This window comes from Pelodiscus sinensis, chromosome 8 (assembly GCF_052426305.1).
Source record: "Pelodiscus sinensis isolate ZL-2025 chromosome 8, ASM5242630v1, whole genome shotgun sequence".
NCBI classification, from domain to species: Eukaryota; Metazoa; Chordata; order Testudines; family Trionychidae; genus Pelodiscus; species Pelodiscus sinensis.
The window spans coordinates 16164674-16287247 of record NC_143059.1 but is presented as its reverse complement, the minus strand read 5'-3'; the positions used below and the strand labels follow the sequence as shown (position 1 = coordinate 16287247).

General features: G+C 43.3%; 3 protein-coding genes and 1 long non-coding RNA gene across 5 annotated transcripts; 2 read left to right on the top strand and 2 right to left on the bottom strand.

Annotated features, from left to right (window-relative positions):
• The first annotated feature begins 8625 nt into the window (after window positions 1-8625).
• LRIT2 (leucine rich repeat, Ig-like and transmembrane domains 2) lies at window positions 8626-13261 on the top strand. The gene is made up of 3 exons (XM_006112386.5): window positions 8626-8735; window positions 9070-9851; window positions 12100-13261. Exons 1-3 carry the CDS (start codon window positions 8626-8628, stop codon window positions 12906-12908), a joined length of 1701 nt encoding a protein of 566 aa, XP_006112448.2. The 3' UTR covers window positions 12909-13261.
• A 9248-nt stretch (window positions 13262-22509) lies between these two features.
• Window positions 22510-85254, bottom strand: CDHR1 (cadherin related family member 1). Of its 2 annotated transcripts, none has more exons than XM_025189622.3 (17): window positions 84972-85254; window positions 84161-84256; window positions 76111-76256; window positions 74531-74581; window positions 72029-72118; window positions 70871-70957; window positions 65650-65766; window positions 62637-62780; window positions 59695-59773; window positions 57038-57138; window positions 54368-54571; window positions 48972-49124; window positions 45990-46154; window positions 45169-45236; window positions 39597-39825; window positions 38321-38575; window positions 22510-27532 (listed from the first exon to the last, which is right to left on the bottom strand). In XM_025189622.3, exons 1-17 carry the CDS (start codon window positions 85030-85032, stop codon window positions 26981-26983), a joined length of 2598 nt encoding a protein of 865 aa, XP_025045407.2. In that variant the 5' UTR covers window positions 85033-85254; the 3' UTR covers window positions 22510-26980. The 2 variants fall into 2 exon arrangements, with proteins under 2 accessions (XP_025045407.2, XP_075790920.1); XM_075934805.2 differs by having other exon boundaries at window positions 27401-28430.
• A 696-nt stretch (window positions 85255-85950) lies between these two features.
• On the top strand, window positions 85951-101639 carry LOC149523980 (uncharacterized). Its single transcript, XR_016350162.1, has 4 exons — window positions 85951-86125; window positions 97349-97467; window positions 99363-100139; window positions 100909-101639. It is a non-coding gene; the product is annotated as an uncharacterized LOC149523980 (long non-coding RNA).
• Window positions 101640-111398: 9759 nt separating this feature from the next.
• LOC149523979 (uncharacterized) lies at window positions 111399-120597 on the bottom strand. Its single transcript, XM_089780063.1, has 4 exons — window positions 120447-120597; window positions 118552-118614; window positions 116302-116379; window positions 111399-113274 (listed from the first exon to the last, which is right to left on the bottom strand). The coding sequence occupies exons 1-4, from the start codon at window positions 120514-120516 to the stop codon at window positions 113165-113167; spliced, it is 321 nt and encodes a 106-aa protein (XP_089636189.1). The 5' UTR covers window positions 120517-120597; the 3' UTR covers window positions 111399-113164.
• Between the last annotated feature and the right edge of the window lie 1977 nt (window positions 120598-122574).

Sequence of the window (122574 nt, the reverse complement as noted above, 5' to 3'; positions counted from 1 at the left end):
ACCATTCAGATGTTGCAACGATCTACTTGCAGAACAGGATTTCAATTATCTCTGAATAATTGCCCTTCTAGAAGAATGAGTAAATATGATCCCAGCCCGGACACTTGAAATAGGTGACCTGAAAAAGTTTTGACCAGTCTGAAAGCGATTGCCTGTTCTGTTGCCCTATATTTGCTAATTTAATGGTAGATAACCTCTTTTGGAATGGGAGAATCTGTCAGAAGGGAACACATTTTGTAAGTATGTATTTAATGCATAATGCCACATCCCGCACAGATTTCTATGTTTACCACTAATGTTTTGCAATGTCAGGTTAGTAATTCAGCATGGCAGATTAGTTGGTGTTATTTGTACATATTAGGTTTCAAATGGTGGCTTTGGATGTTTCACAAAGGGAATGCTAAAATATTCTTGCAGTAAATGGGTTTTTGTATAATGAGATTATCTACGATACAATATTTGGCAAATCATTTAATTTTACTGAGACAGATTCTGCTCTACTTTACATCAGTGTCAATATGAAGTGACTTCAGTCTGGAGTAACTCCACTGAAATCATCAGAGTGGCCTATTGTATTGCAGTGGTCTCCAACCTTTTTAAGCATAAGATCACTTTTTGAATTTAAGTGCAATGCAGGATCTACTTCAAACCCAAACAACCTTGCCCTGCCTCCTTCCCTCCCCTTCTCCAGTGCCCCACCCCCACTCCCTCCCTCCCTTCCCCATCTTCACTTACTTTTATCAGACTGGGGGCAGAGGGATGGGGAGGGGATACAGACACTGATCTTGGGCTAAAGGATTTGGAGTGTGGGAGGGGTTCTAAGCTGAGGCAGGAGCAGAGAGTTGAGGTGCAGGAGGGGATTCAGGGTGCTGGCTCTGGAGGGAGTTTGGGGTGTAGGAGGGGTTCAGGACTGGGGCCAGGGTTCAGATGCAGGGTCTACAGGTGACTTCTGGGTGGTGATGCAGGGGGCTAAGACAGGCTCACCCTTACCCTGGCCCTGCACTACTCCCAAAAGCAGCCAGCAAACTCTCTCCATCCCTGCTCTCCTCTGCTCTGTGGAGATGGGGTACAGGGAGAGGAAAGGGCACCCTGACATCACTGCCCCCTCCTTATCTTCTTGTGCCCTGCACAGCAAGCAGGAGGCTCCCGGGAGTGGGGAGCACCTCCAAAGTAGACGGCAGGAGCAACACAGCAGTGCTTAGAGGGGCAGATGAAGTGCTGGCACTGAATAGCCCCCTGGACAAACCTGAAATGATCACCTGTCAGAGGTCCCAAGATCTACCAGTAGATCCCAATCTACTGGTTGGTGACCACTGGTGTACTGTAAATGAATGAATAATCTGTCCCTTAAGAATCAAGGCCAGAATATCCTAAATGTTCCTGATACAAGTAGCATGTACAGCTGAGGAGACCAAAGGAACTACTCATGTAAGTAAGGGGTTACAGGACTAGACTGCAAGACATGCATTTATATTCTCAACTGCTCACCAGCGTCATGTGTCATGTGATTTAGATCTCCTCGCTACCGTGAGCAGAAGCAGTTTTCCTCAGGTTGCTGGTGGTGATAGGTGATTGTGATCTTCGTGTATTACTAAGGGTCCTCACACTTTGCATTTCACTACTGAAGAAATAGTGTATTTGGGAAGTATAAACAGTATTTTTCCGAAGATATCATTTGGGCCACAATATTGTTAATACTCGACTGATTGGGAAATAAATATTGCAGCCTATAATATTCATCATGAATGCGTTGAGTGTTTCAAAATGTAAAAACACATTTTACACTTTGCTTTTGAATAAACAGAGGTCTAAAACAGTGTGTGCATTTTTGTGTGGTTTTGGCTTTCTAATTGTCTCACTGGAGTCATATAAGTATCAACAACTGAACTTTTTTTACTCTAAAACAAATGTATCTTTGTTTCATAGAAGTGAATTACAGAAGTAAGAGATAGACTGAGATTATATGTCTTTTCTATCTTGTGATATAAATTAGAAAAACCTCCAATGCTGTCTAAATTATTATTTAAATTTCAAACTGTTATGTAAACTGATTTTCCACAGAACTAGTACAATTTGAAGGTTATGTGCCAGATTTTATCGGCAACTAAAGATTCTGATAGATGCTTTGCGAGATTTTCAAGTCAATGGGGATTAGAATCCTAATGCGTTTAGGCATTTTTGAAAATCCCACTATACGCATATTTAGGTGCCTAAATAGTTTTGAAAAGCTGTCCTTTGGGTGTTAACATTTCATACTGAGTAGTAGATACATAGGACATTTTAAAAAAGAAACACGTAAACATGTAAATGGCTATTTATTTTTCTTCTTGAACAAGAAAAATAAACCTATCACCATTTGATTCTATTTCCAATGTCCCTTTTATAAAAATGTTTTTGCATGTGGCATTCATACAAATACCTTCAAGATAAAAAGTGCCATCCCCTTCCATTTACACAGTGGTGTCTAATACCTCAGTCACACAACTCCCATTGATTGTAATGGAATTTGATTTATAGCTAAAATCCTCAGTGTACTGAAAATTCACTCAAAAGGGAATAATATTTCAAGGACTGAAATTATTTATAAATACTCTAGACCCTCCCAAAAGTTCAGTTCTCTAGAGACAGTATGTCACTACTCATTGTTAATTGATGGTATTACACTTTTAAGTGGACAAGAACAAATAATAGTCATCCTAAACCACTCAACCCACAGGGGAAGATGTCCTCAAGCATTTCAGGCACGGTATTTGTATTCTGGACAAGCCCCATAAGCTAGGTATGAATTGTATGAACACAACAAACAGTCGGTCCCCCACCCCAAATGCTTATATTCTAAGTAGCAGGATGATTAAAGCATTCCCGCAATGGCAATTCTGCCTGTGGGGCTCTGTGAAGAATATGTAGCCAAGTGCTCTACATTGACACTAATCTATAAAGAAATGTCAGTATCTAAACAGAATAATTTGGGCCAATCAGATTGCACAGTCTGGAAGTCAGAGTAGACCTTGATCCATTGAGCTAATTTGACTAGAAAATCTGTCCTTTGCTCAACTTGAACAGTGCTCACACAGATACCTGTTAAAGAAATATACCTCATGCATGAAAAAAGAATTATTTCCAATATATTGTGACTAGAAGATTTACCCGGCTTTTCTCGGGTCCTTAAACTCAAAGAAGATTTGTTTTTCTTCATTTAAATCATTGTTCCGGGGTGAGGCTGGGGATGAGGGGTTCAGGATGCAGGCTGCCCTGTGGAGAGAGGACAACCCCAGCCCTCTCTCACCACAGAAGTTTGGGGTCAGGTGAGAAGTCCCTGTCCATGGCCACTGAAGTGGGCACAGTTGGGGGAGGGGTACATGACCCCAGAATGGGGGGACAGTCAAACTGACACACAAACTTTCTGAAACATATAGTACATAGCTGTTTTTTCTCTACCCCGTGCTCCCTGCTGTCCCAATGGGGTTATCGCTGTCCTGGTCCCTAGCTCTGGTCCCTTGCTGTCCCCTGAGGTCATTCTACAGTAAAACTGTCCCACTTATCAGACTTCTCCCTTTCCATTTGATGAGAAACAGTCAAATTCTAGGCACATCCCATTGTCTTGGCACAACCAAAACCTGACCTTGCTTTAAGTTATGATAAGAGGAAGCTGCACATGAAATGTGGTGGTCCTAGCGCTTACCAGTTAGGAGGCGTTCTTGAACAAACGGACTCACTGATGGACAGACAGATGCACATTTCTAAAATATATTGTAAGATACAAATAGTAGTGATTGTTTCTATGGAGCCAATATACTCGACAGGTTCAATAGCAGTGGAACTATTTTGGTGAATTTCTCTGTATTTCAAGGAGTGAACATTTATTCCAGATGAATAGGGTCCATGTATACTTCAAGATGGAGCTGTTAATTCCAGCCCAAGGAGACATACCTCTATTCGTTTTAACCAAGCAAGGTAAGCTGCCTTGACTATGTACCCTTCTGAGACACTACGAATATACTTGGGGCCCTGCTGCTGCTTATACTGCTGTGGCAACACTTCTATTTTCAGTGTGCAAATCTGATCAGTGCCAACGTAGGTATGTCTCCTCATATTAGAAATGACACTTCCAGATCTAGACATAACCTTTGGCTGGCTGCAGCTATTCTGAATTGACAATAGTCCTATGTAAAGATTTATCTTTGAGAATATGGATGCAGTACTTGTTCAAGCTTGAATCTGGGGCCAACAGATCACTTCAGCGACAATATTATATTAAGCATAAGTTTCTCAATTGTCCTCATGAGTATATATGCAGCTTGTAGATGACTTAGAAAAATTGTCTGCTATACAGTATACTACTATTAATCTTAATTATTGAGGTGTTATTGTTTTACTATAAAGTTTGCTACAAAAGATGGGAACAATAGTTTGAAGAGGCATCTTCTGGCTTCTTTGTGCATTAGGCTTAGAGTGGTCAGAAGTAATGGGCCAAGAAACTAGACTAGAGAGGTGGCAGTTCTGTTTTTTTGTTTTTAATGTATTTATTTAAATGGATGAATTTACTTTTGGCGAAACAGCCTAAAGCTGGGCATGGTTTACTAGTTAGTCGTTATTCTGAAAGTTAACAGCTACATTTTTTGACCCTCTCACATTATGTTTTGTCTGTCCAAGAAAAAGCAACATGATTACTGTTTATGGAGATGTTATAAGTAGCTACACTCCATAACTTGCTAGCATTTTCATCGTGGATCTCAAATATAGTGAGTCCTAATTTATGACCCTTCCCTCATGTGGGTCCACTGGAGGCCTTCTTTCCACATCTCCCCTGAGCATATAGAGATATAATAGTCTTATGTTTTCCAATGGTTTAAAACTTTCAAGCATTGCCACTTGAGTCAATTGTGTAGCTTAAGTCAAAATAGCTTAATTTGGCTTTTGGCGCTATCTACACAGCAGGAAGCCGAAAGAAGAGCACTCTCCTTTTGACTTTCCTTATTTCTTGTGAAATGAGGGTTTCCAGGAGTTGGAGTAAGATGCCCTCCAGCTCAACATTATTTTGAAATAAAGGCTTTTAGTGTGGATGCACAGTGTGTAGACATATGCTAAGGAATAATAATCCTTATATTGATCCTGTGTGATCTTTAATGATGTCAAGTGTCCAGGACGCTGGTTTTAACCTCATCTGAATGCTGACACCTCAGCTGTCGCACAGCATAAAGGCAGATCCATGGGCCCCTTCTTCGACTGGGTCCCAACAGTCCTATTCACACCAACAAATTCAACACCAGCACAAAGTCCTTCTTTCTAGTACACGGGGCGCAGTTTCTATTTTCCTGTAGCATGATAAATTCCTCATGAAATAGCTGCAACTGGGGCTGAAATCACCATCACCAGAAAAAAAAGAAAAGACTGATTTGAATTCTATTCACACTTTGGGGCAGCAATATCCAGGCTTATAAAAGTGATTTTAAAAATAGACTTTAAGGCCAGATCCTTTTGCTGGCGTAAATCAGTGTCACCCTGGTGACTTTAATGGAGTGACACTGATTTACACTAGCTGAGGTTCACAGTCCATATTTCTCACTACTACCATTAAATTATGTTCCAGGCTGCCACTATTCCTAAATGCTGGAATCGATCTCAGTCTATCAGGATTTCCAAAGTGCTTATCACAGTAATATCTGTGCAAGCATGCTCAGCAAGCTATGTCAAGTCCTGAGGTAGAATAACTTTTCAAATTACTGGTCAGAATTTTTTTGTTCAGTTTTCCCCTATCCCCTCCAGAAGAGGGATGATGCTACAGGGCCAAATCTTCCTCATTTTACTTATGTGAAAAGACCCATCACTACTCCTGTGAGAGAGGGCAAAAGGAGCAGGAACACCATTAATCTTTAGTTGTCTGGTTATTTTTATAAAACATCTCAGCTGTTTTGCAGAGCTGTACTTGTGTGTTGAATTTTTTGTGAATATTCTCTCTGCACTAGATTAATATATCCAGACAGAAATGGGCTTGTTTTGTCTTCCTGGACACAGGTTTTACACCAGTGTATCTCTCCTGGAGTTACCTTTGATTGGCACCAATGTACCAGAACTTATAACTGTATCATCCTTTCTCCTTAATGCCATGTAGGAGTAAGCAGAGGATTTGACTCTTGGGGCATGATTTTGCAGATATTTAATACTGAGTGTAGTATTTACGAGGTCAATGGGACTATTCTTTGGAATTAGAACTACCCTCGGTAGTAAGCATTGGCAAGATTTGGCCAAAAATGTGGTGTTATGGAGGGTTTAGAGCTGTTTGTGCCTTTCTCCTACATTAATTCCCTTCCATAATGACTTATTGATATGTAAAAATATATGTCATTTCCATTGAAAAATGGCAAAGTTCCATGCCATAGGGTATAACTGGGTGTACAATGCAATGGACATTAAATACTTATTATATATTAGCTCATGACGTAGCCTGAGAGGAACCGTCATGCAACCTAGATGTTAGGTTTATGCCATAAATCACTGAGCACACCCAGTGAAAAAGATTATGTGGTTGCTCTAATATTACAATCTACAGAGCTGATCTGTTGCCCATTGAAATTGAATGCCCAACCCCCAGTGACATTTAAAAAGCTGCAGGATCAGACACTATGTTTACAGTGATGACAAGTTCAGTGCTATTAAGCAATACCTGAAAACCATGTTTAAGTCAAATCTGCAAGGGGAAAACTATAAATACCTTTCTATCCTGATCTCGTAAGGTTATAGGTTAAGTAGGTTCGCTCTAATCTCAATGTGTGACCCAGCTCCATGCCGATTGGTTGCATAGCTAATCTCTTTTCCATTGACAGTGCTGCCTGCTGTTAGTTGTAATAAGGACTGTGCACACTAGATGTCCTCAGGAGAACACAGATACTTCATTCTGAAAGTGTCAGGAAAAGGCTGACCAATATAACAATGAATTCTTATGACTTGTCATTCTTCAGCCCCTCACCACAGACATATTTTTTAAATGTGCACGTGGACTGGGACTTTTAAAGGGTGGGGCCCACGTCCTGTGGGAGGCCTATGGAATGGAATAGATTTGAAATCCTAGACTTCAAAATAAAGGTGAAGTTGAAAATGATCCCTTGCCCAATAATTAGGCCTTAGCTCAGTGCATTGCCCGGCACACGCCGAAGTGGCCACAAGCTGTTTTCTTACACCTGTTTGACAATGAGCCGAGAGGAAAGACCATAGGGCTCTTCCCTCATCGGACCCTTAACCAGAGACAGCAGACACTGGCTTGCAATGGAGTGAAGATGCACAGTGAAGCAAAGGTAACCATAAAGGATGGGGCAGTCGGGGCATGGGAGGTGGTTTCAGGGACTTGGTCTGGGTATTCTGCATGAGGGCTGGGTGGAGGCAGGGACTGAGGGGGAGGTGGGTATCAGGTATAGACAGAGAGCAGAGTGGGTGCTCTGCTTGGGGAGTGAGAAATACTGAAGCGTGGGAGGGAGCAGGCTAAGGGGGTGTCTTAGTAGACAGCCTCTCTCTCCATGAGGGTAGCCGCTCCTGACTTGATCTTGAGTGCCATTCTGGCTGCTCTGGCCTCTTTGGCCCTGCTCTCATCTTCACCTCTAGAAGTTGCAGAGCCCTGCCCACCATGAGCAGCTGAAACAATTCACTTAAAAATAACACATGAGGTGGGAGCATAGATCAGTGGCTCCCAACAATATAACCATAGCAGGGGCACTAGCTCACACCCCACCTTCTGCGTCTGCCATCTCCGTCTGTAATAGCCCTTTTGTTTCAGGAAAAACAGTGTGACATTCAAGTTTTCCTGCAAGAATGATGACATTTAAGGACTGATTCTTGCCCATATGGCCTAGTACCTTCTTCTGCAAATAGTTCCATTCATTTAATTGGAACTATTCATGGATCTGCACTGCAGGGCTTAACTCGAAATGAGTCATGCAAAATTGAGCTAGATCAATTGCGTAGCTTATTTTGAAATAGGGAGCGTTTACACCGCACTTATTTCAAACTAGAGCACTCTTTCTCCGACTTCCCTTACTCCTCATACAATGAGGGTTACAGGAGTCCTCCATTTTGACAGTACTTAGACATTATTTCAAAATAACTGCCTGCTGTGTAGACGCAGACTAAGTTATTTTGGAATACTACTAGTTATTTTGAAATAGTGTTGCGGTGTAGAAGTACCCTAAGTCTGGGCAAAGGGGATAAAAGCTCACCTTTGATGTGATGTTTCTATTCAGAGGAACATCATTTTAGTTCTGGAAAGCACGCTAAATTTAATTAGCTAAACATTTCTGTGTAGAGAGAAACAGAAGCTGTTAGATTTCGGCTACTTTTAAATGTTTCAGTAAAAGATGTTTTGTCTAAATATTATCAGTCACTTTAAATCATATTCACTTCACCATGTCATTTGTCAAAGGGGATATTGCCCAGGAGATATTAATATTTTCACTTGGTCCCATGGGTGAATTTGGAGATTGGAACCAGAAAATTAGCCATGCTACATGTATCCCTTATGGTGTGGTTTCCAGCAGGGCTTACTCCTGCGTCAAGGAAGATTATGGCTAATAGGATTTGGTCGTTGGAAGCTACTGGCATGTCTGGTACAACCCCCGTGCTTTCTTAAAGGAGAATATGGACTCCATTTGTCGCATCATTTTTCTTCTTCTGTCCTTTTACAAGATAAACCCAGCTCTTTCTTCTTGTGTTATAGGATGCTCCTGCTCCAGTGACAGCTTTGGAAGGTAAGAAATCTTGGCATCTTATTGATATTCTGCAGAAGAATTGTTTGGAGATTCTAGTATGGACTGGGCAGTCTTGTGAATATTGGCCAGGAATAGATGGCTGCATGTTGGGGATAGCTCTAGCATTTCTGAGTATCGCTAGTTTGGATACAAAATACATTTTTATTGGGATACTTTTTTTCTTTTGCAGGGAGGGGGAAATCAACCATGTTGCATTGCTTATGGAAGTGTCCTGTTTATAATTCTTCCAGTACCCTTTATACATATGAGGTAGAGCAGTTTGCTAGCCATGAGTGCAGTGCGTTAGCTAAAGTTTTACTGGTTTTCTTTCTAGGAGTTTGCTGTGCATGTCTACATCCTTGAGAAAGATACCTGGAGACATTCCACAAGACATCAAAAAAATTAGAATAGAAAACTCTCATTTAACAGAGCTGCCTCGTGGGTCCTTCTCCAATGCCAGTGCCTTGGAATATCTCTGGCTGAATTTCAATAACATTACAGTTATGCACCTGAAGAGCCTAGAATACCTGAAGGATTTGACAGAGCTGAGACTGCAGGGAAACAAGTTAAGTTCAGTACCATGGACAACATTTCAAGATACTCCAGCTTTAAAAATATTGGATCTAAAGCACAATAAACTGGATGTGCTTCCAGAACATGCACTCAGGTATCTGCCCAACCTGACCTACTTAGACTTATCCACAAATCAGCTTACTATCATATCCAGGGATGTTTTCTATAATTGGCCTGTGTACCAGAAAACCCAGCAGCCTGAGAGGAGGATGGAGGCTATTTCCAACGCGGTCCTGGCTTTACATGATAACCCATGGATCTGTGACTGTCGCCTTAGGGGATTTGTCCAGTTTATCAAGTCTCTTAGCCCACCTGTCATTCTGATGAATTCTTATTTAACTTGTTCAAGCCCTAAATTTAGGGCAGGAAAGTTCTTTCATGAAGTGGAGCTCAACAGTTGCATGAAGCCATTAACCTCCTCCCTTGACTCCAACCTGACAGTGCAGGTAGGATCGAATGTTACTATGGCCTGCTTGGTACAAGGCAGCCCCTCCCCAGCAGTCTGGTGGACCTATGGCCTAAAACATTTGAGAGCATTTAATGGTAAGCAATAGCGTTTATTTTTTATTTACCGTGTAAGAAGTGGGAGTCAGTTCTTTGCCTACCACTGAGTCATACAACACCTAACCATTACAATTATTTGAAATAACAGCAGTTTCTGCCAGAAACAGCACAGAGCAGTCAGGAGACAAAGTCCAGCAAAGCTATTTCAAGTAGGATTTCAGAATCAATATGCAAAGTGAGAAGCGGAGACATTCGCCCACATTACTGGGATCATATGTATGGCGAAGGACAGAAGGCTGTGAAAAAGATACATTATCCAAGGGCTTCCTGGCTTTTTCCTGCTAACATTTCTTAAGTTCTTATGGCCTTGCGTACAGATGATAAAGCAGCTGTTCTCCAATGGCTAATATAAACCCCTGCATTTTTCTACAAACCAGAATATATTCCCCTGGTTTTTGCATAAAACAATAGGTCACAGAGTCTGGCTGCTTTATTCCCTTTTTGATTTTGTCACTCTTAATGAGGTCCCCTTTTCTCCAAAGACCACAGTACTAAATTCATTACCATTCTGCTTTCTTAGTCTGTAGCTTAGAGCCTTATGAAACTCCATCTCATACTGAGTGCCTTCCGGAGTGCAATTTATGTATTTTCCTAAGATCATTTCTATGTTTTCTACACAGAATTCTGAGTGGTACCACAATGCCTGACACTTAAATTCAATAGTTTTAGTTATGAGTCCCAGAATATGATTTGCTTTTATTTTAATGTTCTATCAGCATTTTCATTTTCCCTTAACAAGCTGTATATTATATCAATTCTATACACTTTTCTCTTGCCATATGCCCATAACTACTAAACCTAGATAGATTAGAGCAAATATTTTCAACAGGTAGTAAAGATTGTTTTCCAGTTTCTATTGCAACCCACCAGTTGCTCATATTTTATTCAACAAATTCCTTTGAGGCTGAAATTTGCATTTGCTGGTATAATGGATGATAGAATTTGGCCCAGAATAAATGTCTGTGTCCATTAAAACACTTTTGCTTTGATTTATTATCACTTATGTAAGCCATTTGAACTGCAGAGCACGTAGAAGTGAGGAGGCTTTTCCTGGGAGATAAAAAGAACTGTTTGTGCTTTCCCCCCATTTTTTTAATGATTACCTCTATATTTAGAAAACTTGTCTATGTATGAGTGTACATCAGTAATCCAGCACACTCATGAGCAAATTTACAATAATAACCAGTAAGACAACAGGAGAAATATGATTACAATACTGTAAACCATCACTACCATCCCAGGAACTAGGGAGATAAGAGATTTCAATCAAAGAACTGAAAATGTTTTCCTCTAATGTTGATCTCAGTTGTGTATCTACCTAAGCCTGGGCACCCTGTCTAGCAATAATGTGGTGTGGAGAGGGCCGATAAAGAAAAGTTATTTATTAGTTCCCTAAATAGAAGAACTAGAGGACACCAAATGAAATGAATGGGGAGCAGGTTTAAAACTAATAAAAGAAAGTTCTTCTTCACACAGCATGTAGTCAACCTGTGGAACTCCTTGCCAGAGGAGGCTGTGAAGGCTAGGACTATAATAGAGTTTAAAGAGAAGCTAGATAATATCATGGAGGTTAGGTCCATAAAAGCCTATTAGCCAGGGGATAAAATGGTGTCCTTGGCCTCTGTTTGTCAGAGGCTGGAGAGGGATGGCAGGAGACAAATCGCTTGATCATTGTCTTCGATACACCCTCTCTGGGGCACCTGGTGTTGGCCTCTGTCGGCAGACAGGATACTGGGCTAGATGGACCTTTGGTCTGACCCAGTACGGCCGTTCTTATGTTCTTATGTAATATTCAGTGTCTGGGCCTAGGTAAATTTTTGCTGACCTGGTACACCTATATTGAATGTAGTCCTGACACCTGTGTTCTGCATTTCCCAGGAACAAGTGGGCTATCCTGTCCCTGACCTATTTCTCCCCTCCTCTCCAATGCACACACCTGTTACGTGATGTCATGTTGTTCCCATTAGATGGAACATGATTCAGTGAGTTAAACTGGTTAGCAAAGTGCGGGGAAGAAGTAGCCAATATTTTCATGACATTTTATGTCTGGGGTTAGTTTTTGTTGGGGATTTCGAGTCATAATGTCCTAATCTATCAAGAAATCCTTATGCATCTCAGAATCTGACAGTCAGGTTGAAGAGAAGTCTGGTACCATTGTGCCTATGACACAGTTGGAGGGGAGTTGTACAAACTGACAAGTCTGCTCTTGCTCTCTTTTTCTCCCCAGTGTCCACTACACACATCAATGAAGATACAATGAAATCAGAACTGGTGATTCCTTCAGCTCACCTTATGGATGAGGGCAATTACACCTGCATGGCTGCCAACTTCATTGGCAACACCTCTACCATAATCTCTCTGAAAATTCAGGCTCCCAGAATGGTAGCTTCTTCCTCGTCTTTCTCTTCCTCGATCTCTGATGAGAATATCTATGTTGACGTGAGGATTGCCAAGCAGACAGTGTATGGGATTACACTGGAGTGGTATGCAGTGACTGAGAATCCCGGAGAAACTTGGTACACCCTCCACTTCGGGAAGTACGATGACTCCAAGAAGGAGATGATTTACATTGGCCCTGGCACCAACACATACTCAGTCAACGACTTGCTCCCAGCGACCAAGTACGAGGTGTGTGTCACTTTAAGGAACCAGGCACCCCGGAAGGGCCAATGCATTGTCTTTGTCACGGGCAGTGACATCAGTGAATTGGAGCAGAGGGAGAAACTCATCCACATCATCATCATTGTGTGCGCCATGGTGCTGGCAGTGCCTGCTGGGATGTATGCGTGCACCACGGAGACCCGGCTCAACTGCATGGAGAAGTGTGCTGCATTCTGCCATCGGAATCGCAAAGGGCAGAAGAACCTGAAAACAGGAAACAAGGAAAACACTTTTGACAGCTTGCCAACCGGCAGTGAGGAGGGGCTGTGTTATCAAGACTCCAGTGAAGACAAGAGAAAGCCAAGGTCCCCAGAGGACAAGGAGAAGCCAAACAAACACAAGCCTAACCACAGAAATAGCGCTGATCTCTATTAGCTGATAAATTCAACCCCATATTAGATTAGAGCAAGTTGAAAATAGATGGATCAACAACAACAAAAAACCCACCCTAAGTCCCATGTTACGTAATTACTGGGCAAGTGATATGCAGCCACACAACCTTGTTTTTCAAAAAGTTTTGCAAACATATGAATCTTTAAGGAAAAATAGGGCTATTGTTAAGCAGGAGAGTAAATAAAGACATGTACATTACTAGCAGGGAAACCAATATACGTACTTCCAGCTACCTGGGAAATTCAATTGAATAGAAGACAGAAACATGGAATTGTAATTGTTACAGATTATTCATACATGCAGTACTATCCCCACCCCTCTCTCACACACACACCACACACTTAACGGCTACGTCTACACTGGCCCCTTTTCCGGAAGGGGCATGTAAATTTCACTAGTCGTCGTAGGGAAATCCGCGGGGGATTTAAATATCCCCCGCGGCATTTAAATAAAAATGTCCGCCGCTTTTTTCCGCCTTTTAAAAAAGCCGGAAAAGAGCGTCTAGACTGGCCCCGATCCTCCGGAAAAAGTGCCCTTTTCCGGAGGGTCTTATTCCTACTTTGAAGTAGGAATAAGACCCTCCGGAAAAGGGCACTTTTTCCGGAGGATCGGGGCCAGTCTAGACGCTCTTTTCCGGCTTTTTTAAAAGGCGGAAAAAAGCGGCGGACATTTTTATTTAAATGCCGCGGGGGATATTTAAATCCCCCGCGGATTTCCCTACGACGACTAGTGAAATTTACATGCCCCTTCCGGAAAAGGGGCCAGTGTAGACGTAGCCAACTAGTTGAGCCACAAAAGGCTTCTTCAGTGGTTACTTGCAGCTTAATGCTGATAGTGATGAAATGAAATTCTAGGGGTGCGTCGACACTGCACCCTTTGCTTGAAATAACATACGCGAATTGCACTACGCAAATTGCATATCTTATTTCAATTCTTTTTTGAAATAAGCTATTTCGAAATTTGGCGCATCTACACAGGCCCAAATTTCAAAATAACACACTGTTTTGAAACATCCTTTATCCCTCATGGAAATAGAGGACGCATTCAAAAGGCACAGGGTAGCTATTTTGGGATCCCAGAGGTATCCGGAAATAGCATTGCAGTGTAGATGTACCCTAAGTTACTCTCTCACTTGCTTAGCTATATTGATCATAGTAAGTTTCAGCAATGGGAGAGCATTGGTTTTGACACCTCATGACTGAATACATGGCTTTATCTCATGCTGTTCGGAGTCTCTTTATGCATTGCAGCAATGATTTTCTTTACAATCTTGTTTCACTTGCTTATAACGTTCCACTTGGGGTTGTACCTCTCTATAATTTTGGTCTTAATACAAATTATCATTTCTTTCTTTTTTTTTCTTTTTTTTTTGCTGGGTTAAATTCACAGAAAAAGACAATGTTGACTGTTTTTGAGCTAGCCCCATGTGAAAATAGGCACTATTTTCTTCCTTTTGAAGGACATTTAAGAACTAGTTTGCACATAGAAGATTGAAAAACAGCTGTTCTTCATAACATTAAATGGCACATGGGGTTAGTCTTCAAAGGGGAATAGTCTCTGATTATTTGAAACAAAATGACACCTAAATGTTTAGTTGTGCTACTACGGCATTACATTAACAACTGCATAGCGAGTGTACTAGCTAAGACCCAGAACCTGAAAGGAGCAATACCTCTGAGACTGGGTCTCATTGTCTTTTTAATTAAGCTTTACAACTGGTTCAAAAATGCCAATTGTTTTATACAGAAATCTTTTTAACCCCCTCCCGCCTCAAAACTTCTTATATTTTTTTCCTGGTTTTCCAAAGAAAACCCCAGACGTTTTCAAAAACTTGTTCAATATCTTCAAAAAAACTTTTTCTTCAGTGGCAAAAAAAAGTTTTCATGACAAAAAAAATTGGCCAGATGTGTTAAGGATCAACCCCAGAAACTTTACTTAGGCAAATAATTGAGTTTTCAAATGTAACAGTTATTCACAACTCCAGATTGCTAAAGCCAGTGGCCTCAGCCAACTGAAGAAAAATGGGTTCCTGCTTTCTCTGACCCCACCCCAGGCAGGAGTACTGGGCATGTGAGACTGGCTGGGGGAAGCCCCAGTAACCGGACCCTGGTTGCAGCCTTGGGACTGGAGGAACTTTAGATCCTTGATGCAGTCTCAAGGTTGGGGGCTGTGATCTACACTGGGAAGTTGTTTTGAAAGAACTCCCCTTTTTTTGAAGTAAGAAGTGGAGCATCCACACTACCCAGCCCGGGGAGCTCCTACTGTCTGCAGAAGCCCTGGGGCCGTGGCAGGGTGAGAAAGACAGAGAGCTGCTCCACTCTAGGGGATGCAGTGGGGAAGGCCAACAGGAGCAAAATGGTTGTGGGGCTGTAATGGGGGTTGCAGAATGAGGTGGATTGTGGTGGAATGGGGTGAGGTTGTAGGGGGGCAGGGCAGAATAGGGTAGGGCCATGGGCGGGACTGCGAGTGAAAGTGTGGCATGGGGACAGGACTCTGGGTGCAAGGGGAGGAAGGGGTCCCACAGTTGCTCTGGCCTCATGAAACCTTAATTTGCTTCTGGATAAAGCTGCAGTTTTCTCCATTTTTCCTTTTCCCTTTTTTCCTTTGGCACGTATAGACATAGCTAGATGTGCTCGCAAAAATTAGATTCTAACTACAGAAGGAAATCCTGACGAAATTCTCATTGGCTTCACTGGGGATCATATTTCTCCCACAGGCTCTGTTTTTGCTTTTCTAGTAAGTCCCCTGTACACTAGTCTGACAGTGTAACCCAGCTCACATCTTTAATGCCGAATGGATAACTCGAATAGTGCAGCTCCCGGCTGTCTGTATCCTGGCAGGGAATTATTAACCACCTCCCTCACTTGTGTTTTCTGCACTTACAGAAAGGTGTCAGGCACGCCACAGACTGCAGAAGTTCGCTGGATCGTGACTCTTCTAGAGGAACAGTAGCTACTGAGGCAGCTCTGTGTTCTTTGCAGAATTTTTGAACCAAAGGATGATTTTAAAAGGGGGAATCCTTTAACTTAGCAATTATAATGATCCGTATAGTGAGACCCAACTATATGATCAGCTTTGTGCAGAACATAGGGAAAAACCACCTCCTGTCCTGTATTAATTATTGATTTGTATTATATGCATTGTGATAGCATGTAAATAGGATCCCCAGGCTAGATCCTCTTTGGGCTAGGTGCTGAATGGACACAGAACAAAAACATGCCCCTGCGCCAATGTCCTTACATTTGAACACCGAAGTTTTCCCTTAAAATGTAACGAAAAAATCAGGGTGAAAAAGCAATTACAAACCTTCTAACAGTGTAGTTACAGCTGTGTTTCTCAGGAGTTGGAAGATACTCCTGCCCTCCTGCTTTAAAACATAACCAAGACGTGACTATCTGGTATAAATACAAATGGGTTGCTGTGGAAAGCCTCAGAAAACCCAGTAGAGCTGAAAACAGTGCTGTAAGTGGATTTTAATAAGCTTGGCTGAGATTCACGTTATCTCCTAGGTTGTATGGCAACACGTTAGTAACAAGAAGTAAACAATGTTTCCATAGGGCTTTTACATGGGGCTACATTTTCTTCTCTATTGCTTATCAATTCCACAATTTAGTGTACATATATTTAGCTATAACTATATAGTTAATTGCTCTCAACTTGTACTTTCCAGTTTGTTTTAAGTGGCTGTGTAGTCTTCCCAGTTCTTAGTTGTAAAATATGGTTTTAAAATAAAATAATTGATTTTCAGAAGAGGCAGAATTGTACGCAGTCATGAATTTTACAGCCTTGTGCGTGTGTGGTCTTTTTCATATACTTGCCCTATTTGAAAAGAAACCTGTACAGTCAGTGATTAAATGGTCTCACCAAAAGATCCTGTAACGTCTATACTGCAGCGGTGATGATGAGAGTGAAGGAGTATCAAAGGATGGTCGTGGCACATTAAAGGGGTTGGTCTCAGCCCTGTCTCTGCTAAGGTAATATTTTCTTCAGGCAGTGGAGGCTGAGGTTTCTGAGTGAGCCTGTTTAGTCTGATGGGGGAGATTTTCAGGGAGGAAAGTTCTTGCAGGACATCCAGGGTCACCTGTAGAAAGACTTTCCTGTAGTAGAGCCAGATGGGGTGCAGACAGAGCTAGTGGGCTCTCTTCCGTGGGCTTACACTCAATGTCCTTACATTTGAACGTTTCCTCAGGAGACATTCTCTTCCGGAAAGAGGTAGCGAGCCCCAGAAGGGGCTGGGGGAAAGCCCAAAGATGGGTTGATCTAGGAAATAGTCCATGAAGGCAAGCAAAGGGGTATGAGGAGGATTATTGCTTGTGAAGGGGTCCCTGGAGAGGAATCCAAAGCAGGAAGGCCTGGGTCACTTTATAGGAGGGATGAAGGCCTATTGAGTCTGGCAATGGACTGAAGACTCCAGTGTGGCTGAATGATTGTTGTGTTGGATTTTTCATTTACCCCCTTGGAGAAGACATCATGTTTTGCCTGGCTCAGAGTGGGCCACTGAAGGGCCTGGAGAAGAAGGGAAACTGAGCCACAGAGCATGTACCAAGGTGGGAAGTTTTTTTTTAATTTCTAAGACACTAAATGGCTCATTGAGGCATGTAACAAAATGCACCTTCAAAAAGGGATTCACTTAAAATGAATGCAAGTGAGTAGTTCTCCCTCCAGAGCACAGAGACCAGCTGGCATCTGACAAAAGAAACATTGGTTTATAACTAATGCAGGGGAATATGCTAATGACTGAGTCTGTTCTGCTTGATCTTACAGTCTCATGCTATCTAATGATGGGTTGTTCCATAAAGATTAGCCTGAGACTTGGCCTACACGTCAGTGCAGAGGAATAGGAACCCCTCTGATGCTCCTGTACAGGTTACTTCTACACTGCGCTTTGCTCCAGCCCCAGTGTGCCCACCCGCATGGGGATACTATCAGTTCTGCTAATACATGCCATTGGCAGAGCGCTATCTCCCAAAGCAGGAAGGGACTTGTGCCTCAGGAGGGTGCCTCTTGGGTAACTTGTGGGGCTGTGTCAAAAGGCACAATTTGGCCCTTTGTGTCTTGACATTAAACATGGCTTGAACGCTCCCACCTGGGTGCCTAGCTGAACGTGTCCAATTCTAATGGAGGGTACGCAACCCACTCGCAGGGGCCTTAAGTTCAACTCCTGCAGACCTAACGTAGGAGCAAGGGCCTGAGAGTGTTTGTGCAGCGCCTCTTCCCACAGGCGCCCCTGAGAACTGGCTCACATTGGCTGTGGCATCCCTGGCCAATGGGCGCTAAGGAAGCAGCATTTGGGGCAGTTCCTGTGGGTGGGGGGCAGCCTCCCTATCTGTCCAAGCACCCGATGAACATGCTGCTGCATCCTGGGAACTTCACAGAGTCTGCCTGACCCACTTTCAGCGGCCTAATCCATTGTACTGAGTGGAGCTGCCAGAGTCCCTGAGCAGGCATGCTGCTTGAACATCAGATGCCTGCCAACCTTTGGAGCCAGCTGAACAAACTGTTCTGCTCCCTTTCTGGGCAGGAGAGCATGTCCTTATTCAGACACAACTCCCAGCTCCCAAATACGTTGGTTTTAGCTCACAAATACAAACATTTTTAAAGGAAATTTTACACTTCAAAAGCGCTTCCTGGCCGAAGAAGAGGTCTGAGGTCTGGTGGACCAAAAAGGAAGAGGAATAAGGGATCTTTCGGAAAAGGATTTATTTTCCGAAAGATCCCTGTCTAGACTGGCGCTTTTTTCTGGCAAAGCTCCAAGCCGGAAAAAAGCAGCAGCCATGTTTATGCAAATGAAGCGGGGAGGATTTAAATCCCTGCTTCATTTGCAATTGTGATGTGTCTAATTTGCATCCCTTTTACGGAAAAGGGATGCAGTCTAGACACAGCCTATAAGAAAAGCGAAAGCACCTTCTGCTTAAGACCGTGTTTCTGAAAGTGGTCCACAGATCCACGCTGAGAAACCTATTAACTGGCCATTGTGGTTTGTATATTTACTGGCTCCACAGCCACGGAGCCTCATGGCTCCCTTTGGCTCTGGTTCGCCGTTTGCAGCCAAGGGGAGCTACGGGAAAACATTACCGAGCCTTAATGGGTAGATCATGACTTAGGAAAATCAAGCTGAACTGGGCAGAAGTGCACCAGATGACTAAAGAAGAAACAGGTCTGACTGGTTATAACCAGGCTCACCTCACTGCCATGGGCACCTCCTGCTGGTCACTCAGGAATTAACTTATTCTGCCCTGGAGCTCCCCCTTTTGGCTGGTGTCTCACCCACGGTCACCTACATTCTCCACTTCTGGGTACTGCCCTATCACAGTGCCCTCCCCCTCTGGGGTCCTCCTCCTCTGGGAACCCCCAACTCCCTATGCCCACCTTGCCTCAGTGACCCACTGCCAGTCTTCATCTAGCCCATGCCTCAGGGGCAAACTGCAATCTGAAATGGCTACTCATCATTGGCAAAGGGCACGGATCTGCTGCCTTTGCCTCCCCTGGGTGTCTCTCTGCAGCCCTCATAGCCTCAGGCCTTGCTTCATGCACTGCAGCCTGGGAGCTTGCCTGGCCAGATCTTCCCCAGCTCTGCCAGTCTTCCCCAGGCCTACTCTAAGGCTATGTCTAGACTGCAAGATACTTTCGAAAGAGCCTCTTTCGAAAGAGAGCGTCTAGACTGCATGCGGAACTTTCGAAAAAGCAAGCCGCTTTTTCGAAAGAAAGCACCCAGTGAGTCTGGATGCTCTCTTTCGAAGAAGCCCTATTTACATTCAAGAACGCCTTCTTTCGAAAGAGCACTTTCGAAAGAAGGCGTTCTTCCTCGTGGAATGAGGTTTACCACCGTTGAAAGAAAAGCCGCATTCTTTCAATTTAATTTCGAAAGAACGTGGCTGCAGTCTAGACGCAGGTGAAGTTTTTTCGAAAAAACCCCTGAGTCTGGACACAGCCTTAAGTCAGGAAACTTCCAGCTTCCCTAGCAGCCAGGTCCCTCCTGCTCCCCAGCTAGAGCAAGAGTGAGTCTCAGTCTCTTCCCTTCCAGGAGCCTTTATTTACATTTTGCTCAGCTGGGCCCAAAGTAGCTAGTACCTGCTGCAGCTGCTGGTTCCACAGCTCTGCTGCTCCACCTCTCTCCCGGGCTGGGTTTTAACCCTTAAAGGGCCAGTGTGGGGCAGATGCTCTGTCACACTGAGCTAGTAAAGAAATATGCTCCTTTTGGAGAGGATCTGGAAAGTATTAGGGGAATCACTGTGAAACTGAACATTAAATCTGGCAGCCAACCAAAATATCTGAAGGCCAGAACTGTGCCATATGCCATGAATCCATGAAGCGGACCTGGAGCGCCTAGTCAAAAATGGAGTCCTAATACCAGTTACCCGTAGCCCCTGGACAACCCCAATTATTCCAATATGGAAGAAAGATGGTTCTGTTTGGATTTGTGGAGATTTTAAGGTCACTGTTAACCCAGGTTGTGTGCAGAGCAATACCCTCTTCCCTGCCTCAATGACCTTTTTGTGAGCCTGGCTGGGGGCACAAAAGTTTAGCAAGACTGATCTGAGTCAAACGTATTTACAGATGCACGTTGATGAAAAGTCCCAAGAGCTGTTGACTATTATGACATATAAAGGGCTTTATCGATACCCTTTGGAATAACGTCTGTCCCACCTAGAGTTGCCAGGTGTCCAGTTTTCACCCGGACTGTCCGTTATCCAGGTCCCCCGTCCGGTTAAAAAAAAATACCAGAGATGTGAAATGTCTGGTATTTCCTGTTTCCCTTGGATGGAAGCCTGGCGGCAGGAGTGAGGAGTGCGGGGCCATTTAAAGGTGCAGTGCCCCCTTTTTTTTTAGCTTAAAAACTTTGGTATTCCCCTTTTTTTTTCTCAACAGAATTTTTTCCCTGTGGTATTTTTTTGGGGGGTGGAGAAGTGTTTGGTATTTTTTGTTAAACCATCTGGCAACCCTAGTACCATCTTTGTTCCATAGGCTATGGACCAGATCTTGTGTGGCTTGCTAGGAGTCCAGTGCTAGCTTGACAACATCCTGGTCACTGGTAGGAATGAGGAGGATCACCTTATGAACTTAGAGGCTGCCCCATAAAGACTGGGAGACTATGGCCTACGAATCCACAAAGGCAAGTGTGCATTCTTTCAGCACTCTGTTGAATAGATGGGACACATCACTGATGTTACCGGCCTTCGTAAGGCCCCTGCAAAAGTCAAGGCTATTGTGGAGGCTTCAACCTCTCAACTTCGCTCATTTCTAGGACTATTGAACTATTATGGAAAGTTTATCTCGCAGTTAGTCACACTGCTAAAACCGCTTCATGAGCTCCTTGGCCAGAACAAAGCCTGGAAGTGGACTAAGTCTGTGATGCTGCATTTAACAAGGCTAAATGTGCATTGCTAAACTCGGAGGACCTGACGTATTTTGATCCATCCTTACCTTCACAGTTGGCCTGTGATGACTCTTTCTATGGAGTGGGAGTGGTCTTGTCACACATAATGTCTTTGGGAAAAGAGAGACCACTTGCTTTTGCTTCATGCACTTTAAGCAAGACAGAAACTAACTATGTACAAATTAAGCATGCAGCATTGGGCATTGTTTTAGGGATTCGGAAATGTCATCAGTACCTGTTTGGAATATTTTTATACTTCTCACCAACCATTGACCTCTGACTGCAATTTTTGGTCTGCGTACAGGCATTATACAATTGGCTGCTAGTCGTATGCAACGATGGGTATTATGGCTTTCTGGACACACGTTTGAGATCAGATATCAGAAATCCACTCTGCATTGTAATGCAGATGGTCTCTCAAGGCTGCCTTTTCTTGTCAAACATCAAGATAATGGCATTCATCACATCACTTCAGCACTGTATCACCCATACACCAATGGATTAGCTGAAAGGTTTGTGCAGACAATGAAACAAGCTTTGAAAGCGGCTAGAGGACATTCACTCATGCAAAAGCATCTGGACACTTTCTTATTATCCTATGGGAACACACCTCATACTACAACCAAATTGTCCCTGGCCTTTCTAATGTTCCTGTGCACTTTCTCTGATCTGCTGAAACCTTCTGAACAATGACAAAAACCAGCAAGGTCAAGTCATCAGGCGTGAATACAGAGCAAAAGACCACAGATGTTGGTCACAGATGTTGCTGGACCACAGAGTCCTGGATTTTGGAAGTTCCACCTGTAATACTAATTTCATTTCCATATCAAATTTGCTCTGTTTCTGCATCAAGGTCGGGGGGTTTTTCTAGCTGCCAGCTCTGCCTTTTAGAATTCAGCAGCTTTTCAAAGCTCTTTGCCCTCTTGCTATATGTCACCTGCAGAAGAACCCGCAACTTTTGCTGTTGACAGGAGTCAGAAGAGAATCACTTTCCTATGAATGGATCAGCAGAATTAACTCTTTCCCCCACAACCTAATTTTGGTCATCAAAGGAAAACTGTCTGACTTGCAGGTACAGAATGGACAACCTCAATGCTGCCTTTTTTATAATATTCTAAAATTTAAGCTAAAGCAGCACAAAATAGGAAAGATGCCACAGCTAAGAGAAACAAAAAACACAGATACCATAAGTGATGGACACCTTTTATAGATTTTATTAATAAAAGCATCTGTAATACAGTGTAACGGGTAAGAACACCTGTATTCATTGAAAAAAAGTCTCACAATATATAATAAAACATCTTTTTCCTCTTAAATGTTTCTTTAAGACTATAATCTTATCATTCCAAGTAAGTAAATGGCCCTTATGGCTCTTCATATCATAGAACAAACAATAAATACTGACAGAAATACAGCATCATGGAGACAGGAGCAGAGACAATTGTTATAAGCTTTTGGTATGTTATGAAATGTATAAACAGATTCAGAAGTATACCAAATGAAATGTACAGAAAATTCCTTCTAGTCAGCAAAACCATTTGTGTATGACACAGAGTGCTCCTCCTGATCCAGTTAGGAAGTTACCTGGCTATCCCTGGGGGTGGGGTTTGGTCTCTAATGCAGAACTGTGCAAATGCTGCTCGCTGCTGTTTTGTAAATGGTGCCATAAGCTGAACATTTAGGCAAACATTAATGTCACAGCTGGCCAGAATGCAGGGGTCTGAGCCTCAGCTCGTGTAACCTGGCCTCGCTCCTCTGAACTCAAGCAGATTTACACAAACTGATGAGATGATCCTTCAAGTCTAGCCAGACCCCAAAGAACAAGAGCCAATAAAAAACTGTTGTGCCAGATACTAGTGATGAAGAAATGAAAGAACCAGGGGAAAGTTATCAGGAGCAGCAACAGTAGCAACCAGATCTGCATAGAAAAAAAAAGCAAAACTAGGCTTGCCACCTGACTTCAGAGGAGTGATGCTAGCAGAAAATTTTGTCCCAAGAGTTTTGTGCTACGAGTCAGTTGTCACCACTGTTACAAGCCACTATTTCTTTTCTTTTAAAACATGCCGCATTTCTACACATTTGCCTTCTGGGGACTAGCAAAAGCACAATTAAACTTTGTTTTAAGTAAGTGTTTCAAAGTCACGTTTTCCCTACTTAGCCATTCTTTGCACAGTTCTACTTCACAACAGATGCTTCTTAATTGATTTGGATAATAAAACATGTATATTGGTACCATTTGGTGCTCTGTAATCCTCATCGCTAGACTTCAGTGAATCATTTCCCATCAGTGTGAGAGTACCTCTACAAAGCAACATTATTTTGAAATAACTAGTGTTATTTTGAAATAACTTAGTCTGTGTCTACAAGGCAGGCAGTTATTTTGAAATAATGTTGAAACACTGTCAAGCTGGAAGACTTTTTACTCCGACTCCTGTAACCCTTATTGTATGAGGAGTAAGGGAACTTGGAGGAAGAGTGCTTTATTTCAAAATAAGGGCTGTGTAGATGCTCCCAGTTTCGAAATAAGCTATTTTGAAATAAGCTACGCAATTAGTGTAGTTCAATTTGCATAGCTTATTTGGAGCTAAGCCCTGCTGTACAGTCACACCCTGAGACTTTAAAAAGAAATAGCTCCAATAATTAGTACAATTGCTTTGCAGATAGATAGATAGAAATCCTAGATTTTGTTGCTATATAGGGTATGATACTCTAGTCCCTTACACCAGTTTTAGGTCAGTGGTGCTCTAGGGATGGAATGGAATGGAGGCTCAGACTCATAGGCCAAACACAGTCCTAAAGTACCATTTATGGCACTGTGCAATGCCTCACAGTATATGCCATACCTAGCTCCATCCCGTTTGAAATCTCACTTCCCTCAACTTGATAAGTGAAATTTGCTCCTCTTCTCTTTTATGAGAAATGTATCCAGAAATCAATGGAAGTAGTAATAGTTTGGAATGTTCATAGCATGGGTGGGACTGTGCCAGGCTAACCCAGGCACAATTTTCTTGAAGCCAATGGTGTCATACTGTAAATGGGCAGAAATCACAGCTAAGATTTTTAATGTAGTTGCAAGGGAATTGGTTAAACTGCCTCTAGGTGCATTTCAAAAGGATTTTCTGTGACACTGCTTTCTCTGGTTATCCTGAATATCTACTGCTGTTAGCGTCAGCCAAAGCATCTGACATAGTGTTTATCTTTTCTAGCATGGAGACAGATGGACCCAAAAGGAATACTTTGAAAGAGATGCTGAGTCTTGTACCGGCTTGCACCAAATAGTCACAGATGTAGAGAAAAGGGACTATATGATGGTGTAGGGATACAGGTGTTAAGAAGAGAATCCATGAACCCCATAGGTTCAGCCTTCTCTGGGTCAGCAGCAGATGCAATATAAGCTAGCAAAATAGTAGTCTAGGAGAGAGATGGTTATTCAGAATATGCCACATTTCTCCGGTTTGCCACCATCCTGATTTTCACGCATACCCCGTATGAGCCCAAAATATCCCTGGGGCCAATATAACGTGATGCTGTAGCAGAGTGCGCTAACCTCACAACCTCCCACATAAGAGTGTGTCTGAGAGGGAAAAGTTTTCAAGTGCCACTTTTGGCATCATCCCTGGAGTTGGAAAAAAGGTGCTATACTCAGTAGTACTGGCCAGCTGCTTTTGAACAAATCAGTGATGCAAATGAATGGTTGACCTATCTTTACCAGCTAGTGAAATGCCAGTTACAGCTGCTTTGCTGAGTTGGTACAAAGTGGCCACAGTGTACTTCAGTGCTCATCTCAGGCATACAGGCTACATCTATACTGCAGCGCTATTTCCGGTCTTTAGCTATTCCACGTCTTTTGAGCAAGCCTGTTATTTCAAAGTATAACGGGCTTGCTATTCTGACGTCTCTGTAAATCTCATTCCACGATGAGTAAGGGATGTTTTGAAATAGCTCTTTATTTTGAAATAAGTGCTGTGTAGACAGCACCAAATTTCACCTATTTCGAAATTAGCTCAAAATAAGCTATGCAATTTGCATAGCTCAGAGTGCATAGCTTATTTCAAGCTAAGGGTGCAGTGTAGACACACTCACAGAAAACCATCTTTACTTGCTCCCTTCTGACTTGTTAATTTGCTTATTTCATCCATTCAGAAATGAATAAAGAGCTTTTCTTTAACAATATTAATGAAAGAGGGTAATCTTAGGTAAGGTGCTTGTATTGCCACGCTGCAAACTACAGCACAAAACAGGTGCTTCAGATGCAAATGAGAGTAGCTTTTTAACTGTAACATAATTAGGACAGTAATGTTTTGAGCCTAAATGGAAAACTAGCCCCTAGTGCAGTCCATTATAGATGATAAAACACACCACACCAAAATGCTATGCTAGAAAGAACATTTCCCCAAGCTCTTCTAAGTAAAGGAGGTGGGTTTTTTTGTTTTTTGTTTTGTTTTGTTTTTTGTTTAAAGGCATGGTCCTGACTGATGGACCCAGCTTCCAGGAAGCTGCTTTTACTTTTTCTGTCAATTTTGTGGCTCAATTTTTACATTTCAGTCTTGTGGCTTTAATCACTAATTTTGTCTCCCTCGGGGCATGTCTACACTAGGAAATTATTTCAAAATAACTAAATTCAAAATAATAATGATTGAAATAACAAAATTGAAATAGCGTGTCCCTCTTATGGGTGAGCCTTGAAATTAGTTTGAGGCAGGCTCCCTTATTGTGGACACGCTACCTCAACTTAGAGCCTCAGGAAGCGTTGAGGATTAGTTACTTTGAATTACTCTGAGGAATAGTTATTTCAAAATAGCAGCAACGGAACATCCACACTAATGCTATTGCAAAATAAGTGTTATTCCCTGAGGGAAGCAGGAGTACAGATTTCAAAATAACTAGGCCATTATTTCAAAATAATGGGGTTGGTAGTGTGGCTGCTCTGCTTATTATTTCAAAATAAGGAGGGTGATAGAAATTAAGAAAATAAGGAGGGGTTATTTTGAAAATAACTCCCTAGTGTAGACCAGGGCAAATTCTTCACCATTTTTGGTTGCCCCACTCCTGATAGCTGAGCAATTTCCATATTTGGGCCCATCACCAACTGTTTTTGAGTGGCCCTTTTCTTTTTTTCTTCAGAAGGGATGTTTGGCTTGGAAATGGAAGAAAACATCATGACAAAGCTGTTTTACTTTAAAAAATAACCTCCCATACTGCTGTTTCTACAAGAAGGTCAATATTTTCAAGTGTGGTGTGATTTGAAGAGCCCAATTATAGGCATCTTGAGAGCTATCTTCCAGCACTGCAAAGGACAGACATGAACTGGCATTGTGGGTGAAAACCATGCCTCTTAAAAAAAAAGTCTCAAGTTGGATGCCCCCAAAATCACTGGCCTCATAGCCTACATCAGGACAATTAGCACCTTGATCATACAGTGCCGGCAGGAAACTAGTTTCTAAAAATGAGCAAAGTTAAAGTCTAGCAACTGGCACCAATATTTTATGTGAAATAATTCCATTGCAAAATATACTAGCGTGTAATACCTGTGCAAAGTAATGGGTGGTTGTAGTGGTGGAGAACTGCTTTTAATTCTTTAGGTATTGATAGGGAAGGGAAAGATGCATCACACCATGCACATCAGGCCATGCACTGCGTGGCTATGTGTTCTCCAGGCCTCACTGCTGCAGCTGCACTAGATATGAGGACTGTTGCCGGTTGTATTCCGCTTTTCGAACTTCTGTTTGAGCTCTGACACCAGGGCAATGTGGGTGCTGCTGGAGCCTCTTTTCTTCCACTGCTTGTTTATAAACTTGGGGCTGAGGGAGCCCGACACTGTGGGCACTCTCCATTCCGTGGGGTTTAGCCGGGGTGCTAACACTGGGGGAGGAGGCAGGGCTGGGGCAGTAGGTGGCAGAGAGGGCACCTGGACGTTATTGTTGCTGTTCTCATTCTGCAGACTCTGTGCGTCATCCTCAATGGCAAACTTCTCAGCAGGATTGCTGAACCGCTTGAATTTCAGCCACTCCATCCTGACCGTCCTGGGCTGATGGATCTGTCTCTTTTTTATGATCCGTCTCACCGGCATGATTTTGTTGGATCTCTTATTGCGCCAGAACATGGCAGTAGAGATCATGATTGTGATCACCACCATTATGCCCATGACACCAGCTAGCACTCCTAAGGCTTTCATGGGGTTATCTTTAGTTTGCATCAAAAAGGTGGCCATAGGCCCTTTGTGAAGAGTCTGTAAAAGAGTACAAAGAGAACACGTGACTTACTCTACGGGACAGACAGAAGTGCTAGCATTTCATTTGTCCAAAATATGTAATAATGAGGGCTGACCAACCGAAGTTGTTGTTTTTTTTGTTAAAAAATATTAACCAATTTGATTATTTTACATTTGAATTTGGCTCATTCAGATTTAATACCAACTGGCCCAAAAGAAATCTCTACAGCATTGTACTGTAACGGTGAAACACTGAAGTAGTGTTCCTGCAATAATTTGTATCAATTGTGTGAGATAGTGGCATATACAAGAGAATTAGCTCTGGAATATGCTGCTGAGCTGTTATGCTGTATATCAGAATTAATTTCAAAGAAGGAACAATATTTTTAAATCCCAGTAGAAATGTAGAATTGGGACAATCTTTTGAGAAGATCTGCACACAATACAGCTTATGGGACTGTTACAACATATGGTATTACCATAGTTTGAGGCAACTGCATTTTTGATTGTAAGGTACACAATCCGTCTCTAGCAGATCTGTGTTGCATTCTGTTTTCTAGTACTCTTTTACAGACATAACAAAACTGTTTGAGGTAATGGACCTGAGCAGAACAAGATTTTTGTTTCTAAAAACTAAATAAGAGTGACTGTACACTATATATGGCATATTAAGGACAAATGAAGGAACAGTTCATTTTGCAGCTTAGCACACTGAGTGCTTTGGAGGTCCCCGTATGATTTTTCGGATTTTGCCCTGAGGATGAAGTCTGGATCTTTTCACACTTTTCCAGTACGTGATGGTGGAGATCACCATTGTTACGGAAATGGTGGAAAGCACGCCACTCATGCAAATTCCAAATATTGTCCATGGCTGTTTCTTGAGGCCTAATACATAGGATTTTACCCTGGACTTGATCTGGAAATGTCAAAAATAAGAGAACTTGTCAACCTGCACATCTTTATAGTCCAAAAAAAAAAAAGGCATTTTTTATGAATACTCTGGAGATACAGGAGGCTTAATTTTTTATGCCTATGTATGACTTACATATTTTTCCTATATAGAAGCTAAAATAAAAATTGCCAGCTGTGTGATTTAATCCTGCATTTTGCCCATCTCTCACTAGCTTCACCACCATGAGAACTGGGGCTAATGATGACCAGGAAAGATAAATTATCCACTTGCTTAAAGCAGCTGGATTATTTCTAGCCCTCCCCCCCATCATTCATGTTCTCCCCTTGCATTGTCACATGTTCATGGGAAAGCATCACACAATGGGTAGCTTGAATTACTGGAATGATGCCCAACCCAAATCTGAGTTGCTCGGAAACCTATGCATCATTCACAAACCCATGGAACAAAAACATATCAATGTTCCCTCTAATTCTTTCCACCCACGTGTGGATTTTTTCCATGTATGTGCAGAATAATATTTGTTGAGGTGCATGTGAATGTGCACCATCAGTAGAAACACAAAACCTTGCTGTGAGCACTCTGTTAAGCAGTTGGGCAGCATCTGAATTTTTCCTGAGTGACCACACAAGTGCACATCTTACAAGGGACACTTCAAAGCTCTCCTTAATATCATTCTATAAAAAATTTTTGACCTCAGAGCACACACAAAATGAAATTCCCTTTAAAATGACCAGGAATGTCTGGGACATATTGGGAAAACATCAAGAAAATTAGCTCACACTTTAGTGTGCAAGCAGCCATATTAATCTGATATGGCAAGCTCATGTTGTTTTAATTAAAGCCAGCTATGGGAAAGGCCAAAGAAAAAACCAGGTACATCACTGTAGTATAGCTTCACTATACACAATATCAAGTATAGAACTTGGAAAACTACTATGGCTAATCCTTGTGTGCAGTATAGTTGTAAATGTGCTGGTCTCATGATATTAGAGAGATGAAGTGGATGAGGTGATATCTTTTTACTGGACCAATTCAGGAACCTGAAGAAAAGCTCTGTGTAAGCTCAAAAGGTTGTCTCTTTCCCCCAAAAAATTGGTCCAAGAAAAGATATTACTTAATCCACTTTCTCTCTCTGCTAATAATAATTACTGTTTGAGACTTGTGAAGGTAACCGAGGCCTAAACTGCCACTAGAAGCCTAATAAGAGAGGATTTGGCAGCCTATGCTACTATCACTAAAACACCTGGAGAGTACAAGAATCATCAGCACAAATATATAGACAAAGATAATAACTCAAGAACAGAAGTGGTCCTCAATGCTTTGTTTATTCTTTTCAAGATAAACCTTGTTCCAAGGCTGGGCTTCCCATTTTTCAAAATTCTTATAAACCTTTTAGCAACCTTGAAACTTTTGCCATGTTTCATCAGCCCTATAATTTTTCACAGCTCCTCACTAGCTAGTTTTCTCATTGTAACTGTGAAAATCATAGCAGTAGACATCAAAGAATCTTTGCTTGTTAAAATTGGTGTTTTAACTCCTTTGATGTGCTGTGAAAGGATTGTTAAGGACTAGCTTTCAGCCTACTTAAATGTGAGAAGACTGGGCTATGTAAACACGCAGAACAATTTACGCTTGTGAAAATACGGCAGAAGCTGCCTGGACTAGCATTATTTAAATTCTGCATATGAATATAGTTAATATGTGCAAACTGAATTGAAGATATCAAAAATACAGTGCCATACTATTGTTTAGTAATAGAAATGTATTGTTTAATATTCATATATGAAGAAATTACTGAGAAGTAATACTGTTCATACCCATTCCTCTGTGTGATCTACAAAGTATTAAAAAGCTGGTCAGTTTTCATTGGGCAATTCATTTCATGTACCGTATAACAACTAGTGGCTGTCTCATGTTCAATAATCATATCTGAACTACACTGGGCTAAGGCCAAAATGTTCAAACTCCAGGGCCTAAATGCATCGTAAGTTCCTCTTGGGGTTATGTAGCTCCACACTAATCCCAAGGTGGGCCTGTATATTAATCACAAAAATGGGGTCAAAGTGCTTATGCAAATCAGCCCCTCATAACAGATTATGTAAGTGATAAAAACCTAACTGCTACAATTATGCCACTTTGACTGACTGAGAATTCCAGTTCAGAATATTTTTACATGTTGTTTCATACATGTATCCCGTGAATTTCCTGACACTGGGAAAATGATTCTGCTTTGTGTGAAAATGATAAAATGCATATTATTTTCAATATGAACACCTGAAAAATCCATCTTCTTGTGTATACTTTAAATCATACAAATTATGAAGACCATAACAAATACATACTAGCCAAATTGGATTAAAGCAGCAATGTTATAGTTTTGGCATAAAGCATGCTATTCTAAATATAAATGCTCTGAATAGGCCAAACTTAGTGAGATAGAAGACAGCTTAAGGGAACTGAATTCTGAATTTTCCAACATGAACAGTTGTGTATTTGAATTTAATAATGATTTGAAATAGTAAAAAAGGCTCAAATGGAATTATTTAAGATCAGTGCTGCGCTAGACAGAATACAGAAAGAAGACATACTGTACTCCGGTAGATGATAAAGAAGGTAGTTTGATCCCTTTTGTTGTACCTAGTGGAATACTGACAGAGTACATTCTTAATTTAACACCCCAAACTGCTGTCCTTTTATAAGGCAAAAGACAAATAATCTTCTGTTTGGAGGAAATATACTTTCCCACAATTAATTTTTATCATATATTCTAGTTTTCTAATTACTGATGGAATTTCTTTTATCCTCAGTTGATAAACAAAAAGGAAACTCTAACCCAGTCGTTATTTCTACCTGTTGGGAAATCAACAATTTTTAATGAGTTAAAACCATCTTTCAGTGGGTCACTGGTTCATACATTACAGAACCGTTATGTAAAACATTTATTCCATTTTCATCACCTAGTCCTTTCCAGAAAACATCTGGCATAACACATATCCCTTATCAACCACCCAGTTTTTTTTATAACATACTTTTCTGTAGATATTTTTATTCTTTTTAGGGGCATTTTACATGGACACCTCTATTCCAGAGACTTGGAGATGCTGTGGATAATTAGATACAGCCCAGCACTCAATCAGATAAAAATTCCTGAGGACAGGTCACTCACACGATAAGAACCAGAGGTCTGGGCCTTACAATTTAAACACACTATTTGCTAATATAAAGATTCTGGGACAATAGTTTATATGCAAATAAATAGAATTCAAGGCTATGTTAATGTTTAGTCAATCTAAGCAATTACATCTTTAACCTGTATCCGTTTGGAACAGCTCTGTTCTGCGAACACAGATAGTGCTGGCTAATCTATTTATTCAGACAGTACAGAGATGAGCTTAAGCAGCAAAATTTACATCCAGACTTCCTCATGGTAAATCAGGTGAACTGTTGGAAAGATGGAAGTGCTTCAGGGATCAGCATTGAACTCTTACTTTGCAGTACATTGGTGTATGCAGTTTACAGATGATACAATTCAATGCAGTGATGAGAAAGAAAGTCCAGCAGAGGATTTTTGATAAATGGAAAAATGTATTAAAGGGACACCGGCTCAGACCAAGTAAAGGAAAACCAGAATATATGGGTATGTTAATTCAATATTGTGAACACTGAAGAATTATCCATGAAACCAGATGAGCAGACAACATCGGAAACACAAAGTATCCAGAAGTATCGATTCCCGAATCTGGGCCAATGGAGGACAAAATTAGAACTAAGTTAATAAATGCCTGGCTCAAATGGAGACAGATAAGTTGTGCAGTCTGCGGCAGTAGGATATGGGAAAGTTTAAAAGGGAAAGCCTATAAAAATGGTGATTCTTACATTTTTAACATAAGACAGACAGTTGGGCAAGAAAGGAAAAATAAGAGCCAATGATCTGTTCCACAGAAATGCAAATATTAAGATGGATGGATGGTGTAAGCAAAAATATCATGTAAGAAATGTGTATTTTAGGGTGTGTCAACACAGTACAGTTATTTTAAAATAACTAATGCTATTTAGAAATAACAATGTGAATGTCTACATAGCAATTCTGTAATTTTGAAATAACTGACAACTTATTTAAAAAATCTGTAGATCTCATTCCACGAGGAATAATGCTTATTCCAGAATAGTGTGGATGCTCCACAGCTGCTATTTCAAAATAGCTCCTCCCATCGCCTTTCAAAGTAATTACTCCCCAGTGCCTCCTGGGGCTCTAATTCAAGCTAGCACGTCCACATTAGGGAAGCCTGCCTTGGAGTAATATTGAATCTTCCATGTAGTGTAGATGTTCCAAAATAACTTATTTCAAAATAAGTGTGCTGTGGAGACGTTCCCCGAGAGACATGCCCTAAGTAACATCCAGAAAGGAAAAAATGAGGGAACATGTAATTTCAGAGTGTTTGGTCTTGTTAAGGAAAGTCCTAACAACTGAGTGGGTAAGAGAGTCCAACAGATTAAGACTGAAGGAAAAAGAGCCCAACCCAAGAAGAAATGGTGGAATGTTATAAACAAAGACATGTTAGCATGAGGAGAGACAGAGGATATAGCTTTGAACAAAGCTCTTTGGAGGAGGAGGACTCAGAGTGGATGACATTTGATGCGATGAACACATGAAGAAAGAAGAAATAGTCGGTATGTGTATTTTTTCCTTTGTTGTTCCTATACTAAGCAACTTCCAGTGTCATGCCACAGAATTGATTTTGACAAACACACATCATTAATGGGACTCATTTCAGGTCATGTACTACAGGTAGAGTGTGTCTAGACTACATGGCTCTGTCGACGGAGCCATGTAGATGAGTTTACTAGACATAGCAAAATGAAGCGGCGATTTAAGTAATCGCTGCTTCATTTACATCAAAATGGCCACTGCGCTGTGCCGATCAGCTGATTGTCGGCACAGCACAGTAATCTAGACGGGGATCAGCTGACCCCAGCACCCTTTGTCATCAGATCATTTATGTCTCGTGAAGATATTTCTAAAGGACAATCTTAGATAAATGGACTTTTCCCAAGGTAAGGTCAATCCAGGTAAGAGAAATTCTGTCATATCACTTGGTGTTCATTGGTTGCTAACTTCACTTTACATTTATGGAAACTGGTTTTAAGAACTTCTAAGTGAATACTGATACTATAAATATCTAGTTATTGTGGCAGGTTATCGCTTTCCCATATCATCCTGCTGTTAAAAAAATTCTCAACTCTCCGTGTAAAAATGTTTCCATTTTAATTGCTACATTATTCCACTCTGTCTCGTCTCTCATGCCTAATGTATATGCTTATCTTCTGTATTTTTACATATTATCCAGAAATACAGACGATGATGTTCTGTCATCATCATCATCATCATCATCATCTATATTTCAGAAGTCTAAATAAATGGTCAAGCTTCTGAGTGTCCAAATATACCACTGATTTTAGGACTTCAGCCCAGTCCTCCATAGGACTGTGTCCAGATAGCTCCATAACCTTGTAGCATTCCAGTGAAGTCAATGGGGTTCTGTTGTATCCACATGGAACACCCTACCCTATAGAGCTGGAGCCATAGGTGCCTAGCTTCAGTCTCTCACATTTGAAAATATTGACCCTAAAGAATATATTTTAAGCAGGACATATGGGTGGTGGGGGGTAGAATGGCTTCTTCAGCATGTTTCTTATTCTGTCAAGCAAGGATAGGAGATAAAGAAAAGCATTGGGCACCGATCAATACCAATTTCCATAAAACCAAACTCAGTTAAATTAAACAGCTTCCTGGCTTTTTTTTATTGCTGTTTTATTCCAAGAGCAAAAGGTCTTTTTGATGTGCTATACTGACACACTTAGCCTGGAGACATCTGTCACGAAGGGCACAGCCTTGTGCTAATTGCAATGGTAAATGTTAATCAGAAAAATATGCCTCTTTAATTACTCAGTGTGATTACTCAGTGTGATTAATCTCTGCATCCAAAATGGAGTAGTTAACAAAATCACCCAGCATATAGGGCTTTAGCCAATAGAGATGGTGCATACACAGAGGAGAGAGAAAAGATACATTTACCTATAGTCTGAGTGTGGGTGGTATATGGTCCTAACAAATGACTGTTTCCTTCGCATGGTTAGGATCAATCTATCTAGAACAGATTTTAGAGACTATACAGACTTCTTTTTCTACTAGATATGGCCTCAGGCAAAAGAGAGATAACCCAGATGGACTCTTTAAAGTGTTAACAGGACAGTAATTTAATACTGATTAGCAGAGGTGGTAATAAAGACAGATATTGAGAATCCATCCACAGCAGATTTTTGTACTTGGAAATTGAATCTCCTTCCACAGGCTGGATTTCAGAGTATTTTTTGCACGTAATTCTGATCACCAATGAAAAATTACAAGAGATGTAAGAACAGATCAACCGCTGTTCAAAGATTTTTCTGTAGGGCATGCTACAATTCTAATTTTGCAGCTCCTAACTGAGTGAGTTAATTAGTTCACTATATTCCACTTTATAAAGTCCATGAATGCAGTGCCTGAGGGATGGAACACTGAAAATTGTTCTCTCTGGCGCTGGGCTGAATGGAGGATATACAACATCAGCAGGTGGCTAGCAGGGCGCCATTAATGTAGAAAAAACAGGTGGAAGAGTTGTTCTTCAAGCCTGGTGATTATGTCGTTGTGGTCAGTGAAGTGGCAGTGCATTAACTTTTTGATTTGCCGTAGCATGGGAAAGAGAAGGCAGAGAAAGGAATACATGTGTCTGAAAGGTGTTGATGTCTTAGAGCCGGCCCAAAATGCATGAGCACATGCAGGATATAGAAATACACAGGGGAACATCCCTTAATCTCCCCATTTCTCCTCCACAAAATTCCCCACTAGGGAACTCTGGGAGCAGTAGAGGACACTTGCAGGACTCTTCTGTTGGCCTGCATTGAGCCCAGTGGAGAAAAAAGCTGGTGGCAGGTCTTCTTTTTCTCTAGGAGGATCAGGGGAACAGGAAGTGGCAAGTGAACTCTCCACCCCCCTCTGTACCTTGGGAGAGGAGGGGAACCTTGCTGAGGGACGGATATTTTCTACAGGTGGCAAGAGGCGGGCAGGATGCTCCCACATTCTGGGTATGTCTACACTAGCTCGGTAGTTCGAGCTAGGTAGGCAAATGAGGGCAACCGGAGTTGCAAATGAAGCCCGGGATTTAAATATCCTGGGCTTCATTTGCATCTTCCTGGGCGCCACCATTTTTAAATCCCCCTTAGTCCTAACTCTGTGCACGTGGCTACACGCGGCATGGAGTAGGTAGTTTGAATTAGGATCTCTAATTCAAACTACCGTTACTCCTCGTTCCACGAGTTAGGAATCTAACTCATCATTTTTACAGAGACAGCAGAAGCCTTTTATCTATCAGAAGATGGATAACAATGAGTGGGGATCAGAACACGCACACGAGGAGCATCACATCACCCCAAGTAACTGTAATTACCAGAACATGAGGGAGAAAAAAAGAGAGAGTGAAAAGGAGAGAGAATCTAATAGTTTGAACTTTGGTTGTCTTTTGGACCAAACAAAGAGAAAGCCAGATACTGTTAATAAGAAGAGATTTGCACTTATGCCCTGTAGCTGTGGTCCAGACAGAGAAAGCCTCTTTTGCTTCAAAGCCTGTTTGCACCACTCTGATAGCTCCTTTAAAATTGCAGTTCAGTGTAAAAGGGGTTTTGTGTAAATAAAAATCAGGCTTGAAGTGTGCTTTAATCTATAAACAAGTTGGAGTGAAAGGACACTGCCAACAAATGCATAATATATATATATATATATATATATATATATATATATATATATATATATATATATATATTATATTTTGTTTTAATTACTAACAACATTGATGATGATTAAAATACACAAACACTAATTGATTTTTAAGCATGAACTATGTATAATTTACTTTTGCATTTCACTTTTGTGGAACAATGCAATTAGATTGGACAATTTCTCTTTTATCTCCGGTCAAATACCATTTGCTGGTTCTCCTATTCTGAGGATCATTTTGCTGCAGGTGTTTGCTTACTTTTTAGAATGCTATTGATACTGAATTGTTTTTTAAGCTCAAGAAAATTTTTTAGTCATAGTAAATCCACCCAGGTATGCCTCTGGGGGTATGTCTACACTACCCTCCTAGTTCGAACTAGGAGGGTAATGTAGGCATACCGCACTTGCAAATGAAGCCCGGGATTTGAATTTCCCGGGCTTCATTTGCAAGTGCGGTATGCCTACATTACCCCGCTAGTTCGAACTAGCGGGGTAGTGTAGACATACCCAGATAGACTATGGATTTTAACATATATTTATAAAGCTCAAATGTAGTGTCTAATAATTCTTAGGAAAAGTCCTTCAAATGAGCATCTCTGATCTCGAAGGATACGTCTACACAGTGCAGCTATTTTGGGATACCGAGGTATCCCGGAATAGCTACCCTGCATCTTAACAAGCCACCTGTTATTTCGAAATATTTTTCAAAATATTTTTTTAAATAACGGGCGTGCTATTTCGGCATCCCTGTAACCCTTGTTCCACGAGAGATAAGGGATGTCTTGAAAAAACGTGTTACAGGCAGTCCCCGAGTTACGCGGTTCCGACTTATGTCGGAGCCGCAGTTATGAACGGGGTTTGCTCCGCATCTCCCTGGTCTGCTGGAGACCAGCAGACCAGGGAGACGGGGAGCAAAGCCTCTGAGGACACCGGCAGCGGGACAGCCACGGCGCGTCTGGGCTGTCCCGCTGCCCACGTGCTCCGCGGCTTTGCTCCGCGTCTCCCTGGTCTGCTGGTCTGCTCCTTGGAGGAGCTGGGAGAACATTCCATGTGTTCTTTGCCTTCTTGAGAACCTTCTGTGCATTCACCCCTGTCTTTTACCCACACTGAGATCATGACGGTTACTACACCCAGGCTATGTCTCCACTGCACAGTTATTTCGGAATAAGTTATGCAGGAATAGTATTCTGAAATAGTTTATTTTGAAATAGCACATCTACACTGCAGGGAAGCCTCAAAATTAATCTGAGGCAGGCTTCCCAAATGTAGATGCTATCTTGATTTAGAGCCCTAGGAGGAATAACTTAGAATGGCCCTGGTGAGGGGCTATTTCAAAATAGCAGCAGTGGAGAGTCTACACACGCCTTATTTCAAAATAGCTATTTTGGAATAGTAATTGTTCTTCATAGAATGAGGTTTGCAGAAATAGAAATAAGCCGTCCGTTATTTCAAAATTATTTTGAAATAACAGAATTGCTGTGTAAATGCTCACATTGCTATTTCAGAATTACAGCCGTTATTATAATAATGCTGTTGTGTAGACACCCCTTAGAGGCCATGCTGCTGTCACAAGGGAGAGAAATGGGTGACAGTTAGTCTTTGACCTGATAGCTCCTGCAACTGCAATTCTGATCATCTGCTCTCCAAAGCAGTGAATGATTTTTTGGCCCTATTTCCTGTCATCTCTCTTAATTGACACCTTAGAAATTCCGTAGTCAGACTGAAGTTTGGTCTCAGGGGCACATTAGTCCTTAATTATCTGACACCAGATGAAGGAAACTAATCTCTCAGCCAGATTCTAGCCCCTCTCTCACCACCTGAGCCTCAGAGTATTCAAGATGTGGCCATAACATGCGTTTATATTGCCTCTACATAAATCCATGGTATGCCCATTTCTTGACTACTGCATGGAGATTTGGTTGCCCCATCTCAAAAAAGACCATATTGGAATTGGAAAAGGCTCATCAACTCTTAAAATCTTAAACAGAGCTCTTTAGAAAGGGTGTGAGAGGAAACTCCTCTTTGGTTCCACCCAGGCATCTCCCAAGGCTGGTCACTTTAAAAAAATACATCTGCTTACCTCTTCTGTGATATCAATCTTCAGGACTGCTGTTGTGCTAAATGAAGGGGAGCCCCGGTCTTTGGCCTGAATGACCACAGACCATACACAGTCTTTGTTCTTGGTGATGTTGTGAATGATATCCAGGGATCTGATATAGGACTTCAGCTTTATTTCTCCAGTGCTTTGGTCTATATCAAATACATTGGCTGGATCTGCTTGCATAATGGAATAGTCTACAATGTTGTTGGGTTCTTCAGCATCTTGATCGATAGCCTGTTCAGGAGAAATGTGGAAAAGAGACACGGATTGCTGATGAATGCAGGGGATGAGAGAATGTAAATGTTCCTGGGCATGTATTTGCACACATTTGGGACAGTCAAAGTATCTGCTGTGAGATTACTGAGGTATTACTGTACGACCTTTGATGACAAAATTAGCAGTCCTTTTGTTTGGACAATATTTAGTTGAGATTAATGTCAACAAGAAAGTCGGACTATAACATCCCCATTGACCTATGGTTATAAACTATTTGCTTTATAGTAGCAGTCATCTTGTACTAATTGAATGTGTATTTCCCCACAGCTTGACTAGAAGGAACAGTTGACTCTTCGAGGTGAAGTTGACAGAAAACAATTGGACAGGGAGCTAGCTCTGCACACTACCAACCTACATTTGCTTTTTGTTATTATGCTTCAGTGTTTACTTTTGCTTAGCATATGTATATTCTTGCCCTCAGACTTGATAATGTAGGTTTGCTAACTTTACACGAGATCTGAATTTCTTTTCCTATTCCACATCAGAGAGTTATACACATTACTAGATAGTCCTCTCATTACAGAGCCAAGGTAACAACATGGACAGATGAAAATGTCCCCACACAGACTTGCCAAAGACTTGTCCTTTGTTTTGAAGGGTGGCCTGGTCTCAGTCCCCCATGCACATTTATGCACTCCTTTGCATATGTGCCAATGTGATGGTGATAGACTAATTGTAAATCGAGCACTGTACACTACACTATGTGCAAACTGATAGTTTTAACTTGGGTCTACTATTTTTACAGGATTTTATTTCTTCTGGTGCGTTTCCCCCATTGAACAATGTGTAAAATAGTATCAATCCATGTTTTATAGCTCTGTTCTACACTGCCACACCCAAAAGGCAAACAAAAAACTAGAGGGAAATACATGTGCTTTGTTCACCCTTCTCCCATGTGTACACGTGTAGGATGTTCAAAGCACTTGGTGTGTGCTAACTCTGCATCCACTGAAGTCTCATACGTTATTTCATCCCTCACCTCTATTTTCACTGGTGATCCAATGATCATAGTCTTTTCCTGGATGTTCTCATTGAACTCTGGAGAGTGATCATTGACATCTAGCACAGTGATAAACACCTCAGCCAAGCTATACTTCCCTTCTGTGTCTTCTGCTTTCACATAGAAGTTGTACTTTGCAGTGACTTCAGCATCTAATGTGGCCCATGGCTGAGTATAAATAATTCCTGTTGATGGATGGATCAGAAATCTGGGGGAGATGCACAGTAAAACAAAAATATTGAAAAAACAACAAGGAGTCCTGGGAGAGACTAAAAGCATGTCTACACTACAGAGGTTTTTTTTTCTAACAACTCCCCTTATTTCAAAATAGCAAAGCAAGTGTCCACACTTACATGAGATCGTCAGTGTTCTTGCGGAAATTCAAGAGGCCAGTGTAGACAGCTGGCAAGTTTTTCCGCAAAAGCAGATGATTTTGCGGAAAAACTTGCCAGTCTAGACACAGCCCAGATGAGTTGGAGTGGAAATACAGAGGTAGGGATGTATATAAGAACAACAAAAGAAATTACTTGTCAAGTGTAGGACCAATGTTAATGAAGATAATCAAGTCAGCATTTGATATGGAGATGTGAATATCAGGAGGGGAAATTGCCTTTGTAATGCATTAACCAGTGAAGATCCTTATTCAGTCCTAAATTGATTGTATTGAATTTGCAAATAAATTCTAGTTCAGCGTCTCCTTTTGGAATTAGGGTTTAAAGTTCTTTTGCAGAAGGATGGCAACTTTCAAATCCATCAATGAAGGTCCAGCGCGATGCAAATGTCAGGCTGTGGATGCTCCTATCCTAGTTCAGGTCACTGAACTGCCGAGCTCAGATGCTGGGACCCAGAACATTTGAAAGTTCAAGTGAATTCACATCTTGTCTTGTTGGTTCTGCATCATCTCAGTGGTGTCACGAGGCTCACACCAAAGGCTCAGCAGTCCATTTGACACACACACAGACCCCCTAAAGAAGCAGCTGAGGTTTTCCTCTGACTCTGGGAAAACTTGTGTGGCACAAAGCAGGCATAGACCCCTATTTAATAGACTCCTAGAGCTGAAAGAGACCTCAGGAGGACATCGACTCCAGACCCCTGCCCAAGGCAGGACCTGCCTCACAATTCAGGGTTGGTGCATCCAGGCTGGGCAGGGCTTTGTTGGGGGAGGTTGTGGAAGGGCTCACACCAGACACAGAAAAGGACTGGGCCAGTCCTCTTCACACCAGACACAGTGAAGAGGAGAACTAGGAACAGCTAGAGGCAGTACAGTTCATTTATGGGAGAAGGCAGATGAATGTTTAAAGTTGTGGGTAGCGGTATAATGCTGGAATTGATGCCTTTATTATGGAGAGCCTTTATTTGAGATCTCTCCTGTTCTAAGAACAGACCTAAAACCTGACAGATCCCAGATCACTGACCCTACATATTTTGTGCTTGTCCTTTGTGTTTTGAGCAGCACAGAGTTATTACTAGGTACTGTTCTTTTGTTCTTTTTGTCTTTGCCCTTTCAGTTGCATTTCTTAGAAGCTTTTGTACTTGTGAACTGTTCAGTGTGATGGCATTTCCCCAAAGGTGCTCTCTTTGTGTAAAAATATTACAGAACTGCATGTTTATTCAGCTTTATAAGTATTAGATCGTGTCTTGAATAAAATAAGATTGATTGACACCAGCTGAATAGCAGAGAATAGTGTGTTGCATACAATATTTGTCTCTTAGTGGTTCGGAATGGGTATGCTAAGCCCCCTCTACACCCCTCTATGACGTACAATGCAATTGTGTCCTCCAAAAATGAATCCCTGTTTCATGAATTGGATGGTTGCAAGTGTTCAGAATTATCTATAGAGTTCAGTTCTATGCATTAATTACTGAGCAACTGTCAAGAGAGATGGGCAAAAGACTGAATTTCTCTTAAAGATGCCAACATCCTGTCTTTTAAAAGGACTCGGTCGGTTGAGGTCCCAAATGCAGATTTTGTAAAAGGGAAAGGTTTTAAATGCAAAATGAAATAAAGCATTTGTGTGCATTCCAATTTTGAGCTTAATATATAATTATTATAAAATTGGCATTGTAATTATCTATGAGCATGAGTTGTTTGTGCTCTGTAATTACCTACAAGCCCCAATGAAGACTGAGAGCTTACTGTGCTGCAGGCTGTGCAAATCTACTGAAAGAGACAGTTCCTTTGCTGAAGTGCTTACAATCTAAAATGACAAGAACTATAAAAGGCAGTTTTATTATCCACGTTTTATAAATGGGGAACTTTAATTTTAGTTAAAGTGCTTTAGCACCCTGATTAGGCCTCACTTGTATTGCTGGAAGACAGCGTTATACCGTGTGATGGTGTAGATAAACCGAGGGTGCGTCTACATAGTGGCACTAGCTTGAAACAAGCTATGCAATTTGAGCGACACAAATTGTGGTGCTTATTTTGAGCTTATTTAGAAATAGACCGCTATTCTGGCAAGACCCTCCATCCTCATGGAACAAGGTTTATTGGGATGTCGGAATAGCAAGCCTGTTATTTTGATTGAATTTTGAAATAATGGACATGCTGTTAAAACGTGGAAAACACTATTTCGGGATGCCGGACGTATCCGGAAATAGCGCCGCTGTCTAGATGTACCTCCCAGACTGGATAACCAGGGGCTAAGGAGCTAGTCTTGGCTCAGCCAGCCTCACCTGGCCACACCTTCAAGCGATGCACAGGCTGAAGGAAGAGCTTTGAAAGCAGAACCGAACATCTCACTTGCTGGCTGACGAGGGAAAAGGGCAGATCTTCAACCCTCAACCCCTGAGGAAAGGGTTGACTGAAGGCGGGAGTTTCCCAGACAACTACTGTCTGTTAGCCTAGGCCTGAGGGAAGGGAAGGCCAGATCTGGAGCCATGCTGAGGTGGAGTCACTCCCCTCTGTCCTTTACTAACATTGTTTATTTGCGTAAATTACCCTTGTTTTTTGTTCACCAACTATCCTGGAAGGCAGAGACTTTGAAATCATAGAATCATAGAATCATAGGACTGGACGGGACCTCGAGAGGTCATCAAGTCCAGCCCCCCGCCCTCAAGGCAAGACCAAGCTCTGTCTACACCATCCCTGACAGATGTCTATCTAACCTGCTCTTAAATATCTCCAGAGAGGGAGAGTCCACCACCTCCCTTGGCAATTTATTCCAATATTTGACCACCCTGACAGTTAGGAATTTTTTCCTAATGTCCAATCTAAACCTCCCCTGTTGCACTTTAAGCCCATTACTCCTTGTCCTGTCCTCAGTAACCAAGAGGAACAAATTTTCTCCTTCCTCCTTGTGACACCCTTTTAGATATTTGAAAACCGCTATCATGTCCCCCCTTAATCTTCTTTTATCCAAACTAAACAAGCCCAGTTCATGAAGCCTGGCTTCATAGGTCATGTTCTCTAGACCTTTAATCATTCTTGTCGCTCTTCACTGTACCCTTTCCAATTTCTCCACATCTTTCTTGAAATGTGACGCCCAGAACTGGACACAGTACTCCAGCTGAGGCCTAACTAGTGCAGAGTAGAGCGGCAGAATGACTTCACGAGTTTTGCTTACAACACACCTGTTGATACAACCTAGAATCATATTTGCTTTTTTTGCAGCAGCGTCACACTGTTGACTCATATTCAACTTGTGGTCCACTATGACCCCTAGATCCCTTTCCGCCATGCTCCTTCCTAGACAGTCGCTTCCCATCTTGTATGTATGGAACTGATTGTTCCTTCCTAAGTGGAGCACTTTGCATTTCTCTTTATTAAATGAACTAGCCAGAGGGCCAAGACACAGGAAGAGGCAGGCCACTGCCCAGGCAGTGTGGCCTTTGTCAGGAGACCCCAGTGGGCAGAGTGTATCTACACTGCCACACTCTGCCATGAGAAGGCGCCAGTGGTAAGCTGATCCCTTCACATACCAATATTGCTATTCCTGTTTGGTGGGGGGATAAGCTATTACAGTAAAATGCACCTTTATACCTGTGTGAGTGCATCCTTGCTAGGAGTTGTACTATTTTAACTGTTTTGGCAGAAACACCACAGCCCTAACTGAAAGAGTTGCAGGTAGCCGAGGCTTAAGCAATGTGCCCAAGCTCATCCTGGAAGTCTGTGGCAGAGCTGAAAATTGAACCCAGACACCCAAGTCTCTGGTTTGCTTTAATCAGAAAACTTCCATATTCAGGAAAAGAAACACCCTCCCCCACTCCAACAACCTCATTTCCCTGTTTATAGTCTATTTTAGCTTTAGGAGTGTGAAAATCAGAATAAATTTGCACATACAACATTTCTTTTTTTCAAGCCTTCAGAAGCTTTTGGGCACCAGCTGTTACATTTTAAACTTATTAGGTCTGAATGCATGGGGTGACCTTTGCTTGCTTGCTTCTACCCAATTAACAGCTTGCTTAAGGATTTTGCGAGAAGCTCAGAATAAGCCATGACTTAGAAGCTCCTGTGTGTGCCTTCCTTGTTTGGCTTTTTCCCAATAAACCCCTGCAATACTGGATTTTGACTATCATGATTAGTGTTCTACTCAAAGTGGGGAGCAGAGCCTTAAAACCAGGTGGGCAATTTACAGAAAAGGATAAAAAATTGTTGGGAGTCTGGACAACGTATGCAGCTGCAAATTTTTGTCTCCATCCTCTTAAGTCATAAGCAGCAGCGTGAGAGATGAGTAGGGGCTCCAGACAATTATTATGTTTGCAATAACTGGGGTGGGGTAGGAGAAGATGAATTTGGAGCTCATTTTCATCTCTCCTACAACAGGAAGGAGGAGGTAGGTATCTATTAGGAACCTGGGAATATCTTGTTCCCTTCTTCCATATCCTGCTGCTACTAGGTTAGATGCAAGCAACGGTTCTAATGTCCAGTGGTATCAGCCATCAGTGCCTGAAGTGCTCCCAATGTCAGACCTCAGAGAATTTGTGGGAATATGTAGATATGGTTTCCATGATGTTTGGTCTTTTCTGTACATTGGGCTAAGTGTTGAAATGGTGCCATTTTGCAGCGAAACGAAGGCATTGGAGGGTGATATCCACTGGCCTTTTACAATAACCACTGCAAACAAACTATTTTTTGAAATGATCGTTTGAACAGTTTGTGTGCATTCTCATGTTAGCTGCGTTATGTGTCTTTGGTGGATGAAACGCCATAGTTTCTCCACTTACTGGGACAACAACACTGCAGAGATCAATCTCCTGAGATTAAATTTAGCGGGTCTAGTAAGGACTTGCTAAATCAACCACTGTCAACTCGATACTCCACTGGGTCATGAGGCGTAAGGCAAGTCGATGGGAGAGTTTCTATGCTAATCACATAGATGAAGTTATATATCTTAGTTCAACTTTGTCCCCTAGCGTAGACCTAGCCTCATAAAACAGAAAAAAATATTTCAACCAAAACAACTTTTGAAAGACATAATGGTGAATGCCCCTTCCTCGCAATAATCTCAACATGCATTAATCTGAGATGCTAGCAGTTGTCCTAGCCCTCATATTTTCTCAGTAGCAATTTATCCTTTTGCTGTACTCAAATGTTAACCTTTGTACTCACAGATCAGCTCCTGTTCCATATATGGAATATTTGACTTCTCCCCAAAGCCCCGAATCTGGATCTGTAGCCTGAAGGAAAGAATTCAAGAGTCTGATTTATTAGCCTGCAGTAAAGTGTGTTTTTCTGTCATGCATTTTTATAGTCTTATTCGTGAGCAGCGTAATTATGCATGTAGCAATCATATCACCTTTGCAATCTATGGAAGATGGGATTAGAAATTTACAAGCAGCCTTTTTCCTTTCTTTGCATTCACCCTCAGTCAAATCCAAAACAATAATACCGGCCTCACTCAGCAACCATTGAGTTTTTTGGGTGCATTATCACTGGTTTCAACTTGTTAAATGCGAGGCATTTTTGTGTCTTAAAAAACAACAACAATTTTAAAATGGCATGTTAGACACATTTTTGAACAGGCTTTTCTGAAACAGCGACCTTTATGAGCATTGTGTGCTAACATAATATAATCCACTGAGTGGCTCCACACACTGGAGCTTAATGTACCTGCTCCACTGGGTATGGTGATAGCTGTGAATCCATATTGTTTCGATCCCAAATATATTAAATTATGAGGCTGCAGGAGCTGACTTTCTTGTGCTCAGTGATTTAAAGATATTTCAGCTGATGTGCAGCCAACAAAGTAAGAGTGACTCCCACCCTTGTTGAAGTCAGTGAATAAACTCCCCTTGATTTCAACATCGGAATAGAATAGTGCTTATAAAGAAAAAAAGTATTACGAGGAGAGAGCCACTAGGATGCTCTGGCAGTGTCCGTAGACCATTAATGAGATCAGATACATTTCTGGAAGACTGAATAAAGCTTACTGTTACAGCCACTACATTGGAGCCCCCTGGGGAATTCTCTGGAATCCTGGCAATGTAATAGTCAGATGAGAACTTTGGGACGTTGTCATTGGTGTCCAAGAGTCGTATCACTATATCCGCCGTTGAACTAAACTTCTCAGGAGTGTTCACCTCTATGGCAAGAAGCTAAGGTGATAAAACAGTGAATTCTGTTATTACTATTGCAAGTATTTGGGAGGCATCTTTCATGATGCCTATGTGCATTTTACCCCAACAAGAACAGAAACCAACACCACAAGAAGGGAAACATGCTTTGTATAACTGGGTGAATCATGTAAAAATCAAACTCTATTTTTAAATTAATAAACATTTTAAACTAAATTTCAGCCATGTTCCTGCTCCCTTTGTGTTTGCTTTCCCGGAACATCTGAGGAATCCATCCGAATTTCTGTAGGAAGGGGATTTCAGATTTGACTCTGAAGAATATGCAGACACCAAAATTTAAATCTGCATGTGTCATTAGGTACAGTAGATGTGCCTGCCTGATCATCTGGTCAATCACAAGTTACCAACATAGCTCAGAGAGGGCACATTGAAAAATCAAATATCTGCAGAAACGTTTCCAGATTTTACAAAATGTCTCAAAGGCATCGAATTAAAATGCAGGACTATGTAGCACTTTAAAGACTAACAAGATGGTTTATTAGATGATGAGCTTTCGTGGGCTAGACCCACTTCCTCAGATCAAATAGTGGAAGAAAATAGTCACAACCATATAATTAGTTTGAATCACATCGAATTAGTTTGAATCACAAATTAAACTGATGGAATCAAAATCCAACTGCTGGTGAACATTTTGCAGACACAGAGGCTAAATTTATCAGATTATTTGCTGGGAAGTTATTTGCATCACTCCAGTGCTCTGCAGCTGTTCAAAAAATGTGACTCAACTTCCTTGGATGGACTCAGGATGGGAGACAGCAGCTCTTACTAGATAATATAATGGGGTTTGCAGAACCAGGGATCAGTGAAAAGGCTGGACATAGAACCCAGGAAGTCTGACACCCATTCCACTCCCTCTAATCATTACAGAAATAGCCTCTTTGAATGCAAAACATGCAGACCCCATTAGTACTGAATATTTCATGATTAGCAAGGTGGTGAAGGCAATGAGCTACAATGGAAAACGAAACACCCATCAGCTGGAGTCTTCTTCCAATTCCAGCAATAACATATTCTAAAGCAGGGGCCAACAACCTTTTCAGACCAAGGAACAAAACTCCATCGAAATTCAGAACAGGTGGTCAACAAAGAGCCGTATAAGAATGCCCATTTGCAGGACTGAATATATACAGCATAGCTTATTGATAATTGACATAATGATTAATAACAGCATGAATGAAACACTGTACTCACAGCCTTTATTTAATGGGACTTCTGCTGCTGCATCTTTTTGCACTTTTCTTTAAAGTTTACACCAGAACTGGTCAAATCCAGCTTCCTGTGCGCATTCAAGTGTCTTCTGTCAATCTTATGGCAGCAGGTTGGGGATGTGGGGGTGCAGGAGTCTGGGCTGGGCTGTATGAGGGGGCTAAGGATAGGGGTTTTGGGTGTATGATGGGCTCAGGGCACAGGGTTGGTGTGTGGGGGATGTAGGAGTGTTATGATGCTGTGGCCAGATGGGGGCTCAGCCCCAGTTGGTGGCTTGTTGGCCAGGTTTCATTTTTAAATGAAGTCCAATATAAAAGGTTTCAACAGTGACTTTATTTATGGCAGGGGTAGAGAACTTTGTTAGGGTTGGGGGCCTCTGACCCACAGAAAAATCAGTCAGGGACCATGCAAAAAAGCCAAACCAAACCAAACCAAACCAAACCAAACCAAACAAAACCATCCTCCAAAACCCTACAACCCTCACTGACGTGGCCCCCAACTGAAACACCTCACTCCCCTGGTGCTCCAGCCACATGGAGCCGGGAGGGGCAGGGAGGACTGAGGTTCAAGGCCTCAAGCCAGATGTACTCTTCTGGGGTTCCAGGGTTATGTGTGTGGGACAGGGCTGCCAGTGAGTGGGATAGGGATTGGGGTGCAGGATCCGGGTGGGAGGAGAGGTGTAGGAGGGGGTTAAGATGCGAGGCCTGGATGAGAAGTAGGGTGTGGGAGCAGGCTGGGAGTAGAGTGTCTGGCCAGGGGGGAGGGGGCAGGAGCAGGCTGGGGATAGGTGTCACGGGGGAGGGAGCAGGCCGGAGGTGCAGGGTCTCGGCAGGGGAAGTGGTATATGAGGTGCTGGGGGTACAGGGTCTGGGCATGAGGGACTGGGGGCACTTACTCCAATGGGAGCAGTGGGGAAGGCCTCTAGGAAGTGCATCCGTACTGCTGTTCCCCCACTGGGAGAGGGGAAGGGGAACAGCACCTCACACAGCCATTTCTGGCTCCACTGGCCTGCAAGCTGGGTCCAGTGGGAAGGCTGACACTCTAGTCTTGTGGGGGGCTGGGAGGCTAGAGTGCCAGCAAATGCTTCCTGCTGTGGGGGAAACAAGGGAGGCGCTGAGTTTGTGAGTCATATTTGGCTCGCAAGCCATAGGTTGCCAACTCCTGCTGTAAAGCAGGACATGGCCTAAGACTGATTAGGAGAAATCCTGAATTCCCTAAAATCAGTGGGGCCAGGATTGCACCTAGTGAGCTTATTGACATAAGTTAAATAGTCACCCTGATGTGCATAGTCTATAGTGCTTCAGAGAGATTGCACAATGGCATTTCTGTACAAATGTAATAGATAGAACTTTTTGTATTCACTGGGCCAAAAATAACCCATGGTCCTCCGTTACACCTATTACACCCCACAGCAGTCAGTGACCTGAGGGAAGAATTTGGCTTAGTGAGCTTCATTTACACACCTATATAACATCATGAGCATTCAGCCTGAAAGCCCCAGTTGAAACCTGAAGTCAAAAATCGCCAGGTACATGAACCTTCTAATTGGAGAGGGCAAGGAACATACCATACCTTAAAGGTTAACGACTGGAACTTCTCATAATCTATAGCAGCAGAGTGCTCCACTATTATGGTAACCTGAGCCTCGTTCAGGACGGTTTGGGGAACAACTCGGAAGATGCCACCAGGCCCAACTAGCCGGAGGTTGAATTTAGCGTTGGCTCCCTGGGAACAAATCATAGATATGAAAGGAAAAGCAGGACAAAGTGATGGCGCTTTGCTTTCAGCGGCAGGGCTGCATTTTGGGTTGCAGAGGCTCTGTTTGTCTCCAGTATGTGTATAATTAGAATGTGTGTCTGACTGCTTAGAACCTTCTGTTCCCCATCTCCTGGGTAAGAGCTCTAAGAGGCTTACTAAAGTAATCTGTGCAGCTCTGGTCACAGGACACACACACGGCTTTTATAAAAATAGATTCATTATTCCTCCAATTACAACTGAAAAACACTGCACCAGGCCTGGCTTGGTGGGCACTTATATGAAAAAGAGGCTTTGACTTGGCTTCAAGGCATGCCCCCGCTCCCAAGCTGGTTGTGTTCCAAGGAACCAGGAGCACGCAGATGGGAGGTTTATCCCTTCCAGCTGCCTGACCAGGATTTTATAACAGCCATGGGTCTCTGGAGAATCTATCTTGTGCTTTGCAGTGAGATTGATACATTACTGGTCAGGACTTAGTGAGCTGAGTCAGTACTGTAGGTATGTGCATATAGAGCAATGCAGCTTTTTATGTGCTGCACAGCTTTGTCTCATTGGTTCTGGTTTAGAGAGCTCCCTCCAACCTGCAGCACAACAGAGGGCTAGAGATAAAGGAAGATTGAGTTGTAGAACAGTGGAAACAAATGAAATCACTGAACGATGGACATATTTAAAAGGCACCCTTCTGCCACCGTCTGTGATACAGGATCGAGTTACTGTACACCAGAACAATTCTCTGAATATGGCAGGAAATGGCAAAAAGGGGAGGGTCATACAGATAGCCATTTCAGCAATTAAGCCAGCAGACATTTATACTTTCCTACGGATGATGGGGAGAGATGAGTTGAATGTGATTTACCAACCAACTTAAGGAATGAGAAAGCATACTCCACCACCCGCGAGTATACATCTCTCAACACTGGTTACTCGCAACTGTCGCCATCAGCCATGAACACTGAATGGCCTCACAGATGTACTGCTTTTTAGATGCGGGTCTTCTAGTCCAGCCACGTGGACTATACCTGGGCTGCCATTGGTTCAATTCCTGCCCATCTCAACGGGAAAAAACCATTGATAATCGCCATAGCAAATCTGAATGTTGGTGGCTTGTGCTGCACTGGAATCCCAACTCTCACAACTAAAGCAGAACCCCTGGGTTTCTTTTTTGTATGCAGTGGAGCAACACACACAAATACTGGCTGGATGTGATTGATGTGGCACTGGTGAGGCCACATCTGGAGTACTGCGTCAAATTCTGGGTTCCCCACTACAGGAAGGATGTTGATGAACATAAGAATATAAGAATGGCCATACTGAGTCAGACCAAAGGTCCATCTAGCCCAGTATCCTGTCTGCTGACAGTGGCCAGAACCAGGTGCCCCGGAGGGGGTGAACCGAAGACAATGATCAAGCGATTTGTCTCGTGCCACCTGTCTCCAGCCTCTGACAAACAGATCCCCTGGCTGTCCCCTGGCTAGTAGCCTTTTATGGACCTAACCTCCATGAATTTATCCAGCTTCTCTTTAAATTCTATTATAGTTCTAGCCTTCACAGCCTCCTCTGGCAAGGAGTTCCATAGGTTGACTAAGCGCTGTGTGAAGAACTTCCGCTTATTAGTTTTAAACCTTCTACCCATTAATTTCATTTGGTGTCCTCTATACTATGGGAATTAATGAATAACTTTTCTTTATTCACCCTCTCCACACCACTCATGATTTTATATACCTCTATCATATCCCCCCTCAGTTTCCTCTTTTCCAAACTGAAAAGTCCCATTCGCTTTAGCCTCTCCTCATATGGGACCTGTTCCAAACCCCTAATCATTTTAGTTGCCCTTTTCTGAACCCTTTCCAAGGCCAAAATATCTTTTTTTGAGTTGAGGAGACCACATCTGTACACAGTACTCAAGATGTGGGCGTACCATAGTTTTATACAGGGGCAGTATGATATTCTGGGTCTTATTTTCTATCCCTTTCTTAATAATTCCTAACGTTCTATTTGCCTTTTTGACCGCCGCTGCACACTGTGTGGACGTTTTCAGAGAACTATCCATGATAACGCCAAGATCTCTTTCCTGATTTGTCGTAGCCAAATTAGCCCCCATCATACTATACGTATAGTTGGGTTTATTTTTTCCAACGTGCATTACTTTACACTTATTCACATTAAACTTCATTTGCCATTTTGTTGCCCAATCATTTAGTTTTGTGAGATCTTTTTGAAGTTCTTCCAGTTCTGGGCTCCCCCACTATAGAAAGGATGTGGACACATTGGAGAGGGTCCAGCGGAGGGCGACCGAAATGATTAGGGGGCTGGAACACATGACCTATGAGGAGAGGCTGAGAAATTTGGGCTTATTTAGTCTGCAGAAGAGAAGAGTGAGGGGGGATTTGATAGCAGCCTTCAACTTCCTGGAGGGAGGTTCCAAAGAGGATGGAGAGAGGCTGTTCTCCATAGTGACGGATGGCAGAACAAGGAGCAATGGTCTCAAGTTGTGGTGGGAGAGGTCTAGGTTGGATATTAGGAAAAACTATTTCCCTAGGAGGGTGGTGAAGCACTGGGATGGGTTCCCTAGGGAGGGGGTGGAAACTCCATCCCTGGAGGTTTTTAAGTCTCAGCTTGACAAAGCCCTGGCTGGGTTGATTTAGTTGGGGTTGGTTCTGCTTTGGGCAGCGGGTTGGACTCGATGACTCCTGAGGTCTCTTCCAGCCCTTGGAGTCTAGGATTCTATGTGCCTGGAATGAGCAATGTGGAAGGTCTATCTTTCCAGCCGGGTGATAAACCTTGTGCAAGGGACTCCAAAGGCCTGGGGAGAGCCATGCTGGGTTGAAAACTGCTGCTGTACATAGTATGCTTCCCTCCATAAGGGAGTAATTTTTTCTCAAGAAAGTTAGCGGAACTCAACTATGTTCTGAACAAAGCATGTTCCCTGAGGCCTGCTGGGCAGTCACAGCGCACAGGAATGTCAGGAGAGCCAGTGGGAGCATGGCTTCTGTCTTTATAGTGAGAAGAGGACTAGAGCATAGAACAGATGGACTTGTGCTCTGTACGCCTCAGGCTTTGCAGAAATCAGATGCAGTAGCTCCAATTCCAACCCACACCCGCACTAACTTATTCAACCTCTCAGTGAGCCAAGGCCTCCAGTGTCAGGTAAGAAATGTTTACTTTACATTTTCCCCTGAACGAGCTCTGTGTGCAAAAGGGGAATAATTTGGCTTTAGGCCTTTAAATGAAAAGGGGGAGGGGGGAATTGTGAGACACGGTTCAGCAGGAAACATTTTTAAGAAATGTATTCTATATAGTTACAAATGCTTTCTGTATATTTTAAAGTCTGGTTGTAACCTATGTAACTTTTTAAAACTCAGGAGGCCAGGTCCATGCTATGGGAGAAGGCCAGCTTAAGGTACACAATTCCAGCTATGTAAAAAATATAGCTGGAATCAACATACCTTAAACCAAGCTTTGACACAGTCCTCACAGAGGGAGGTTGATGGGAGAAACATTCCTGTTGACTTCCCTTGCTCCTTGTGAGGAGTAGGAGTAGCGGTCTTGACAGGGACACTCTCAGCAATTGATTTAGTGGGTCTTTATTAGACCCGCTAAATCAAATGCTGGAAGATCAACCATCGCAGCACAAGTGGAGATGCAGCCAAACAAGAGAAGCCGGCATAGCAATTTTTCAGTTTGCTTCCTCTTGATGCTGCAGAAGCGCGCTCATGTGTAAGTGCTCATTTATCAGCTTGATGCCAGAGCAGCAGGGTTTGATAGTAATATGATAGTAACAGCACAGTACTGAGTATCGGGTCATAAGAGTATTGCTGTCAACAGAATGTAGTTCTGAGATCTTGTCAGTTACAGTAGCTACCATAGGGTTTCCTCTGGCAACTACTGCCACAGGATCTTAGGGTATGGCTAGACTGCAGGGTTTTTTCAGGATACCGGAGGTATCCCTAAAAAAATCTCCTCCGTGTCCAAGGAATGCATTTGCTCTTCTGCTTTTTTTTGTGGAAGAGCAAATGTGCTCTTTCAGAAGCCACTGTATTTCTCTTTCTATGAGGAAGAAGGGGGCCTTCAAAAGAGGGGTTTCTCCTGACATTTGGCCCAGTCTAGATGGGCCAAATGTCAGAAAAGCCTCTTCTGACAAAAGAATCAGAAAAAGATACGTAAAATGTATTCCGCATTTTGTGTACCTTTTTCCGACAAAAACTTGAAGTCTAGCCGTACCCTAAGTGCTTTCTAGGCCAGTTAGATCTATAGGGTGAGGGCTCAAACGGTCTTCATGGAGGTTTCTGTTCTTATCTCTTCTCTAGCTAGAGAGCACTCCTCTTGGGATATAAGCTTTATCAAAGCATGCGCTGCAGGCTCATGGGAAAGGATAATGGCCAGAAGAATGATAAGTTGTAGGTTTTACTAACAGAAACAATGAAAGGGGCAAGGGCTGTATTGTGTCCATAAACAGCCGTGATAAAACGGCTATTTGTAAAGCCTTTTGAAGTTGCAAAATGTGAAGTAGTCCTCCCAGTCCCTCTAGGAATTATTCAAGAATGTATTATCCTCATTTTACATATAAAGAAACCAATTGAGAGAGGTGAAGGGTTTGATGCTCATCCCATGTCACTGTAAATCATGCATAACTTGATTGATTTCAGTGGAGTTATACTAGTGGTAAAACTTGTTTGAGATTGTTAATAGGGCCTAAAATGTCCAAGGGCCCAGAAGAAATTAATGTCTGAGCTGGGGTTAGAACTTCCAACTCAGGGTGCATCTACACAGCAGGTCTTAACTCATAATTGTGTAGCTTAATTTGAAATAGCTTATTTCGAAATTGGGAGTGTCTACACAGCACTTATTTCAAAACAGAGCACTCTTCCTCCAACTTCCATTACTCCTCGTACAGTGAGGGTTACAGAAGTTGGAGTATGAAGTCCTCCAGCTTGACAGTATTTTGACATTATTTTGAAATAACTGCCTGCTGTGTAGTTGCACACTAAGATATTTTGAAATAACTAGCATTATTTTGAAATAATGCTGCCATGTAGATGCACCCCAATAGACTCTCTTAAGCATTCATAACACTGTTAATGGAAAATCATATTATAATACTAATAACCTATCCTTGCTCCTCCCCAAAATTTAGATGCCCAGGTATTACGGTGCAAAGTGCTGTATAAAATGCTTAGACAGCCAGATGAGATAGATACTCTTCACAAACTCACCTGATCTGAATCATTGACTGTAATTTTCAGGCCCCTCAGGATCTCACCCTCGGGGGGGTGCTCATACATTGTCAGTTCAAATCGGTTCTGGGGCCCGTTTTCTCCATAGAAAGTTGGTGGGTGGTTGTTGAGGTCGACGACTCTTATAATCACTGTGGCAAAAACATGTGCTGTCACATCACCATCTGGATTTATTTCTGATGCCTATGATGGGTAAAAGAAATAAACTGTAGAGCTTTCTTTGTGGAGAACTATCAGTTCACTTAAAGCGTTTGTTTTGTCAGGGCCTTAAAGGGCCTTAATCTGTGTGAACAAATCACATTGATATTAAGGGGAATTTTGTATATGAGTTGAGTATGCCTGATGGCCTTACATTTGCTTATATCTTTAAATCCATCCTAGAAGGTAGAATCATTTTGGTATGAAGTTTAATGGTGGAGTCTTTCACTGACTTCAGTGAAGTCAGGATTTCACCCTAGAACTCTACAAACTCACAGAAATAGTATTTGAGCTAAGCTAAGAACAGCCATCCAAAGTTTAACAAAATCAGTAGCTAGTCCTGCACTGGTCGTGAGACCGAGTCTGCAGGAAAGGGATCCTCAATCCATCTCTGTCCTAGAATGAAAACTGCTTTTTAGGGATAAATAATCTGATTTATATAAAATAAGAGATTATTTGAACTTTTGTCCAGAATAAAGATGTAAGATTAATATGGATCCCAAACTCTGAAGTTCCAAAAAACTTGGCCTTTTCCTCCAGATCATTTTTCAGGTACCCACATGTAACCCACACATGCAGCGTAGTTCACTGTCCCATGCAGTGGCCCCTAGACCACAGCAACAGATAAACCAAGAAACCTCTAGGCTACGTCTAGACTGGCATGATTTTCCGCAAATGCTTTTAATGGAAAAGTTTTTCCGTTAAAAGCATTTGTGGAAAAGAGCATCTAGATTGGCATGGATGCTTTTGCGCAAAAGCACTTTTTGCGGAAAAGCATCCATGCCAATCTAGACGCGGTTTTGCGCAAGAAAGCCCCGATTGCCATTTTTGCCATCGGGGCTTTTTTACGCAAAACAGTTTTTAGCTGTCTCCACTGGCCCTCCTGCGCAAATACATTTGTGCAAGAGGGCTTTTTCCCAAATGGGAGCATCATAGTATTTGCGCAAGAACACTGACAATCTCACATTAGATCATCAGTGTTCTTATGCAAATTCTACAGTGTAGACAGCTGGCAAGTTTTTCCACAAAAGCAATTGCTTTTGTGGAAAAACTTGCCAGTCTAGACACAGCCCCACAGTATATGCTGAGAGCCAGCTGGATTTTAGCTCAAAGGGTTAGAAGCTCCTATATGTTAAGCTCCGGAGGTCCCAGGTTCAAATTCACCTGGTGGTGGCTACACATGCTCTTCTTTGTTCTGGCTGAGAGTACCAGTGCTTTGTGGTATTTGAGGGCATATGGGACGAAGAAAGTACCAGAAATTTCTTTCTGGAGCGACTGTTTTCAGATTTCTACACCTGCTTTGCTGACCCCCACGAGCTACAGAAAGGTTGGCAAGGCAACCGAACCGAACCACCAGACCTGTTGAGGTTTCCAGTCACTGCCGCCTCATTGACTATGCCTCTGATGTTTTTTCCACTGTAGAGAAAACTCCAGCTGTTGCTTTATGTAATAAATTGGTTACCAGTAACTAAGGAATAAAACCCTACTAGGCTAAATTAATCCCGGTGTACACCCCGTTCAGTCAAAGAGGGTTAAACCTAGCACCAATTACTGCCCAATATTTCAACCATTGTTCCACTTGTGCAACCCCCCTCCCAAAAAAACCCACATGATTTTAACCAGCATGATTTTAACAAGAATTTCTCTAGATTTTTATATCTTAAATCTCTGAGCATGCAGGGCAGATTCCCGTCTTGAAGTCAGTAGTATTTCATCAACTTCCGTAAGCTAAGCTGGCCCTTTACTATTGTTTTTAATATCAAAAAATATAATACACTTATTTATCTTTAGGCTGTTACAAGGCCCTTGTAAAGACTTAATCTAATTCCTGTGTAGGAAAAATCCCATTGCTTTCAATGCACGGTTGTGTGAGGAAAAATGGATACTGCCCAATGAAGTGGTTCTCTGCCATTAAATGGATTGGTAGAATCCTGTGTAAATGTAGGCAGCCTGCCACAGCCATAGTCTGTCTCTTAAAAATTCTGTTCTCTTTCCATTTGTAACCGTGGACATGAGTGTCATGCTTTTGTGTTAGAGACCCAGTCAAATGGATATGGATTTAATAGTTATGATCCACTATTCAATATCATTTATCCAAAGCTTTCAATGATAATAGATGTGATAATCTACTCCAGCTGATATGGATTTAAAAATTCATTAATTTCCATACGCAGGAATGCAAACTGAAAATAGAGTCACCAGACAATCACATAAGGGAATGAAGGCTATAGAGTTGGTATGTGATTATTAGATTTTATTCCAAGAGGAACGCAGGAGCGCTTTGAATATATCTGTAAACAAAGGGAAAACATGAAGATATACATGAGGGTGATTATCTGACCCTTAAACATACAAATACAACATGTAGCACTTAAGACTTGGTTCATGTTATCTGTTTTCAGTAAAGATTGACATCCATGATTATGGGCACAGGGAAACTATGGAACATACCTGAATTTTTAGCTCATACACTTCTTTCTTTAATTTACTTGGATTCTTTATAACAGAAATAGCTCCAGTCGTAGTATTTATTTCAAAAGATCCTTCGCTTCCTATCAGAAGAGAAACATTGATTATGCTTTTCACATTGTCCAACTCTCTGAAAAAAAAGAGTTCTAAGTATGAGCGGTAAAATATACAGTATTCAGTATAAAAAAAAAGTGGTAGTTTCTATCTAGCCACTAGGCAACAAGGGTATGTCTACACTACCCCCCTAGTTCGAACTAGGGGGGTAATGTATGCATACCGAACTTGCTAATGAAGCCCGGGATTTGAATTTCCCGGGCTTCATTAGCATAAAGCCGGCTCCGCCGTTTTTAAAAGCCGGCTTGTTCGAACCCTGTGCCGCGCGGCTACCCGCGGCACGGGCTAGATAGTTCGAACCACGTAGTTATTCCGAACTATCTGTACGCCTCGTGTAGAGGAAAGCCCATACATTGTATCACCTGGAACTAAGTATTCCTCACAACTTCCAAAACTGTGCCATTGGTTTTCAAAGGAATGTGAGGCTTCTGATAGTTATGAAGCAAATAAGCAATCAGTGAGATATGCAAAATGCACAGCAGGGATGCCACATGAGGATGGACACTGGAACAAGGTCAAGAGCATTTCTCCTTCTACATATCTTTATCCTCCAGATGCACAATAAACCCAACAAGACAGTACTCTTGTGCTAGAAAGAGGGGCTAACATAAGAATGGGATTCACTGGACATATATTTCAACAATGATTGGTGCTCTGAACACACTTAATTTTGGGTTCCCTGCTTGCACTGATTTAAAAAGGCCTGATTTTTACAAAGTAATGAAATTCAGTTTCCTTTCAGGTGCCTATAGCTGGATGCTCCAAATTACCAGTCACATTCTGACATATTGATTATAATATACAGACAGAAAGAAAAATGAGCCTTCTCAGTCTAGTTAGTAAATATCTAATAATGTCTTGGCAAAAACAAGAACCTCACTAATATCAGCTCAGGTGGGAAGTTTGACAATCTAACCAGAAAATGGCTGTTCTATCTGCAGCATACCTCTCTTTGGCCTCAGCAGTCTGGGCATTAAAACTCAACCTCCTAGAAGACGATACTGTGTAAAAAGACCTTGTGTGGCTATAGGGTCAAACTGTGATCTGAACACCCACTGAGGCTCACAGGCAGAAGCTAGGTGGTGGAGCTGGAAGGTGTGTGCACTGATTTCTACACTCTCGCTCCTCCTTGTGACCGGGCAGAGCATCAGACTTATCATTGGGGCTGTTGTCCCTTTCTGACCTGGCTCACTCACAGAGCAAAGCAGAAGGCAGCTTCTGGCAATATAATAATTACATAGGGCTTGCTGCCCACTCCTTTTGCCCCACCTCCTCTGACAAAAGTAGCCTGCTGCATAGAGAAAGTGAAATGTAGGGGCAGGAGGCCAGCCTATTTACAAATACTTCATTAGTGTGAAAGGGAGACTTATGAGGGAGATTTCTCCCCCGGCCTTTGCAACATGTATGGAAATGGGGCCATGAACTGGGTTTCGTGGCAGTGCCCGTGGGCTCATGTACTTTCCCACAGTTGCTGCAAGGAAATCAAACTGAAAAGTCACTCTCGGACGAGTTGTGCTCTTCAGAAAAAAACGGCTGATTACACGAAGGCCCACCATTCTGCTCTCTTGCTAACTTGGCAGGCATGCTCATTTTTAAACTGTCCAGTAATGCCTCATTTTGCTAATATCTGCAATACCTGCAACTTCATTAAAGTTCGTTAGATGCCACACTGAATGATACAGGCGTATGTGGCAGTAAATCATAAAGATTCATAAGCCTGCAAAGTAAATCCTGACTCAGCAGAAGCTGAAGTCAATAGTTGTTTCAAGGAGCAATATATCATGATATTGTCCAATTCTCACAGGGAAACAGGTAACTTGGGTTATTTTGAAGCTGAACATTTCCTTTTTAAAACCAAAAGGTGATTTTAAACAAAAAATGTAATAACAATTACTCCTCATATAAGTAATAATTGCATGGGATGGTTTCCTTGCATTTTGACAGCAACCAACTCAAGATATAGAATAGTGGTGTTTGCATAGGGGTGAGGAGAAATAAAGCAACATTCTTCCCTCTATACCTACTCCTCCACCCCCAGAGCTGTGATTGGCTAGAATATGCCTCATCTCCTCCCACTCCAGACCCATGACTGGTTCCCTCCTCTCCTTTCTGCTCCCACACTTCCTGTTAGTGAAACCTCCATACACAGAAACGTGAAAAAAGCAGCTGGCCTTGAATTGGCATGGCTCTTCTAGTGTGTTCTGTTGGCTACCAGCTTACATAGGGAAGCCCCTCAGTCCTTGATGTCAAGTAAAGTTAAGCGCACTGTTGCTATTTAACAAACAGCAAATAAGAGAAATAAACTATTCAAATATGAGCAATGGAGCTCTATGAAACAAACCCTAGAACACAGTGAATAATCGTTGGGTTGCCCCCAGCTAGACAAGATCCAGGATTAGTCTCCAGTGTCAGACCCTATTTCATAAGTATCTTCAGCTTTACTCGACCCTAGCCTGCTACATTCTAATTCAATGCCATGTCTACCTTTCATATCACTTGGGATTAAATGCAAACTGTCTACTCACCATTCACAAGACAGTAATTAATATTGTTAGGCTTTCCTCGGTCCCCGTCAAGAGCAGAGATAGTTAGTACCTCAGAGCCCTAGGGAGAAATGAGGAATTACAACTTATGTAGCAAGAGCAAAGGGCAGTGAGATTGCTAGTGAATATTAATAAAATCCACTCCAGCCAGTTCTCCTCCTATAACCAAGTGATAGGTGCTCTTGCTGTGGCTGTATGAGAAGGACACCAAGGGCCCACGCTCCTGTCAGAAAATAAATCACAGCTTGACTTTGTATCAGGCCATTTGACTGGATGAACTACAGGCCGGGTAGGGCTCAGGATTAGCTTTGGGGCAGTGCAGCCTCCCTCTGTTCTTCTATCAGTAGAACTCCCACCTTCCAATCCATGTGCTGCAGCAGAGGGACCAGTCGGTCCAGGCCATTTTGAGACCCGCGCTGCTTGTACACACTTTCCCATTCTGTCCTGGGGGTTGATACTTCAGTCAGATAAATGCTCTTAGCATGACACACTGAGCGCTGATAGGGCAGTGTGTGTGTGAGCCATGCGGGGATCCAAATGGGGGACATCCATGTCATTTAATCTGGTGAAGGGGAGACGAAAATTTCCCAGGACTGGAGGTGCTTTGCCTGGGATTACTTGTTATCAAGGCTTATCGTCTGTGAGCCAGCTGGCCAAGCAATACAGCTGACCAGAGATCGACTGAAGGAGACCTAGGATACCTTGTCATTATTAGGTGGAGCAAGGGATGGCGTTGTTCAGGAAATCAGCGGCAACTAGCCCCTGCGTCAGGCCTATTTAGGTTTCCCTTGTGGTGATGATAATAATGGTTATGTTCAGTGTCATGTGCGCCATTCTTTCACAGTGAGAGCGTTCCCTCTACAGCCCACTACAGCCAAGATCATGCCAATCATTTTAATGTCAGCCCAAGGTAAGAATCCATGGGAAAGGCAGAAGCACCCTTTCCAGCATTTGGGTTGCGCGGTTGTTGCAAACTGCAACTGTGGCTCACGACTGTTAATCCTGTCTGTAATCAAAACACTGCACTGACTTGTCCTTTCCCCACCTGCTCGTTTGCTGTTTCTTACACAGTCATTTCTGGGCAGCTACAGAATCTAAGCAAATGCAGCTCTGCTCCCCTGTAGGGTGGCTGGTGGACCCATGTAAGCATTTCATGGCAATGCTGAGCATGTTAGCCCAAGCTGAGGCAGTAAATTCTACTCTGCAATGGTTGGAAGTACTTTATCTTTTTACTTCCTCGGGAACAGACCACCATGGCAAGCAGATAGAGCCTGATAAAAAAGAACTAGTGATGGGCACAAACCACACATATGAATTAAAGTTTCTAAGTCACACTTTGGGAGTATTCGCCCTCTAGGTTTTAGTTAGGCTTGTGACTCACTGCAAAGCCTGGAATCACTTACGATATTCAGACGTGGACTGAAATTCACCAGCTGTCCAAAAGTTTGAAATAATTCAGTTTTAAGTTTTTGGGTTCAATTCAAGCAGAAATCTACTTCTCGTTTGAGCCCTGTTGAAGTCCTGGTCCTCACAATCTCCTCTGGCAAGGAGTTCCATAGGTTGACTGTGCATTGCATGAAGAAAAACTTCCTTTTGTTTGTTTTAAACCCTGCTTCCTATTCATTTCATGTGATGACCCCTAGTTCTTATATTACATGACTTGATGGAGACATTGCCTCAGTGGCAGCCACTGACATGTCTCCATCATGGTTCCCTCTAAGGTGCATGCCTGTGCAGGGGTGTGCCAAGAATTTGAAGCCTGCCCACCTCCTCAGCAGGGCTGTGCAGTGGCTGTTCAGCTTTTCTGGGATGGGGCTGTGTGTGGACCAGAGCTATATGGTGGGCAGCTGGGGCCGGGCTGTCTGGAACCATGTGGTGGGTGGCGGCTGACTGGAGCTGCAGTTTCCCTGTCACTGGGCTGGCATTAAGGACTGGGCAAACTAGGCCCATGTGCAGGGTGCTGTAGCCAGAGGGTGAGGGGCAGCTGGGCATGGGTGTTGCGGGGCAAAGGGGATGGGGTGGAAGATACTGGGTAGGGAGTAGCATGCCAGGACATGGTAGGAGCACAGGGTGGGGGTGGGGGAGATATATACTTGTATATACATAATTTTGTTAGCAGCTAGGGGGTGCCACTCATCCAAACAAGCGCACATGACGTCAGTATTGGTGCACAAGCCCAAACGTCCTCCTCTCAAGGATGGAAAATAAAGGGCACACTGGTCTCCACCCACGAATGATTTGTCCAATTGACAGTTTGGTTTCAGAGCTGTCATCTGACTGCAGGCGGCATAGGCACCTTGGCCAGTCCAGCTCTGGAACCTACATTCAGCATCCCGCATCACTGGCATGGCCGGGACAACTCCTCCCTCGTAGCTCCAAGAGACTCTGGCAGCATATAGGGCAGGAGGGGAGCAGAGTCATAGTGTTTCCCTTGAGCCATACACTGTAGAGCTAGCTGATGGCTCCAGAAGAGACCTCTCAATATAGCTTCATTTAGATCTAAGATCAACACTGGCAGCAATCGTCAGAAGCCTCTGGAGGATCTCTGCAGGGGTGACTGGATTAATGGGGTTTGGATTTGAGCTTTCAATCACTTTCAGAAGGGCTGCAAACCCTGCCACTGAGTGGCTTTTAATCATGGTCTGATCCTACTCGTACAAGTCAAAAATCCCTTTGAGTTCAAGGGGAGCCGGAGAGGGTCCTCTGTGATTTTGTGATGGACACAAATAAGCACCAGCAAATTTACCTGGCTCATTTCACTTCAGGTTCACGTCAGAGTTTGAACGTAAAGTTCAAATCAGATTTTGAACCAGAATGGCAAGGCTGGTGCTGTAAACCACTGTGGCATCTGGTTCCAAGGCTTTGTCATGTTGAAAAGTGACTCCATTGCTTCTGGGGCTCCTGGAGGTAGAAGTGATACGTACCGCCAGGGTGTCCTCATACACATAGCCATAGTAGGGCATCCCAATGAACATAGGAGGGGTGTCCTGGACATCTTCCACATTGATAGTGACTGTGGTTGTTGCTGAGAACACCTTGTTGTCCCCGCGGAGCTTCCCGCCGCCGTCCTACAACAGAATGCATGGGCCAGGCATTATGCTGAAATTCACCCACTGGAACTCTAGTTTGTAGATTTATCAGCTAATAACCACACACTCCTGATTAGCCTTCACATGTGCACTCCCATGACTAATGCATCTCCTGCATCACACATGGGGCCAGAATAATCATAAGGTGAATGTCAGGAGATACTGATTCTACTCTTAGCAAGAAAATGGCCAGTACCCACAATAACACATCACAACTAAACAGATCGCTTTAAAGTGAATCAGGGAATGCCAATAGCTATAGAAAACTCCGCTCTGCTCTATTCCCTCTATTTTCATTGTGTTTGGTTTCCTCTTTGATTGAGCAGGCAGCCCTGAGTGTCTCTGGAGTCATCTTTAACAGTACACGGGTTGTGCTGGTACATGAAATCACATGTGCTGTTTTGTGTTTCAGCTCCTATTTATCAATGTCAGCTAGGGAAGAAAATCTGACTTTACAGGAACAAGGAGGCGAGAAGAGGTCAAATCTGGAAGGCCATCTATAACTTTTCATGTTCCAGGTTAGGCATTGCTAGGGGAAGATTAAATTCTGCATGTGATCAGTCTCCTAGGGCAGGGGTGGGGAAACCCCAGCCTGCTGCTTAATTTCATCTGGCCAATGGCAAATGTCCATTTCATGGGCCAGAGGCCCGTAGGCACAGGGAGATCAAGGATGCTCCATAAATTGCCCCACTCCCGAGGGCTGACTCCACAGCTCCCATTGGCCAGGAACTGCAGCCCGTGGGAGCTGAGTGGGAGGTGCCTGCAGAAGTGTCAGACATGGCGGCCATTTCAGGGAACAGTGCAAAGCCAGGGCAGACAGGGAGCCTGCCTTTGCCCCACTGCACTGCTATGCCTCACTCCTTCCCTCATCCCAACCTCCAGCCCCTGCCCTCTGATCCTCTCCTGGAGCCCACACCCTGCCCTTCCTCCCACACCCCAAAGTCCCTGCCCTAGGTCAGAACTCCACTCGCACACCCAACTCCCTCCCAGATCCTGGACCCCTCATCCAGGGCTGGCCTTACCATGAGGTAAACTGAGGCAGCTGCCTCAGGTACCAGACTGTAGCGGGGGGGCGCCACTAGGACCCAGAATGTAGAAAATTGTGTCTGCTGCTGGTGCAGTGAGGGGGCATGGGGGCATCATTTGAGCTCCCCACCTCAGGTGCCAAAATGTTGTGGGCCGGCCCTACCCACATCCACATCCCAGTCTCCTGTCCCAAGTCCGAAACCCCTCCCACACATTAGTTTCCTCCAAATTAGATCCTGCATCCCAACCCTCTGCCCCAGCCCTCAGCCCACTCCCACACTCCAAACCCCTGTGCTCCAGCCCAGAGCCCCCTCCTGAGCCCAACCTCCTCATCCCCTGCCCCACTGTACAACTTGCATCCCCATCTGGAGCCCTCACCCTGTCCTGCACCCCTGCCCCAACCTGAAGCCCCAGACTGAGAACACCTCTTTTCTGATCCTACCCTGAGCCCCCTGGTCCCCTGTGAGGCTGGAGCCATGAGTGCCAGTCAACCACTACAGGGGGAAGCTCTGAGCTTCTGTGCCCCCCCGCACGACTTGCGTGGCCCACAATGGATTTTTTCCTGTGTGTCAGCAGCTTCTGTTAGAAGAAAGTCCCCCACCTCATCCTAGGGAGTCTTGTGACATGGTCAAAGCTGAGGAAGAGCATAAAGCTGGGAATTGTTAAGTGGCTGGGATATAATCATCTCTATTGCATGCTACTGACACAATGGAGCCAATTAGAGAGATGACTCAGCAGATGAGAAGATTTTAAGCCCTTCATAATTATGCTGGCATTTAAAACAGTGAATTATTTTGCACCCCCACTTTAACTAGAATAAAGCACTTTTAGGCTACCTCTACACTGCAGTGCTGTTTTGGGATACTGGCGTATCCTGCAATAGCTATCCCGCGTCTTAACAGCAAGCCTGTTATTTCGAAATATAACAGACTCTCTATTCTGCTGTCCCTGTAAACCTCATTCCACGAGGAGTAAGGGATGTTTCAGAATGTCGGGTTATTTTGAAATGTGGTTCTGTGTAGACAGCGCCAATTGACAGAATAAGCTATTTGGACATAAGATCAAAACAAGATGCATAATTTGCTCAAATTGCATACCTCATTTCGACCTACGGTGCAGTTAGATGCACCCTTATACAGGGCTCTGTCCACTCTCTTTCTTCCCCCCTGACACTCAGCACTATAATGAGGTCAATGAATCTGGGCAACATTTTGCCACAAACTCCTCCATTGCGTCTGCCTGGCCCCTGAAAATTAAAGAATGCCCAGGCTATGTCTTCTGCCAGAACACAGGAGCACTCAGTAGCTCCTCAAGAATGTTCTTTGTGGCCTAGAAGAAGTGGTGTCACCCGATGAAACCTGCCCAAACACATCTGTCAGAGCAACATGGCCCATGTATTTCTGCAAGTCTCTGCACCTCAGAATCAATAGTTCTACAGTCGGTGATGAGCCTCCAGCAGTGCCAGAAGGGAAGAAAAGACACTAGCTTTGGAGAAGAGATGTGTCACCTGTTCTGCAGTGTGACTATTCTTCACCTGCCATGCTGACAAAGAGCAGTGATGCACACAGGCACTGCCAGTACTGCAGTACATTGCTCTGCTGTGTGTGCTGATAGCTCCGACTCCCAGATTGCTTCATGCTTTCATCGTGGTGGGGTCCTACTTCCGCACGTACACTACTGATTACTGCACTGGTTAGAATGAGGGTAGCTTGGAAGGCTTGCTCCTCTAGGTCTAATTCTTCTCTGGACCAGCCTCTGATATAGCTTTCCCCAGTTACAGCTCTTCCCCACCTGCTTCCCCACTCAAGAAAGGGCTTGATACCTTTGCTACCACGGTGACAAAATGAGTTCTTGCTTTTTCATAGTCTAGCGTGATCCCTGTTTTGATGCGAAGAACTCCACTGTGTCGGTCTATGGTAAACTTGTTAGTGTGGATGTTCTAGAAGAAAAGAAAAGTGGTGAAAGGTTACAGGTATAGTGAAAAGACTGGTGTTGGGACTAACTTGCTAAAGATATAGAACAGTTGTTCTCAAAGTTTAGCAACCCAAGGGCCCCCATTTTGATTTAAAAATTTGGGGACCCCCTGCCTTGTCCCTTTACTGAGGCCCTGCATTTGCTCCATCCCTTCCTCCCCGCACACACTTTCTGGTGTTCACTCTCTCCCTCTCTTCCTCCATTTCACTGGGCTGGGATAGGGGGTTAGCATGTAGAAGGGGGTGAGGGCTCTGGCTGGGGGTACTGGCTCTGGTGTGGGGCTAGGGACAAGGGGTTTGGGGTGCCAGTGACGCTTACTGCCACTCCAAAGAAGCAGCCATCAGGTCTCTGAAGCCCCTAGGTGCATGGATGTCCAGTGAGACAGTGTATGCTGCCCTCATGCTCGCAGGCTCTGCCCCTGAAGCTCCCATTGGTTGCGGTGCCCAGCCAATGAGAGTTGCAGAACCAGCACTTGTGCAGGGGTAGGGTGTAGAGCCTCCATGGCTGCCCACATGTCTAGGGACCACAGGAACATGGTGGCCACTTCTGGGAGCTGTGTGGAACTAGGGCAGGTGAGCCTGTCTTAGCCCCAGGCTTCAGGCGCCAGGAGGCACTAATGGGCAGGTGGGGGGGGGGGGGCGAGGAGAGGGAGTTGATCGGTGTGGCCCATAAACCCCTTGGAGTTCCCTCATGGACTTCCAGAGGTCAGTTGAGAAACACTGGTGTAGAATAAACAAAGGTGGATAAATAATGTGTAATGAATAATTCATGTGATTAATTTCACATGAATTATTCTGATCTCTCTGGCTACGTCTACATTGGCATCCCTTTCCGGAAAAAGGATGCTAATGTGACGAGTTGGAATTGCAAATCCGTGGGAGATTTAAATATCCCCCGCGGCATTTGCATTTACATGGCTGTCGCTTTTTTCCGGCTTGGGGATAAGCCGGAGAAAAGTGCCAGTCTAGACACGATTCTCTGGAAAATAAGCCCTTTTTCCGGAGGATTTCTTATTCCTATTTTCCGGAGAATCACATCTAGACTGGCGCTTTTCTCCGGCTTATCCCCAAGCCGGAAAAAAGCGGCAGCCATGTAAATTCAAATGCCGCGGGGGATATTTAAATGCAATTCTGACTCTTAATATTTAGGAGCACTCAGGGACTGAGCCAATGGTTGTTTTGGAGCTTTTTCCCCTAGGGTATGTCTACACTACAGAGTTTTGTCAGAAAAACGGTCATTTTTCCGACAAAACTTAAGGAACATCCACATTGCAACTGCATTCTTCCACAAGAAAATCAAAAGAACAGAAGTTTTTTCCGGCATTGGTAATCTTCATTCTACCAGGAAGAAGCCTTTTTGAGAAAGAGCTCTTTCACAAAAAGGCGTGTGTGGATGGGGAAGTGGGAGTTCTTTCGGAAGAAGAGGAAAGAAGAAAAAGCACAGGTGCCCTAGTGTGATCCATAGCAATCACAGCTTACATGTAAAAGAGCATCCATACAATCTGGATGCTCTATTTTGAAAAAGCATATCGCTTTTTCGATGCACTTTGGCAGTGTGGCCGCTCTCTTTTGGAAGAAGTTTTTGCAGAAGATGTCTTCTGAAAAAAGCTTCTTCCAAAAGAAGTCTTTAGTCTAGACATAGCCCTAGACTGATATATCAGTCATGCATACATGGATGGCACAGCCTTTGTTGGCGGCACATTTTGTGAGCTTAGTGAAAAACTATGCAAAAATGAATTACATGTGTAATGTATGAGATTTTCAAAAGACATAACTTGGTCATATTAAAAACAAATTTCAACCAGGCACTCAAGGGCTTGTCTTAATGATAAGATTATGTGTGTGCCAAATGTCAATGTTCTACATCCATCGAACCTGGCTGCATATACCATTTTCACACAAAGTTTGCAATCATGATTTTTTTATACCTGTAATGGGAAAATATATTTGTTCAGAGTCCTCAAATTAAAAAATGACTGAACCAATTTTTCTTTAAATTAAAAAAAAATTATTTTCAGGAAGAGCTCAAATCTAGAAAATTTCTGCCACAAAGGAGTTTTAGGAGTTGTTGAACACTCTAATACAGATTTAAGACAAATAGAAATATGCTGTCATACAAAAGCACAGCCTGTGGAAATAGTCATGGTAGTATAACAATGCTGTGTAAATATCATGCCTCTTCAGTGACAGACTATGACAGGGGTAGCCAACCCACAGCTCTTCTCCCCCAAAAGTGAGGCTCACGAAGCCGCTACTGCACCCCCACAAACAGCCCCCACCCCCCGCCACCTCCGTCCCCTGTCTTCCCTGTGCTCACCAGGGTGACGATTCAAAATAGAGCCAAAGATGGCGGCCGTCAATGGGCGTCTGATATGGCCAAAAAGCCTAAGTTTCTTAAAGGGGCAACTTCCTTTATTTTTTTTTTGCTTGACTTTTCTGGGGGGGGGGCTTTCCTTTTTCTTTTCTTTTTTTTGCTTGACAATTCTGGTGCTGCTCTTCACATTTTTTCCGCTGATGTTTTGGCTCTCTTTGTTAAATGGGATGGCCACCCCTGGACTATGACAACATATTCTCTGCTAGCTTTGTCTCTTGATAAGGAGAAAATGAGGGTCACTAGCATCTCAAAAGTGGACTAAAGTGGCAAATAGCAGAACAAAAATGATTGTGGAAAAAGAAGCAAGACACTCAATTTCTGCAAGAGAAATGGGTTTTCATACAGTGACTTGATCTGACGGATTTGTCAGAATTGTAGACTGGATTTGTAAGTGGGATTGAATTTAAAATAAGAGTTAGATCAAAGTAAGATCAGAGTGTTTGTTTTGTGTGGGGTTTTTTTTTTTTTTTTGGCTGCTTACAGAATTTGGTTTAGGGTGTCTTTTCTTTCAGTTATCTCATGTTAAGAAGATTAGCTTTAATCCAACATAAATATTTGCATTTTCTCAAGTAGACATTAATTCCTGCACTCACTTTGTCTAAGTAAATATTATAATGAATGTGTTAGTCAATGTCTACCATTGTCCCTTACTGGGGAAAATTAAATTCAGCTGCAAGCTAAATTGTTAGCAATTGTAGCTCAGGTTGTATCTACCTGTTCTTTACAGGATTGCCTTGACTAGGGAACACGACAATCCTTTAGCACATCCCTATGAAACAACTGTTAGTTCATCCAAGGCAGCAACTTTGTTTGTACTTCTCCTCACTGAGGCTATGTCTAGACTCCAAGCTTCTTTTGGAAGAAGCTTTTCCAGAAGAGATCTGGAAAGACCTTTTTTGAAAGAGAGTGTCTACACAGCAAAAGCGCAATGAAAAAGGGATGTGCTTTGATTGGACACATTGATTGGACACTATGTCACATTTCAATTGTGATTACTGTGGATGGAGTGGCCACCAGGGCACCTGTGCTTTTTCCTGAAGGTCTCTTATTTAGAAAAAACATTCTCTTCTGTGTCCACACATGCCTTTTTCCAAAAAAGCTTTTTCAGAAAACGGCTTCTTCCTCTTAGAAAGAGGTTTACCACTGTCGGAAAAACTCCTCAGTTCTTTCGACTTTCTGTTAAAAGAACGCAATAGCAGTGTGGACGTAAGTGTAGTTTTTCCAGAAAAACAGCTATTTTTCTGGAAAAACTTTGCAGTGCAGACAGACCCTGAGATAGTGCAAAAGTGATAGAACTTACTTGCCTAGGCTCCAGACAAACAAGAAAGAGACTGAAGGTATGTCTACACAGCAGCATCTACACAGTTAGCCCGTTATTTCAAAATAATTTCAAAATAACGGGTGACTTATTTCGGCATTTTTACACCTCATTTCTTGAGGAATAACACCTCTTCTGAAATAGCTGTTTCAGAATAGCAGTAGTGTGGATACTCCACTGCTGCTATTTTGAAATAGCCATTCAAAGTAATTTCCCCAGGCCATTCAAAGTAATTTCTCCCCCTGTGCTTCCTGTGGTTCTAAATCAGGATAGCATATCCACTTTAGGGGAACCTGCCTTGGACTTATTTCCAGGCTTCTCTGTAGCACAGACATGCTATTTCAAAATAAGCTATTTTGGAATATTTCCTCCGGAATAGCTTATTCTGAAATAATTGTGTGGTGTTGGCGTAGCCTAAGTGGGGAAGAGAAAAAGAAGCAGGAAACGTGATAATGTCAGTGATGTAGCAGGAGACAAATGTTCTGTCAGGACCTTAAAACACTGCATAAGTTAATCAGTGTTGTAAGTATTAGCTGGAGGAAAGTAGCAAAAGTGAAAGGATGTGTGAATGTTACATGGTGGAGGTAACAAAAAATATTTAGCTGCATGTGTTAGTGTTTTGGCAGATGGACCCTACTGCACCATCAGATCACAATGCAGAATGCAGAACCAGTCACCTGAGAACTTCTTTCTCAGCTGACTAACCGTTATATGGAGTTAACAGGAGTCCAGACAGAGGTTTTTTGATCCACCTGATGATTTGGCAGTGCTATTTCCTTCTTCCATCCTAAGATCTTACCTTGTGTAAAAGTTGTGCTGCTTTAGCTTTCCTGGCATAGTTAAAGTAGTACATGCTCCCGACTGTGGATGCCAGTATACTGGTGCACATGTAGTTCTACTAATATAGTTTATCCCCATACAGGAAGGGAAATAATCTATACTGCTCTAGGGTACCTGTCTCTAATCTAACTGCATAACTAGGGATTGTACCAGTAGAACTACTCCAGTAAAAAAAAAACATCACTCTCCTACACCAACTGACAAACTAGCTATCCACCCTGTGTGCAGACCAGGCCTAATAAGTAGCCAGGAGAGAGGACAATGAGAAGCAGGAGTGTTGTAGCTGAAGCACTATAGGGACCCACGTGTGTCTAGAAGCAGCTGAGGAAGGCTGAGGAGGGATCAGAGAAGGCAGGAGTGGGACTGTCTGACGGGCCACTGCACAGTTATTTCGGAATAAGCTATTCCAGAATAGTTATCTGGGATCACGCCTACTGTTACGGTGAGACACTTACATGACCTTCTTTTTATTTCTCGCATGGGGCCGGAACACCTCAGCAAACGAAACTACTTTTAAACATGCGCATCATGATCATACCTGCAAGAAGTAGGTGACACTTCCCCCGGAGCCTGTGTCTTTGTCCACTGCCTCGATCTTAAAGATACTGCTCCCTGAGGGGGTGTTCTGTAAATTAAAACAGTTACTGAAATCAGAGGGACTGGCAGAGTAATGCAAAGTAAAAGATAAGAGAGGGAGGCAAGAAATGAAGAATGAAGACGAGAAGGCTGGGAAGCAGCAAAGGAATGACAAACCAAAGAAAGAAAAGCAGGTGGGAATGGTGGATGGAGAAGGCAGATGAAAAAGCAACTGAAAAGGAGGAGAGGACGAAATATAGAATATGTTGGAGAGTGAATGGACACATGTATGAGCAGGGGTGTGAATGAGGGGGAAATGGAGTGAAAGAGGAAGGACATATATTAAAAATTTCCTGAGGCAGAAATGGAAGAGAAAATGCTTATTTAGGGGGCAAGGAGACAGAGGAATGTCCTTCTCCTTTGCTGCTGCTCCTCTTCCCATTGAAGTCAGTGGTAAAATCTCTATTGACTTCAGCTGGTGCAGAGGTAGGCTTTCAATGGAAAATATTGTGCAAATTAGCATCATAGCCTCCCCCCAGAGGACAGTGTGCTTTCAGGGAGTGGAGAACACCACAGCACCGCTTCCTCACTACTGCATGCTTTAGTGATATTCAAAACATAACCGAAAACTTAAGCTAAACACTGAGTTGATCACCTAGGCTATGACTACACTGCAGCGCTATTTTGGGATACCTTCAGTATCCCGAAATAGCTATTCCGCATCTTTTGGGCATGCCCGTTATTTCAAAATATAACGGGCTTGCTATTCCAACGTCCTTGTAAAACTCATGCTATGAGGAGTAAAGGATGTTTTGGAATAACTGTTTATTTCAAAATAAGTGCTGTGTAGACAGCACCAAATTTCAAAATAAGCTATTTAGAAATTATCTCAAAATAAGCTACACCATTTGCGTAGCTCAAATGGATGAGCTTATTTCGAGCTACAGTGCAGTGTAGACACACCCTCAGGGTATGTCTACGCTACCACCCTAGTTCGAACTAGGGTGGCTAATGTAGACATACCCTCAGTGATACTATGTTACAGAAAATGCACTAGCTCCTTTTCCCTGCTTCCCATCAAATGTACTTACAGCATCGGGGAAAAAAAACCCAAACCAACCTCTGGGACTTGGACTATATAAGGTGTGTTGATAAACTCTGGACTCTCGTCGTTGGCATCTGTTACAAGTATTCGGACTTTTTCGGCAACCTGGAGTGGAATACAATGAACACTTATTGAAATAAACTAAATTGCACTATCTACTTGTTTCTTTGCATGCTAGGATCCTGACTGGCTAAGGCGTGACTACTTGCTTTGTTAAGATACTTGCAGTCAGTAGGAAAATGGAACGGGAAAACATCATATGCTTCTTAAAGGATTGTTTTTTAAAAAGGCAATGCTAACCGTTCCCTGAGATGCAAAGCTTTCCCTGAGACGATTCTTTACTGATGTATACAATGACTTTCAGAACTTCCAAGGTGCTCTACGAACAACAGATGGTGGGGCTGATTTTCAAAGCTTGTGTCTCACTTACTGGACCCGTCAAGAGGTTCAAAGTCTCCTGAAGCATGCAAATGAATGAGACATCTGTGCACAGGCAAGGCTGGGTAGGTGCTCAGCTGACTATGATGCGCCCAGATACTTCACTGGATGCCACAATTCCAGTGCGCATTAAGGGGGCATGTGCAAATGCACACAACTAACTTTGAGAGGGGGGCCCCATTTATACCATGAAAGGTCACTTTGCCATCCAACATAAAGCAACCCTTCTGGGATGGAATGTGGTAGCTCATATCAATTCCCAGCAAAACTGTACCATGTTTTGTGAAGTGAAGAGGTAAACGTGATCCAGAGGCTTTTATTTAGGGGAATTTCTAGGGCATTCCTTGTCATTGTATCTGATCTTCCTGAATGGTTATTCTCACAACACGCCTCTGAATATGGAAGCATTGCAGATTATCATCATCTCCGTTTTACAGATGAAAAAATGAAAACACACAGGCTGTGTCTAGACTGGCCAGTTTTTCCGGAAAATCAGCCGCTTTTCTGGAAAAATTTGCCAGCTGTCTACACTGGCCGCTTGAATTTCCACAAAAGCATTGACTTCCTACTGTAAGAAATCAGTGCTTTTTGCGGAAATACTATGCTGCTCCCATTCGGGCAAAAGTCCCTTTTGAGCAAAACTTTTGCGCAAAAGGGCCAGTGTAGACAGCTGAGATTTGTTTTGCACAAAAAAGCCCCGATCGTGAAAATGGCGATTGGGTTTTTTTTGCTCAAAAGCGCGTCTAGATTGGCCACGGATGCTTTTCCGCAAAAAGTGCTTTTGCGGAAAAGCGTCCGTGCCAATCTAGACGCTCTTTTCCAAAAATGCTTTTAATGGAAAACTTTTCTGTTAAAAGCATTTCCGGAAAATCATGCCAGTCTAGACGTAGCCACAGAGTAAGGCCCAGATCCTCAAAGGTATCCTAGAATCATAGAATTCTAGATCTGGAAGGGACCTTGAGAGATCATCAATTCCAGTCTCCTGCCCTCATGGCAGGACCAAACACCATCTAGATCATCCCTGACAGGTGTCTATCCAACCTGCTCTTAAATATCTGCAGTGATGGAGATTCCACAGCCTCCCTAGGCAATTAATTCCCGTGATTCACCATCCTAATGAGAAGTTTTTCCTAATGTGCCACCTAAACTGCTTTTGCTGCAATTTAAACCTATTGTGTCTTGTCCTATCCTCAGAGGCCAAGCAGAACAATTTTTCTCCTTCCTCCTTCTTACACCCTTTTAGATCCTTGAAAGCTGCTATCGTGTCCTCTCTCAGTCTTCTCTTTTCTAAACGAAACAAGCTCAGTTCTTTCAGTTTTCCCTCAATGGGAGTGAGGCATCAAAACACTCTGAGGATCTGGGCCTAAGTGATTTGCTCAAGGTCCCATGGATAGTTTTACGGAACATCTAGAAATTGCCCCCCAAGTTTTCTGACTTTCAGTCCTGTGCTGTAATCATAAAACCACCCTTCTTATATTTAAACCAAGTAAAAATAACAGGGAAATGGATGGGTCTCATAGTGGAATGAGGAAGGGACATTGGCAGTCACTTCAAATATCCCTGCAAAAATGACATTAGGTTCTTAACACTCAGAAATGACCAGAGCTCCAACAACTACAAAACCAAACTAAACCCCAAAAGCAACATTCCAGACAACCCGTAGCTTCTTAGTGCAATGCAGGTGCAGTAATTACTCAGGGAGGAACATCAGCTACTGACTCTCCAACACAAATTCCTACAACACTGAATTTTTCATTAGGAGTCTCCAAAACCTGGTCAAGCCCACACTGCTTTGGTCTTGAAACCTACTGGGGTCTCGGCACCTTTTATGAGAAGACTCTCTGGCTCTACAGCCTCCTTTGAGGCAGACTTTTGCCTTGAACCACAGAAACCAACATTAGTTTGATTGCTGGCAAGGAGCTGGATTTAGAAGTGAGTTACTGTGATTTCGTCAAATCTTGTAAGAGTCACGTAGGACCCTTATTGGACCATGTTTTTGTACATAACGAGATACTGTCCTCACAGTGGCTAATGCAGCCAGAATGAGTTTGACAAGCTTTGGCATATGTGAATACTCACCGTACTCAGGCCATCGGAAATACTGACTATAACTTCAATCTCATCTTCTTTCTGCAAACAAAGACAGTTCATATAAACAGACGTCTAATATTCAGCAAGATTATTCAAGGATGGTTTGTGTGTTTAAATGGATTACAAGAATATCCAGAATTATAACAGTTAACACTAGCAAAGAGTATTGCAAAGGAGATAAAACCTCAGATTTTGGGGCATAAGCTGATCTTTATTAGGGATTAGGATAAATTGGCATTTTGTGGGGTTTCTTGTACTTCCTTCTGAGGCATCCAGTGCTGGCCACTGTGGGATGCTGGACTAGATAGACCCCTGCCCATCAACTGGAGCAGGGGGACAAATGGGGCAGTTGCTCCAGACCCTGGCGATTCAGAGTCTTGGGGCTCCTGGCTGCTGCCGGGTGCCGCTGTGAAATGTGCTCCAATTGGTGTGGGGGACTGGCTGCACCAGCCCCGCCCCTTTGTCCCAAGACCCTGCCTTTTCTGGGAGGACAAGGCCATCTTCCCGCCACCCTGGGGCCTGTGCCGGCTGTCTGCTCAACTGGATGGAACATGCAATTTGGTCCAGCAATTTCTATGTGTGAGCTGCTGAAAGCCAAGAAAATCCTAACTAAACAGGTGAGGTGTGAAACTTCTGCTCACTTGGCATACAGTAGTGTAAGGTATTTAATAAATATTGAGCCACCTCATCTGGAAAGGATTTAACCCAAACAGGTCATATCAGGCATTAAATGTCTGATCTTGGAACAAGGTTGCCTAACATGCCCTGTTTGGTGAGACTATCCTGAGCTGACAGGAAGCACTTTCATTTAACTGGAGACATGTTTCTTAAACCATTTCAGTGGCTTTTATTTCTATTATTTGTAATTAGTCCCAAACAAAATATTGAAGGAAGTTTAACAGCAGCAGCTCAATACTTATTTGCAGGTCTGACACCTAAGAAAATACCCTTGTGTGCATGTGGGAAAGGGCATATATACAGAGCAATATTCATCTTTGGGTACCATCATCAATCTGTTCTTGAAAAGTTATTATTGAGAACCCAACTCATCCTACATTTGGGAGAATCCTAATGAAATTAAAATTCCCTCTCCTGTGATTAGAAAACCGTAACTGCTTCAGGGACTAGGCGGAACACCGAGTGGAAAGAGAGTGCATTTTCAATTTGGCAAGAGTTTAACAGCTGTGTACTCCACAGTCCTTTGAGAGAAGCAGTGTTGTACACAAAATGGAAAAGGAGGTGACAAGTGCACTAATAGACTGTATCAGGGCTGATGAGTGACTTTGCCAGGCCCTGGGGGGAACTGGTTCTGGGCCCCAGGAGGGGAGGGGTCTAAAGTGGAAGGGTGCTAGCCACAGGAACCTCACCCACCCATGCATGTAACAGGCCCATAACCTCTGACAGTGTTTTCAAGTCCTCAAATTATGTCTGAAAAAATTCAAGTTACAGAGAATCCACCATTCACACTAGGTTTTGAACTGACAATGCCCCTTAAAGTTACTAATCAAATTAAAAACTTGACTCCATTACAGTCACATGTAGATAGGTGCTACGTCGTTGTGCATTACCTCTCTATCTAGCTCCTCAACCAGGGTGACATTTCCAAAGTTTGTATCAATGGCAAAGTAACTTCTTGACCCAGCTTCACAGGTCATTCCATAGGTCACAGGATCTCCTTCGGGGTCGGTTCCATTCAGAGTGTACACATGTGTACCTGGAAAGACAGAGTTAGCCCTTCCACAAGACTTCCCAAGAGTACCTTGGATCAGTGCATATTTTCAATTCATTGTCTCTTATGCATTTAGAACCTTGCTATGGTTAGTGAAATTTTGTGAATCAGCTCCAATTTATGGGGATGTATTCAGACAGTCATAGAGTTGAAGGTCAGAACAAAGTGAACCCTGGAAGATATGGTTCCATAGTTATGATTCATAGTTTTCTGAGGATTGGTTACCCCAGAGAATTGGTGTGGTCCTCCCCTTCCAGAGCCCTGAGCTGTTGAATACCACCAAATTCAGTGCCTTAATACTGTTCATTTGGCTGAAGAGCAGCTGGCTCACCCTGAACCCAGACAAGCCTGAGGTGATGCTGGTGGGAAGAAGAGCTCTGAATAATTGGTATCCTCTATAACGTTCCCCACTATTGAGGGTATCTCCTCTCCCATTGTTAAACTGGTTCACAGCACTTGACTCCTTGTCTCTTCGGTGCTATTGGCTGCCCAGCTAACCATGGTCCATCTGCCACTGGCGGGAAGATTGCGGCCCATACTCCCAGGACAGCCATGGAACTGTCAATCAATATGAAGAGCCCTGTGAATGCCGAAGACAACTTCCCCAGGAGCTGGACCTGCACTATGGAACTCACCCCTGACAATTAGGTCAGACTGGCCGCAGACTTGTCCAATCTTAGAACTAAATAAATGCCAACCTCTTCCCTTGCACTTAGCTTTCCTTTCATTGAAATTCTTGACCCACCTGCCCACTTACTCACACACAACCAAATAACCAATGAGCCCCTCTAACTTTCCTATGAGAGGAGCAAAAAGAGGTTGTTGTTTCTATTTTTAAATACTAGGGAGGATGGTGCCAGGCTTTTGTAGTTTCTAGGAAAGCACACTTCATCTCTCTGTGTGCTTGCATCATTCATGCTCCCATTGACAGATCCAGGAAAAACAAATTACCTGACCACACAAAAGTGTCCTGTCCTGAGGGACTGTACCATCTACCTTTTCAAACCATTGTGGGATATTAATTGGGCAATATCCTTGAAAGTCCATTATCCTACTTCACATTTATATAGCACCCTGCATCCCAGGATTTTTAAAGTAATTTTCAAAGGCCAATTAAGTGGGCCTGACGTTGTTATTGTGTGGGTAAACTGAGGCACATACACGTTATGTGAATTATCTGACATATATTACAAGTTAGTGCCAGAGTCAGATGTAGAACTCAGGAGTCCTGATGTTCAATGCTCAATCTAACTCCTAGAAAGGTCGTTCTCTCGTTAAATTGGAAAACAACTCTGAAAATTATATCAGTGCACAAAAGCATGCTTATGGAAACGTGTATTTTACATTGTGGCTAACGTTCTACTATATACAAAATATGGTATCTGAGAAACTACTGGCTGCATGAGTAGTGACGTTTGCTTACACAGCAGACAGCTCACAACAAGTTGTAGCTCTTTCTCCTTAAAAAAGGGTCATGGCTGAAGAAGTTGTGTGGTCAGGCAATTCATTTTCCCTGGCTCTGCCAATGGAAGCATGAATGAGGCAAGCACACAAAGATATGAAGTGTGCTTTCCTAGAAACAAACACGGCTGAAGTGGGCTCCCAACAAGACTCTTGTGTATTGTCAGATGAAAACACTATGTTTCCCCTGGTTCCTGGTTAAAACAATTCAGAAGCACTGAGTTTTGTAAGATTGCCATCCTATGTTTAAGGTCACTCTGTGGTTCACTGTCTTTGATGGTTTCTGCACCAGGCAAACCACTGGAAGACTCAACCAGACAGCACTGCAATAGGTCTCATGTGCATGGGGATCTCTGTGACTGGAAATGCTAAAAATGTGGTTCTTTCTTATAGTAAAAGTTTATATTTTGCAAATAGTAGCAGAGGACAAGAGGAATGCTGATAATTCACACTGCCAAGATCCAGCTTACCCCAACCCAACAAATACAAAGAGTTTGAAAAACAGGTTCACAAAATTGCAAACCAAATGATGCTTTCCTTAGGCTTTTCCATTTAAAAATTCCCAGGGAACCTATAAATATAACTTTGTAATTCACAAAGTAATTAAAAAAGGCACAGAGAAGTCTAAGAGTTATTTTTGCTTTACTGCAAAATAAAATAAAAGTGGAGGTGGGGGGGAGGGGTAAGGGAAGGGAAGTGTTCTGAGATGGGTCTCAAAAATAGGATGTTATGGTGAAGTATCTACATAGCTTCTTATATAAAAGAGCTGATTTTCAAAAGTGATGAACATCCAGTAGCTCCCACTGACTTCTAATATCCTGTTTTTGAAAATTTTGGTCTTGATTTCAAGCACGTTTCAGGCCAGATTCTGCTCTCATTTTTACAGACTTATATCTGGATTAACTCCATTACTTCAGTGTCAATGCAGTCTTTTTCTCACTTTTTTTGTATTATAACTTTTCACTTCTTAATTGCCTCACTTTCACATTTCTCACTTTCTCTCTCTTCACCCTTCTATAGCTCTGTCCTGTCTATTTTCTCTCCAAATGTGTAGCTGTTTTTTGCCTTCCAGCTGATTTTTTCTGCCTTTCTGAGACATCCTGCTGTGGATTTTTAGCACATTTGGCTGTCTGTGGCAGCTGTTCCACTTGTATTATCTGTTTAAAAAGCTATGCTGGGAGTTTCAGATGCCATGAACATTACTGATAAAAATAGTGCTTGACATTTGCGGTACATGATACCTTTCATCTATGGAAAGCAAATACTTCAATTAAGTCCAACAATAGCACTGTGCAGCAAACTAATAATACACCCCCTGTACAGATGGGGAAACTGAGTCAAAGAAGCCCAAGATCTCACAGCAAGCCAGGGGCAACCTAGAATCCTGGCTCCCAGTCTCGCACTCTTTCAGGAAAGTATCACTTTTTTTGTTGTGTTTGTACAGTACCTAACACAATAGAGGTCCTGTTCCATCATCAGGACTCCTAGGAACTGCCCCAATACAAATAAGTAGCAATGATAATATCATGCCTAAGAAACACATAACCATCTAATAGAGCATGCAGCATAAGGGCTACAGAAGAAGAATTTTATGCAAGTGCATGAGAAGGTATTTCAATCTGAACTTGTGCAAACCCACTTTTTCCTACTGAACTATCTGCAGGATGGAAACTGAGGCCTGAGCTATACTAGACCAGGAAGGTCATTTTAAGGTACACAACTCCAACTATGCAAAATGCCTAACTGCAGTTGGCTTACGTTAAGCTGATCTGTGGTGGGGTTCACACAGCGGGAAGCCGATGCGAGCACATGTTCTTGTCTGGTTCCCTTACTCCTTGCAGAAGAAGGAGTACCATACGCTGGCAGGGGCTGCCCTCAGCCTTCAATTTACAGGTCTGCATTAGACCTGCTAAATCAGCGTTTCCCAAACTATGGGCCGGAGCCCGGTACAGCACCTAACACAATAGGTGGAAAAAAAATACCGGGCGTCAGAGTGATTGCTGGGGTGTTCCGGGCTCCCGGAGTGCCCATGTGGCGCCGGGTCCCCCAAGCCCTCGGCCGGCCTGGGCAGAGGCTGCAGCCGGATGTTCTGGCTCCTGGCAGAGGCGTAGCTAGGGGCGGTCGGGGGGGGGGGGGGGGGGAGAGGGGAAAGGGCGGAGGAGGAGGAGGGGAGAGCTGGCCACTGGAAGCAGCACTGGACGGGGGAATCGGGATGGGCCGGGGAGATTGGGGGGCTGCAGAAGCAAGGCTGCCGGGGGGTGCAAGGTTGGGAGCAGGGAGCTGTCTGGGGAAGATGTGGGGGGGGGGGGAGAGAAGCGGCCTCCGGAAGCAGGGCTGGACGCGGGCAGTGGGGCTGGCCAAGGGAGATTGGGAGGAGAAGCGGGGGAGAACTAGCTGTCCAGAGGGGGTTGGGGAAAGTGGGGCTGGCCGGAGGCGCAGCGGGGGAAGCAGGGGAGGGGAGCAAATCGGCTGGCGGGAAGCCAGACTGACACATTTACCAGCCAGGCAGTTTGAAACTACAAACTGATACATCTAGTAATAATAAAACGTACCTAATTAGAAAATACCAGACATTTATATGTCTGGTATTTTCTCAGTTTGTATTTTATGTGTTTATATTTTTGGGCTGCAAAAAACAGTACTGAAAAAAAAGGGTTCCAACTAAAGTAAAACGTTTGGGAAACCCTGGTCTACCCAGCTTTCTGTCCATCTTACAGTCCATTTATCCAATCCATATTCCTTAACTTCCTGGCAAGAATATTGTGGGTGACCATATCAAAAGCTTTGCTAAAGCTGGCACTGGGGGCTTTGGGAGGACCAGAAACAACTTATTTGAATATTCATCATTTGATTAATGAATATGCAAATGAATGTTACCGGTCCTCCAAAAGTTCATGAATGGATTTACTGGTCCCCATGTCAAAAAGTTTGGGAACCCCTGTGCTAAATCAAATGCGAGAAGATTGACCTCTGGAGGGTCAATCTTCTCTCTAGTGTAGACATGCCCTGAGTGACCAAAAACCCAGTAAGGGTCCCTTTGCACAGTTTTCATCCTTTATGAGGGAAAAAAGAAGGATCTGCATAGTAGGAACACCACTATAAGTCAAATAGTAGCCATGCGATCTGGCATCTTCTTTGTAAGCCTGAGCACTAGACAAAATCTCTTTCGGTAATCAAAGCCTTTTACCTGCTGCAGTTTTTAGGGACTTTCTTATAAAAGCGGTGAGGAGTCCTGTGTCACCTTATAGACTAACTGAAGTGTTGGAGCATAAGCTTTCGTGGGCAAAGATCCACTTCAAAGTGGGTCTTTGCCCACAAAAGCTTATGCTCCAACACTTCGGTTAGTCTATAAGGTGCCACAGGACTCCTCGCCATTTTTGCAGATTCAGACTAACATGGCTATCCCTCTGATACTATCTTATAAAGGCAGCAGGAAATTTCTACTGCTGAAGATAATATGAAACACTGAAATTCATGTTGGATATTGCTGAGGTCTTCAAATAGGAAACAATGGGGTTTGTTGATCTTTATGCCCTACTATTTCCTGAGCAGGTTTTTTTTCCCCGGTAGAACGGATACACTTGGTTATGTGACTACACGGTAGTTAATATGTCATAGAAATTTAATGGTTTGATTGCAATTTCTATCCCAGTTCAGCCTAGGATGAGTTATATCTGAAAGCACAAGCTCTCCATATCATTAACACCCTAGGAACACTTTCCAGCACAGTGTTAATGCTAATTAAAAATCTATCCTTGGCATGCTGACTCCACTTGCTGCAAAAGAAGTAAATTAAAAATCCAACCAAAATCCTATGTGAGGGTACAAGCAAACTGCCCCCTCCTGTCATAAACAGAAGTAAACAGAGTATCATTCATGTAGGGACAGGGTAAAACATAAGAGTAACTGGTAAAGTCACAATCTGTTCCGTAAATTGCAATCTGCATGAGGAGAGGAAACGTGTATCCTCCCTGCTTAGTTCAAAACTCAGCACACAAGCAGTGCTCAATAAACAGCACAATACTACGGAGGCAGCTGCTCTACATGGATCCTTCGCCTGGGGGGTGGGGAGGTAAGAAGGGGAAGGAGCCTTAGAATAATAAAATCATTGAAATGTAGGGCTGGAAGGGAAGTCAAAAGTTCTTGTAGTCCATCCCTCTGTGCAGAATCAGGACCAAGTATACACAGAACATCCCCAATAGGTGTCCGTCCAACCTCTAGTGATGAGAATCCACACCTCCCTAGGTAACCTGTTCAGGTGCTTATAGTATCAGTATAGTCAAATGTTTTTGTTAATATCCAACCTAAGTCTCCCTTACTGAAAACTAAGCCAACTACTCCTTATTCTGTCTTTGGTGGGCATGGAAAACAATTGATCATTGTCCTCTTTATAACAACCTTACATATTTGAAGATTGTTATCAGGTCTCCCCTCAGACTTCTCTTCTGTAAATTACACATGCCCAGTTTTTTAAACCTTTCCTCTCGGATCAGGTTTTCTAAATGTTTTACCTTCTTTGTAACTCTCCTCTGGTGTTTCCAATTTGGTCACATCTTTCTTAATGTGTGGTGCCCGAACTGGACACAGCACTCAACTGAAGTGTTACCAATGCCAAAAGAGGGGAGCAAATATCTCCTATGTCTTATATATGACAGCAATAAAACATCCAAGAATAATGTTTGTGTTTTTCACAGCTGCATCCCACTGTTGACTCCTTCAATCTGAGATCCAAACTCCCCCCTAAATGCTTTTCTGCAGTACTACTGCCTTGTCAGTTATTCCCCATTTTGTAGTTGCACAGTTGATGTTTCCTTTCTAAGGGTGTGTCTATACTGAGATAACTAGCATTATTTCAAAATAGCAATGTGAACGTCTACACAGCCATTCTGTTATTTGAAAATAATTATGAAATAACGGACAGTTTATTCCGAAATCTGTAAAACTCATTCTACGAGGAATAATGCCTATACTGACATAGGCATTTTGAAATAAGGCATGTGTAGATGCTCTACTGTTGCTGTCTTGAAATAGCCCCTCACCAGGCCATTCTAAGTTATTCCTCCCCAGTGCCTCCTGGAGCTCTAAACTGAGATAGCATGTCTACTTTAGGGATGCCTGCCTCAAACTAATTTTGAGGTTTCCCTGCAGTGTAGACTTGCTATTTTGAAATAAGCTATTTTGGAATAACTATTCCAGACTGGCTTATTTTGAAATAAGAGTACAGTTTAGACATACCCTAAGTCAGTGGTCTCCAACCTTTTTAAGCATGAGATCACGTTTTGAATTTAAGTGCAATGCAGGATCTACTTCAAACCCAAACACCCTTGCCCTGCCTCCTTCCCTCCCCTTCTCCAAGGCCCCATCCCTGCTCACTCCATCCTCTCTCCCATTCCCCATCTTCACTCACTTTTATCAGACTGGGGGCAGAGGGATGGGAAGGGGATACAGACACTGATCTTGAGCTAAAGTATTTGGAGTGTGGGAGGGGTTCTAAGCTGAGGCAGGGGCAGAGAGTTGAGGTGCAGGAGGGGACTCAGGGTGCTGGCTCTGGAGGGAGTTTGGGGTGTAGGAGGGGTTCAGGACTGGGGCCAGGGTTCAGAATGCAGAGTCCACAGGTGACTTCTGGGTGGTGGTGCAGGGGGCTAAGACAGGCTCACCCTTACCCTGGCCCTGCACTACTCCCAAAAGCAGCCAGCAAACTCTCTCCATCCCTGCTCTCCTCTGCTCTGTGGAGATGGAGTACAGGAAGGGGAAAGGGCACCCTGACATCACTGCCCCCTCGTTATCTTCTTGTGCCCTGCACAGCAAGCAGGAGGCTCCCAGGAGTTGAGAGCACCTCCAAAGTAGAGGGCAGGAGCAACACAGCAGTGCTTAGAGGGGCAGATGAAGTGCTGGCACTGAATAGCCCCCTGGACAAACCTGACATGATCACCTGTCAAAGGTCCCAACATCTACCAGTAGATCCTGATCTACTGGTTGGTGACCACTGTCCCAAGTGAAGTACTTTGACCTTGTCTTTACTGAATTTCATCTTACTGAATGCAGACCAATTCTCCAAATTGGCAAGGTTATCTGTCTTCAAATCCTGTCCTCCAAAGTACTTGTAACCCTTCCCAGCTTGGGGTCATTGGCAAAATTTTTAACCATGTGAGTTTCTTGCATGCCCTGGGTGAATTAGGTGACCAATAGCGCGGGAGAGAAAAATAATGATTTCAAAATACAGACCATTTTAAACGTAACAAGGTCTATCAAGAGAGAAAGAATTACATTTCAACGTATGAAAGGCAAAGCCACTAGAACATTTGGGGCATGTGTTAATAGACAGCACAACAAAATAAACTGCATGCCTTCCCAGACCTTCTTAGTGATCCAGGCACAAATGACAGTAATTTTAGAATTAATTTAAACATGAGAACTGTGATACTGACCAACAGGTGTATCTTCTGAAAGGCTGAGAAGTGCCATGTTCCCATTTGTACTGCTGGCTCCATTATCAAAGAAGTACGGGGCATAATTGGCCTGGACTGCAATTAAAACAAAGCAGAACCCACAGAAAAGCATTGCATAAACTGCCGTACCTTGAATTTCCTATCCTACCTCTCCCTCTCTGAACAAAAGAATGATCAGCCCTTTGGGGAATAATACACGTTTGTAACATGTCCAATTACACTAATGAACTTTTTACCTTTTAAATATATATGTTAAATTGTTCCTCTATGGTCTTGTACCAATACTTCAAATCAGCATTTAAAGAATATGAGTCTAGAATAAAAAAAGAACTAAATAGGATATGCCTCAAAAGCTTCAACATTCAGACACTGTTCCTTGCAAAGTAATCTTCACAACCGTTCACGATTTCTGAATACAGCTCCCATACACTCTGTGTGTATGTTTGTCACCTGGCCAATGACTATTCAATATTCTAAACATATTTTAAATGACACCTATGGAATGAGCAATAAGCCATAATTAAATAGTTACTTACTTGCTGCCAGACAACAAAGTTAAAAAGAAAAAGAAAGCAAATTAGTTGTCATTCTAATCACTCACAATTAAAGAATCAAAATAGTCCACTTGTAACAAAACTGCAAATATGCAAACAGAGAGGAGGTAACATTTGCAGAGTGATTAGTCTCTCAGGAAACAATTTCAAGACCACTTTATCCCATCAATAAAGATTACTACTGGCTATGCCATGTCCTCCTATGTGTTTATTAACAAAAAGAAAGCCATACTCACCCAGACAGACATGCACGAAATTGAGAAAGAAAGATGGGGTGAAATGTCTTGCATGCTTCATCTCACTGAAGGAATGGCTAATTTCTTCTCTGTTTCAAAGGTGTTTTGGTTTGTTTGTTTTTTTGTCTGAAGGGACTGGCAAAGTCTCCTTCCGACCTGTGGGGTGGTGAAATGTGCGAGAGGCAGTAACAGATGTTAAGATGTTAAGCGGATGACACGTCTTAATTTCTGAGGAATTTAAAGAAACTCCTTCCTACCACGTACTTAGACCAATTACTTTGCAAGGAGCTGTGGGACTCATTTCTGACACAAGGTTGGGAGGAATCAACATCACTCTCACAGGGTCTGTTATTTGTACTGTACTTAGCTTGCCTAATGAACCACTTTCTTCTCCCTGAATGTAGAAGCCAGAAGGCAGGTAAAGCTGAATTTTTTTTAAAAATGTGTTATTCTCTACCTTGCTCCTCTGCTTTTCAGAACTAAGAGAGGTTTCTATTTATTTTAGATTTTGGCTTTATTGAGAATCAAGGGGCTAGGAACTCAAATGCGTAGAACAGTAAGCAATAATACCTTAATATCAATACTTTAAAGGAGGCCAGCTCATCAATTACAACAGAAAATCTCACAGAAAGAAGGTACCAGCAGTTCTTCTATTCATGAAATGGTTAAAGATTTGTTTTGTAAATGTTTGGATTTCAGTTGAGTATAGGACGCATCTTTTATAGCTGGTATATAATTTATAACTGACATCCTGAAACTTTTTAAAAGTACTCCAAGGAATATAAATTTGTGGGGAAGGAAATCCACACTGGAAAGTATGTATAAACAAAACATAAGAGGAATTTGGCAAATGGTAATAATTCCTAAAGGAAGATGTTTAAGCAGTGTTCTAGTTGTCAGCAGTGTCATATATATTAATTATGTTTTTGAATTTACAGAACAAAAAACAATTATCATCTCAGAAGTTAGCAAGAAATTAACACAATTCTTTTTTCCCCACTCTTTGTCCTAGATTTCTTTTAATAAATCACTTTGCTACTCATGTATAATCAAAGATACTTTTCCTTCCAGCAGACATGAAATGTAGGCATTGAGACTGAATGTGAATGGGAAGTGACAGCATTGGTGATATCAGTTCAGTTTCCAGTGAACAGGTAGCTGTATCAGCGTACCCATTATCACATGCACTATAGGCACTTGTGCTAGCAGTTCTCAATAAAGGCAGAGGCTACCGACTGATCATGGAGAATGAAATAGTGTCTCTTTTCCTAAAGCTGGTTCCCTCCAAAGCATGCTTTTAAGTCTGGATCCAAGGCACAGCACTTAAACATATGCTTAATTTCACTGGGGTTAATTACATACATAGGTGCTTTCCTGGATCCAAGCCATTGCTGATGGGAATAGGACTGATCCTTAGTAAGAATAATTTGCACTGTGACATGGGAAGCATATGAATGGGAAGCATATGGATGGGATTGGAAGCATGTGGATGGGAAGCATATGAATTGTTTCTGAAACATATGAATGACAAGGTTCAGCCCAGCTTGTCAGCTGAGATAGGAACTTCCGCACTTGGTTTAATGAACAAAGGGTGAAACTGCTCCCTGTGTGAGTTCTCCCTGCAGAAAAAACTGGAAATTCTGCAAGTGGCCTGATTCGAAGCCCACTGACATCACTGGAATGGCTGCCACAGGGGCAGGCTGAGCGTTCCTGCTATATTGTTTGGTAGGCAGAGGGCAGGTAGTGCTTCTGTTCCATGCAAGCAGTTGATTTAGCCCCAGGCACATGGATTTTGGGGGATCAGGCAGAAGCTATAGCCACCTCTATAGCCTCCTTTCTCTTAAGCTTCTAGGCATCTTGGAGCATGAATCCAGCTGGCAGCTGCTGCCTGGATGCTACCCTGAGGGGAATTTCCGAATGAAGAGAGGAGCAGTGGGGAAATGAATGGGGGAGAGTCAATATGGCCTTACTCTCTGATCTTCCATAGGGACCACTCCATGGACAATATGCCCATGGAGCCTGGTCATTGCAGAGTAACCACCACAGTGGGAAGAAGAGGAGGATGGTGCTGAAGAGGCAGCCTGCCCCTCTTCCTGCTTGAATCCAACAGGTTTTCATCTTCTCTGACCACAGGTGTGAAGGGGACAATCTGGCTCAATATACTTCATTTTATGCCTTTTTCATAATACAAAGGGCACCACTAATTAGAGTAGCGATGGGCAATCATTTTTGCCCGGGAGCTACTTAAAAAAATGGTAAAGTAGCCCGGGCCACCCCGGAAGGGGTGGGGCCTAAATGGGAAGGGGTGGGGGACCCTCTTTGCCCCCCCTTCCCACTAGGCACCCCTGCCCTGGAAGAGGCTTGGCACGCTCCCCCACCTTCAGGCCAATCAGGGGGAGCGCACAAAGCTTCCTCCACTCTCCCTTCCGCCCTGCACCATGTGCTCCTGGCAGGGCAGGAGGAGGTTTCACATGCTCCCCCGCCCCCGGGCCAATTGGCATGAAGCCTTCTCAGCTCTGCCCCACCCTGCGAGCAAAGTGCTGCATGCTGCTCACAGGACAGGGGCAGAGTGGATAAGGCTTCAAGCACTCCCCTACCCCCAGGCCCTAATTGGTATGGGGGTAGGGGAGCAGCAGGGCCTCCACGGGTCAGATCAACCTGCTTGGTGGGCGGCATCTGGCCTATGGAGACCCTTTTGCCCACCCCTGAATTTGAGCCTGCTATATATACAGAGAGCCACACGTAGTTCACCAGTCAGAGAAACAGGAGCCAGAGCAAAGATGGAGAGCACAGAAGAGAGACATCTTTACACTAGGGCTGTGTGTAGACTGGCAAGTTTTTCCGCAAAATCATCTGCTTTTGCGGAAAAACTTGCCAGCTGTCTACACTGGCCACTTGAATTTCCGCAAGAACACTGACGATCTCATGTAAGATCGTCAGTGTTCTTGCGGAAATACTGTGCTGCTTCCGTTCGGGCAAAAGCCCTCTTGCGCAAATCATTGGGCTTTTTTGCGCAAAAGTGCGTCTAGATTGGCATGGATGCTTTTCTGCAAAAAGTGCTTTTGTGGAAAAGTGTCCGTGCCAATCTAGACGCTCTTTTCCGAAAATGCTTTTAACGGAAAACTTTTCCGTTAAAAGCATTTCCGGAAAATCATGCCAGTGTAGATGTAGCCTAGATGCATAGTGTTCTCAAGAATAAAACCCCAACACAAAGTTTCCTGGCCTGCAGGGAGAATCCCAATGGAACAATTATGTTCCTGTATGGACACTCTTCCTGCAGGACAAATTAACTAGAAGGCCTATTCCTGAGAGGATTCTGCACCATTGCACATGTGCAGAACTCATGTTCCCCACAGGTTTGTTTCTCTGCAGAAAAAATGAATTCTGATGGGGAAATAAAGGAAAGCTGGAAGAGTGGCATGCCCCTCCCCAGCAGCAAAGGCTGGTCAGTTTGGGCTCCCATAGCAGCTGATAGAGACATAAATCACTGCTAAGAGGGAGGAGGCCATCATTTCCATTGTCTGTCAATTTCCCCAGGAGCATAAAACTGGGGTAAAAGTTTTTAACATTTCTTTAAAGTGCCAAAGTGGTAAAAACAGCAATAGGGCCATATGGCTTATGGTGCTCTAGTGATTAGAACTGAATTGAATTTTTGGAATGAAAAAAATTCCCTATCAAAATGTGAATGGTTTGCTACTGATTTACCTGGAGATGGCCAGTAGCCAATATAAACTGTGAGTTTGATTCCCCAGCCCTCACCTGCTGTCCAGTTGCCTGTGATGTAACGCTGAACATACGACTGCATATATTAGTTGTCTAATAGTGCAAATTAAAGGGTCACAGCTGGCTACATTACCATTAGGCAAGGGAAGTTGGGGTTTTTTTCCAGAGCTTACCACTCCCATTCTCCATCCATTGTATTGCAGTTTACATTAATTACCAAAATAATTGAAACCAGAAAGATTATATTGCACTATTTTGACAATTGAAATATCTAGATTTTGGTAGACTCGTAAAATATTATATGCTGGATTTTTAATGTTTTGGTACAGAATTTTTAAGAAGAAGCTGTAATAGCCAAGCAGGGATACCAGGAGCTATTCTGAGGCAGAGTGGCAGAGCGCAACACAGTCAGCAGGGCTGATGCCAGCAGTTGTGAGGAAGAGGGATAGAATCTCACCTTTTATCTGTGAAATCCTCAATTTTATAAACCATGGAGGGGAGGGAGTGGTGTCGAGGAGGCTATAATGGGGGAGTATGTGCTTCCCACATCCAGGCAGAATTAAGCCCTATATGGCTCAGCTTGGAGAAGCTGCAAATGTGTATCAAACAGTTCTTTGTTTTCAGAGGAGTCATGTACTGCATCCCACTAGCAACTCTCAAAGTGCATGTCTACACTGCAGGGCAAAAGTCGAATTAAGCTACGCAACTTCAGCTACGTCAATTGCGTAGCTGAAGTCGAAATCGCTTAACTCGGCTTTTGGCGCTGTCTACACAGAAGGAAGTCAAAGGGCGAACACTCTTCCTTCGACTTCCCTTACTCCTCGTACAATGAGGGTTACAGGAGTCGGAGTAAGAAGTCTTCCAGCTCAACATTATTTCAGAATTATGGCTTGCTGTATAGATGTACACTATGTTATTCTGAAATAACGCGGACATGTAGATGTGCCCAAAGTGTGAATTGTTCAAGCTGTGCTCCATGTGTCACATCTGTAGCAGGAAGTGGTAAGATACCGTAGAGTAAGTGCGACAATTTCACGTCAGTGCCTGCAGGCTGTGGCGCTAGACAATACTGCTCTTGATTGCAGCTGAGCTGGTTTAGTATATACAGGGTTTATACCTTGTAAAAGCACAATCCACAAAAAAGCATAAAAAGCACTAGTACAAAAAACCAACCAGGACCCAGTGCATCAATGAAGAGTTGGATATCAGAGACAGAGCAATGTCACTCTGTCTCAAGATTCAAGGCATGGAGTAAAAAAGAAGTGGTGCTAAATTCAAGACATTTTTCAAAAATGTTTTGGGTGAATGTTTTCAGTTTAATTGTGGGTGATTTTGTGTCAGCTAAATTTTGCAATTCCACTATATTTTGCAAAATGATTATACCCCTTCCTTTCCTGAAACATGCACAAATGTAAATATGGACCCAAAGGAACTTCCAAAATGTTGACGTTTTCGCTCTAAAACAGTACAACTTTTAGGAGCTCTTTTAAAAATAAAATTTAAAAAAATCTCATTTGCAAGGCTAAAAGCCTATCCAAAAAGTGCATGTGTTTCACAACAAATTATATTTTTATACCATCACAACCAAAGAAAAGCCCCGTGGAGTTAAAGATTTTATAATCTGATGATTGGTTTCATTTAGCTCTAAGATGAATACAGAGGGGCCAATTCACCCTTGAGCTGCTGCTTGAGAGGAAGCACAGTTTGTGTCTTTTGTGTTCATAGAATCATAGAATCCCAGGGTTGGAAGAGACCTCAGAAGGTCATCGAGTCCAGCCCTCTGCCCAAAGCAGGACCAATCCCAACTAAATCATCCCAGCCAGGGCTTTGTCAAGCCAAGACTTAAAAACCTCTAGGGATGGAGATTCCACCACCTCCCTAGGTAACCCATTCCAGAGCTTCACCATCCTCCTAGTGAAATAGTTTTTCCTAATATCCAACCTAGACCTCCCCCACTGTAACTTGAGACCCTTGCTCCTCATTCTGCCATCTGTCACCACTGAGAACAGCCTCTCTCCATCCCACTTCAGGTAGCTGAAGGCTGCTATCAAATCCCCCCTCACTCTTCTCTTCTGCAGACTAAATAAACCCAAATCCCTCAGCCTCTCCTTGCAGGTCATGTGCTCCAGGCCCCTCATCATTTGGTTGCCCTCCACTGGACCATCTCCAATGTGTCCACATCTTTTCTATAGTGGGGGAGCCCAGAACTGGATGCAATACTCCAGATGTAGCCTCACCAGTGTCAAATAAAGGGGAATACTCACTTCCTTAGATCTGCTGGAAATGCTCCCCCTAATGCACCCCAATATTCCATTAGCCTTCTTGGCTACAAGGGAGCACTGTTGACTATTCAGGAGCTTTGGGGACAAGCTTAGGGGATGTAGATACAGAAAAGGGAGACCAGAATTACAGAATGGCATAGATAAGGGTGTGTCTTCAGCCACATTCCTCCTGAATCTGGGGGGTCTACCAGCATAATTCCATCCAAACAGTTTTTGAAGGAAGATTGGGTTTGAAATAAAAGATTTTGGTGAAAAGTATCTAGATAATATCAATATTGTGTTGAAAAAAAATGCCTGAAAACTGAGAAGTGTTTTGTTTTTCAGCTGAAAACTAAAATATTTCCACTGAAAATGATACTACTGTACCTCATGGAAACTGTATGTGGGGTGACCTTAAACTTCCATTCTCTTCTATGGACCAGACTCTCTTGCTAGATTGTATCAGAGGGGTAGCCGTGTTAGTCTGAATCTGCAAAAGCGGCGAGGAATCCTGTGGCACCTAACCAAGTGGGTCTTTGCCCACAAAATATTATGCTCCAACACTTCAGTTCATCTATAAGGTGCCACAGGACTCCTTGCCGCTCTTGCTAGATTACATCTCTCATGATGCATCCTGGCCAGGGACTATTAGGACACTCTCCCTTTCCTTACAAATAAAGTAGTGCATCATGGGAGATGTAGTCTAGCCCATAGAAGAGAACTACAACTCCCATGGAGGAATGAAGGCTGGAGTATCATTTTGAATTGAATTTAACAGAATATATGTATAGGAGGAGAGAGAGAAATTTCTAAATTTTCAGTGGAAACAAACCAAACAATTTTCTGTGTGGGAAAATCTCCCGAGTTTCTCCTCAGCTCTACTGACTCTTTCACAGATTCCCTGCTTTGCCCCATGCATCAGGCAGAGTGAGCAGTGGTATTTGGACAGGCTTGGGTAGAGGAGAGGACTGGTACCTTGTTCAGCTGTCCCACAGTCCCAGCAAGGCTGGAAGGGGGCAGGAATTAAGGGACAATAAGAAGTTTTGGTGAGAAGAAGAAGGAAAAGCAGAGGACGTCCTGGACTTTGCAAACCTCCCTCTGGCTTGGCCCTCATCTCTATAAACTCCTTGCATGGAATCCATCTTCAGTATCAGAGCACAGCTAATCTCTAGAGTGCCCTTTGGCTTGTGTCCTTTCCCGTCCTGCCAGCTGGGGAACCAGATCTCTCTCCTGCAATAGGATACGACGGCAATAAGTGATTCAAACCCACCACAGAAATCGAGGTCCTTGGGATAATGGGCAAGTCCCTTCTTCATATTCTAAACACCGATTGGTCTCATTTCATACACTGTGCTATTGTACTGCGGTCTCCAGGGGACATGGCTATTTCCCCTAACTGCAGATACTAATTGGAAGAATATCGCTGAACCTGCCTTCCTATAGCGAGAAGGGTTTCAGCAACGCCCCTCAAAGGCATCAACCACAAGCGCAAGGAACAGGAAAGGACATAGCAGACCTGGAGTCCTGCGTCCCATCCTGCTGAGGAGGAAAAAGCTGCCTATGACTTCGTGGAGGACCACACATAGCTCCTTCCCTGCCCCCCTTTTGTTTTAGAATTGTCTTTCCACAAGAGATGAGGTGTCAGGAAATGCACTGTGTGTGGATTTGATTTTAACATGTACTTTCCAGGTTCTTATGTATCCTGTGTCTGTTGCATGGGCACAGCATAAGACAGACATGCCAGGCATCCTCTTCTATTGAACAGTCACTAGCTAGAATGACATCCATCAGTGCTCGATTTGTGCCAGGGCTTGCCAGGGCTAAGCCCCAGCACCCGAGGCTTGGCAGTTCCTAGCCCTGGCCCTGCCAGGCTTGCTGTAGAAGTAAGGAATGCTAAAAAATAGTTACTTGAGCTCCGGCATCCAGTTTGACTCCCTGCACCTCTTACATTACAATTTAAGCGCTGCAGGCAATAGAAACAAACAAAATCCATAGCCTCTCTGCTCCCACCCCATAGAGTTAATTGAACTGCCCAGGGAAGCTATGAGCAAGTCTGGTGGGAAAAGATAAATACATCTCCACATGAGCTGACAGCCAGAGTTTGTGGGAGTGACTATCCACTTTATGGCCTAAATATACTCAGTATGAGGCTGAGGTGTGGTATGAGCCTACAGGCAATACTTCATATTGCAAAATAGCTGAGGTTTCTTCTTCTAACTCCTCAAAGATTAAGACATATTTCAGATGGATCATAATTTTGAAATGCATCATACTTTCCTTCCTTGGGAACATTCTGGATGCAAGCTGCTATACTGGACTGCTAATATAGCATTATCTCAGCACGCACTGTGCAAATACTCTCTGTGCTACCTCAGGAACCAGCAAGCCCACCTAGGTAACACTGTAATCAAAGCAGAGTGATTGACAACCAAATGAATTCTGATTCCATAAGAGAGTACTGGTATTTCACAAGCCAGGGTACACACAGACAGGACAATACTTTTCTATGTCTCTTGCAGAGGAAGACAGAACAGAGACGTCCCTGTTTCCAGAGTAACTGATGAGCTTCAAATGGAGGACAAAACCGAGATTAGAAAAAGACAAATACTTAAGAAAAAAGATGTTGTACTTCTAAAATGATTTCTATGAAAGGATCGAAAAGCACTTTCCCACATACTTGTGAAGTGATTTTCTAGACAGGTCGAGTCAGGCACAAAGGGTTTAAACTTCCATGCCTTGGGAATTGTGCCAACTTGGCAGCAATAAAAATCTCAGATCACTAGCCTGCAACATGTTCTTTCTGCATAATAATGTTCGTTCTGTATAATCATTCACCCTGGGTAGTGTGTGTCTGGGAAGGGGGAGGAGTATCTTCTCTAGTAATCCAGCTCCCAGGTGCTCCATCCCGATTAGACTGGTCTAGCTGGGTGATTTATGGAGTCCTAATGATAGTCTCTATTCTTGCAAAGATAATATTTGCCACTTGAGCTCAGTAATGAACACCTTGCTGCAGAAAAGAGAGTGTTAGGGGCTCTTGTAAAATGCACTTACCTTTTTAGCAGCCTTGTTATTTTTCAAGATAAATACCAGTGGCAGAGATGGCTCCATTTTATTTTGATATGACAGGGACCTGGAGACAGTGGATAGTTTCTGGACTCCCTCGTGTATTTGTTTAGGGCATGTTCGCTTGGCAGCACGACCCATGATGGATGCGGTGCAACCGAATGTCCTATGGCTTTGTTTCAATGACTCCATTTAGCAGCAGGTCCAAGGCAATGCCAGCATGTATTGCTCTCGTTTCTTGTTCTGCCTGCAGAGATATAGTTTATCATCCTGGGCCTGAAGGAATGGGATGTTGCTATCCAATTAATCAACTAATAAATCAATGTCTAATTCAGTTAACAGATGTTACACTAGCTAATGAGGATTAAAATATCGACAGGCCTGCCAAAGGAACAGAACGAAATGCTGGAATTATCACCAGTAATTCTTCTGTCTTTTGAATCATACTATGAACAAACTTTCTTGACTCCATGCTCAGAACAGAGCTCTCTTGCCAGCGATGCTCAATTAAACACCTGGAAATCACGCTTATCAGAGAGTGTGTTAAAATAAACATGCTTTCCTCATTGCCGTATAATTAAGTCAGTAATTCGTTGCAAGGGAGGGGACCACAGTGGGTGACAGGGGTGAAATATACACTTGTGAGAGGACCGACGTGAGGCCTAAGCACCGTTTAGCAGGTCTTCGGTGGGATTTAAGTGGTGAATAGCCCTTGTGCTGGTTGGATGCACAGGGATGAATTTTTCCCACGGAAGATACCTAGTGTCATGGTTACAAAGCTAGCTGCACATCTGACCACTCTCTGCTTTCTCCGAACACTTCCATGCAGGCGTCAGGCCTTGTGCCTTTGCCTTTCTCACTGTGGGAGCCCTCAGTTCTTCCACTCTTAGATCTAGACCTGGGCAACAGCACTTAGATCTGGACCTGGGCAACTCTGCGTATTGACTGTGCTAATGCAAGAAGTCCTGCTTGGTTCTGCATCTGTGGTTCTTCCCTTAAGGAGCCTAGTGGTATACTGAGCGATCAGGCAGCATTCTGAATCCAAAGTATCTAATCTTAACAATAGGAACAAAGTCTCAGAAGGGTAGCCGGGTTTGTCTGCATCTGCAAAAGCAAGTCCTGTGGTATCTTAGGCGACGTCTAGACTGCAAGCCTCTTGTGAAAGAGGCTTTTATGGAAGTTACTTTTGAAAAAGCCTCTTTCAAAAAAGAGCATCTAGACAACAACCAGTACTTTCAAAAGAGCAGATTGCTTTTTCGAAAGAGAGCACCCAGGCAGTCTGGATGCTCTCTTTCGAAAAAGCACCATTTGCATTACATAGTCACTTTTTTCGAAAGAGTACTTTTGAAAAAAGGCGTTTTTCTTCATAAAGCAAACTTTTCTGTGGTCAAAAAAACTGCCGTTTTCTTTCAATTTACTTTCGAAAGAACGCGACAGTAGTCTAGATGCAGGGGAAGTTTTTTCAAAAAAAGGTCATTTTTTTTTCGAAAAAACCCTGTAGTCTAGACACATCCTTAGAGACTCAGGCTACGTCTAGACTACAAGCCTCTTTCGAAAGAGAGTGTCTAGACTGAAACAACTTCTTTCAAAAAAGTGATCCATTTTTTCGAAAGAGAGCACCCCGGCAGTCTGGATGCTCTCTTTCGAAGAAGCCCTGTTTGCATTCAAGACAATTTTTTTTTCGAAAAAGCACTTTAGAAAAAAGGCATTCTTCCTCATAAAATGAGGTTTACTGCGGTCAAAAAAACTGCCGCGTTCTTCCGATTTACTTTGGAAAGAACACAGCAGCAGTCTAGATGCAGGGGAAGCTTTTTTGAAAAAAGGCCATTTTTTTTTCGAAAAAACTCTATAGTCTAGACACACCCTAACAGAATTATTAGGGCACAAGTAAAACCCACTTCATCAGATGAATTGGAGTGGAAGTTACAGAAGCAGGGGTGTGTATAAGGAAGTTGCTTATGTTTGTGGAGGCAGGAAAAGGGAATAAAGGAATTTGTGTGCAGCCATCTTGGTCTTGTTAACAAGAGAGCAAGAGTCAGGCTAAGTCTGTGGCCTGACAACGGGAGATCTGTAATTAGACGCTGCCTTTGCCTCTCGCGTCCATACGGAGATAAGGATAGAATGCTGACTCTGGCAGGGACCTTGAGATAAGGAACATCTGGGTAGAACTAAAATAACTGTTAGCCATTGTGTTTGTAATGGGAAGGAGACTAATTGTTATTGTTATTATATCTAATGGACAGTATATAAACTGCTTCATAACTGCTTGTATTCGAAGATCTGCCTGGGGGGGGGGAGCTTCCCCCCCCATCCGAACCAGTTTTTCCCTTGCTGCAGCTCCTAATAAAACTGCCTCTGGCTCCTTGTTGCTTACAAATGCAGAGTGAGGACAATGTTTTCTTCCATGTGTTAAAGAAGCTAATCAAGTCAGGGTGGAACTGGATTCACAGCATTTGATGTGGAGTTTATATAGGCAATTTCTCCTCCTTAGATATTCACATCCCAAAGGCTGTGAATCACACACACACACACACACACACACACACACACGTTGTGGGCCTGACCTTTGTCCACTTTGTCCTAAATTGAAAAGCCCATTACTAATTTTTTGTTCCCTTGGTAGGTATTTAAAAAACTGTGATCATACCACCATCTTCAATTTTATTTTCTTCACCGTAAAGAGACTGGGGAAGGGACCAGAGAGAGATTAGTTCTGTGAGTTAGAGGAAACTAAGTCCAAAGAAAGAGTGTCAGATTATGGTCACTTTACAAGAATCCAGGTGATCTCCTTTTTCAAGATTCAGGGCAGGATTTTCAAAAAAACTCAACATTGGCCTAATTGTGTCCTCACTGAAGTCAAAGATTTGGGTCAATGGGGCTGCATGCAAACTTAAAGTTAAGTTTTCTGCTGAAGATTTCAGCTGCGGCTGTCATCCGGCTTATCAGTTTCAATCTTCCATACACTTAGCTAAGTGGAATATGAATATGAAGGGTAAGTAATACTTTAACTGAATCACAGTTAAGCCAGGGTTTAGTGCTTTCTTGTTTAGCCTTTCTGTATTTAACAACGAGAAGATAAGAGATCAATAACATACTCCATTTCAGACATTCTAAACACAGAGTTCGTGTCCTTTTTTCGAGCAACAGAAAGTTAACCGTTTAAAAATTAGCAAGTAAAAAAAAAAGACTTTTAAAGCAGGACTTTTACTCCATTAAAACCATCCAAGTAGAATTGTGGTAAACTTCATCCCATATATGGGCCTTTGAAGGGTCTCTTCCTTTCTCTTGCAACTTTTCTTAATTAACAAAATATTTGTATTATTAATACAGGTTTCTGCCTTCACGTTTTTAATCTCCTATGACTGTTTCTCAAATTGTGCTCCGCAAAGCCCCAGGGCTCCACGAGACATCTCCAGGGGCTCTGCGAGGTTGACAAACTGGAAACATCGGTAGGTACAACACATACAATCAATGGAACGCTGGGGCTCTGCATAAATTTTTACGCATGTAAACGGCTCCGGAGCCCAAAATGTTTGAGAAACGCTGTCCTATGAGATCTTCTTGTGCTGCTGACTATACAACTTTGCAGCACTTCTAAGGTGAAGGCTGAGTCACTGCATTTATTCAGACACAGGGATCTGCAATAGAGGTCGAGGGAATAACTTAAAAGTCTAACCAGAAAGGCCAAGATTTTGAAAGGACTTATGGGTGCTCAAGTATATGCCTATGAATAGCTTATTGATTTCAATAGGACTACTCACTTATGCAAAGTTAAGGATAGGCATAACATTTGGCTAGATCTGTGTTTTATTTTATAGGTTTGAAGGGTTCTACAATCTCAGTTTTCCAATTCAGTGATTGTTTTTTCATTCATCTGAAGGAAAAAAACAATGGAGAACAGATATATAGGTAATTAATTATATCAGCTGCAGATGCAATGGGGTGTGTTCTCACACCTTCCTGCTCTCTTTTATTGATATTCCCTTTGAAGCGTCTTGAGTTTAATTACAGCTGTGATGAACACAAGAACAGTATATGGATGCCTGAATTAACTATGGCCTGTGCTTTGGTTAGTGCTAGTGAGACAAGTTTTCTGTGGGCACAGATTATTGCATTCAATCTTTAACTGGTGGTTTGAATCCAGGAAACATTTAGAAGCAAAAACTGTCAGAGAAAGGCTTCAGGGGGGATTACAACAAAGGTTGCCCAGGAAGCCTTTACAAGTTGCAGTACCAGATAGTTTCTTGTCCTTTGTATAAGACATTCATGGTTATAGCCACTTCTTCTTCGATAATATTGTAATACCAGGGTATGGCTGTGTCTAGACTACAGGCTTCTTTTGGAAGAGATCTGAAAAAAACTTCTTCCAAAAGATAGCGTCCACACACAAAAGCACATCAAAAAAGTGATGCACTTTTTCGAAAGACAGCGTCCACCGTGATTGGACGCTCTCTCTCATAAAAAGCCGCCCAGAATCACTTCAGCCAGGGCTTTAGGTCACCAAGTGCTGGAGCCTAGCAGAGACACGTGCTTAAAGGGACCCCCCTGGACAGCCGTTTCTCTTCTTCTGCTGCGTGCTTGCCTACCTCTTCAAGGGACAGCAAAGCCCTCACAGTGCCTGCTGTGGTTGCCCAGCTTTTGTGGATGCCACAGCTTTTCTCTTGGTGCCAATGCGCTGGAGCTGCCCCTGGACATGCAATGGCCCCACACGGCCATGCTGCAGTTTCTGCAGCACTTTGTGCCAGCCGCCATCCTGCTCCTGACTGAGCTGGATCCCAAGCTCATTCTGGGGACCCTCTCCTGGGTACAGGAGCTACTCTCTGGCAACCACAACTCACTGTGGAGAGGTGTTTCTGGAGGCTCAACACCAGTTTGGACTGGTAGGACTGGCTGGTCATAGAGAGGTGGGACAACCAGCAGTGGCTCCAAAACTTCCGCATGCCAAAGGCCACCTTTTTGGAGCTGTGTGCCTGGCTCGCCCCTGCAATCTGGAGCCACGACGCCCACCTGTGGGGAAGTCCACCCTCAGGGCCCTCCTCATGGAGGTAAGGCACTCTCAGGCTGAGTCCCTGCACGGGGTAGGGGGAGGCTGGAAAAGGGGGACCCTCGGGAAAGGGGGGTTGAGGGTTGGGGGTGAAGTATGGATGGGGGGGAAGCACTGTCCCCAGGGGGAGTTGTGCTGTCTCATCCTTACGCAGCCCTGCTGCTGGGGGGTGGCCTCATAGTGGGTGGCTCCTGAGGTGTTTGAGGGGGGTGAGGGGAGAGGGGGATGGGCACTTCCCAAGGGCTCAGGCACCCCCTCTCTCATTCTTTGTTTTGTGTGTTTGTTTGTCTCCTTCTGCAGGTGGTGAGGGCCATCAACTCGATCCTGCTGCGGAAGGTCATCGGCCTGGAAGACCTGGACCCGTTTTTCCGACAAAGGAGCTGTTGGTTACTGAGGGCAGCAAAGGCTGGGTGGGGGTGGAGTCAAGAGCAATAGAATGCTCTGGGTTCTCTCCGCTACAGGTTCCTTCAGCCCTCCCTGCGCCTGCCCCGTTGTGGGAATGAGCCTTAAACTGAGACATGTAGTAGTGCCCAAGCTCTGCTCCTACAGATTCCCTGGGGATAATGAAACCACAGCGACAGCAATCACGTGACTAAAGGGCAAGTGGGAGGGCGATGAAACGCAGTCTGTCTGGTCTCTCTGGTCTGGTCTGTCTGTGGCTACTTTACGCTACTATCTTAGCATAAGGTAGCCACAGAGCGGCTGAGAATCTGTGGCAGACAGTAAGTGCAGGAGCACGTGCTTTTCTTCTTTCCCTGATATAGATAGATCTCACATGGGTGAAGAAAGGCCTTTTGGATTCTAGAGAGGGCAGCGCTGAGCAAGGGACATGTTGACTGAACATCAGTGCTTTTTCAATAGACCCTTAGGGACCAATAGGCTCTTCTGGATCTATGCAGAGTCATGGCATAGAATGGACAGGCACACCTTCTCTCTGCTTTTGTGCAGCTCATACAGCCAGACTCCACTCCCCCGCTTCCCTCTGTTTCCAGCTGATTTTGTTGGACTTCATTTCCAGATCTGCATCCTCAGTGATCACAGGCCAGCAACTCAGTCACCTCCAGCTAAAAGTGTCAGGTAAAGGGCTAAATGTACTTTAAAAGAAGATAACATGGAGCACAAGTTAATATTTTTTGATTAGCAGCTCTGGCTTGCCTATCAGAATGGTGTCTGAGCAGCCCTGCGATTAAACGTTAAGGAAATGTGAATTTAGCAAACATCTGTCACCAAAGCAAGACCCTCCCAAGTTCCATGCTCATCTCTTCTCTCCAGAGCACCATTCTCTCTTGGCATCCCTTTGCCTTCTTCTCTTCACTTCCTTTGTCCCAGTGCAGAACACCTGCTGCCCCAGACAGCTTATATTTCTTCCCCTGGTGAACCGGGCCCTAGCACTACCACCTTAACATGTAATTGACTGAAATAACAGCTGGGTCTGTACCTATAAAACTGAGATAATGCCAGCCACACCCTTTATAAGCATATTAAGCAATAAAGGCCAGCACGTAAAGTTTCAGGAAGTGGAGGCATAGAGTCACTATGTGATAGTGTATTCCAAAGTTCCTTTAGGGGATATCCTCCATGGGAGTTTTGCTGAGCCTAACAGCAGTTCATTGGAGGCACGGATATGGCTGATCACTCACCTGACCTATGCTTTATCATGAAAATAGCTATCTACACAGTACACATGAAAGCCTAAAGTTTTTATAACTGATGGTCCCATTTACACTGCATATATGATTTCTGGTTGGGACTCAGAGAAACAGTTCTCTTTCAGTATAAGCCAACCATAATTTAGCCATGTTCTTTTCCATCTTCATAATGCCCCTTGTGTTTCTTTCTTATTCAGATGAAAGGAAGCCTCCTCTTCCTGCTGCACCTCAGACAGGTTGCATGAGCAAGGCCTAAAAGGGAAGGCAACCAACCAAACCAAACCACCACCAATGGAACTGCCCTGTAGGCTCATGAAGGAGGGATCGTTACCTATTCAGCTGCTGAATTAAACACATGGACATAGTATACAATGAAATGGGGGAGAAATGTCAGACTCATACTTGCAGATTGTGATAAGGAGGGTGAGGGAAACTTGAAGATAATTTATTTGGGGGCAGATCTTCACCTTGCAGATTAGGCAATATTTAAATGTCACCCAGGAAGTCAATGTAATACTATTAAGCCTGGAGGTATGTCATGACTATGAGGGTTAGCCAACAGCCTGGGGATAAAGAGGTTAACTACACCTAGCCAGGTGGAGTGACCATTAGGAATGTAGGTGGGACTTTCAAACTGGGACAAAGGAATTTGGGTTTTTTCCTTTCTCCCTTTTGTTTCTCTGGGTGTGTTCTCTGCAGCTACAGAGAGGGACAAGCATGTCTCTCTCTCTAAGACACCATTCTTCATTTTCTGTAAGTAGGGTAAAGTGTAGGTAGTTTCGTTAGGCTTTATTGTTTTAAGGGTGGGGTATGGGATCTGATGTCTGGCACTCCTTAAAAAGATGTTTTGGCTTTTCTTTGTAACTAAGTTCTAGGCCCATGGAGTTTCTCCATGAGTATATTTTGTTAACTTCCCATCTAGTCATTATGCCTGCAACAGGAATATTGTTGTAATAATAAAAGTCTTCTCTTTTCTTTCTATTAACCTGGCATTGGTTACTTGTGTGTCCTGATTTTTATAATAGGGGTGAAATTTCTCAAATGATCTTTCCCCTGATTTCTTTATCAATATTTGGGTGGTGGCAGTGGAAGTTTTATTCCCAAAATCTAGGTTTTTAAGATTTCGGGGGAAGTTTTATTCCAAAGCCTGGTAGATAAGGCTTTGGAGTACACTTGCTGGCCCCCACTTCTGCATTTATCATGCCAGAGTGGGGAAGGAGCCATGACAAGGTGTATGCTAGAAAGATAGTTAACATTCCCTTGGGGGCTTGTTAGTGCTGGGCTCAGAGCTGTCTTGGGAGGTGAACATACTATAAGAGGAACATCTGCTCAATCAAAGTAGCCCTTTGCATTTGCACCATATCAGCTTGGATCAGGCCTGGAAGGCTGTGTGTGGAGTCCTTGGCTAAGTCAGTACAATAAAGAGCCATTGGAGGAATAGGAAGCAAAAGGGAAGAACCCCCCCTGCTCACCCAATTCAGAAAAGTATAACCAAAACTAAGCTCTGCTACATTTTACTTGATGGGTTTGGTTCCTAGTGACCTTTGTACAGTCCCCTATGGAAAAGTGCCAGGGTAGCAAAATGTGCTGGATTGACAAGACAGCCACCTCATTAAGGAAAAAGGGGGAGTTGGTTTTTATTGAGATACAGCTAAAATTTTTATTCAGGGATTGTACCTTTCAGCTTCCTCAGATACTACATTTACCATGTTGCACATGCAAATGGACATATTTGTGGGCTACAGTTGCCTGTTTCAATTCACAACAGCCAATTTTGTCCTTGGAATTATGGATACACGTTGTGCATCTATTTTTTTGCACACAAAGCTTCCTTTTCTGAAACTTTGGTCTTCACTGTCTTTCCTCCACCACAAGTAGCTTTAAATCCCTCCTGGCCATTTGCTTTGAATTTCTGTAACAAATGCTAAGCAGGTCTCAGGAATGCAACCAGCAGGCTGTTTGACTCACCTACTAAAATTGGAACCAGTATATTGCACTTCCAGTGTACATGTCATGATGGGTCTCAAGCTCGCTAACAGAAGTTGGTTCAATAGAAGATTTTGCCGACTTTATCCTTCTCATATCCTGGGACCAATACGGCTCTAACAAAACTGCGTACAACAAGGTAAATATGTGCTCAGTTTGACTGCTCCCAGTGGCATTCAGTGACCCAGTTTCTTGGTTTACACTTTTGTAGGCTGGACAGATGGTGTTATAACTGTAAGAAGATTATCCCACAGCAAATCCCCATCCTTAGCCTTTCCCCTAGAGAAGATGATTCACACAGAAAATGTGACATTCATTTGCCTTCACCCGAAAGCATTTACAGGAAATGCATGTGAATCAATAAGAAATATTGAGGGCTGGGCTATGACTCAGGAGCTCAGACTTCAACCTTGTTTCCAAATACATCTTTCTGCTTTTCCAGTAAAGAGTTAGAAAACTTTCACTCATGCACCTACACACTGGAGGGGATAGAACTCATGCTTAAGGGATTTCTTCTTTCAATGCCAATAGCTGCCCAATGACAGCCTACAGCAACTGACAGGCCCTTGGTGGTGTTTAAGCACTACTGGGTAGATTATCAGCCAGGCAGGCCACAATCAATAAAGTTGGCATCCTAATACTAAATTTTACATTATGAATTACAAGCTATGAATTAGAACACAAGTGATTTTGGGATAAAAAAACCCACATTATAGAAGAGCAGTAAGAACGGCCATATTGGGCCAAGCCAAAGCTTCATCCAGCCCAGTATTCTGTCTACTGACAGTGGCCAATACCAGATGCCCCAGAGGAAGTAAAAAAACCAGGTAATCATTAAGTAATCCTTCTTCTGCCATCCATTTCCAATCTCTGACAAATAGAGTCTAAGGACACCATTTCTATCCATGCTGGCTAATAGCCATTGATGGACCGTGAATTTATCTAGAAGTCAAAGCATGGTGGGTTAGTTGCATGGGAAACTTTTGCTTTTCTTTACAGGCACTAGAAAGAGAAAAACTAATATAAGAGTTCTGCAAATGAAGTAGCAGTGATTCAGATAAATATGTTTCTCTGCTAGGCACAGATGACTGATTTGGGGAATAAGAGCTTACCAGTTAAAGGTTTTTTCTCCTAGGAGGTATGGAATGGGAAAAAAAACTCCTTGCCTGGTGGGCAAACTTCTCAGATTTTTATTTCTCAGGAAATGACAAACTGGGGAATTATAGACCACTCAGCTTAATTTCAGTACCCAGAAAGATAATGGAACAAATAATTAAGCAGTTTGCAAAGCCCAAAAATATAATAAGATGATAAGTAACAGCACAGATTTGTCAAAAAAAAAATTGTGTCAAAGCAATCTAATAGCTTTTTTTGACTGAGTAACAAGCTTCATGGATGAGGGGGAAGTGGAAGATTTGGTATATCTTGCCTGTAGTAAGGCTTTTAATACTATATCTCCTGCTACAATACATTGGTTGCATAACTGTTTGGAAAACCATTCTCAGGGAGTAGTTGTCATTCACTCTCAGTCAAACTGCAAGGGCATATAGAGTGGGGTCTCACAGGAATCTGTGATGAAATGGCCAATTTCTTTATCAATGATTTAGATAATGGCAGAGCCATAGAGGGAACATTTTTAGAGTTTGTGGTCAATACCAAGCTGGGAAGGGGATGCACGTCCTTTTTAGGATAGGGTTACAATTAAAAATGATCTGGACAAACTGGAGAAATGGTCTGAGGTAAATAGAATGAAATTCAATAAGGATAAATGCAAAGTACTGCACTTAGGAAGGAACAATCAGTTGCACACATATAAAATGGGGAATGACTGCCTAGCAAGGAGTACTGCAGAAAGGAACCTGGGGGTCATGGTGCATTAGAAGCTAAATATGAGCCATTGGTGTAACACTGTCCCAAAAGGAAAATCAAACTTCATCCTGGAATGTATTAGCAGGAATGCTGTATGCAAGACACAAGAAGTAAGTCTGCTCTGCCTCATTCTTCTGCTCTGCCTCATTAGGCCTTAATTGGATTAGTGTGTCTAGTTCTATGTACCACATTTCAGGAAAGATATGGATAAAATGGAGATGGTACAGAAAAGAGAAACAAAAATGATTAAAGTTTCCAGAAAACATGACCTCTGAGGGAAAATTAAAAAGAAAAAGGTTTTCACCTTCTTGTATCTGTTGTTCTTTGAGATATGTTGTTCATGTCCTTTCCAGTCAGGAGTGTGCACTCACATGCATGGTAGTTGGATTTTTCCCATATCAGCATGTTGGGCTGGTCTTGGCACTCCCTGGAATCATGTCTCCATGGCATTCAAAACACAGCCCTGCCAACCTGCTACCCCCTTAGTTTTGTCTTGCCTGCTACCCCAACAGTGGGGTAGCAGGGTATAGAATTATTCCTATGTGAAAGTAAGCATCCTTCAAGTTGAGGGCGTCATACTAATCTCCTGGATACACTGAAGGAATGATGAAGACCAGGGAGACCATGTGGAATTAGAGTTTCTTCATAAACTGGTTGAGTTTCCATAGGTCCAGGATGGATCTGACCCCCCCCCCCCCCCGGCCTTCGGTATTAGGAATTACTATGAACAGAAGCCCTTGCTTTTCTGCTTCTGAGGAACATCTTCCACTTCCCCTAGCAAAAGGAGTAATTAGACCTCCTGAATGTTGAGTTGCTCATGAGAGAGACCCCTGAAAAGGGACAAGAAAGAGCGGTGGAAGGGCAGAAGTGCACAGAATTAGATGAAGTTCCCTTGTCTACCATGTGGTCTGCAGTGACATGGGACCATGCACAGTGGAAGATATATAGACAGGAGTTCAGTTATTGAGGTTCAGACACATAGCATTGTTGAGCTTTGGAGTTGAAGATGGATCTTTTCAGATCAGTCCAGTTAAGTCAATGTCTTGTACAGGGGCACCATGACGTCCTGGGATCTCATCTTTTATGGCCTGAAGCTTTCCCCGTGAGTATTCAAGCAAATACAAGATGAAAAAGGATCCTAACCACAGGGACTTGATACATTTGCAGCAGCCTCTTAGTCTGGGAGAACAACAGGCTTCTCATATAACTTTCTGTCTCCCAAACATTGTGGCAGTTAGTATTAGGCAATGTATGCATTAAACTGTTCATACAGAATTTACCACAACCTTCAAAGTAATTCCACTTAAATCAAGTTTCATCATAAATTAATATTTCCTTTTTTCTTGAATCAAAGTTATAGTAACAGTCAAGGATAGTTTGTTCACATCATAAGACTTGAGTAAACCCCAACCATTCTAATGCTCTTACAATGCAAACTTGCATTTCAGAGTCCCAACTATCATCTGCACATTTTCCTAACTAGTTTTACACCATGAATATGGGCTTCAATAAAGATATTAACTGGGTTAGCACACTACAAAGTCAATTCCCCACCTTTGATATTTGCATTTACACATTAAAGCTATGAATGGCAACGTCCAGCCTGACTTCTGTTGTTACATATACCCTGGATCTGTAATTTCCACTCCAACTCATCTGATGAAGTGGGGTTTACCCATGAAAGCTCATGCGATAATATATTTGTTAGTCTCTAAGGTGCCACAGGACTGCTCATTGTTTTTAAAGTTAGACTAACAGGGGTACCCCTCTGAGGGTATTTCTACACTACAGCACTAATTCGAACTAACTTAGTTCGAATTAGTTAATTCGAACTAAGCTAATTCGAACTAACGCATCTAGAACTAAAAACTAGTTCGAATTAGCATTTTGCTAATTCGAACTAGCGTGTCCACATTAAGTGGACCCTGAAGCGGGGTTAAGGATGGCCGGAAGCAGTGCCGGCAGGGCATCAGAGGAGGACTTAGAGCGTGGAGATGCTGTCTCAGGCTAGCCGAGGGCTGTGCTTAAAGGATCCCGACCCCCACCCCGGACAGACAGTTCTCAGGGGTGCCCCGCTTGCAAAGCAGTCCTGGCTTGGAGTGCCCGGAGTGCCCACACTGGGAACATCACAGCACTCGGCCATCAGCCCGGCTGCACTTGCCACAGGCTGCCATCTGGGGAGAGGGGCAATTGGGGGCCTGCAGGAGAGCTTCCACCCCCAGAAGCCCGCAGAGCCAGCCCAGTCCTCCCCATCGGGGTCTCGTGCCCCATTCCTCCCTCACCTCCTTCCACTTACCCTTCCCTAGCCCCTCTTCTTGATGTACAAAATAAAGATAACGTGTCTTCCAAAATGGAATCTGTCTTTATTGAACAAAACTGGGGGAGACTGGGAAAAGGAGGTGGGAGAGGGGAAGAGAGAGGCTGGGAGAGGGGAGGGCAACTACAATGATCAGGGGTTGGGAACAGGTCCCATATGAAGAGAGGCTAAAGAGACTGGGACTTTTCAGCTTAGAAAAGAGGAGACGGAGGGGGGACAGGATAGAGGTCTCTAAAAGCAGGAGTTGGGTGGAGAGGGTGCATACAGAAAAGTTCTTCATTAGTTCCCATAAAGAAGGACTAGAGGACACCAAAGGAAAGGAATGGATAGCAGGCTTCAAACTAGTAACAGAAAGTTCTTCTTCACAAAGCAAAGAGTCAACCTGTGGAACTCCTTGCTGCAGGAGGCTGTGAAGGCTAGAACTGGAACAGAGTTTAAAGGGAAGTGAGATCAAGTCATGGAGGTTGGGTCCATGGAGTGGTATTAGCCAGGGGATAGGAGTGGTGTCCCTGCCCAAGGTTTGTGGAAGGCTGGCGAGGGATGGCACGAGACAAATGGCTTGGTCACTGTCTCCGGTCCATCCCCTCCAGGGTCCCTAGGGTTGGCCGCTGTCGGCAGACAGGCTACTGGACTAGATGGACCTTTGGTCTGACCCAGGACGGCCATTGTAAGCTCATGGCTCAGGGTCGGGGGTCTCAGTGGACCCCCTTGATTTTCATGCACACCTGCTCCTGGGTGGCCAGGCTGGCAGCTCTCCTGCCCTAGATGGCCACTTTCTTGTGCCTAGTGCGTAGGTTGTAGACGAGGTCCACGATGTCCGCACTAGACCAGGCGGGTGCCCGCCTCTTGCGGTCCCGGGCAAGCTCCCGGGAGCCACCAGCCTAGTCCCGGGAAGAGGGGGAGGGCTGGGGGGCATTGGGTGGGTGGCTCGATCCGTGCCAGGTGCAGGGTCTGCTGGCTGGGTGCTGGCAGGCTTATATCTGGCACGGGCACCGTAGCTAGCCCGTGCCCCTTTAAGGCGTCCGGGGCCGGGAGGGGGGCATAGAGTTTCCCTGGTGTTGGCCAGAGTGGCCACCAGGGAAACCTGGGGAGGGCTAGCCTCCCACTAGTTCGAATTAAGGGGCTACACACCCCTTAATTCGAACTAGCTAGTTCGAACTAGGCTTAATCCTCGTGGAATGAGAATTACCTAGTTCGAACTAAGTGCTCCGCTAGTTCGAATTAAATTCGAACTAACGGAGCGCTAGTGTAGCGCCTATGAAAGTTAGTTCGAACTAACTTTGTAGTGTAGACATACCCTGGGTCTTTAAAGGTCAACCCTGGGTCAGGCAGCCTATGAGCTGGTTCACTCTTCCTGCACGATTCTAATATTTCAACCAAATAATGTGACAGTGGGACAAAAAAGGTGAGGTGGGATGGGTCCAGTTCTTGATTTGGTGTGCTGTCCTTGAATGCTTCTTCAGAAGACCTGTTTGTGGCTGGAAGGTGGCTTGAATCTTCCAGAGCCCTGGCCTGACTATGGGTGCAGCCTTTCCTGCAACTTCTATTCCTCCTCTGGGAACTGTCCTGTCAGCTGTGCCGGTAGAACCTGAAGGGTGGTTGTGACTGTGTGGCTGGAGCGTTCTGGCCCGAGCATTTGGGTGTGGAGTATTTCAAGCTGTGTAGCCAGTTACCTGCTTCTTTCAGAGAACAGAGTCACACCCTCAAATTGGAGGTCCTGACTAGTCTGCTAGTCCTTGTATTGGAGACCAGAGACTTCATGGGCACCCCTGCAGCCCTTACTCTTGTGTTAGCACCATCCAGCATTGCCTAGACTAGGGAAGCCCAAGAGGGATGGATGACTTGTGGTAGCAGTTAACAGCCTGCAATGTTCAACTGCTAGGACGCATAGACATGATAACAGCCTTGAAGAACATAAAGGGCTGCTAGAAGGAGAAGAGAGAAAAATTGTTCTCCTTAACTTCTGAGGGTAAGACAAGAAACAAGGGGCATAAATTGCAACAAGAGGGATTGAAATTAGACGTTAGGGAAAATTTTTTGTCAGGGTGCTTAAGTGCTGGAAAAAAATTGCCTAGGGAGGATGTGGAATATCTGTTACTGGGGATTTTTAAGAGCAGCTTAGACAAACATCTGTCAGGGATGGTCTAGAATACTGAACCCCATCATGAGTGCAGGGGACTGGACTAGATGATGTCTTGAGACCCCTGCCAGCCCTAGGGTTGGATGATAGTGCACCTATTCAGAATGCCCCATCTGTGCCAAAGCAATAATACATGAGATGGAATCAGAAAGCAAGCACTAAGGGCTGGAGATGGTGTCCACTGAAATCAATGGGAGTCTCTCTATTGATGTCACTGAACTCTAGGTAAGGCCCTTAGTGAGATGTTAGAGGACAACAGTGCTGCTCTGTGTCTCTCCATGGGCGAACTAGATCAAGACTCCGGTGGGCTTACTGTCTGGAGCTTGTCTGTTCCTAGATGAGTTCTTTAGATTTCCTGGCACCAGCCTCTTCCGGCCTGGCTGCCAATGTCTTTTAAAATCATCTTTACTTTGATCTCAAAGTTTGGAAGCAGCCAGTGTGGCTCCTGAGTCGAGTGGTTCCTCACTGCTCTCCCACAGCCTGCAAAGGACACACCCTGGGGCTTACCAGCAGAACAGCATCAGCCTCCAGGATCCTTCTGTTACACAGACCAAAAAACAGTGGGTTGGGTTTGAGGTTTTTTTTTTTTTTGGCCCTCTGTGTATTTCATTTACCTACTCATTGCTCCTAATTAATGAACCATAACTTGCCCGTTCCTTGGAGTAGAAGAGAAGAGAATGGATTTTGTTCTTTCACTCTGATGACCGTGCATAGCAATTAGAGAAATGTTATCCATGTACAATATATTGTTAATTCAGCAGACACGACTGCAAATGCCACCATCTTGGCCAGCAGATGGGATTTAACTGGAGACCATCCAAGCTACAATCATGTGTCTCTATAATTTGAGGTAAGGAGCCAAACTCTCTAGCATTGTGGTGTAACAGACTCCCATCTGCTGGGGACTGAGTATAGAGTAGGGATGTTAAATATCAGTTAATTGAATAGTCGATTAACCTCATGAATTCTTATCGGTTAATCCACTATTCTATAGTCCCCAGCCAGCCCCTGTCCAGGAGGTGGGATCTGAGCTCCTGGAGCCGACATGAGCTGGAAATGAGCTGGGCTGCCTGCCCACCTGCCTCCTAATACACTTTAAAATGCAAAGCTGCAGTGGGGGTAGGTCCAGTACCCAGTGCAAGCCAGGACTGAGCTGGGTTGCTGGCCAGCCAGCTAAAAAATTTACTGGCAAGGAGTGTGGGGGGAAATGCATGTAGTCGATAGCATTAACCGATAAGCTTTGGGTTAATCGGTTAATCAACTATACTATCACTTCCCTAGTATAGAGGGGAACAAATAACACCTTGGGCAGAGGTTACATAATAGCCATCTTTTTATCCTTCAGGTACAGGAGAAACGTGACTGTTCACCATTTTATTTCTTCTGATAACTGCTTCTGAGAGAAGTCAGAACCCTTCATCCTCCTTTTCAGAGAAAGCTGCCTGTTTGCGCCTTGGTGTTTCCTTTCTACTCTGACTGCTTAGTACCCTCCTTCAAATGCCCAGTGGTTGGATTATCCCAGAGCTCTCTCCATGAAGCATAGGAGCTCAGACTCCAACATGTATTCAGGCAAACACAGGGAGGACACAATCATATCTTTATTGTGGCTTGGAGGGTGACTGGTTGCGCTGCTTAAATGTATCTAACGTAATGCATTCGCCAGATAAGCTAGGTTATGTTTTATTTAACACTAGAAGATTTACCTGTCATTGCACAGGTCCTTAACTCAATTAATTTTTGGTTTTTGGAAAATAAAATGAAAATGTCCATGCTTCCTTTCAATCATGGCTGGGGATGAGGGGTTCAGGAAGCAGGCTGCCCTGGGGAGAGAGGATAACCCCAGCCCTCTCTCACCGCAGCAGCTTGGGGCCAGGTGAGATTCATCCCTCTGTGGCCACTGCAGCTCCAGTGGGCACAGCCGGGGGAGGGGGTGCATGCCCTCCCAACAGGGGAAGTCCAGGTTTGCCTGTCCCCTGCGCTCCCCGGCCAGAAGGAGAACGGCAGAAAACTGTGCACTTTCCCCTCGCTCCCTGAAGAAGGAGAACAGCCAGCAGCATTCCTGTATAAATCAGGGGAGTGAGAGAGCTTCAGCCCCTGCTGCCCTCCCTAAAGGATGGCTGTGAGGTGGGCAGTTTGGGGAGTGCCTGATGGGAGGGGCACCCCCCAGCTAGCCCCTTTCACCTACCGGGTGATTCTGTCCCTTTTCTGTATGGCTTTAAGAGAAGCAATCCCATTCCAGGCACATCCCATTTTCTTGGCACAGCCAAAACCTGACCTTGCTTTAAGTTATGAGGGGAAGCTGCATGTCAAATTGGGTGGCCCTAGCTCTTCCCATGTCGGAGGAGTTCTTGAACAGACAGACTGACTCACTCTCATAAAAACATAGTACATATTTATTAGTTTATTTTAAAGGCAGGAAATAAAATATTTTTAGATGCAGGCAATGCCACACAGACATAGTTCAAGGGAAATGGAAGGGCTGGGAAAAACAGGTACTTGTAATTTGCGCTATGTGCAGATTCTAGTGCATACAATCAGGTGATAAAAATATCCAAGGTTTGTCCTTTTAGGACTAAAGCCTGATGCTGAAAGTGTCATGTGTACACAGAACTCAAGGTATTGAGTTAGTGCGAGTAGTACTATTGAGTTCAACTTGGCTATAGAAAATTCAAAAAGCTGATTCAACTTTCTGATCTCTGAGGTTAAATGGGCACGTGCCCATTCCTCTTAATTCTTTAGTTCCTGAGCATAGACACAGAGAGCATGTATTACAATGAAACTGTTAAACAGTAAACACTGTACAGAAATATAGGAACCTATGTAATGTCTGAAATGGGGAACACGGTGCTTATACCATTAACTGTAAACGTGCCTTATCAATCATGTCTGAGGCCCTTTGTTGTCATTTTTTACTCCCATGGTATCATTCTATTTCACTCTTTCCACGTATACTTTTGTTAATAAGCCATGAAACACTAACTTCAGGAATGTTTATAGGAACAACAGCCCACGAACTTCAGGAAAAAAGGGATTAAATAACTAACATTAAGGCATTTTCAGAATATTGCCATTCTCTTAGGGTGCAGGGCTTACCTCGAAAGAAGCTATGTGAATTGAGCTACGTCAATTGCTTAGCTTACGTCGAAATAGCTTATTTCAAAATAAGCAGCATCTTCATGGCACTTATTCTGAAATAGATCACTCTTCATCCGACTTCCCTTACTCTTCGTATAATGAGGATTACAGGAGTCAGAGGAAGAAGTCCTCCAGCTCAACATCATTTCAAAATAACTGCCTGCTGTGTAGACACAGACAGATAAGTTATTTCTAAACAACACTAGTTATTTCGAAATAATGTTGCTGTGTAGACATACCCTAGAGATAAGGCATCTTCATTTTAGGGCATCATAAAAAGCCCAGTGAAGTCAGTGAATAGCTTCTCATCAAGCCCTTAATGAGTATTTCCAATTTGACCTGTTTGCCCCTCTCACATGGTTCTTGGCTCCTACTCAAAAGCTGAGCTCTCTCTCACATGGGGGAAATTCAGAGGGCAGAGGGTCAGCACAGATTCTAAGCACTTAACTGTTGCCTCAGTGGGCTTCATCCAGGTCCTCTGCTCAGGAGCAAATTTCAGCACCCAGACGTCTGTCTGCTGTGATCCGTTTGCTGATAAATCACTTCCAGAAAAGTGGGGTTAGGGGGAAAACCTGAATGATTACAAGGAAAAACTAACACCCCTCCCTCTCCCAGCCAGCACAGATTTAGGCGCCAGAATTACACCATATGGAGTGGTGGCATGGAAGGCTTTCTAGACAGATCTCTACCACCTGTGGGGAGAGGTCCACTCCTGGAAGGGAGGGCTGATATGTAGCTGCATGAAGCATGAAGACCAGTGACAGCCCGCTCCACAGAGTGGCCTTCGCACCCCAGCTGGCGAGTGTTAACTTTATGCAAAGGAGGGGCGAGCGTGCTATGGGCGGAGGAACATTAGTGACTGAACAATGTACATGCTCTTGATTTGTGCATTGAAAGGATGATTCCCCACAGAGGGCCCCAAACCCAGTAGAAACATGATGAGATGTGGTGGCAGCGAGACCATTATGGACCACCAGCTTTTTGCGCTCTGTTGAAGCTGTTTGCTTTAGTTCGGAGGAAGCGGTCCTACTTTCTGAGGACGCATGAGAAGCTTGGTAGATCCCTTTCGAGGTTTACATGGTTTGCAGGGGGGTCTCCTGAGTTGGCCAGGCATGCCTGTAAAACACAGACGGACAGGAGGCAGAGAAGGGAGGAAATGTTTAACTACAAGCATGAGAGATGTGTGTGTACACTTGTAGCAACAGAACAAATTGCAGCCTTTTTTCCTTGTCCCAAAAAACTCAATCTTTGAATACCACCCAGGTTCCCTCTAAGCTGCGCAGTAACATGGTCCCGCAGCTGCTTAGGGAGGAGATGTGTCTCTACCGCCTGGGAGAGATCCACAGCTCTGACCTCAGCAGAGAGCTGCTGCTGTTGCCCCTCCCCCAGCCAGGGGCTCATTAAGCAGCTGTGCTGCTGTGCCACTAAGAGGGAACCTTGAATACCACCCTGCTTCATTAGAATAATCATCACCAGAGCCCCAGGCCCTTTAAACCACTGCTGGAGCCCCCAGCGGCACATGCCCTGCAGCCTAGTGGCTCTGAAGAGCTGGCTGCGGGAGACTAACTCCAGCCCCATCCCTTCTGCTCCTGGCTCCACCCCTTTCAGGGAACCCTGAGCTGGCTCCTTCCAAGCCCACTGAAGTCTCTTATCAGCCCTGACGTCAGCATAGCTGTGTCTACACTGGAGGTTTTGCTGGCATAGCTGTGTCAGGTAGGAGTGTGGTAATTTTTTAAGCATAGACCAAACATTAGATGAGTATCACTTGAGCTGGGGAAAAAGCAAGAGGAGTCACTGAATGCTGAGGGAACAGCTGTTATTGGTGTTCAAAAATTCTTAAATTAAAAAAATCCCCCATCATTCTTATTTAAAGAGAAGGCAGCGAGTAAGCAGATGAGTCTCGAGTTACCATATTTGAACTTTCAAAAAAGAGGACATACCTGAGAGGGTGTATCTACCAACCCACATAGTATACTTATATACTATATAACACATTAATACAAACAAAGACTGGGCATTTCAGTTCAATGCTTGGGAGAGATAGTAGATTCACCTGGGAAAGAACATCCCTCCCCCCATCCCAACGGGCAACACAGATTGAACTCTTCCTCCTCTCTTTGACCTACTTTGAAAGGGAGGGTAACAATGACAAACATGCTCAGGCTAGCTGGGTTATACACTGGCAGGGCTGCAGGGCATAACTCAGCCAGTATCCAAAAAAACTTTTGGCTCCACTCCCTGTGATAATTGAACCATACTTTTGGGAGAATCTTCATTGCCACCCAGGTAAGATGGAATATTGGAACCAAGCCCAGTTGGCCAAGTCAATAAAAACCAGTCAAACAAACAGGATCATGGGAATGATCCTGCCAGGTGTTTAGTGTCCTTGACTTGCACTGACATCAATGGGAATCTACGGTACATGGCCTCTCCTTGGGTAAAGCTCACATGGCTAGGTGAGGTAAGCCTCCCGCTGGAAAATATCAGCCCAGGTCGCTGGTAAAAGAAAACTCCAGAAGAACACTACCTATGAGGACTTCTAGTGAAGGCATTTAAGTACAAGCAAGAGTAAAAATTCTTAAAGAAAAAACTAACATAAAAATAAAAATGAACACATATAGGAAGCTACCATTGTGACACATTGGTGACAACAGAACTCAGGGTGTGTCTTGACCACAGGATTTTGTCGACAAAAGCAAACTTTTGTCGACAAAACTATACCTGCGTTTACACTACTTCTGAGTTCTGTCAACATAACGTCGACAGAACTCGGCAGTTTTGTCAACAGCGGTAAACCTCATTCTACGAGGAATAACGCCTTTTGTCAATAGAGTTCTGCCAAGAGAAGGTGTTATTGCATCTACGCTGTCCTTTGCATCTACACTCTCATGTCAACAGAGCAGCTTGCTTTGTCGATAGAACTGGATGTAGTCTACACGCTCTTTGTCGACAAAAGCTTTGTTGACAGTATCTGTCAACAAAGCCTCTGTTGACAAAGCCTCTGTCGCCAAAAGCCTGTAGTCTAGACGTACCCTCAGAGATCAACCCGCAACAGACAATTGTAGATTATTGTAGAATAAGTTCTATACTTAATTTAAAAAGGGTAATTTAACCAATGTTAAACATTAACAAACATTACATAAGAACATAAGAATGGCCATAATGGGTCAGACCAAAGGTCCATTTAGCCCAGTATCCTTTCTGCCGACAGTGGCCAATGCCAGATGCCCCAGAGGGAGTGGATCGAACAGGTAATGATCAAGTGATCTCTCTCCTGCCAGCCATCTCCACCCTTTGACAAACAGAACCTAGAGACACCATTTCTCACACATCCTGGCTAATATAGCTATTAATGGACTTAACCTCCATGAATTTATCTAGTTCTCTTTTAAACCTTGTTATAGTCCTAGCCTTCACAACCTCCTCAGGCAAGGAGTTCCACAGGTTGACTGTGCTCTGTGTAAAGAAGAACTTCCTTTTATTTGTTTTAAATCTGCTGCCCATTAATTTCATGTGATGGCCCCTCGTTCTTATATTATGGGAACAAGTAAATAACTTTTCCTTATTCACTTTCTCCATACCACTCATGATTTATATTCCTCTATCATATTCCCCCTTGGTATCCTCTTTTCTAAGCTGAAAACTCCTGGTCTCTTTAATCCCTCCTCATATGGGACCCATTCCAAACCCCTAATCATTTTAGTTGCCCTTCTCTGAACCTTTTCTAATGCCATTATATCTTTTTAGAGATGAGAGACCACATCTGTACGCAGCATTCAAGATGTGGGCGTACCATGGATAAGGGCAATAAGATATTCTCCATCTTATTCTCTATCCCTTTTTTAATGATCCTAACATCCTGTTCGCTTTTTTGACTGCCGCTGCACACTGCGTGGACGTCTTCAGATCCATGATGAATCCAAGATCTTTTTCCTGTTTAGTTGTAGCTAAATTAGTCCCCATCATATAGTATGTATAGTTGGGGTTATTTTTTCCAATGTGCATTACTGTACATTTATCCACATTAAATTTTCTGAAATTAAATGCGACAGTGTTGGGCTGCTGAAGTGTTCTTCCCAGCACAGGAATGTTAAATGTTATTACATTATGGTCACTATTTCCCCGGGGCCCTATTATAATTACCTCTTGGACCAGATCCTATCCTCGCCTCAGGACTAAATCGAGACTTGTCTCTCCCATTGTGGGTTCCTGTGCCAGCTCCTGTTGGTTTTAACAAACGGTTAGACATAAACAAACAAATTCACTTTAACAAAAGGTTAATTTAACAAACTTAAAAGTGTCCATTTCAAAATTAATTTTAAAATTAAAAACATCATGTGGACCCTTGCTCTTTATATGGGTAATGATTGCTATAGAACACAGTTGTCTGCGAAGACCTGTGCATGTGCTTCCCTCCTGCGAACAAGGCCGCTGACATGCAGAAAGGTAGGCAATGAGCATGTTCAGCAGCAGGGACTTACTCTGAGTCACCCACCACAGTCGCTAAACAGGGAAAGGGAGACAGGCATTTTGAGAGGCAGCTTAGAAAGTGTATTTCTTCTATAAGAAATGTTGCTTTAACTGCCCAAAGTATCATTAGCTAGAATGGGGAACATCCATGTGCTCGCCCCACCAAGTGAGCTGACTGGCAGGCATGGGCATGTCTACGGGACATTTCAAACAAATAGAAGACAATGCACACAAAGTGAATGCTGAACTGGAGATGGGAGTGCTCACCAGGATCCTGACAGTGGCTATGTCTCTGCCTGGAGCTTGAGGTGTGATTCCCAGCTCGAGTGTCATTGCTGGACGAGCTCTCATTGAGCTAGTACATGAACCACAGCAGTGTCACCACAGACGCATGGCCATGGTGAGTGGCAGCCTCCACATAGACACCCCATACCTGCTGTCATGGCTTGTCTACTACTTTTAGCTTGCTAGCTCTAGCATATTGGTACCTGAGATGGGGATCAGTCCCCTCCCCCGCCGCTCCGAACGTAGATGTACCCTCTGGCAACAACACCCACCCTCTCAAGAATACCATAGAACTACGGTCAAACTTTTAAAAAATGACTAGTGATTTTGGGTGGTCAACTGGAGACACCTCAAAGGGGCCTGGTTCTCAGTGGCCAGTGACTGGCCAGCATCTTTCACTTTTGAAAAATGTGTCCTGTGTATCTTACTGGCCAACACAGCTTTTATTGTGACTATTTCCAAATCTTGCTCATGCAAGGCAACGTTCTTATCTTATTTCCCTATGGGACACGTGCTCTCAGAAACATGAAACGGTGCCCTTTCATTTCCAGCGTGTCCTAGCAGGAATTGCATCTTGCCAGAAATGGAAACAATTCCAGCCCACACAATTCTTAGTCTCCTCTGCTAACACCAGGGTGGGTAACTTGTGAGCTGAAGGGTGGGGGATGAGCTACAGGCCAAACAGAAACAAAATAAACATTGAATTTGATTTATAGAGATGTGCTTTATTAAATCCATAATGAAATGAGCACTGATATAGTAGTGAACACCTAAGTGAAAGCAGAGCAGACAAAGGACAAGAGAAGGACCATGAAAACCACTGAAAGACCTATTTGCTTCTGAGGATTCTCTTTTTCTAATTTATAAGAAACACCAATATCAAAAAAATATTGCACCTGCATTCAAAACAATAGGAACACCTTTGGTTTAGCAGCTTCCAATTACACATTGAAACTAGAGCGAAAACTAGAGTTCTCTGATTATTTCATTTTGTGACCTGGAGTAGTTTCACTTCTTGCTCTTGTGCTGTGCAAACAGGAATTTTTATCTCTCATATCAGTGATATACAAGCACATATATATTTCCCTGACACACCCACTTTTTAAAAGTTGTACCCAAGCTCCAGACTCCAATATAGTATGAGGCAGTTAGGTGGAAGGTGAGAGCAAAGTCAAAAGCTTGATGAAGAACTATATATTGAAGAAAGAATGGTGAACTATAGTGGATCTAAACTCCACCTCCAGAATTCTGAAGTTTTGAGAATGGCTTATTATACTAACAAAAGCACACATCTTGCACCAGTAATACTAGAGTTTTCTGGTGTTCCTCTTTCTACTGAGCTAATACTACCACTCAAAACATATCTAGCACTTTATAACAGGTGGAGCCATTGTTATCCACTGGATAAAGCACGGGACTGAAAAATCAGAAGATATTCTCAGTTCAGCCTCTGATATATTGCATGATACTGGACAAGTCACTTAACCTCTCTGTGCCCCTTTTTTGTATCTGCACATTAAGGACAATGTCTCTGACTCACCTTTGTGAAAGTATTGTCAGATTTAGAGATAAAAAGCACCATGGTGCTGGGTTTTATGATTAATGTACACACGCCAAGTAAAAAGTAGATATTATTACCTGTGAGAAATCTTGTCATCTGTTTGGGTGTCATCTTACAGCAGGATTTTTTATGGTTCTGACCTAAAGATGAAAAACAACATGTTACCAAATGGATATGGAGCACATAAACAAGAGTGTGTATTCAATTATAATCTATAGACACTGACACTATTTCATTTATAGACCATTTTTGAGCAAACAGAGCTGGGACTTTACTGGATCATGGAAAGGATCATCAAAAGCTATGCTTCAGTGGAGAACTTGATCAGCAGCAGGACATGGGAATACACCTTGCTGTTCATCCAACATTGGGAGTTGATACAATTGGCTAAGTAGGCCACAGAGATTTTCTCTCTTTGAAACATCAGATGCTGGCGGGCAATATAGTCCATGCATAACAAACTGCCTTAGGCAAAGAAACGCTAGATTTGCAATTTTTGTACAGTCATGCTACCTGGTGAAAGCATAAGGAGACTGTGTGTATAAGCCCGAGTACACCTGTGAGTAAGATGAGATGCTTTGAACAGACATAGTCATTTAAATCGTGACTTTTCCCTGCTTAGTAGATCAGAACAGAGCGTACTGATCTCTTGTACAGTAAGATTGGGTTTTTATACAATATGCTTCTTTTGAATGCATTACTGAGAGACAGTAACAAGGGGTATGTCTACACTGCAACACTATTTTGCAATAACTCGTGCTTTTCCAAAATAACTTAGTCCCCGTCTACACAGCAGGCAGGTATTTTGAAATAGTGTCAAAATACTGTCAAGCTGGAGGACTTCTTACTCCAATTCCTGTAACCCTCAGGGTACGTCTACACTGGCCCCTTTTCTGAAGGGGCATGCTAATTTTACAGGTCGTAATAGGGAAATCCGCGGGGGATTTAAATATCCCCCGCGGCATTTAAATAAAGATGTCCGCCGCTTTTTTCCGGCTTGTAGAAAAGCCGGAAAAGAGCGTCTACACTGGCCCGATCCTCCGGAAAAAGGCTTCAAAGTAGGAATAAGAGATCCTCCGGAAAAGGGCTTTTTTCCGGAGGATCGGGCCAGTGTAGACGCTCTTTTCCGGCTTTTCTACAAGCCGGAAAAAAGCGGCGGACATCTTTATTTAAATATATATTTAAATCCCCCGCGGATTTCCCTATTACGACCTGTAAAATTAGCATGCCCCTTTCAGAAAAGGGGCCAGTGTAGACGTAGCCTCATTGTACGAGGAGTAAGGGAAGTCGGAGGAAGAGTGCTCCGTTTCAAAATAAGTGCTGTGTAGATGCTCCCAATTTTGAAATAAGCTACACAATTGACATAGCTCAATTTGCGTAGCTTATGTCGAGTTTAAGCCCTGCAGTGTAGACACACCCAAGGTGAAAAGTAGGTAAACTGGAAGGACAGAAAGTGATGCTGAGGACTGAAGGGTGAGAGGAAAGAGTTGGAGATAGATGAAGCCTCAGCAGTGAGATGCTATAGCTACACCCCACGTTTTCGGAAATTCTCCCACTGCAGGTCTAGGACCAGTGCTAGTTTAATAGTTGCTCTTGCAATGAAGTGGTCTTGGGCCGGAGCAGTTCTGTGACCCCACTGATCATTGGGATAAGGGTGCCCCTGCTTGTCTTCTCTTGTGCATGCCACTGAGCGAGCTAATCAGAACAATTATTACAACACACTGCCACAAGAGCAAGACAGATTCTCCAGTGAAAGGGAACAGCACAAAACACATGAAAAGCACCCGAGCAAGACCAAATTCATTGAGTCTAACTCCTTCTCCAAGTGAATTGCTCATCTCAATACCAGGTGCTGCTAGTTCTCTACACCAGGAAACTCAGCCTAAACATAGCAAATATGCACATTAAGTTGAAAAATAAAAGACTGGGGAAAAATAAGGGAGTCGCAGATGCTGCTAAGCGGTTACAGTACCTTCTGTGGAAAAAACACTGAGGCACAGGACCAAGACAAACAGCAAGCCAATGAGCGTGAAGAGCTTCATTCTCCCAGCTAGTCAGGCCGTTTCTCTGACGTGAGACCAAATCTGCTCTCAGATATAAACTGCTGCTTTTATATGGTATCCTGGAGAGAAAATGATGTGTTCACAATGGGTGGAGATTTGGCCTTTGTATTTCCCTGCAGGCACTAGAAAAAACCCCAGCCCTTCCCAAGCTAAGAAATGGCTGGGTGCCCAAAAGTCTGATTTGTACTCAGGATTGGGCCAATCTACAACACTGGGATTTGGGATTTTGAGGACTCATGCAGTCAGAGGTGTTCAGAGATGGGTTTCATCTTTAGCCTCCCCCCCCACACACTTGTTTGTACTGTACCAGCTTTATTGGACAACACTGAGTAAGCTCGGCTGGATAATAGTTTGTGCAAGCAATGGCCAAGAGGTAGCGGGAGGTGATTGGTACTCAAGTTTACAAAATCCAAAAAAGTCACCTTGGTGTTTACATCAAAATAGTTGTCTAGACTGTTGCCAATTCAACAATATACTAATCTCAAGCAATGTATCTCTGGGTTTATTATTAACTTCTTAATAGTTATCATACTGGCATCATTATGTCACTGCAAATATAGCTGAAATAAAGATGTCCATCAAGCTCAATACAGTATCAAGGTCCAGAAGATATGTATGCAGAATGGCTTTTCTAAGTTTACGTAGGGATGAGCTGTGAAGCCATATTCAGCTTGATATCAAGGGTGGAGGATGGGTTTAGCTATGAGGACAGGGAAATCTCATTATCCCTGAAAATTGTGTCTTTCAATTGGTAGAAATTTCATGAGATCAGCTCCTAATAAGAACTTTCAGCTGCCTTAAAACCTGAAGTAGAGCACAAACTCCTTCAGGACTTGGATCTGCTTACATTCAAAACTAAGGTGGACAGTTCCAGCCCAGGGACTCTGACAGACTCAACACACTTGGTGAAATTCTAAGGTTTTGGAATCCAGATTCTGGACTTGGCCTATCTCCAGTGTTTTAAGTGCTCCAGTTTCAAATATGGCCCCCTGCCTCCATGCATTTTAGAGCTTGCAGGTTGAGTGAATGTGGAAACAAGCTGATTAATATATCTTGAGCTATCCAGAAAAATCTGAAGATTGGTATTGGCTTGGCAGAGAGATTTTCCAGCACTGTCATCACCACTGACAAAAATAAATAATAAAACACAACAACAGCTCTTACAACACAGAGAAATGTTATTCTCAAAAGTGCTTAACAAATGTTCATGCCTCAACAATAGGGCAAATTAAGCAGCCACATTTCTACTGGTTCAGCCTGGCTCAGACTCTTTTGTTCACTGTTGAAGCCTCTCATGATGCAAGTTTTTCTACAGTTCAGTTAATGTGCAGAGAAAGAAGAACCAGACAGCAGAAACTTGATGCTGCTTAACAGTGTTACAGTCGGCACAAGTGTACATATACAAACCCTGATCCTGCTCCACTCCCACTGGGAGTCTTGGTAGTCATTTCAACAATCATAGGTTCACCCCTCTACTACTTATCATGGTGTAACAAGCATAAGTCTCCAGCTTTTTACAGCTCTTTTACTTCACCATTTGCAATTCTTAGTCCTGTCCCTCTTCTCTTGGAACTCACTTCCTTTCAAAGGACAACTCCAAACCAAAAATTAACCTGCTAACCCCATCAGACAAACAATTCTGTTTGTTTTCTTTAAAGTGCATTATAAACAACAAAAGCAATGCTATTACATTTAAACCATCGGGTGGTACCATGGGAGGTACTCTTGACTGAAAATGTCTTCGTAGTTAGTTTCAGCTACACCAACAGACCTGTGGAATAACTTCATTGACTTTAATGACTTGTTCTGGATTAAAGCTAATCTGAGAGCTGAAGTTGGCTCATATTTTGGAGCACTGTGTTCAATCAAATGGTTAAAGAGTTGAATCTCTTCAATTTAATTTCCCCCAAAGAACTGTCAAAGTCAGACAGGACTCACAGTTTTGTCAGACCGCTCTGTTTATTAGCAAAGCTGCTCTGCTAAATGCACCCAGAAAATGTGAGTGCCATACAAGGTTCAAACCCCTTGATTTATACA

Excerpts from the sequence above, each read along its gene's own strand:
- LRIT2 (XM_006112386.5), top strand. The coding sequence starts at position 8,626 with ATGGACTCCATTTGTCGCATCATTTTTCTTCTTCTGTCCTTTTACAAG. Across the intron at positions 8,736-9,069 it reads TCCAGTGACAGCTTTGGAAG|GAGTTTGCTGTGCATGTCTA; the intron begins GTAAGAAATCTT and ends TTTTCTTTCTAG. Across the intron at positions 9,852-12,099 it reads ACATTTGAGAGCATTTAATG|TGTCCACTACACACATCAAT; the intron begins GTAAGCAATAGC and ends TTTTCTCCCCAG.
- CDHR1 (XM_025189622.3), bottom strand. The coding sequence starts at position 85,032 with ATGAAGCATGCAAGACATTTCACCCCATCTTTCTTTCTCAATTTCGTG. Across the intron at positions 45,237-45,989 it reads CCAATGTAGTGGCTGTAACA|GCTACAGATCCAGATTCGGG; the intron begins GTAAGCTTTATT and ends TCTTTCCTTCAG. Across the intron at positions 38,576-39,596 it reads GATCACCAGTGAAAATAGAG|GCTATCGATCAAGATGCTGA; the intron begins GTGAGGGATGAA and ends TCTCCTGAACAG.
- LOC149523979 (XM_089780063.1), bottom strand. The coding sequence starts at position 120,516 with ATGAAGCTCTTCACGCTCATTGGCTTGCTGTTTGTCTTGGTCCTGTGC. Across the intron at positions 116,380-118,551 it reads GATGACAAGATTTCTCACAG|GAGCTGGCACAGGAACCCAC; the intron begins GTAATAATATCT and ends TAAAACCAACAG. Across the intron at positions 113,275-116,301 it reads GATAGGATCTGGTCCAAGAG|GCATGCCTGGCCAACTCAGG; the intron begins GTAATTATAATA and ends TGTGTTTTACAG.